Source organism: Hippoglossus hippoglossus, chromosome 19, assembly GCF_009819705.1.
Source record: "Hippoglossus hippoglossus isolate fHipHip1 chromosome 19, fHipHip1.pri, whole genome shotgun sequence".
NCBI classification, from domain to species: domain Eukaryota; kingdom Metazoa; phylum Chordata; class Actinopteri; order Pleuronectiformes; family Pleuronectidae; genus Hippoglossus; species Hippoglossus hippoglossus.
In genome coordinates this window covers 20,212,333-20,356,511 of record NC_047169.1, presented here as the reverse complement: position 1 = coordinate 20,356,511, position 144,179 = coordinate 20,212,333, and the positions used below count along the sequence as shown (strand labels likewise).

The window sequence follows — 144,179 nt, the reverse complement described above, 5'->3', positions numbered from 1 at the left end:
TGAAAAAGTTCTACGAGGTAAGAGTTTTGTACAAAGTTCAGCCGGGGAAGACAAGAAGGAGGGAGCAGGGAGAGGAGGTGGAGGAAATCATTAGGCTGCCTGCTCTGTGTCTGGACCTCGACATCAGTGGTCAACACAGCGAGGAGAAGGAGCAGAGGAGAAAAGAAAGAATGTGTTTTAGTGTGGGAGGGGGGCTGATGGGACGGAGGGCCAGAAAAGGGTTAGTGAGAATATTAATCAGTATGGTATGGGGGCCTGGCTGTCAGGGTCTGTGCTGTCAACCCAGCAAATTGGAAAACATTTTAATGGTTTTCTGTCCACTGCTCCCCTCACTACCCTCTCTGGCTCTATTGCATGCACACTAGTCATGCCACAATGAAGAGCCTGACAAGTCTATGTGTACAGACACCCACAGAAATAGAAGGAGGAGAAAAATAATCCTACCCACTCTAGAATATATTATTTAAAGCTCACACCTTCGGCAAACTTATGACAATTTGTGCCACAGAACAGTATGTAGCATGTTTTCTGGCTATTTTTACACACAAACAAGAATATCTTTAAAGACCATAGAGCTGTAAGAACGTGCTCCTATGAAAATGAAGACTGCAACAGACCATGAATTATATGTGAATCTGTACAAAAATGCCTCATTCATCACACCTACTGCAGCTCTACGCCAGTGAAAGTTTACAGAGGGAGCAGGCATCCTTTAGGGACACACAAAATCTCTCCAGTGAAATAATTTGTGGCCCAATAGTTGCCCGGGTGAAAATGAACTAGGTCACCCTGTGCGCAGCTGTGATATTCAGCTGTGTCCCTGTCCAGACTGTTTAAGCTTAACACTAATGTTATGCTGACAGGGGGTAGCATGTGTATTTGTATGTTTACCACTCCAATATGTGTGTGCTTGTGTGTGTATCCCTCCCTCAGGACATGGACGAGACTCTGGCGGAGGCCAAGGAGATGAACCTGTACTGCCACTTTGCCAGTGGGCTGGGGGAGCCCAAGTACCTGGCTGCAGAGTCCTGGAGCAGCCTCAACAAAACCCTGCTGGAGGTGCTGGACAGCTACAATGAGGTCAATGCCACCCTAAACCTGGTGCTGTTTGAGGATGCCATGGCTCACATGTAAGTGGAAGTTTTGCAGCCCCCTCTGGGACTGTGTGGCGAGACTACAGAAGGAGTAGAGAAAAAGTGTTTCTGTCAGGTTCTTTATAGTCTGAAAAGGAAAGCAAATGGCTTCCCAGGTGTTTTAGGTCTAACAGTTTCATTTGCAGACTGTCGAAAGCAGACACAGGGAAATCAGTAAAACACCAAGCAGTGACAGGACATCATCATGTTCACTAAAACCCCCAAAATGTGCAGGGCGTTGAAGCGAGGGTGGCGCGACACGTAGGAGGCTGGACATAAGGTTTTAATTCTGCTGCGGAGATCACGTGTTTTTGTTTGTAACACATCCACATAAACCTGTATCACCAAATATTCTCAAAACTGGTCTCTTACAAGTTAACATCAGTTGATGATGACTCCTCTCTTTATTTAGATATTTGTATTGTTTTGATCATCAATGCTCCCACTCGCCTGCAGTGAATTGTCCTGATAATCTCCTGCTGTTTTCTCACCTGGGCTCATTAAGACAGATTTAACCAGGGGGGCTGGCAGGAGAAACTCTGGAGAATGTCCACAGCCACTGATCATTTCAGGAGATTTTCCAGAGTTCAGTGCTTTCAGTCTGGAAGCAGCTAAAACCACATCAATGATCCAGATGTTCATACATCACCATGAACACACACGCTGTAGTTTACTTCCATTTGGTCCCACATACACATACCATGCAAATACTCAGAGCACCAAATATGCATTAAATCACCACTGAAAATAGTCCTGAACAAATACACAGTTTGCTCCTGTTTGAGTAACTTTAGCTAAAAACCACAGTGTCCAGCTGTTTCAGGAAATTGCTGAAAATGAAAGTATATATTTGCGAGCAGATTTGAAAGATTTGCATCTTTATTAGGGGATTTAAGCTGAAAATCGACATTCAGAATAGGGAAGCTGCTATTGACAGACAGACTTACACATTGTTGGCTTTGGGCTTTGTTGATATATGATAGAATGATGCCTCCCTTATTCCTCGAGTCATGTAGACATGAACTGAAATCTTGTAGCAGCTCTGATAACATTAATGATAATGTGCTGTGTTGAATGGGTGGTACTAGTTTCTTGAAAAAGGGAAGGTGACAGGAGACATCCTTCAGGTAAAATGTGCTCTCTTGATGTTTTAAACAGAAACCTGACTACAGCAGATAATATTTATTCTCTATATTATCATCTGCAAGTCTCATAATAAAAGCCACTACCAACGTATATTTTGAAACGGTCAGTCCTTTTAGCTGTTTGTTGATCAGCAGTTTTTTGTTGTAAATTGTTGACATGGAGAGAAAGAGTCAAAGGCAGATGCAGGCGCAGGCGCAGGTAGCTTCTCATCATTTAATGGGTAGAATGTGTAAATGTACAATAGGCTGTACAATTCCATTGTGCTTGCTTGTGTTGAAAAATGTCAATGGCCCTGCAATAAATTGGTGACTTGTCCAGGGTGTACGTCGCCTCTCGCCCAGTGTCACCTGGGATTGGCTAAGTGGAACATATAATGGATGGATCGACGGGAAAAAAGTTTAATTCTTTGCACGTGAAATATATATGGGACTTGTGATGTTTTTAATGTCACATGGATGAAAGCCATTGAAGTGTGAGAGATGAAAGCAGCCGAAGAGCAAGAGATACAAGTTGAACGTCAGCCGAGCTGTGAATGATGAAAGCAGTTCAGTCAGAGTGCTGCAGCATGTGCTCCAAGCAGTGGAGGTGTTGGTCGGTGTGTGAGCAGTGGCAGCAGTTGAAGTGTGTTGATGTATTTCTTTTAGAATGAAGCCACAACAAAGCGAAACAGAAATCATTTCCCCTATTCACAATGAAGAGACATCATCTCGTTATAAACAAGACACAGCGATTCTCAGGAGTCCACTACAACTGAGTCCAATCTTTAACACATTTCATCGTGGCACAGCTTAATGAAACAGAGTGATGAGGGCGGGGGTGACTCGCTGTATGAGAGCAGAGAGCGGGAGGCAAAGGCAACCTGTGTGTTTGTATGATGAGTCAGATTGTCTTCACCCTCTACTGTTCTCCTCCCTCGTATCTCTCCCTCCTCCCTCCCCCGACTGTCTGCACCTCCACATGTAGCTGCCGCATAAACCGAATCCTGGAGTCTCCAAGGGGTAATGCGCTGCTGGTCGGAGTGGGCGGCAGTGGCAAGCAGAGTCTGACCCGACTGGCTGCCTTCATCTCCAATCTGGAGTTTTTCCAGATCACCTTGAAGAAAGGCTACGGCATCCCTGACCTGAAGGTATGAGGAGAATTACACAGCAAACTTACCTCTCTGCACAAACATCCATCAGCGCTGCTCTGTTTGTCTCATATTGAGTCTTAAAAAGTTTCTAACACGCATACAGATCAGCCAGGTGAGGTTCAAACGTATACATGGTGTCTGAGGCAAATACAGACAAAGTCCCAACAGAATGTCAACACTGTGGGAGAAATCCACATGGTGTCCTCACACTGACTACCTTTATACAGGCAGCATTATTTTAGCTATTGTTGCAAAAATAAAAGTATCACTATGACGTCCAGCAGATGGTAACTGCTGCTCATGTCGATATTGTAAAATGCTGGGAAAACTCCAATCAGATGTAATAATGCGATGAAGACATATACATGTCTACATAATGCAACTCAGGTCAGAATACTCCACATGTCTTAATTCAATTATTGCTTATTTGGAGTATGACCTCACTCAGGTTGAGGTTAGGAGAAAATGCTGTCTACATGGCAGTGTCTTATTCACACTGTTGTCTTGTTCAGGTAAATATATGAATATTGATGTCCATGTAAATGTGGTCAGTTATTCAGGTCTCAGCCATTGACCACTGCAGAATAACACATCTTGAGGCCGCTAACGGCCTGGTCTCATTCTGTGTGTCACCCTCCCACTCCATGTCTCTTTCTCTCTCCCTATCTCCCAGTGTGACCTGGCAGCCCTTTACATGAAAGCTGGCGTGAAGAATATTGGCACTGTGTTCCTAATGACTGATGCCCAAGTGGCAGACGAGAAGTTCCTGGTTCTGGTCAACGATCTGCTGGCATCAGGTAACAGCAGGCTCCGCTAATTACTGCATGTCATGTTTTGCAACAGAGAAATGCTTTTGCTTCGCCTCAGCAACAAATCACTGTGGTGCCGCTTCTACGGCTTCACTCATCAACCAAACACATCATTGTGAGGGATTGCAGCCACGGCTGAGAGCCACATGTAGATTTATACGCTACATTCAATGGGCACAACACATAGCGAAGCAGAATGAAATATGAGGATAAATGATTCTCTGTATACTAATCTTAGCAGTGGAATCATTTGGTTGTTAGTTTACAAAAATAAATGGACTAAATCATTTCTGGTAGTATTGGGAAAGATGGTTTATGTCAAAAGCAGCAAGTAGAACAACAACATTAAAACATTAGTTCCAAGTTCTAATTTAAAGATTGAAAAGTAAGACAAAGCACAATTTTTCCACCATGAATAAAAATACAAGTTGAAGTCATAAGAAACACTTGGTCAATTCAATACATTCAGGAGTCTTGACTGTTCTGACTCCTCTTTACTTACTAGTGCAGTGCCCGTTCTAAACCTGCCTGTTTGGAATGGGCTGTTTCCTTGGCCTGTGGTGATGCTCTGGAGCTACTTCAGATTTATTCCCTTACATTAGTACTCACTAATGCAAAGGGAATAATGAAAACATAGCAGGCCTCCAATATTCTATATGTCTTATGTCTGGTGCAGAGCGCAGTTAGAAAACTTTGCACTTATCCTACCTGGTTTGAATAATACTTAACTGCTGTTTAGCCATCGACACAATCTTCAAGTTCACAACTTTTCAAAATCAAAGCTCTGCAGTTCAGCTTGATATAAAACATTGCAGGAACAAAACAAAGTTATGCTTTACATTGTAAACAAAATGTTAAAGAGGAGGTGATTCTATGAATATTGTTGCCATGATGGAGATCAGCACCGGTAGCAGATGTTTGTGGAATTAGTAGGTAGATAGAATGTGGCAGTCGTCATGTAACCCATGTAACGTTGCAGGTTGCTGCAGTCTCCCTATCATTTGTGCTTAGTGGGTTTCTTGATGATGATGTGACATTCATTGTGTTGCTATGTCTGTAACTGCCATTCGTGGCGAGAGTGAACACTGGTCAACAAAAGTTACAACATGTATTTGTTTTAGCAAATTGCATTTCCAACTTTTCAATTTTAACTGGCAAAAAAAGTTATAGTCAGCCCACTCATTCTGCTCTGGATTCCTTATTTCACTAGAAGGACACTCAGAGAGCGAGTACCTCCACCAAGGCTGAGTGGCCACTTAATCACCATATTGTATGAATATGAATTGATCAGACACATAAACCGTGTACACAGAACTTTTCTTCAAACTGTTTACATTAAACAAAGGCAAAATATCCATTCTCTGTCATGGTTGAATGGAATAAAGCGAAAGATTAGAAAATAATGGTTTAGTGATCTCAAAATCCATTTCTTACCTCCCAGTGAGTGAATAATGATTACCCCCCTAAAAATGCTTATTTTGATTTGAAAATCTGGATCATGATTGGCATCCACACCAAATTGTATCTGTTCATAGATATTAGCACTCTGCATATGCCGGACTTTTTCATTCTTTTTCTTGCATTATTTCTTGAGAGATTCAATAAATGTCCGAAAAAGTCCGGTCTAACAATGTTAAAGAAAGTGAAAAAAAATTCTGTAAACATCTGTAAATGTTATTGGGTGACTCGTACTCCACCCTTCCACCAAGTTCCAAGACAATCACTTCAGTAGTTTTTGCGTAATCCTCCAAAAAACAAACAAACAGCAATGAAAACAAAACTTCCCTGGCGGAGGAAACAAAAGCATCCTACAACATCGTACTCAAAAATAGTGTAATTCCTCCCGTGTGAATGTATTACAAGTTCAACACATAGTTAGAATTATGATGCATATTAATAATATCATTGAGCTTGATGTAGCTGTAATATACAGTGATGTGAACATTATAATTTCTTTTAGATATTGTGCTCATTGACGACTATGTTTGATCCAACAACCAAACTATTGGAAATTACATTGGTTAAATTAAGAATATTGACATCTTTCACCAGAGATTATTGTAATTTGCCAATATCACTCACGTTGTCATATTTCTTTGATTGTCATGGAAAGCATTAACCCATCCCAGGAACTGCTCCTTCAGATTCTAAGAAAAATGTCATCGTGAGGGCGGTTAACTCTGTGCACGCAATGTTCTGAGTAATGATGTGAAATGACATGGCCGTTCAGTCTGAATGTCAGGCTGGCTTTCACTCTGGCTTGTGGCTTATTTTCTGCCCTAATCTCACACCAGAGCAGGTCTGAACAACCCAGAGGGGCTTTGTGCTGATGAGAGGCAACACAAAATTAAGCAAGTGGAAAAAAAGGGGACACTTAGAAACACCTGAACTCGGGCACCGACTATTTTAGGTGCTGTAGGAAGTCGACGTTCACGTTCCGTGCTCCGTTCGTCTCTGCTGCTGCGAGGCTGTTACTTACAGCGGATCCCTGCATTAGCATAAGTCCTCTGTATGAACTCCTGCTGCCCCCAGCTCTGTTAACACACCTCGATTTGAGTCTCAGTGTCAGTTCAGATCCTGACAAGATAAGATAGTTTCAGAGAGTTCTCTCAAGTTGGAAGTTTAGCTCTTCAACAGAAAACATTAGGACCTCTGCCTTCAGTCTTGCTTGTCTTCCCGCTGGTAATGTGCATCATTTTATCCCTTAAAGGAGAGATTCCTGACCTGTTCCCAGACGACGAGGTGGAGAACATCATTAGCTGCGTGAGGCCAGAGGTCAGCGCCTCCGGAGTGGTAGATACGAGGGAAAACTGCTGGAAGTTCTTCATCGACCGCGTTCGCAGACAACTCAAGGTGAAACACAAGTACAAGACAAAAAGCTGTTTCTGTTGCTTTGAATTCCACAACTAATCATGCAGAGAGAGTCGTTCTCAGTGGTTTACCTGAGGGGCAAAGTTTGACATTAATCTCTCTCGTAGAACTGCGTCTGAATTTGCTCTCCCTCCTGTCTTAATATAGCAGTGGCATGCTGCCTCACACTCTCATTTGCCATCTCGAAATAAAACAACCCTCAGACTTGGATAAACACCTGGTTTTATGATGAAGTCTCCCCCTAGACAATTTTCTTTTTTGACATTTTCAGATGAACCTGAATGCGTCGGCAAGCAGTGGACGCCATAAATATAAATCACCAGCACAATAGCTGCCGCTTAGTTTCAGATAATTTCACCAACGTGCAGACACTTTGTTCCCCCGTGGGAGAGAGGGATTCCAGGGGGTTGCTTATCCTGTCATTATTACAGTGTGCACGCCCACACCACCACCGCCCACATCCTCCACCCCTGCCTGGCTCCCAGCTCAAGCCTCGCTGGGTTGGAGAGTGAATAAATGAGGAAGACAGTCCCATGGGCACGGCTTTGAAAAGAGTGGATTTCTCTCCCTGTTTGCGTCTCTGTTTCAAAATGAGCCTGTCTGGCTGGAGTTGGTTGATTGAGTAGTATGGATTTAGCCTCCGATTTCTGATCATCTTAAATGAGCATCTTAAATACCCACAATCTATTTTGAACAAATCACATGATGTATCAGTCATACAGAATATATACATATCCCAGTGGATTTCGTAATAAATTTACATAGAAAAATAGTGTACAATATACAAAATATAAACTTTAGAGATCAGACTCTCTGGGGCCCCGCAGCTCATGTGGCACTGCATTCAACCTCGACCACAAGCTGCCATGGTTTTGTATTAACAGACTAAAAGAAGTCATGAACCACTAATTGGACAAGTTGAACCTTATGGTATAGTTAATGACACATAGAGTCCCTCCTGATCAAAGCAGCGAGGTGAGTCAGTGTGTACAACAACCATAACAGGAAATGTAAAATATCATTGTTGTTTCTTTCAGTTGTTTGTTGTTTCTGTCATCAGCCGTGTCTTTGGCTGTGCCTTCTGTGTGGTTGCCTCTTCAGTCTAATGCTCCGGAGCATCTGGCCGAGCTTCTCAACAAGCCAGCTGTTAGTCTCCAACAGCGAAAATCAGTCTGACACAGCCCACAGCTCAACGCACTTTTAATCCACATGCTCGCTGGGGGCTTTATTTGCTTAATGATGTAGCTGCAAGTAATTAATGCAGAGTTTTCCATTCTCCCTCTTGACCACGAAGAAGTGCCGATCGGAGCAGGAATTCTTTTCTCTGTCTGACTGTGAAAGGAAATTATCTTGATCTCGCTGTGTCAGACTTCACACTCAACTCTGTTTGACCTTGGTGTGTGTGTGTGTGTGTGTGTGTGTGTGTGTGTGTGTGTGTGTGTGTGTGTGTGTGTGTGTGTGTGTGTGTGTGTGTGTTCACGTCCATGTATTGCAGGTGGCTCTGTGTTTCTCTCCAGTGGGTAATAAACTGAGGGTTCGCGGCAGGAAGTTCCCCGCAGTGGTGAACTGCACGGCGATCGACTGGTTCCACGAGTGGCCACAGGAGGCGCTGGAGTCGGTCAGCTTCAAGTTCCTACAGGAAGTGCAAAACATTGAGGTGAGAACAGCTCATACTCTTATACACACACAGGTATGAAGCACCCACAAAAAATGGTGTTCATGCCCTGAAAATATAATTTCAAATGTCAGGCACAGTGACACAATGAATGTGATATTAATTTCAAGAACAAGACCGGAAACCCATGAATTAAATTCAGAGCCTGAGCCTCAGGAGATATTGCTTTTCCACTAAATCTGCAGAGTCATCCGCTTTCAGTGTGAATCAGTATGTAACCAGCTCTGTAACTTATAATTCCCACAGCCTGAAGTGAAGGACTCGGTCAGTAAATTCATGGCGTACGTGCACACAAGCGTGAATCATACATCCAAGGAGTACCTGTCCAATGAGCGGCGCTACAACTACACCACGCCCAAGTCTTTCCTGGAGCAGATCAATCTGTACCGCAGCCTGCTGGGTCAGAAGAGTAAACTCCTCACCAACAATATGGAGAGGCTGGAGAACGGCCTGCAGAAGCTCAACAGCACCTCAGCTCAGGTACAGTACATCAGCATCTCTTTAAAACTTGACAAGATACGGTATGTTTCTCTTTTCCCAGGTTTCATGCCCAATATCCCTGTTTTTTTATTTAAATTCCTTAAAAACAAAAGTATCTTCAGTCATTAAAAACAGTGAAACTTAACCAAGCTGCAAGTTATCTTAAAATCTGAGGACCTAAGCAGCTGGAGAGCTAAGTTTAAACAGAGTGGAAATACTGTGCTTCACACGGTCTCTTAAATGGCTATTCTGGATCTCTCTATCATATCTTATGGTCTTCATCAGCTGATGTAGTTTGCGCTCATGTCAATGAATTGAAGATAATGTTTGTTATGTTTTTTCAAGCCCTTTTCATTGATACTGACCTAAAAAAAGGTTAAGTTTGTAAATAGCAAAATAGTCTCATGCCAATGGGGCAAACATCTGAGGAACATCACTTCAACAAAAAGCTCCCGAACAACTAGATCCTATCAAGTAGCCACGCAGTTTGTCTGTGGTATAACTGTTGTGATTTAGAAAAAGAATAGACTGTGTATCACTCCTCACTCCATAAGCTCATTCAGCATACTCACAATTATCTTCTCTGGTAGTTGACGAATCATTGATGTAAACTTTATCGCCACCTACTGGCTTGGCATGCTTGCTTGAACATTTGTAGTCGTTTTGTGATCTCGTAAAAAGAAGGTCGTGTGGACGGAGATCGTTTTTAACGGAGGGGAAATAATCCGTCCAAACGAACATCAGTAGTTGTGTAGACAGGGCCTTAGTCTCTGTGCTCTCCTCTCTCCTTTGTCAGTTCTAATGTTTACATCCCTGGTTTGTGCTTGTGTTCTTGATCGGGTTCCTTGTGCTTCTGTTTTTGCTGCCATTCAATTCTAGTGTTCCCGTTTTGTTCCCTTTGCTTCTTGAGTTTTTGGATATGTGGAATTTTCAGTTTGCCTGCCTACAAAGACTGCAAGCCTGCCTTTGCTTATTACATTTCACTTATCTTCTCACCTGCCTGGCCCCTGGTTTGCTATTTGGGTCCAGTTAACTTTAAGCTTAACATTTCAATGCCGGTTGCAGCCAGGTACCCTTTTAAAGATACCGCTTATGTAGTGCAAAAAAATACCTGGTTGACTTTTGTCCTTTTTATTTTATGTGAAATGTTTATTCGCATCATATTGTGTTTTCATGTCTAATATCTACACTTGAATCCGTTTGTTCAGATGTTTGCTATCTACACACGTTTGCAGATAAGGGCCATGAATAATGCAACACAGGGTCTGTATGGGAGGCAGCCCTAATTATAAATGGTCTACACTGTGCAAGTGAATGCAAAACCACACACACACTTTTACTCTTACATACCATGCTTATCCACTGCTTTGCATAAACATGCCCACACATTGCCACCCGCACACAGTCGCACATTCATAAACACCTCTCACACGCAGGTGACGTCAGGGTGTTGAACGCCACGGTGTCCTGTGCTCGTTTCCCATTGCACCGCTTTCCCATTACTGTAGGAATGAAACACACACACACATACAGAAAGAGGAGGTGTATGGTAATTGAGGAGTCCTCTAATTAGAGAGCACACACTGACACCAGCAAGACACCATTAATGCACCCAGTGTTTGTTAGTGCATCCACACTGATGGCCACACAACTGTAAGTACTGTTATTTAACATTCTGTGCAAGAGGATCCATGGCTCACCAGGGGCTGCTGTGGTCATGATAAACAAGGACCAGGAGGGTTAAAGCAAAGATCTGTGTGTGTGTGTGTCTTTGTGTGCGTGCGTGCGTGCGTGCGTGTCTGTGTGTGTGTGTGTCGGGGCTGACTGTAGGAGATGCTGTATGAGTCATCCGCTCCCCAGAGGACACATTAGTTCCATGTTGTTTTTTTCCCTCTTTAACTTTGTGGAGGTTGTGTCCTACCTAAGGCTGCTTTAGTCTGGACTAGTAATGTGTGTATCATTTAATGCACGGCCACGACCGCCCAATCATTAACATTAATTGAGACATACACAAGTAGTTATTTTTGACATTTGTAGTACTAGTATTACCACTACTATTGTTAGTAGATAATTGTAAAACATATTAGTAAAAACTAGTAGAGATGGTAGTAGTAGAAGAAAGAGTGGTAATAGTGGTAGTGACAATAACTTTAATGGTTGTACAGGTTTTGTTGGCAGTACTAGGAAGACTAGTTATATTAGTAATATACAGTAGTATGTGTTTACCAGCTACAGTCACTAGCAGTGGTAGTTGTAGTAAGACGTTGGAGGAATACTAATGGTAAGATAACAACAGTCATAGTATTAATAGAAGCACAATACTAGCATTACTAGTCACGTATAGTGACTGTTGTAGTTTTAATAGTGGTAGTAGGCAGTTGCATTATAGTTATATTAAGCAGGTATAATAATAGTGGTTTTAGACTATTGTAGTTATACTGGTATGAAGCAGTTGTAGAGATAGTAGTATGAAGTACGTATAGTAATAGTAGCAGTAAGCAGTTGTAGTAATTTAGGTATTTAGATGTTGTAGTAGAAAAAATAAGTTTAGAGGTGGTAGTAGTAAAAGTTGATAAGTAGCTTTGCTAGTGGTAGCAGGAGTAGTAACAGAAACTATTAACAGGAGAAGAAGTAGTATCATTAGTAGTGGTGTCAGTAGCAGTAGTAGTAGTAATTAGTAGTAGTAGTACTAGTAATAGCAGTAGTAGTGGTGTCAGTAGCAGTAGTAGTAGCTTTTGTAGTAGTCGGCTGCTTTATAAAGACTGACAAGGAGCAGATAGATACGTTTTCCTGCTTGATTTCCATCTGCAGTAGATAAACACGAGCCCAGATGTATTGAATCTCACCCATGTCTCCCACCAATTAGTTTGTCCCTCTCCCCCCCTTCTCCTCCCCCTCCTGTCTCCCCCCCCCCGCCTATTCATCATGTTGATGGCTCACTTGGTGCTCGTCTAATGTTCGACTGAATCTTTTCTGTGGAATCGTCGCAACCCCGAAAGAACTGTCTTCCCCGCGGCCTGATTTCCTGTTTGTTAATTAGCTGAAAGACAAGCATGAAAAACAGTCTGTTTTTATTTCCCCAGTGCAACATTTTGACGGAGTCGGACGGTAATGCAGAGCCCTATTTGTCGGGGAGTTATGAGGAGTTCGTAACAGCTTTAATTTCTCTTTATGGCTGTCCTTGGTGTGTGTATTTGTGTGTGTGTGCGGCGTGCGGGTGTGTGTGTGTGTTTGCTCATAGCTGCTCTTGATCCTAAAGCTTTTATCTTATTTCCCCGATATGCACGCCATTCATCTTTTTCTGCCTCTTTATCTCCTTGGACAGAATAACATTTTTTTAACTAATGGATTAAAGGTCATATCCATGATCCTGGCACAATCCTGCAGGGCACAAATTGGTATCGCACAGGTTTACACCCTTTGTGAAGCTCATTTGTTCGACGTTCCTGAGCCACGGAATCCTCTTTATTGCTTTGAAGGATTGAGAAGACTTTTAGGGTTCAATTAAATTGCCGTTTAGCTTATCAGCAATTGTTTTACTCATAAGATTCAACAATACAAACAATGAAAATAAAATTAAGGCCACAAGCAGTGCTAAGCATTTTGAAGGCGTGACACTTAGGTCTCACTCTTTAATCTAATTAAAACTATCACACACTTGTTTCTGTCATCACATGGAGAAAAAAAATGTCCATGTAGTAAATAACATCTTACTGTAAATGCACTGGTGAGCTCATTGATGGAAATACAAATACTGTCCTGTTTTCCTCCAAAAGGATTTAGGAAAAATCAATGCTTTGCAGCTAATGGTCGGGTTATGTAAAGAGAGAATGGGTAATGCAATGAAAGATACTATTGTGATTTTTAGGGGCTTTCAAGACTACCTTGTTTGGTCCTTTAGACTATTCATTTTTGTCAGAATCTAAATAACAGGTGTTAAAGCCTTAGTCCAGACCAACGGACCAAAGTTTTGTCCAGATCACCGTGACCTTTGACCACTCCAATATAATCGGTTCCTCTTGGAACGTTTGTACCAAACTTGAACAAATTCCCTTAAGGTGTTGCTGAGATGTTTCCTTCATGAGACCAAAGCTGTTTTTGTGAGGTCACAGTGACCTTGACCTTTGACCACCAAATTCTAATCAGGTCATCCTTGAGTCAAAGTGAATGTTTTTGCTAGATGTAATGAATTTCCTTTTGAGGCATTCCTGATGTATCACGTTCACAACAATGTGACCTCACGTGACCTTGACCTTTGACCACCAAAATCGAATCAGTTCATCTTTGAGTCAAAGTGAATGTTTGGACCAAATTTGAAAACAGTCTCTCGAACTGATCTTAAGAATTCACCTTCAAGAAAAACATAAACAAATTTTGTGAGGACACTGTGACCTTGAACTTTGAACTCTCGATTTGTCCCTTCCCGGCTGGAGGTCACTCTGTGCTGATTATGTGACAAACTAATCCTGAAGTGTGAATATGTTTTTAAGATTCCATAAGGAATTTGTCAAATTTACCAAATTTGTATCAGTACAGTTGAAATCTAAGAAGTAGACTTCACGTAACTGTAGTTTCTACTATAAAAGGAGCTAAGATTCCATCATGGGGCCCTTTGTTGTCTAAGTAGCTTGTTTGAAGAGTTTATTGAGTTGTAGACATACTGCAGATGAAGTCAAGGGAACTCAGAACTTCACTTCGCTGACTGCTAATTATATTGCCCCCATCAGGTCAATTAGAATCATATTTGGCAGACATTAGCCTTTCTTTCCCAGTTATTGGTGCCAAGTTTCATGTCTGTAGCTTGTTCCCGCTCACGGAAGGAGTCGTATCCGATATGGATGAGCCGGCCATGCCCACATTCATCAGTCAAGTACTTTATGTACTGTGTAATGCTTGTCCTCAGAGGATATGCACAAAATAGTGGAATTTCTGTCCCAAACATGGCCTTGAGAAATCTACCAACTATTTTATTATTTTATGGTGATTGGTTTGTGGCAGCCATGTTTATGGATCAATCTTTCCCAATAAGGTATAATTATGGAGCTCAGGCCTATCATGGTGCACTTCAAATTTGGTCTCATGTTTCTTGAAGCATTTGCATATCATGTGCAGTTATTGAACCAAGTTTTATGTTTCTTGCTCTTTGCAGCTAACATCAATTTAAGTAACATAGGTTATATAAACAAATGCCATTTTGCCAACCAGTTCACTCTAAATAATCCAGTAAAAATGTGTTTTTAGAATTGTTTGCAAACTTGTTAAAAATCAAAAACTGAAATCTCTGTCTTTTTTCCCCGATATGCACACCATTCGTCTTTTTTTGCCTCTTTATCTTCTTGGACAGCATAAAAACATTTTAACTAATGGATTAAAGGTCATATGCATGATCCTGGCACAATGCAGGGCACAAACTGGTATCGCACAGGTTTAAACCCTTTGTGAAGCTCATTTGTTTGACTTTCCTGAGCCACAGTCTAGTGTATATGATCTACAGTTCCTTCATCCTGATCCACGCACACGGCTGTAGTATCAGCCATTACATCTTCTTACCTCCTGGCCTCCATGTCTCATTCTCTGATAGGTGGACGACCTCAAGGCCAAGCTGGCTGCCCAAGAAGTGGAACTCAAGCAGAAGAACGAGGACGCTGACAAGCTGATTCAGGCAAGAACATGTGCTCCCTCTTAGAAACACTGCAGAAACTGTCAGTCAGAGTGTTGGCTTCTGCTCACTTACACTGACTCTAGTGTGATCTGGGGTTTGGTTTTATTTGTCCAGGTTTTGTCATATCTGTCTCTGAGATTTCTTCTGCTAACAAAGTTAGTTTTGTTGCATGAAGACGTGGAATTACAATTAAACAAAATCCTTCCACAAATGTCCCCGCCAGTCTGGATAATCCATTGATAGATTTCTGGTGTCTGATGTAGAAACTGCTCAGTACAAGATGAGAAATTCAGAGAAACATGGACTTAAGCCTCTGATCTGTTTAAGCGTTAGCTTTAGATCTGATAGGTGAGAGGAATAAACATTTGCATGTTAAATGTTTTGCAGGCTGAACTTTTATTGCTGCAGATCAGGGTTTGTCAGAAAATGTGAATTAGCCTGGTGCAGATTTTGTCACTGCACAATTTACTTAGATTCCCCCTTTGTCTCTTCTTAAGTTAAAACTGACCACTGGATGACCTTTTACATCATATATCACAAATCCATGCTGTGAAAGCTGAGCCTCTGTCTGAACCTGCACCATTAACCATCAATAAATTCCGTGTTCTGTCCATAGGTGGTCGGTGTAGAAACCGAGAAGGTGTCCAAGGAGAAAGCAATAGCTGATGAGGAAGAGGAAAAGGTGGCAGCCATTGCTGTGGTGGTCAGCGGCACACAGAGAGACTGTGAGGAGGACTTGGCCAAAGCAGAACCAGCTCTCCTAGCTGCTCAGGAAGCCCTTAACACTCTTAATAAGGTCAGTTACTCTCTTATCCCTGCCTGTGTCTTATTGATTTGCTCAATCATACTTTTCTCTCCTGGATTTGTTTGTGTTTAAGAGGGTTTGTGTTCTTTTTCATTTGTTTGAATTCGTTTTCCCAGCTTCAGTGGAATAGGTTATGTCCACATAGGCCTTGAACTGTATAACAGATTATTGAATCACAGGACTTAGCCGCCTTCTGCGAAAATAATGTCTTCTCTATGTTCTGCAGGCATTTCGCTTCATCTTTGCATCCCATGTAGGTTTATGAGCAGCCTAGGGGATTTTAGAAAACCCCCTCTGTTTAAAAGGTGCTCTCTGCTCAAACAAGCAGAACCGACAGTTCAATCACTGCTCAGAGCTCTAATTAGTATTCTCTGTTGTCTTCTCAAAGTCAGCACAGGTTCTTCTTCCTTTATTCTAATCCTTTCCTTTTTCTCTCTTTTTCCCGGGATATGCAGTTGTTCAAACTCGATTATAGCTCTTTAATTTCCATCCATTATTCCCTCTCTTTTCTATGTCAGAACAACTTGACAGAGTTGAAGTCGTTCGGCTCTCCAGTGGTCGCTGTGACGAATGTCACTGCAGCCGTCATGGTCCTGATGGCGCCTCGTGGCAAAGTCCCCAAGGACCGCAGCTGGAAGGCTGCGAAGGTGATGATGGCCAAGGTGGACGCGTTCCTGCTTGCGCTCATACACTTCGACAAAGAGAACGTCCCAGATACTTGCCTTAAAGCTATTCAGCCCTACCTCAAGGTGAGTTAGCCCTTATTCATTAAGTCAACGCTAACAGTGCGCAGTGTGCAATGTCTGCTGCTGGGCAACCTCAACTAATAAGTCATACATTTAGCATGGGCATGATTACAATGAGGGTACCACATTATGGCTGCTGAGTGTCCAAATGACAGCCAGAGAAAATCAACCAGTTAATTAAGCGTTACAAATTTAACAGCCGCCCTGATTATGAAGTTCACTGGAGCAGAAACAAGGTATGTCAGTGCAGCAGATAAAACCTAACTTGTGTCTGAATTCACCAAGAACACCACCTACCTTCAGTTTCCAGAGACATTCATGGTTTCTCATGTTTAATACGGTTTTCTAATAAACAGGTGAGTAAGCCTTCTGGACTTTTTCTGCTCCAATCTCCCTCTGTAAACTTATGGTTGATAATTAGCTAATGTTAGAAAACTTGGTTCAGGCTGATATTGCTGCCTCAGTTATAATAATTTTGTCAGTTTATTGTCCTTGTATATTTAGCTGGTGTTTGACTCACATTCATTGTTTCGGCTTCTTATTCACTATTATCTATCATCCTATTCACTGTTATCTAACTCTCTCAACAATGGCCAACACACACTTGAAACCACTGCTGCTTGCATGTGTTGAATCATAAACGTTAAATCTTTGTAGGCTAAATAGGCAAAAGTAGAGCAAATGTCAGAAAGCAAGTTTAATTGTCAATTTTAGCAAATGAAAGATACACACCAGTTTAACATTCTTCAATTGTGAAAAGCAAGTTGGGAAGAAAGCAAAGTGAATCTATGACGCCAAAAAAAAACCACCACAGTTTTCAGCCAGCAGTGACTAATACTTACATTTGAGGGATAATGTAACTTAGTCTGCTGTCATGTGATATCATGCAATGTGAACTGGTGGTGTTCTGTATGTCCAGAACAAAACCAACAGAAGATTTTCTTTCAAGGTTAAAAAAGATTTTCTAAGACATTTTCCTTTTTCTGTGATAACACATCCTGTGTTAGCTTTTAGCAACATTAGCTCCAGTGTCAGTTGAAGGCAATGTGTGAGTTTCTGCATTAGATGTGTGATACAAACAAATTGAAACCTTCTTTGCTGACATTTCCACGAGGAACTGGCCTAAATAATGATGAATAAATCTATAATTCGAAAAGGTTTTTGTTCGCTAACAGCCTATTGTGTGAATTTCCCTAGAGTCATACGCTTAGATGGTAGTTACTACTTTACTAAGATTAGTTTAGTCAGTGTTACCATTTTTCAACATGACTGGATTTAGATTGCCGTTACTACTTCATTTATGTAGAGTTCAATTACAGATGGTAGTTAGCTGTGTAGCTGTCTGTCCCTGGCAGAGAAATACATCAAATCTGAATGTATATTTAAATTTTTATATATATAGTAGAACAAATGTCAGAAAGACATTCTGGTCTTAACTAAGTTTTGTTCGTGCAAATATGTCGTTTCTGCATGTCCAGGGCAATGTAGAAATTTACTTTCAGCCCCTTGTCTCACTCTGACTGCAAATTGATGATGTTATATTTTTCATTTGTGCATGTGTGGATTCATCTGTTCGTCTCCAGGACCCAGAGTTCCAACCAGATCTGGTGGCTTCCAAGTCGAATGCAGCGGCGGGTCTGTGCTCCTGGGTTATAAACATCGTCAAGTTCTACGAGGTTTTCTGCGAGGTGGAGCCCAAGCGTAAGGCGCTGAGCGAGGCCAACGCAGAGCTGGCTGCTGCACAGCACAAGCTCGCTGCCATCAAGACCAAGATCGATGTGAGCCACCGTGTTGTACTGAGTTGTTGAGATATTTATTTGCTACATACCAACTTTCTGTTTCAAAGTAATACAATTTCAATATCTAAAATGCAGATTATATGTTCTTTAAACATATATATCACCTTTATATATTTTTGTATGTACAGTATATATATACAAGATTTGCTGTTCTTGCTTTCTAGTCTTTTCTTTGACAGGACACTAATGTTTGCATCAGTGCATTTTTTGTTGGTAAACTGACTTTAGTGCAAAAGAGTGTGGGCTGAAAAATGACTTCTGAAAGACAGTAATCTCAGCACCAAGCTATGAAAGTTTTCGGAGACATCAGTATGGATCAACAACTCTATCAAACCCTGAAGATATGCAGTATAATAAGAATTTGATGCTACAGAAATGAAACAAAATAAAACAACAACAACCAGAGGCTATAAGATGGAGCCCACATTCAGGATATGAATTATTTTATCAAGGCTTGAGTGACAGTTGACACATGAGCTATGCCAGTAATGACAGAGCAGCAGCATTTCATCAATACAAAGCTGGTGTAAGGGCCATTAAAGGCTTTTACTGTTCATTAATCTAAAACCAAATCCATCAGCCTAAAAACACTATTGATAAAAGCAGCTGTAAATAATTGTTTCTCAGTGGCGTTGACATCCAGCACAGAGAGTGGTGCTCGGGACTCTGCTGCTTCTATCCAACCAGAAGCAGACCCAGTCGGACTTCTTGTCATTTTTCAGCCCTCAGTCAGATCGGTTGAGCGGAGATAGGGTTCAGAGCCAAGGGGAATTAGCAATCCTCAAACTAATCTACTGAACCTGTGTGCCTCACCACCGATTAATCCTGTTTGTCCTTGTGCTAATTGCTTCCATATGCCAAGTAAATCCATAGCGGAAGGGATCATAAGTTTGACCCAACTTTTCACACACTCCCAAGTTTCTCTCATAGACAGACTTTAGTCCTTTTTGTTTCCTGTCTTTGAGGATTATTTATGACCATGCCGTATTTTAACCACTGCCAATTTTTCTCTTTATCTCTGTGTGTGTTCATATGTGTGTGTGTGTTTGTGGCCTTTCAGCTCCTTAATGCGAACCTGGGGAAGCTGACAGCCAAGTTCGAGAAAGCCACTGCAGACAAGCTCAAGTGCCAACAGGATGCAGAATCAACCGCTCGGACCATTTCTTTGGCCAACCGTCTGGTGAGGAGGGGAACAGTGGTCTCACACAGAGCATCCTTTAACACTCACAGACACACACACACTTTCTTACACACTCCCTCTCTCATATATGATATCATATATTTGTGTACTTGTTTAGGGGTATTAATGGAAAGAATATTTGTTCAGCCCTTCCCTTCCCCATAAATGTCAATTTCCTTTCAATCATAACTCATTCAAATCAAAACACACAGACAGCACAGGCACTTGCAACAATCAGTTGAACCCTTACTTTACAGTGGCGCCACGATCCCAGATATCCACGGACTGTTAATGTCCAAAAATAAACCTAAAAATTATACACAAAGAAGCTCAAAGTAATGTTAACAGATTCACATCTTTATCTGTATCTGGAGTCATCCAGGTGGTGGTTGTCTGTGCAGTGTAAAAGTGAACTGCTTCTATCCAAAGCAACAGGAATCTACATGATGAAGTTACACAGAAAATGGACTCACTTTGGCTGTAGTCTTCAGTTTGACAAACCAGTTTTCACCAGGGTTATTTTTAAGTGAGGAAAAAAGTTGTACTGATGTTGCACATCATGATCTCATATTTAAGCCAGGAACCTTTAAGACCTTTGAATTATTTAATATTATAATTAAAGTTAGGGACTGTCTCTACAATATCAATATGGCACAATGCAATTTTCCTACTTTTTAAGCTGCCTCTTTGAATATAAATCATGCAATTTGGTTAATGTAGGTGCATAGTTGAGATATTGTTCTAGAAATGTTAATTGTTTTGTATTTTGTATATTTTGAGACCGGCCAAAGTTAGACACACACCAATCGTGGGAAGACCATTTCCATTTTATGCTTCTTCTACTCTACATGTTGTTACTTAACAAAGCAATATTTTACATTCACATTTATTAATTTGGATTAATTCTTTTGTCTCAAAGCAGATGAGTTACCATCCAAGCCACAGTATCTGATATAGGTTTTACATGCAACCTGTACCTTCAGTATAAGATAGCTGCATTGCTTTAGATTAAACCACCCAATAGTAAAACTAGATTGAGTTGTAACATTAAAATACTGCTTACACATTAATATAAATATTGTTATGCTGTATTGTAGCATTACACGTACAGAGGGGCATTAAACTGCATAATGGATACTTTTAATTGAAGATTTCACACAACTTCCAAATACAAAATTTGAAAAATAATGATATAGAGATGTGGATATCTTTGTAAAATAACAGATTTAAGGGATAGTTCACCCACAAATTATAGACTCAAACACTTCATACAACCTTTCATCGGCATATTGGTGAGTAGTGAGTGATTTTCATTTTTGGACTATTAAGAAACTTGTATTTTTAGACACATATACAGTAAAGTACTACTGCATATACAGCTATTTCATCACTGCTTGTTATTTCAGCTGTCTATTCCATAGGTACACAGTATTTATGTCTGCACACATGCACTCACATATACAGCCTTCATAAATCCCTTCCTATCTGCCAGTGTGTAAATCTCCTGCTGACAGCAGCAATACAAAATTGGGTGTTGGTATTATAATCACAATTATTCAAAAGAAGCTTCCAAAGGGCCGACGAGAGCAAAACAAGAACGAGGGTTTGTACTCGTCTGCTAGTCAATCACTTAATATCAATGCAAATGCAGTGAACCTGCTCAAGTGTGCAGTGTTTCCACGATGTGCAGTGAAAAGCGAGAGTCTGTATCAAGGTGTGGGGCCTCTCAAGTTTAGAAGAGATAAGATATTAAGGTGAACTTTATTGATCCCTGGGGGGGAAATTGGATCATTGCTGCAGTCAGGAGGTGTTGGTACACGAGCAGGGAGGTGATCAGAGGATATGAAAACCTAATAAAAAAGGACTTGAAGGTAACAAGGACTTGTTGTTCTGGAGATTTTCTTTTGTTCCTGAGCGTGTGCATCGACGACAGCAGACGTAGATTAATTTAGATTTGATTTTACAGGATATTCCACTGGGAATATGCTGCAGTGAAGTTAAAAAATAAATCTCTTGGTCTGCGTTTCAGGTGGGAGGTCTGGTGTCGGAGAATGTTCGCTGGGCGGAGGCCGTCGAAGACTTCAAGAAACAGGAGAGGACTTTGTGCGGGGATGTCCTCATCATCACTGCCTTCATCTCCTACCTGGGATACTTCACCAAACATTACAGACTGCATCTCATGGACAACATGTGGAGGTCTTACTTCAGCCAGCTGAAGGTGAGAGGCCTAGTTTTTTACGCCCTGTTCACACTAATGCAGATATTTTGCCAAACGTTTGAGCCTCTCGTCCACACACATGGCCTTAAGTCACTAAAACATATTTATACAATAAAACTCAAGTATCCGTAACAATAACAATAACATCCCAGCTAATTTTGTTATTCCCACTGTTGCCTCATGTAATGAGTATGCACCAGAAACAACAACAATGTCAAAGAGACCTACGATTATTTTAGGGCTTTAGAAAAACATGGTTGACGCTTTTCATCTGAATTAATGGGGCAACATTCATGAGTGTGACATCCAGATTTCAACATGTATGATTGTTTGTATTAGTTATGCTGGTGCACTCAGAGTACTGTGTTACAACTTTTACAACAGTTAGAAGTAATAGTTAGAGCTACATAAATATAATTAATATTTTAAGATACCATGTGTATTCTTCAAGTAAGGGCAGGAAGGGCTCAGTAATCTACTTCTCATCAACACCTTTTTACTTGTCAGATATTCTTACTGGGTATTAATCCACAGGTGAAAATAGTCCCTAACAAAAGGCACTATTTTCTCCTTGACATGAAAGCTGCAGGAACTGTGATGATCAGCATTGCCTGTTTGTTTTCTCCCACAAGTGTGTGATGCTGGTGGAGGTTGTTGTAAAGAGAGCAGCACATTAATCAAGTTGGAGAAAGGCTCAGTTATCTTCTCTTTATTTTAGTCACACATCGAACAAAACCATCTCCACTGCAAACCTGCTGCTTGCTGCAATCACTGCTGTCGATCATGCTGAATGAAAGAACGTAAACAGGATCACTCCAGTTACAGATTGTATCACAATTGTCTATTTATCAGTGTAAAGGAAACTTTCCCATAGTTGGTCTGTCAGGCGTTGCCATCTCTGCACACAAGTCAATAACAGTCCAGACTGTTCTTGTGTGTAGTTCCTTAATGATGGAATAAGTTACCAAATGCTGTCAATTCCTCTCTGTCTTTATGGATCTCTTGAAGACTTGTGTTCCTAACTAGCACTTAGTGTGCACGTTCACTGCATTTCTTTACCTGATCTCCTACAGTTTGGTTTGTGGAAGAGATGTAGCACAAATTCTCCTGTACTGGCGCTTCAGTGTTGTCACTTTAGATAAAAGTGTGTGTCAGGTCAGTAAATGCTTATGTCAAAGACCCATTTAGCTTTATACTCGACTATGTTTGAGGAGACTAACGCAGTGTCTATTGTAAACATGCCTGGTTGGGATGGGCTGTTTGCTTGGACTGTGGTAATGCTGGTTGCAGCTTTCTTTCTGAAACTATAAAAGTTACCTGCAGTAATTGAGCCGCAGCAAGTAAAGAGCTGCTGCAGGACTCAGTCCACATAACCCTGAAGCCACAGCTGCTGCACAAAGAGCTGTTCACCTTCACTCAGTCCACAGAACCCTGAAGCCACAGCTGCTGCACAAAGAGCTGTTCACCTTGACTCAGTCCACAGAACCCTGAAGCCACAGCTGCTGCACAAAGAGCTGTTCACCTTGACTCAGTCCACAGAACCCTGAACTGGAGAATCAGCTGTTGTTGCTGCTGTCATGATTGGCAAAATCACTTACGTCGATGAGCCCCAGCCACCGTTGCTACAGAACATTGGCCAACTGTTTATTCAAAATGTTTATTAAGTGTCCAAATTGCACCAATTCGACACTACACATGTGAAGTGTGAGCCGATAAGATGAACTGTTCTCGAGATCAGCGTACCACAAACAGACAGACTGAGATTTGTGGATTTAGTGGATAGAAGTTAAAAAGAAAACATGGATGTGGTCATGTATGACTGACTACCGTTGTTTCACTTTAAGATTTTAACAGTAATACACATGATTCAAAAACCAATATCATCTGTCAGGTTCCCATCCCGGTGACCCCTGACCTGGACCCTCTGACCATGCTGACTGATAGCGCTGACATCGCCATATGGCAAAACGAGGGCCTGCCTGCTGACAGGATGTCCACTGAGAACGCAACCATTCTCACCACCTGCCAGCGCTGGCCCCTCATGGTGGACCCCCAGCTGCAGGGCATCAAGTGGATCAAAAACAAATATGGGGAGGACCTGCGTGTCGTCCGCATCGGACAGAAAGGGTAAGAGGCTTCACCTCAATGTGCACCTGTCACTTTTGGTAAAAGATTTTTGGGATACATGAATTCCTGCTGTTCTGCCCTGACAGATACCTGGATGCCATGGAAAGAGCACTGGCAGCAGGTGACGCGGTTCTGATAGAGAACTTGGAGGAAACAATGGATCCTGTTCTTGGACCTCTGTTGGGCAGAGAAACCATCAAGAAGGGCAGGTAAGCAGTTTTACAAAAGTTATTTATATTCTGAAACTTTCTGTTGGGTATTTGATGTCAGTATTGTTTTGGTACCCGGTGAAATGCGTCAGTATTATGGAAGTATTGAAAGTTTCATTTTTGATGTTTCCTTCACCCAAAAATCATCAATTCATCAAGTTTTACAAACAAAATCCAAGCTTGTTTAAAAAGTACTAATTGTAGTGAGAAAGTATGTTAAGAGATACAATATAATGAAAGGTTATAAAAGTTACCCTAACCCTATTTTTTCAAGTGTAATAATAAGTACCAATGCATTAACATTAATTGTTTGCAGCACATCATTTAATAAGGTCAATTTCAAAAACTTTGAATAAAAAAACTATATTTTAAAATATAGATACATGGTTTATGCAATTTAAATCAAGACAAGTAAATTCACTTTACTTAAATTCTATGACTTAAAAAAGTATATATTTGTGAATATACCTTTGAAGGAGCCTTTCTATGTCTAGATAGAGAGAGGGTTCTCCTCCATAGAGTCCACCCTGTTCCACCGCCATGTTTCTCCTGTAGCCCAGAATGGACAAAGCTGACATTTGCTCTAGAGACGGTCTTTCTTGTTACCTGATGTTATCTGTTGTTCTCCGACATGCGTGGATGCAATCTGCAACCTCACCGCTCAGTGCTGCTAAATCCTTCACACTGGTCCTTTAAAGATTCATGTGTTTGGGTGGAAACAGAAACAGGCAGAGATTAGTGGTTCAGCGCTTTTAATATGATTTGTTAACAAAAAGAAAAATATAGTAAACATCAGTCTAGCTCTTTTAATGACAGTGACATGACATAATTGCTGGTATCATGGGAATCTTCACTTCTATTTTGCTGCTCTCACTTACCCACACAGGTACATAAAGATCGGAGACAAGGAGTGCGAGTACAACCCTAATTTCCGCCTCATCCTGCACACCAAGCTTGCCAGCCCTCATTACCAGCCGGAGCTGCAGGCCCAGTGCACACTGATAAATTTCACAGTGACCAGAGACGGTCTGGAGGACCAGCTGCTCGCCGCGGTGGTCAGCATGGAGAGACCTGACCTGGAAGAGCTGAAGGTAAGAATGTCAGCGGAGGCAGAGATATTTAATATTAACACTCAGGCCCAACAGTCCTCTTATGAAAGCACATTTAAATTCACTAGATCTGGATTTTCTTTTGGATCTGTACCAAATTTCACACACTCTTATATATCAGTCCCCTAAACATGCCTGTTTTTTTTCATCAAATCCATGAATTATTTACTGAGAAATCAATGAGAATGTGGAAAAATGCCCTATTTCACATTGGATCATTCATGCCCCAACCATCCACAAATCTTCAAGGTGATCGGTAGAGCAGTTTTTGTGTAATCCTGCTAAATAACAAACAAACACATGTAGACGGGAACTAGAAGCGGCGAGGTGATTCCTGACAGGCTAATACCCAGACCGCTGAGAGACAGCTTCTCCATAACAATTCACTATGACCTCTGTCATGTCACCTGCAGATTGTGGACCAAGATATGAAACTCTTGCTTTTCTCCACGTTTATAGAACAGGCTTGATTGAATTCCTAATGGGCCTTTTACTTTTTACTGCACAAAAACTAATGAGCTCAGTTTTCAACTGGAGTTAATGTTCAGTGTGTTCACCACAGCATCTCTGCTCTGATCCTTCTGTGTGCGAGCCTGAATCAAGTTGATTGTCAGCGTTTGTGTGTCTGTGTGTGTGTGTGTGAAAGTGAAAAACAAATTCCTGGATCTGCTCCCTGATCTAGATCCGCACCAATAGTAAATGGATTCTTTCCTGCCTCATGCATCCTTCCACCAAGTTCCGTGGTAATCCGTCTCGTAGTTTATACACAATCCTGCCAACTAACAGACAGAGAAACAAAGCCAACACATAACCCTCGCTCGCGGAGGAAACTAGGAAAGTGTTTGTCTCACTCTCCAGGTGCTATCTGACAACAAACAAACATTCAGTGGAGTCTTTGAGTTCGTCTCTGAGCGTTTCTTTTGTGCAGGTGTAATTAAAAGAAACAGTCTGAGGAGTCACCGTGCCTGCAGAAGCAGGGCGCAGCACTCTCGCTCGTCATTATCCATCTTCCTACACAGCGGCAAGAAAACTCTACCTGTCTTTTCACATCACAGGAAGCTGCGTGTCCGGGCCCTTTGATTCCAAAACAATCAGCCGGTGCCTTTGATTAGCCGCAAACTAAGTGGATGTGTGATAATTATGGGGCTTTGGTTCCTACACCTAAGGAGACTGGGACCCCGGATGCCTGTGTGTCAGTGTGAGATAGTGTTTGTCTCTGTGTGTGCATGAGCGCAGGTGTTCAAGTGACATGTCTGTGTGGAACATAGAGTAATCTGGAAATGATATATTTCCATTTCAAATGTGCTTTTGACTTGTATTTTTAAATCGAATGCAGCTGCTATATGCTCCACCATGTTCTGTAGCTTTTTCTGCCACTAGACAAGAGGCAGGTGGGTTAATCGTAGCTCTGTTGCTGAAAACATCTTCATGCTGAGACTGAACTGGAGGTTGAGACTAAACCCAGACAGTAAAGTTTGGGACCATAAGACCAAAGCAATGAGCTGAAAGACAGTAAAACGCCTCAGACAGCTAAAGGGATCTGCAGCGTTGGGTTGTTCTTTATGGGTTTGTCCTTTCAGGTGATTTCACCTTACACCGACACTTAAAGCATTCTGTAAATACAGTTTAGTGCTCCATTGCTTTACAGCACAGAGAGTTGTGCAGACTCCCTCTCCATGAACAGAAGTAAAGCTTGCACAGGCAATGGCAAATATTAGAGCACATAAAGAAATAGTTTTTGTTGTGAGGTTGTTTCATATGGATTATTATGAGAAAATTACTTACTTACTGAGAACGCTGCTGCTTTTAAACTAGAGATAAACATTTCTTTTTCTTTTTCTAACCGATAACCAACACTTGTTTAACCATTAACATAGAAATTTAAATCTTTATTTAATGGACGATAAGTTACTGAATTTTTAACAAGGGGTTCATTTTTACATGTGTCATGTTTACATGTCACACACAAACACACACAAACACACACACACACACACACACACACACACACACACACACACACACACACACACACACACACACACACCCATCTGTCATGATCAGCAGAAATGCAGTGCTCTCGTGGATCATCAACATATCCATAGTTCCATGTTCTTAGCATGCAGCTGTCAGTTTAACGTTCCACTTTAGCTGTGCGTGCTGCGACGGGCATGCAGCCGCTCCGATGAGAATGAGAGTAACCTCCATGTGAACACGTTCAGTTCAATCAACCCTCAGCAGACAGCTTTTCTACTGTGTTTCACTCAGAAACAGCAACATGTCCTCATGATATGGGGACAGTCTGGTCTGTTAACTGGGAGATCTCCAGCAGAGAAAGCCTGCTCAGATGCTCCAGATATCCAGGGATCGGTCAAAATTGTTAGAGTCGGTTAATGGTTAACCTTTTAATAATGAACATCCCTATTTTAAACCAAAGCTACAGGCTTTCATCTTCACCATTAAATTATTTGGTAATTCTGCAGAAGTACTGATGCTTTAAATGCTTCACGTAATGTTTGACAGTGGTAATCTGTATGTATCTTCCTGTTTTTATCATCAGCCATGATGTCTCAGTGAGCAAATCACTATTTCTGTTATGAGAAACACTTTAGATTTTATGCAAAAGCCTTAAATAGAAAATTAAAATGCTCTCGTGACCTGGTTCAGTTTCCAGCATCTTAGATTGTTTGATAATAGACAGTATCAAAGAAGAAAGTATTTATATTTGAATGTCATGGCTTGTAGCTTCCATGAAGAATCACCCATTCAGACAATAATCCATTAATCCCAAATAAAAAATCTAATTCACTTTGAAGCACTAACAATTTAACACTGTGTCACGGTCACCCTGGGTACTGTTCCTGTGACACTCTTCCATTTATCATCAAGCTCCAGGAATTGTGTAATTGTGTCTTGATGGTATCCTCAAGGGAGTTTCATCAGTTTTTTATCACTCTGGCACACTCATTTATGTTCACACATCCACATCCACCTCTCCAAAATCAAAGCAGAGGCGGGTACGAGACGCTCTAAGATGTTTTCCCTTTTTAAATTTAAATGGCTGTCTTTGTTTTGCGTGGATCCTTGACCCTTGACTGTGAGGAGGAGAAAGCTGTTGTTCCACTCTTTGATCAGTGCCGCTGTCTCCAGCAGAAGCTAAAAGCTGTCATTGCTGGTCAGAGTTAATGGCTACAGCTCGGTACACTGTGTACAGTACATCAGATTCCTGACGGCTGTGCGACCAACTTCCAAGAAGTAACGAGCAGCAGGGAGTTACGATATCCACAGCACGGTCCACGGTGTGAATGTAAATGTTGGTAATTAAGCAAAGCTCCAGCGCCTAATGATGCCTCCCGCTCGTCTCTATCGACAATCTGCTCTTTTCATGTCAGATGTTTGAAACGGATTGGCCAATGGCGCTACTGTACCACAGCAATTAGACAGCACGTTGACACACTTCCACTGTTTCTTAAATGCGTCCCTTGTTAGTCGAGGGCCGCGGAGAATCAGAAAACCCTCTTCGTTCTCGTCTGGCTGACGGCGGTGTCTTTAAGAGATCAGAGCGGAAGATAATGTGGGAACTCTGTTAATGGGTCAGGAAGATTTACTCTAACACAGTGCTATTTGCATTTTGATGGCTTTCTGGAGGGCGCCCTTGTTTGCGTTGGGGCCTCTGCAGGCGACGCTTCATTCAGACCTGTAGGCCTCAATCCACAAATCAGCATGTTTAATAAACGGAGAGAGGGGGAGAAAAAAACACACCGAAACGCTGGAGTTAAAGTCTAATGTCCCCTCAGCAAGTGAAATGTGATTTAATGAAGCTTGTTTAATTAGCATTTCACTGAGATCGGAGGGTGAGGGGAAAAAACAATATCTGGATACTCACTTATCATTTTAATTAACAGTGGAAGTTGAAGGTGGATGGTGGGGGGGGGGGCTGTGCACAATATCAAAGAATGAAGCGCTGAATGGCTCTTTGTTGTCAGTAAACAACCCGGACTGATAACAATCGCCAGACTGATAGCGGAGCGCAAATTGGCTGTACCTGTTTATATTCTTTGAATGACTCGGTGTCATTATACCTCTTAATGAGGTGAGCGCTGCTCCTGAGCCGTAAGATGACTACTGGGTGAAAGAGCTCTCATTTAACTGAGCGAAAGACGGGCTAAGGAGCTTAAAATGTCAAGTTGCCTTTTTGGAGAGCGCACAGGGGGAATCAGTCCACAACCTTTTATCACAATAACTAACTCGTCTGGTGTCTCGTCCTCCCTGTCCTTATATGAGTGTGCTTGTGTGCATCCTTCTGCTTGTTTGTTCCGGCACCATTCTTGCGTGGGCATTCGGCGTTAATGAGAGCTAAAAGGCTGCACTTCCCAAAGTACCTTAAGTGGCACTCAGTAATCATTTGCCTAAAAAAGAATGATAGATGTAATATATCATTTTTATTCCAATTAGGGCATTCTGCTGACTGGCTAATTGTTTGTTTTTGCCAAGCAAGAGTAATTACAAGTACAATGTGCCGGCGGAAAGCAAATCTTTAAAAACGCACTCATTACTGCATCCAGTTGGGAATGTTTGAGCGTGGATGGCGTTTCCCCTCAGGAGTTCCGAGTCTGGGCAAGCAGAAGGTCACCACTGAGTCACACAGGCAAATGTCCTCAGTTAAATGTCCACCACTCAAACCAATTTTGTCCTTTTTGTCGTTGCTCAGAGCGCAGGCATGTCAGGTCTTTTCCTTAAAATGCCACAAATCACAGCAGTTCTGTTTCCCTTGTTCACTTTTGGCAGAGAAGTTTTAAAGTATGGAGAGAGTAATGATGCAAATACAGAGCATGAAAGATTTAACAAAGTAGAGGCTCAATTAGTTTTAACAATGGTGTAAAATACCTCTCATCACCGCAAAAGGAAATACTGTCATAAAAAGAGCAATTAAACAGTGTGATCTCCTAAACTATTTGCTCCCCTGGCGTGATTTAAACTATGTATGCCTTTTGTCATGGGAACATTATGCAGCAAGGACCAGGAACAGCTCCCCCCCCCACACACATACACTCCCCGCGGCAACCTACCAGCTCCCCCGGTGATTACACAGGGGCAGGAACGTCTACAGCCAGAACGTTATTACCACCGCCTGTTTGGGATCACGCCACTCAAAAAACTGTCAACTATTATCAGTCGCCAAAAAGCCTGGAGTTGGCAAATCTCCCAACAGCCCACCGTCCCATAATTACAACAATTCAAAGGTCGCAGAGGCTTCTATTAAGGGAAACTTCAATAAAAGCAAAGTCATTATCGAGCAGAAACAAGAAGCTGCAACAGACTATAATGAAGGACAAAGCGGGATGAAGCAATAAAGAGAAGTAACCATGCCCTGTCGACTTTGTTCTCCAAACGCCTCTCAAACAGCGCCCTTTGAAAAAGTGAAAGTTTCTCTCAGTGAGAACAAAGACAGAAATAAAAAAAGACTGGTTTGAGTTAAGCTTTATTAGACGACGGGGTGCACTAATCCATATGGTGAGGTGTGAGCAAAACCCTGTGACTGAGCTGCGTGTGTATGCGTGCTTATTCTGTCTGATGCCTGTAAAGGTTCATAATTAAACCCATAATGCCATGTATCAAATGATTCACAATGTGTGTGTGTGTGTGTGTGTGGAGTTTTCCCATCAAAGCTCCTTCCCCTTTCCCTCGAATCGACGGTGTCATCACGCCGAGGGTTGGGTCGCTCGGCAGGTTTGATGTTGGCAACCAGACGGCAGCTGGCTAATCCAGCCCAGAGCGCTTCCTTTATGGGTCCAGATAGCCGATGCAAAGCATATTGATTAGTTCTGCCTTTGAGGTGCCCTTCAGTATTCGTGTCCTCATATTGACCCACACCTTGAACATCCCCCTCCGCCTCAGATTATGATGATAAGGGCAGAAAAGAATCTGACAGCAAAGCATATGGTGTATGTGAGAAATCCTCTGACATGCAGAATCTGTCAAAGAGAAAGTTTTTGTGTGTTTCTGTGTTTCTTAGTCTGACCTGACGAAGCAGCAGAACAGCTTCAAGATCACCCTGAAGACGCTAGAGGACAACCTGCTGTCGCGTTTGTCTGCCGCTTCAGGAGATTTCCTGGGCGACACAGAACTGGTGGAAAACCTGGAGACAACTAAACGTACCGCCGCCGAGATCGAAGAAAAGGTACTCTTCTTTTTTTATTGTTACAACACCTTGTCGTGTGATCAGAACTTCCCTGCTCCCATCAAGGCTTCAGAGGACAGATCACAAGTTTCAGTCCAAGTATTTAGTGGATATTAGGAATCAATAAAATAGTGAGGAGATAACTTTGTGTTTCAGAGAAACTTAAAAACTCAAATACACATTGACTGTTACTGTAGATAGGGCACTATATATATATATATATATATATATATATACCTCTTATCCTCTTGAGGGTTGCAGGGGGAGCTGCAGATGTTCGTTCTTAAGCATAATTGTGCGGGCATTTGCTGGCAAAAACTGAAAAGTCTCATAATTATCGTGTTCCACGCAGTGTGGGAACATATTCTCAGGAACCGTGAAATTGAAATAGTTCTGCTCTTTACTGGAGGGTGTTTTATTGGATAGTGCACAATTTCATCATTAGCTGACTGATGAACCTTTTGTGTATGAATATGCGTGCAGATGTGCGCTTGTGTCTCTGAGTGTGATTCCCTCTGTGTTTGCACTATCTTTACTGTAGGTGAAAGAAGCCAAGGTGACAGAGGCCAAAATCAATGAGGCTCGGGAGCACTACCGACCAGCAGCAGCACGGGCTTCCTTATTGTACTTCATAATGAACGACCTCAATAAAATCCACCCCATGTACCAGTTCTCTCTCAAGGTATACTGTCTATTGACCTGCCATGTTTCCTCCCCGCCTCACGGGCCCCCTGTGAGACCCCTCTTTACACTCACCCCTCTGTTTCTCCCCTCCCTTCTCCATTTGCTCACCATGTTTTATGCTCTTTGTCCTGCTTTTATTGTGTTTGTGGCTCCCTAATGTGGTTATGTAGAGGATAATGTCTTTCATATTGTCAGCCAGCGAGTGCTGAGAGGAGGCAGCCTGAGATATGGTTTGCAATCACTCCAGACTCTGCAGGTAGCGGCCCAGGCCCAAGTTATTTCCCAACGTAATCAAATGAAAACGCATTCAGTGTTGATATACCTTTGACCTTCTGAATGAAATAAAATGCATTACAGTATGTGTTCTTCACACCAGGTGAGAGCAAAGTGTGACAGCTAAATTGGCAAAAATGACACCGTGGTGCTCAGAGTAGAAGATAAAGACAATTATTCTATCACCTTAGTGACGTTTGTATTGACAGTCACTCTAACATCTTTTAAAGAATTCAGTTAGACTACAACTTTGATTAGTGCCTTTGATCAGTAGTGTTTGTCGCCCTCATACCTGCACTGCTTGATATGTTGAAGATATTGTACCAAAGTAATCACCAGCTGAGCCTGGTCACAAGTCCAACCATATAAACTGAGTTTCTCCAAACAACCCAAACTTTCTCTGTTAACACCCTGTACACGTCAGGAGCTCACAGTTTACATTAGACAGAGCCACGGCTTCAAGGACAAATCCCATGAAAAGACCAAAACCAACAGTTTGTTAATCCTTCTCTCAAAACTCTGACTTCCTTATGCTGCATCAGGCCTAACTGCATCATATCTATCATGTCGAATGACACTGACTAGACAATGTCCAACTTATAACTGAGCCACATTCAACACAACAGTTAGTTATTGATTCATGTCATTGGATTTATTCATCCATGTCTTGTAGAAAGTGACTCTCTTGTTGACAATACTGTGACTTTGTGTTGTGTGTCGATCCCCAGGCGTTCAGCGTGGTCTTCGAGAAAGCGGTCCTGAAGGCCGAGCAGGACGACGTTCTGAGCCAGCGGGTGTCCAACCTAATTGACAGCATCACCTCCTCAGTGTTCCAGTACACCACCAGGGGCCTGTTTGAGTGTGACAAGCTCACGTACATAGCTCAGCTCGCTTTCCAGGTAGGAAGGGAGGCCGGTTTCATCTTCTGCATGGTTTGTTTTTGAGAACAAGCCGGCCATTGAATCAGCTGCTCCTGAGACCAGAGGACCTGTCTGGATTTAATCAAGTGGAAAGGAAGTGCGGTGTGTGCTCGAAATGCAGCATCTCAAAGTTATCTATGTTTGTTGTGTCCCCAGATCCTTCTGATGGATAAAGAAATAAACCCTGTAGAGCTGGACTTCCTTCTGAGATACCCCGTCCAACCAGGTGTAACATCACCAGTGGATTTCTTTTCCAACCACTCCTGGGGAGGGATCAAGGTACTGTGTTGCTGTGTTGTTGCCGCTACTAAAATGTAATGACTGTGGAGAGGAGCTGAGTTCTTGTTGTGACTCCCAGAGGTAGAATCAATTAAAATGTCGTCTAAGTGAGCGGTCAAACGAGAATTAGGCGATGCTGGATCCTCTGTGAAGTGGTGACAACAGCTGTAGGGCTGAAGACAATTAATTGTTTGGACAAATGACAGAACATTTTCAATTATATTTTATCCAAATAATATGATTGGCTGTCATACCTGTCTGTCATTAACCAACCGGCCTGCCTGCGTGCACCCTGCCCATGTTTTCATTGCACATGACCGGAGTCTTCAGTCGTTTAGCGGTTAGTGAGCCAGGCACGGAAAAGTCGTCTCCTTGCCGTTGTCAGGCGGTTTGCTTTCATGTGTTCTGGGGGCGTGGTTTTGAGGGCTGATTGGAGGGGGTGGGATGTATCAGTTGCATCTTTTCAAAGTGTAGCCTACTTTTGCTAGTTTTTATCAGGATTACCAACCCTATCTTTAATACAGTTTATCCAAGAAACATATTTGAACTAACTACTCATCCCTCGTGTGATATTACATGTTGCAGCACAGCTAATGTGAAATCTTTCTCAGCACTGGATGGTTAATTAAAAAAATTCAAATTATAATATACATATATATATAAAAATGATAATCTACAGTCAAATAGTGTTCTATTCCATATGAATTGGGCAAACTAAATTAACCGTAAATGGAATGAATGCAAAAATAATCAGTACAAAACTTTAGTGCTAAGCTGTTAATTTAACCAAATAAAGCTTTTGGAATCCCATGTAGCTGCCCCTCAATGTTGAAATGTCAGAAATATGGTCTCCAGTCGTATAAAATGTAATTGACCCTTATGCCTTTTCGTCCACCCTGTCATGTATGAGAGGCCTGACTGAAATCCACAATTTCCCTCAAGTTATTTTAGCACTTGGTTGCTCTACCCAGTCTGTGGAGTTGCCTCTTATGATGCAATTTGTGCAGCCCAGTCTCCCGGCAACAACTCTGCCTTAACTTGAAAACACACTTAAGGATTAATTGAAGTCTATTTTCTCCGTTTCACCCAAACCTCCGGTCTGACGGCACGTGATTCTCTGGGGCCCAGCTTTGCTCCACGACCCTGGTTCATTTTAAAAGCAGCCGAGCTCTGCGTACCCGTAATTCCTCTTAAAGGACAGACGTCTGGCAACAAAATGCTGTGAACGTCAAGCAGCAGAGGTTCCCTTGCTTGTCACATCAGTTTAGCAGCAAACTAAACCGAAGCAGTAGCGTGGTTTTTTTCCCCCCTCTCATGCTCATGAATTTTTCAATCTGTACCGCCTAGAATATTAACTTAACCTAAACTCCTCCGAGGATTCGGGGACGGCCTTTCTCCAACTGCTCTCGGATGTTCAAAGCACTGCTAATCAAATTGTGTCACTCGATTTTCTTATTGCAGTTGGGTACATAATCAGTTGGAAAGCTTTAACGGAGGAGAAGATCCTCTGAATGCTTGGCTCTCCTGAGGATATTAGCAGAGCAGGAATCCCATGAGACTGTGTGTGTTCTCCCCTCACGGGGGCCAAGAGGTTGCCAACCGCCTGCAGTAATTAGACAGACTGAGTTGAAGTGACAGACTGTGTGCCGGGCTATTTGGTCTCACTCCACCATGCCACCTCATTCTAAGTGGAGGTTGTGGGAGAGCTAAAAACTGCATACATTTCTTTCCGTGGCACCTTGTAGCCTACTCCATGTGTCTGCTGTGGGAGGGTTCCAGGACCCTCCTCGTAGATTATATAGTAGAGCAGACAGCTTGTAGTGTGTGTGCGTGTATACTTGCCACGGAGTATACCTGCTGGAGGCTGCACTGCATGACACTGCTGTTCTCCACAGCTGAGATAAGGTGTCTGTCAGCCGGGGAATCAAAATAACCCCCACTGGTTCTGCAACGGATGCATATTCAGTCCTCCCCACCCCCCACAACGTTCTGAAAGGGATCGTGTTTACTCAGCATTTCCATTTCCGAAGAAATATTATTTATATAGGCATGAGGAGAGATAAACACTCCTGTCTAACTTTTTTTGTCTCTTTTTCCCCTCCAACTTCTGCAAACAAAGTTAGTCCTTTTTTGCTGTTTATTGCGAAATGGCTCTGAAGTGGTCAAAAAACTTGATCACACTGAAGCAGCACTTTAAAAGGAGATGTAGTCGTTTTTCCTGTATGAATCATTTTTCTTTTCCTCCACCATCAGGCCCTCTGCTGCTTGGAAGAGTTCAGAAACCTGGATCAAGACATCGAAGGTTCGGCCAAACGCTGGAGGAAGTTCGTGGAGGGCGAGTGTCCTGAAAAAGAGAAATTCCCCCAGGAGTGGAAGAACAAAAACTCGCTTCAGAGGCTATGCATGATGAGGGCTCTGAGGCCTGACCGCATGACGTACGCCGTCAGGTGAGAGGTGGAATCTGAGCTTGACGTTTGCTCTGTGATCTGTGAAGGATTTTACTGACCTGTGCTCCTCGTGAAAGGTTACAGGTCAAACTGTTTAACCTTAGACTTTAGAATCTGAGTTGAAAGAGCACCTGCTACAGACAAACAGAAATAACTGCAATTATACGACTTTCCAGGTACAATCAATGAGCCTCATTATGAAACAAGACGAGAAACAGCGCTCACCCTGTCTCTCGAAATGTCACCATGTGGGCACAGTGTTCACCTGGTACTTACATGCAATATCTTATCTGCATATTGAAATTCAGGAAATTATCAAATATTATACAGCCGATTTCAGACATGACCTCCAGAGGATGTCCACATATTTGGGTGCAGACTTTAAGAGTTCGCCTTTAAAACATGAACAAGGCACATCACAACAGTACAGAAATCTGGGGTGGCGCAGCAGGCAGAGGCAGAACGTGACGTATGAATTCTCCGGAGATCACGTGTTTTTATTCGTAGCACATCAACACCAGCATCGGCCCTTATCACCAAAACCTCTGCTGACATCTTCGTTAGTTTCTTCTACGTATATGAAGCCAATCCTGCTGAGGATTTCCTGTTGTGTTCAATTCAGACATTATCAAGTGTTTTTACTTTGGGGCTGCCTGGAGAAACTCCGGAGAAAGTCCAGAGCCCCTCACTCGTTCAATTGCATTTTCACATACAGCCCCAAATGTCAGGCGGTTGTGATCCCATCGTAGCATGATGTCTAATGAGGACTTTTATGTTAACACATAATAATGTGTATAAAATGTGTAGTAGTTCCTCAAAGCTGCTAAAGGAAGCATTAAACTGCATTTATGTTTGCTTTGCATCTTCAAAACAAAAATCTGCCAGCAAAGATTGAAATGTGTAAAAAAGTGTTGCAAACTGAGTCGTGTCTCTCTCCCCCCCCCCACAGAGATTTTGTCGAGGAGAAACTGGGAAACAAGTACGTGATTGGCAGATCCCTGGACTTCGCCATCTCCTTTGAAGAGTCTGGTCCAGCTACGCCCATGTTCTTCATCCTCTCTCCTGGAGTTGACCCTTTGAAGGATGTGGAGAAACATGGTAATACTCTCGCTTGTTTTATCTTCAATAAGCTGTAAAATTCAGCCTCGGAGTGTGTTCTGGACTTTTATCAGAGCCGACATATAGCCGGCCTAGCTGTCGTTTCTTTATGTGGTGGGAACATGCAGGATTTACATTGAAAAGCCTGTTGAAGTTAAGTGCACGCTTACCTGCCTCCATGATTTCCACTGTGATTCTGACTGCACGGGGAAGATAGTGCTGTGTGACTCTGCTGTGATATCAGCCATCTCTGCCGATGCACTACAGGCTCTGGATAGATTGAGGAGATTATACTAAAGGTCACAAATATATGAGACAACACCACTGGTGTATTAGGGGCAGTGAAAAGTAAATGTCATTGGTTTTAGAGTTACTTTTCATTCTTATGAATTGTGCGGGTGGCAGCAGGATGTGCTGTTTGGATTTTTGACCAAAGAAATGCCAAAAGTCAAAGCTCTTGCACTGACCTGGAACCGGGCACCATCACTTTCATCTGCTGCAGAATAAGTCAGTGTCATTTGAATTCAGCTGGATGAACTATTCAGATTGCAGTTTACCGGAACTGAGAGGTTTCCAGTGTTTCTGCTTTAACCAAGTCCCTGAGCATTTTGCCATGTCAGTATTTCTCTATTCAAGTGATTCATCATCATAAATTCATGTGCTGTGGATGTATGATTTTCTTTGCATTTCTGTTTCTGCTTGAAAGTCCCTCTTAAACTAATGGATCCATACCATAGAGCCGTTTCAACAAATACAGCTGTTACCCAGAATGCACAGTTGTTTTTGAATATCTTAGAGGCGTCATCTTGACAGAGACAGGCAGCAGCAGGTGGTGAAATCCAACGTACACCTGCTGTAGACAGGCCGTCAACCCCAAACTGAAATTTGCCATCCTCCTCCAATTTGATAAGAGGACACACTTCTCATGGAGCTGCCTGTAAGCTGTGTGATCATTGATTATCTGCACCCTCACTCTGACTGTAGTCAGTCACTTTAAGTAGAAAGGTTCAAGTAGTCAATTGCTGCAGATGTGGACAGAGCATGTTGATGGGGAGTAGCAGCACCCTGAACCAGGAAAAGGGGCTTTGCCATTATAGCTGGGACTATCGGGTTTCTCATTGGTATTAGGCTTCAATTAGATTTTCATTAGATAGATGGTGTGATTTTGTTTGCTCTGCAGGGAACTAATATCCCCGAGACAGACCTCCGCTATCTGCCTGCTTTCAGGTTGGAGTTTGAATGAAACCGACAAGTAATTGTACCGTTTGAATGGAATCTCAATGTGGACAAGGCTGAGCCACTGACCATCTGCTGGCTGGGAAGTCAAACACATACTGTTTCATTTGAAGACATTTGCTACATTTGATTTCTTTCTGAGAATTAGATGAAAAGATCAATATCACTGTTATCTCAATGCAACTGGAGTTTGAAGCTTGTTAACTTTATTTAAAACTATGTGATGAATGTCCAAATGCAAATCGGCCCTCATTCATGTAAGCGATTGCATCACTGCTCATAGCACCATGATATTAATGGTGCTGTTTCTGTTTTCCGTTCAATAGTCAGCTCAGAATTGGCGGTGTATTAAGTTGTGTTTAAAGCTAGATTTATTCAAGCCCTTTTTATGGGATTGGTGGCTCAGCAGTCACCTTCCTGAAATAGAATCACCTCAAAATTTCCGCAGCAATGGCCCTGGAAAAGCTGGCAAGAGCAGGTTACAGTATTCAAATTTGCCCTTAAACAACTTTGCATGTTTTAAGTAGAAACAGGAAACCAGATGCTTTAATTCAACAAGCACTTCTTCACTGAGGCCTTGCAACATTAGAAAAGTTGAACTCTTTATTTGCTTTCCCAATCATAGTGACTCTTTGATGTCTTAGTGGCTACTTTATACATTATATAATAATAGGGCTGCGTGATTTGACCAAAGTCTCATATCCCAATAGAAATCATTTTGTATTTAAGTACCGATACATATACCCTTTCCTGACCAGGTACATTGAGGCCATGTCTTTGCAGCTGTAAGTAGCAATGGCAGCTGTTGCCTCCTTCCATCCTCATGACTCTTTGCCATATGGCGTGCTGCAGGCAAAAGCCTCTCGCAGCGTCAGAGTCTGAAGTTTGTTTTGAACACTCCACTGCTTTTGTGTCTCTCATCCATAAGTCTCTCCCTACTGTTTGACATGAGTCTTGCGTAGATGGTACAAGAGGGTAGTGATGTTTTTCGTATGTTTAGGGGAACCGTTTAGACCATAATTTGCAAAGTTCAGTTTTGTGGTCCATTTCAGACTTTTCACCCAAAACACATCCACGCAACAGAAGTAGCTTTAGGTATGAGGTTCTGCTTTTGTCTCGGCTCGTTGGAATCTTTCTCCTGTTGGGAATTACCTTGTTCTCTTTGCCTACCCAACTCTCAGTAGGAGAAATCATTTTCAATAATATTAAACAACAGTTTGAAGCCTATAGTTAACCAGCATGTCAGGAGGATATTCTCCTTGAAATGACACTTGTCTGTTTTGTTTCAGGGAAGAAACTGGGCTTCACATTTGACAACAAGAACTTCCATAATGTTTCTCTGGGTCAAGGCCAGGAGGTCGTTGCTGAACAAGCCCTCACTTTGGCAGCTGAGAATGGCCATTGGGTCATATTACAGGTACAGTAATCCCACACTCATGCTTTACACACTGTACACAAAGAAAAACATATTTTACTGTGGTATTTAATCAAAAGCACAAAAAAATACATCTTACATCTTATGTCTTACAGTCACAATATAAATTCACAGTGGACAGAGAACAAACACAACCTTATTTTGTTTTCACAGAAAGTTCCAACAATCATGTTGAGTAGATGCAATTATAGTTCGTAATATTTTAACAAAATACATAATATATAATTGTATACTGAAATATGATTCTCTGAACATTCTGAGAATGTCCTATGTAATAAACTCTATTTATCTCACACAAAAGGTGCTAAATCATAAAAAATACTTTTGCAATGAAAAGTGACAGATATTTTATTCACAAAAAAACACTTATAACACGGTTAGGGAAATGAATGCAGGGTTCATTTATTGTCAAGGATTTTCTATTCAGGAGTGGTTTCAGGTGGCATTTCCTTTATCTGTGTGTGTTGTGAATGAGTCCGGTCGTATTATCACATTGTTCTTCATTGCATACTCAATGGGATGTTTGCTTTCTACCCAGGTTTGTCTGCATTAAAAAGTGAATTTAATTTTCTGCAGAAATGTCCTTACTGAAAGGGCTGCACCATTATACAGTACGATATCTACAGCCCCGGTGTCTGTTCTTCTCTTATCTGGAGGGCAAGGCTGGTGTTTGCATTTTAAGTGGAAACCTTGGTGGAATTTCAATAGGAAGTATTGACAGATATGAACCGCAGACTGGGCACTGCAGGACACCCTTTTCTTTGAATTTACACAGCTAGTAGAAGACAAAAAAAGATTGGGATGCCATCACTCTTTGCTTAAGACCCAGGATAGCACAGACAAGCAGATGTTTAATTACCTTTGCATAGGAATCCCGATCGATAGGCTTAAAAAGGCCTTGTCCCCCTAGCAACAAACCTCCCACTCGCTTTATCATCAGCTGTCCGTTTGTCTGCCTGCTGTGAGCCACCCCCGTGGCACTGGCAGGGGAGGGAGAGGAAACCAAAGGGGAGGGGAAGTATCATTCTCTCATTTTATTCTCAACAGTATTTTCTCCTGCTACAATGCTCCGTCTTGTCTCCTCTATTCCTCTTTCCAACCTTTCATTCCACCTCATGCAGCAACGTTCACACTGTAGCCATATCATTTTCTGCACTGCATCTACCTTTTTATCAATCCTCACGTCCTCCCACGTTTCTCGCTCACCTGCTACCCCTCCCCTCCTTACCGTTTCATCTTGGCCATCCTCCTGCCTATCAACCCCCTCCCTATCGTCCCTCAGTCCACCTTTACTGTCCTGCTGCCGGGCCCGGCTCCATCAGTGGAGGGCCAGGTCAATGGCAGGTTCCCATTCGTCGACGGGTAATTATGCGATAGAACAGCCGCTCTGGCTCAGATGGGCCTGTGAGACAGAGATGCAGAGAGTTTGAAAGCAGCCCATTGGGATGGAGGAGGGGGGGAGATAGAGAGGCAATCAATCGGACAGATTGGAGTTGAATATCACACATTGGCCAGGCAGTGGGAATCAAGTGGCCTAAGCTCACCAGCTTCTTCGAAGGTTTACTGCTAATGCCACCCCATTTGCAGCCGGTGGCAGAAAAGAATGTGAATAGAACAGAAAGCAGCAGAGACAGTTTGAAGAAAATGCTTCCTCGTCACTTTACTTTGTAAAGAAGAGCCAGATACCAGTGGTCGGCTTTTGAAACTGAAATGATTCATTAATTCCTCTGACATTGAGAGTTGGACAAGATTCACTTTAACTGCTGATGTAGAGACGACCCTTTTAATGAAGGATGAAAAGGATCAGTCAAAAAGGATATTTTAAAGTATTGTAATCTGAAGCATCCACGAATTGTTAGCTGTGCATGTAACATTTAATAGATTCTTATTGGACATTCCTCATCAAAATGCACCGTGAGAGGTGTAATTTACTTCTCTATTTATGTTTCCATGTACACAGCAGAAATTGAAATGTTTTCTACCATAGTTGTGAATCTTTTGTGATGATTGTTACAGAGTTTCATTTGCATTCAAGACTCTCAAGAATTTCCGGTCCCCTGGATGCTCAAAATACTCTCACTTTGCAACCAGATTTAATACTCGATCATCCTCTCCTCTGTTGTCTGCTACGTGTTTAAGTGTAATTACTGCATTGATACTGTTAAATATAAATTAAATGTACGACAGAGACCTAGATGGCTATTAAGAACAGTCCACCAAAATCGTACTTACTTACTTAAGCCCCTGCTCCACTGTTCAAAAAACCCACTAACACCCGCTATCATCTGGCTTTTGTCTGCAGTGGGAATGGATACAATCGGCGTTCACTCTCGGTATAGCAAAGCAAGGTCATCAACAAAGTCTAGATCATCCAGCTGCATTGTGGTTGTCCACTTTGTGCTGCTGTGGTCTTCATTATCCAATAAATACCCAGATGGTAGAAGAGCGGGGGCATCGTACGGACCTTTTCCTGACACCAATTGTTCACGGTGGATAACTCTGCGTGATGTCTCTCTGTAGCAGTTCCCATTTTGCTTGAGTCTCAGAGAAGTTTCCAGAGGGTGTTTCGGTCAACGATGTAATTTGCCGCCTTTTAGTCGATGGAGTTTATAGCTGAGACTGTTTCAGAGATTACTTGACTATGTTACAGAGGATTGCAATCTGGTCTACACATGAACTATTCTGCCGAAAGCATGCTGGCTGGTCTCTTACCTGTGGTTTACCTGTCCTCTACCAGGGTTGGAGTCTGTCATTCAGGAGTCTGTGTTTCCGTAGCAAAGATTTAGTTTTGTACAGGGAGCGGTTTCCTGACCCTACACCCAACCCTCTTTCTTCTCGCCAGGGCTTGGGAACAAGCATTGCCTCCAAAGTCTAATTGTGTATTTGTATCCAGCATATTTATCCTGACCAGTTTTAAATATAGACTCAGCAGTCTGTTATGCTCTCGGCACTTCAGCCCCATACAAAGTATTTCGGCGTCAGTCTGGAGTCTGAGGGCTTTTCCACTGCATGGCCGCCTCCTCAGTGCTGGAGCCCAGCTGTGCAGCTGTCCTCAGCGCTGCTCCTTGACAAATGTGCTTTTGCCTTCGAGAAAGAGAAATGTGTTGTGTGTGTATGTGCGCGCGCACCTGAATGTTTTTATATATTTGCTATTGTACAAGTCCTGTGTGTGACAGGCAGTTGAATGCGCCATTGTGCTTTTCCCTCAGGTTGTGTGATAGCAATGCATCAAAGACCTTGCCAGTGGTGGCTTCTAATGGGTTTTAGATTCAACTTTTATATTATTATGTAAATAGGTGACTCTTTGATGTAGTATCAGCGCTGTCATCACAGGGGCTGGAAGGCTCTTATCAAGAAGACGTTGAGGGAACAAAAAAATGTTTCACCTGAAAGTTAATTAAAAAGCCATAAAGTAGCGGCTGCTCCTCTGTCTTGTTTGTTGGTCTGTCAGCCTGTTGGTCTGTCTCTCTCACTCTGTTTGTTCTTCTCCCTCTTCTCCCCCTGCAGCCAGAGGATGAATGGTTTCATTACAGTGACAAGTTCTGAGGCAGTCTCTCACTTCTTCTGTTGGCTCCCTTTATTGCCAAAGTATTTACATGCCAAGAGGAAGGGCTGTACTGTGGCTTGATGAAAAAGCACTTGAATTTAGACTTTTAATTTGTATACCATTCATTATTCTCTAAGGCATCAGGGGGGAAACTTAACTTATCCCCTTCTCGGCTTCCAGCTCCTCCCGGACCTCTCTCTCACAGAATGTGAAACTTCTCTCCTCGTATTTCTTTTATTCAATGACTCTCCCAAAAATGTGACGTTCCTCTCAGTGTCGTGTCCCATCGTTCGGAAAGAGGGCTAACTTCAGCCATCATAAGGAAGATTAAATATGGAGAGCAAAGGGAAATGAGAACGCAAAGAGGCTTATGAATTAATGACTGTAGTTATTAGTGCTGTAATTAGATTTAGGGAATGGGCAGCGCTGCATGGTGAGACGTGGGGGGGCATGGCTGACTCCTTATCATTCACAGGATATCCTGTAAGTGTCAGGACAGTTGAGATGGAAAATTGAGCTCATCCATGCTTGTGTGATAGTACAAGTCAGGTCCGCTGTCCTCGCCGCACCGAGAGATGAATGTGCAGAAAGTCAGCTGAAGTTACGCTGGAGAATGGTCGCTTCATGTCAGCAACCTAGAAATGGGTTTTTCAAGTGCTATGTACCATTTAATTTGGTGCCACATCAAAGTCACAGTGGAGAGAGGAGAATATGCAACATTTTAATTGCTCCTTTTTGCTAGTTGTCATTACAAAACTAAATTATACAGGCGATTCCAGCATCAATCATCTAATTAAGCTATTATGGTTTATCCATTAAAGCCCAGAATTTTCACAGATATCCAACAGAAAACATTATCTTAGTGAAGATTAGGTTTTCAACCCTCACAGTGGAAAATGATCTTGTCCCCAACCAATAACATGTCGTCATCTTCTTCCTCATCTCTGTCCCTGCTGACCCTGTTTCCTGTTCCTTTCCCTGTAGAACATCCACTTGGTGGCTAGCTGGCTGGGTTCGTTAGAGAAAATTCTGGAGCAGCACGCAGAGGGAAGCCACGAGGACTTCAGGGTGTTTGTTAGTGCTGAACCCTCCTCCACCCCCGAGGGCCACATCATCCCACAGGGCATCCTGGAGAACTCCATCAAGATCACCAATGAACCACCTACAGGCATGCATGCCAACCTGCACAAGGCTCTAGACAACTTCAACCAGGTAAACGTCCAGGAGGCAATCTGAGAATAATAACCTCATCAGTGGTGGAAAATAACTAAATATTGTACGTACAGTTTGAGGTACCACACTTGAATGTTTTCCATACTTACTTTGTAACATTATTCTAATGAAATACAACATGAGGTCATAAAATAAGATGCCTGGTTAAAGGATGAGCTGCCTAACAGCATAAAAATTGATTAAAGCCAATCAATATTTTACATTAACAGTCAATCAGATGACGATTTGTAATCTGAAAGGTGTTACAAGGGGATTGGTAAAAAGCAAACAGAGCTTAAAGTTGCCAATTTGTAGATATGCAGCATGTAGCAGATGGTTGCAGTCACCTTTCTCACGTTGGAATTGCTGCTGACCCATAGAGGACAGATGTGAATGTAGCACATGCTAACGTCAACAGATAGTGTGGTTACAGTCTGTGGGAACATGGAGGTTTAACATGAAGACGGATAGATGGATGTTATCAGTGAGTGGCCAAAGAGTGTCATGCTGCTGGTCTGTCCTACAGGCGTCCTAGTCAGAATGGACCGGAGCGCTGCAGTGGACTCTCCTTGCTTTTCTTTACCTTATCACTTCCTCATCTCTATCTGAGCATTACCATTACCCCAGTGCTTCTCTGCCAATGCATCTTCCTCTGCACCATTACCTGAGTGCTCGCCCCCCCCCCCCCCCCCCCCCCCAGTCCATTTCCACGATTCTTAGTTTGCCGATGTCTATCTGCCTGATAAGTACTTCGTGCTTGTGAGCCTTGCTGTATGCAGGGCCTAAGGGAGGTCTGCTGAGGCAAGTATGGAGGGAGTATTCCAGTCATGTGTGCTCAGTGAAAGCTAATCAATGTAAGGCTAACTCTCTGTAATAGCCCACCCGCATGGCCAAAGCCAGCGCTAAGCCAGAGAAATGACAGTTTCTTTCCTCTTGACCTTTTCACTGGGAGATGCGTACAGCTACACTGCCTATTTCCATTCTCGGAAGCCTGTAAGATGGAGTCCGGGTGGGCTGATGTTAATGTCTAGCACAGTGGTTTCGGTTTTTACTGAGATAACAGTTTTATAACACTGTTGTTGCTGTTACGGATTTGCAATTCTCAGTTTGCTGAAACTGATCAATTCACTGTATCTGTCCAATTGTCACGTTGTTCAGACTCACGCACACCTAGAAGCTAATCTCTTAACCTATGTAAGTTTATTGATATTAAAGTGTTTCTTTCAGTGCGTGTTCATGCATGTGTTTGGTCATGTGTCTCTCTGCAATCTGACTGCATGTCGTTTCTCTCCAGTCCAGGTCATGAATAGAAAGGCTATGCATCTCTTTCAGCTGTTTTGAGCAGAGGAGTACTGTGCAGAATATTAACTAAACCTCCAATAGGGTGTGTGTGTCTGTTGTAGTCAGCCTGCACTGTAGTTGTGTGTGCATCACAGGAGTCAGCTCCCCAGGGCACTGCAGCTGGGAGAGTGAAAGGCCCTCACCGTGGCACTCACCATGACACATGCTGGAATAAAGAGAATTTAGCCTTCCCATTTCCATAGGGGTTATTGGCATGCGTATTTAACTGTCTCTCCCCCCCAGAGATCACAATGCCATTTATGTCCAGTTTTTTATTTGCCTGTCTGGAATAATGAGCCCCAGAGACTGTTGGAGGCTGAAAGCGTCTGACAAGTTGTGACAATTAAAAGGGAATCTCGTTGTAGGGTTTATTGCCATCGAGTCATCTCATTGTCTGTCTGTTAGTGCACCGCACCGCTGGGGACTCTAAATAAAGGAGATCACAGGGCTGCCTGCCACAACTTTTTACCTGTAACACACCAACTTGTCTCTGTTAATGCAACTGCACACTTCAGGAGGTGATTAGTCCAGCCTCGTTTAAATGTGTCTTTCTGTTGTTTTCCAGGACACGCTGGAAATGTGCGCACAGGAGAACGAGTTCAAGAGTATTTTATTTGCTGTGTGCTACTTCCATGCGGTCGTGGCAGAGAGGAGCAAGTTTGGTCCTCAAGGCTGGAACAGATCATACCCCTTTAACGTCGGCGACCTCACCATTTCTATCAACGTCCTCTATAACTACCTGGAGGCCAATCCGAAGGTACGTGTGTTTCTGTTTTATTTGTATTCCTGTGCAAAGGATTACGAAGGCCACCGCTTGTAATCTTAATTGAAAATCTAAACACATGTGACCCCAGCTAAACACCACAGGCCAGCATCTAGCAAAGCAAGATCCCCTCTGTCTCTAATTCCCAGGTGCCGTTTGATGACCTGCGCTACCTGTTCGGTGAGATCATGTACGGAGGTCACATCACAGACGACTGGGACCGCCGTCTGTGTCGCACCTACCTGGGAGAGTATATCAAGCCTGAGATGATGGAGGGAGAGCTGTGCCTCGCGCCTGGCTTCCCATTGCCTGGAAACATGGACTATAACAACTACCACCAGGTGAGTCATCCAGGTTAGACCATATGAGGCCATTAGACCACCTGAAACATTAAGTCATGCCCTGATATTAGGGCAATGAATACATAGTTACAGTACAAGAAAATACTAAGATTCCACCTCTGGAGTTGTTGTCTCTGGACCAGCAGGGGTCCCCAAGGAACTTCTATGTGGCAAAATAAATGTCGGTTTAATGCGTCTATAATTGAATCACTATAATTAAAAGATATTTCTTCCTCCATCACTGTTCCCAATATACAGTGTAGAATTCTACAATTCATTACTAAATCAATAACAATAAAACTCCCATATGGGTCCCTGGGTCGTAACAGATTGTATTTTGAGTTATACAAATATTTCTCAGAGGTGGAGATGCTCCGTGGGTGGAAAGAGTTTGCCAGTAACTCTCGCAGGCATACCTGAAAGTTAGAAAGCTGAGATTTAGAAGTCATCTAACAAGGAACGTTGAGAGGTGTGGAGTCAAAATAAGTGGATCTAGATGTGTCACAACACAAAATGTTTATTAACGCCCATGAGAAAATTGTGTGCAGAGAATAGAACTAAAATGCATTGTTGAGTTTAAAGTTCAAGAGATCTTTACCGTCACTGTACAAGTATAATGACATTTTGTGTGGAGGAAGACTGGAGGGTACCCCACATGAGGTATGAAGTAAGAAAACCAATTATAGAATTAACAGTTATAGCTTAGACTAAGAAATTATTGATATAATTATAAATATCTAGCAACAGGAAATTAAAAATAGAAAGACAAGAATTCAAAGTAGCGAGACAATAAACAAATATAAATAAAATATAAATAAAAAAATAAAATAATGTGACAATTTCTGAAGGGATTGAAATTGATGTGATATTATGTGAAAATAAGGGACTATCATGCAAAAAAGAGATCGTTAGCATGCTAATGCTAGCGCACTCGCTGTTGTGAAAAAAGTGACCACAATACATTATAATTATGTTAAACTCAGATATTACAATTCACTATCGTAATTTTTAAATCCTTATTAATGGAGAAAATACTACATTTGTGGGTCTCCCTCCCTGCTTGCCGGTGATTCGCAAGGCCTCCTTGGTACCCCTACGTTTGAAGTGAGGGTGTGAAAAATCTCCTTTTCGAGGGCAATATAGCCCTACCCCTTGGCCCTACCCCTTGGCCCTACCCCTTGGCCCTACCCCTCCGTCCCAACAGGTATTGGGACAGCCTACCCCTACACTTGAACACGCAAAACGAAGCATGCTAGATCTTTTTTTTGCATGATAATCCCGTATTTTCACATAATTTATTTAAGATCTCAACAATGTTATGACAATGACATCCCCTGTCTCGTCTGTTTACATCGACGACTACTGATGACGTGTCGGGTTTCCTCGACGACTACTGATGATATAACAGCTTCTTGAAGGGCTGTCCCAATTCGTAGGGGAAGATTTCAACGACTACCCGTGTGTGACTCCGTTTCAAGGGGAAAGATAACCCTTGAAAACGAGGGGTAGGGGTAGAGCCAAGGGGTGAAATGGGATTGGGCCCAAGTCTGAACCTTATAAAATATACGCATCTCGAGATATATGTTCCACATACAGACAGACAGACAGATGCTTGTGAAATTAATAGGTAGATGGATGCTTTATAAATTCTGCCACTTTTTGTTGTTAAATGGACAAGAACAGATGAAATCCAGCAGCCACTGCGCTGCGATTCTGCATCATACCTTCAGCTTCATCCCCTGTGTGATAACCATTCATAATTTTGACATGATTGAGCCTGACTTTGCTTTAGAGCAGCTCACACACAATGTGTGACAGCTCCCTGGCATTATCAGGTTACTGCCTCACCTCACTACCTCACCTTGCTTGTCGTGCATTGTTATTTATCATTTAACACCAGCATTGATTGACAGGGTGAAATCAAAAACGAGGCAGGTTCTCGTGTCAACTGCGGCAGCGCGCTGTAAAGTCTCACATGTTATTTATCATCCTTAGAGATAAATAAATACGCTGGGCCGAGCATATTGGGGTTGTTTCACGATAGAATTTGTTTTCTGGGGTTGATTTTTTTTTTTTAAAGCTTTATTCTATTACAGCAGGAAACAACTTCACTGGTGTGCCTTAAGAAAAACTGTCAACTGATTTATATGAATAAGGCTGGGTAAAAAACGTGTTCTCACAGACAGTACAGATTTCACCCTTGACGTCCCCAGGGAGCCAGAGGGAGTGGCGAGTACGACTAGTATCTAATTTTCTCTCAGTCTCCTGCTCAGTAAGCACAACCTGACTGTCATAGTGGCTCCGGTGGGAAGGACTGGAGCATTTTACATTTGGCTGTCACCATTCAACTAGGTTGGGGGGGGGGGGGGTTTGAGCGTTTAAAGATTTGGCCAGAGAACAGGAGCTGTAAAGGCCTGTAGGTCCCAGAGCGTGTGTCAGGTCATCGCCACCCTCAACCATCTGGAGCAAACTTCCAGTACATGGAGGAGAGAGGTGGCACAGACATGAAGAAGAACCCGGTGACTCAGCAGTTTTACTACAATATACAGGTATATGCAATCATCAAAAGTTAGCCGGCAAGTACAGGGGAGATCAAACATCTGACAACAAAGTGTTTCTGTGTTAAAGGTCAACATATTTTCCATCAAAACTTTCATAAGGACATTATGATTAGAAGAGGCTTTCTTTTTTTAATTTTGTTTAAGTGCTCCACAAAAAGCAGCCCGTCTGAACACAGCTTCCACTTTCATCTGCTCCAACTTAAAAGAATTGATATTCATTATGGACCAGCAGATGGAAAATGCCACATTTCCCTCCCCCTGGTTCTGGTCATTAGCAGCGTGTCAATTGATCCCGAGTGTTTGAATTTCACCCAGAAATCTCTCATCATTTATATGGTTCCATTATCGGCCCCTGTCAGCAGTACTAGAGAAGAAAACTAAACACCTGAGTGGGGAAAAGGAGTGGTGCAATTTAGTCACAAAGCAATTGGAGTTTACAATCTTCATTCTGTTGATTTAAAATAATATGCTAGGGAATTTCAGTTCAAATGTTATCCTGTTCAGGACAAAGAAGGTTAAAAAAAAGAGAAAACAATTATGCTGCCTTTGTAGACTTTATTTTGTACAAACTCTTTTGTGAACCCCTTGAATAAATGTGGGTTTCTGATGCTACAACATTTCTGTGGTGGTTTCTTCTGTTCCAGTACATTGATGACACCCTACCTGCTGAGTCACCCTACCTGTACGGCCTCCATCCCAACGCTGAGATCGGCTTCCTTACTCAAAGTTCGGAGAAGCTTTTCCGCACTGTGCTGGAGATGCAGCCCAGAGACGGGGGGGCTGGTGAGGGCGGCGGGATGACGCGTGAGGAGAAGGTGAATAGGATGATTTATACAGTAAATCTGTACTTGCAGTGTAAAGATGATTCGTGGATGAGCTGATATTGATATTTTAAAATCTCATATAACATATATATTTGTGGCTCATCGTACAAATCATGACCAGAGGATGGGGACACCAGGGCATTACAAGCATATGTGATTGTTGACCACCGCAGTCCAAAACCACAGGTATTAATCTGCTGCTGCTGCAGCTTCCACCCTTCTGGGAAGGCTTCCCAACAGACTGTGGGACCTGGCTGCTGGGATTTGAGGATGGATGTTGGCTGATAACATCTGGTTTACAGTCCAGTTAATCCCAGAGGTGTTGAGGTCAGGGCTCTGTGCAGGCCAATCAAGAACCTCCACTCTGGGAAAATCCTTTAATTACAGGTCAGGTTTTGTGCTCGCAGACATTATTATAAAGAAACAGGAAGGATTACGTTTTTCCATATCTAGAAAAAAAAATTATAATAAGGACATGGTTTTACTAAATTTGACTGATGCACACTGCACACTGTCCTTGACAGAGCTTAAACACTTATTAAATACATAATAGTTTGTAGCTCTACAAATAACAGTGGGTATTCTTAACATCACTAAAGCTAAAGTATTACCGAAGATAATAAGTGAAGAGATTACTTCTAAAAAAGGTACTTCCTGTCAATACTTTCCATAGTAATACTGAATCATTACCTTGAGCAGGTTTCTCACCTTTCTCACGTATTTACTGTAAGAATGTAATAATACAGTATATGTGAACATTTCTGAGTCCAAACTCACATTCTGTTGTCTTTAGTTGCTTTAACTGTTCATTTCATAGTTTTTGTTTTCTTTAAATTCTTGAGCCTGATTGTCAGCATGACTTTCACGTGGTCACTTTCTTACCCACAGAAGTCATCATCTTCACTATGTGGACAGTTGAACAGAATTGATCCCTTTACAATATCCATGCTTTAAGTGTGAGAAATGGTCTTATTCCACTTTGTCTGGCTTGAGCATGTCAGTTAAATATCTAAGCCATATTCTTAAATGAATATTAAACCCATTGGTTCCTATTTCTCAAAGAGATGTTTCTATTCTTAACTTAATGGTTTCAATGAAGTAACAGTCTGAGGCCCCAAAAAAGAAAAACTTCAATATTTCACATTTAGGCAAAGATGAGAAAAAAGTCTAATCCCAGAATCTATGTTTTTATCAAAAAAGTTTTTTCTTCTTTCCTCTTTCACTGATCGTCTCACAACCATTTATCATGTGATGCATCAGTATTAACAATCTAATAATCTAAAAATGATCTCATTTGATAGAAATAATGAAGCAGGAATTTCAAAGCAGGACTTTAACATCTAATGGAGTATTTGTAGATTCTTGTGCTGCTGCGTAGAGAAGATGAATACTACTTACTCCAAAATTCAGTTAGAGATCTTTGGAGGCTCTGGAAACTTTGGAACCCCACTGGAATATAAAACCAGCTTCTGTGGGTTTAAACAATGCTTTTTGTGCAGCATAAGTTTGTTATGACAAACCCACTTGCAGGCCAGTGCGGCTTTAGGAGGTATAATGGTGGCATCTGAACTCAGCCCATGATTCTGATATGATATTCTTACTTTGAAAAGTCAAGCCCTCATACACAGGAGCCATCCTGAGCAGATATGTAAGCCAAGGCCTTTCACCAGCACGACTCTTTCACTAAGCTGTGAGAAAAAAAGGCCAAATCTTCAATGTGTGATGACAACAGGTGACATTTGCTTTAGCTGCTGCACACGGAATTGAGAATAAATTGGGACCAACTGTTTGGGGCGTCTGACAGCACCCAGGGTGATTTTTACAGGGATGGCATTTTCTGGTGCATTTTCTGGTTCAGTGCCGCCCTGACACAAAGCTTAGTTCAGTGCAAAAGCTCAGACAAATATTCTGTCAGAGAGACTGTAGCCCTGCAAAACTCAATAGAGCGAGTGTGACTGTTTTAATACCATAAATAAGGGTCTAGCCTGTCTGACTGCTAGCTCTGTTAAATGTCCATTATGCCTATTAGCATAAAATGATTTATCATCAGGCGGATTTATCTTTTCTTAACAAGAACACATTTGCCTTCAAACTTTTGGATGACGAGGTGGTTCTGAAGTATGCCTTCTGAACATATTATTATCCCAATAATTACAATTTGATCCGAGCAAAAACTGTGTCAATAACAGGTGATAAAGTTAAATTTCCACATTGCATTATGCTCAGCCCTGGTTTGTGGCGTCCCCTCAGCTTAACATTTGCGTCATGGTGGTAATCATCTGTTTCTCTGTAAGATAAACACCCTGTGATGTCTGAAAAACCCAGATGGTTGTTCCACAACACTTGCAGCTGTTCTGAACCCGCCACAGGCATACATTTGTTGTTCAGATCACTTGCACTTAAAATGCCTCTTTTGAGGACCATGTAACTTTGACGTTGTCCTCTTTAATATCGACATAGTTATATTTTCTTCAAATCAAAATCTGCAGCAGATTTCTAAATTTCATCTGCACTAGCTTCAAGCATTAACATTTCCGAGAAACTTTATTTCCTATCAGTTGGATTTTGCTGAGATTTTATAGGTAACATAACAGCCTGCAGGTGGTGGAAATGCTGCAAAGTTTCAAATGGATTTTCAGATCTTGCAGTTGACTTTTAAGACACTTCTCAATACCATGTATTTATGAGTAAGACCTCTGAGTCCCATACCATCCAATACGGAGCTTAAGCTCCTCAGACAGGGGACTTTTACCTGAGCATGGCTGAAAACTAGAAGTGGCAGAGCCCTGGAGCAATGGAACAATCTGCCTGAGGAAATCTGGTCAACAGAATCAGTGACCTCTTTTACATCTCTTCTCAAAATACGGAAACATTCAAACATTTTTATCAGAGCTTTCCTGCTTTCATAGTTTTTCGATTTTTATTGTATGTTTTTGTTCAAAATTACTGTGATTATCAGCCAGACACATTAAAAAAAAGGCTGCAGTAGTTGTTTAGTTCAAATCTGAGCTAAGTACAATTCTCCAGTTAACATATTTGCATATCAAGCAAAGGAAACATCTCATGTGAAACCCTGGAAACAGCATTTCCACCACATGCAGGCTGTTCTGTTACAAGCTGAGCAAAACCAACTGATGGGAACTATCAGGTGTCCTGATGTCATCCTGTCTGTTCATTTTCAACACTAATGACACAAGGAAGGTTCAGATTATTCATGCAGGAGTTGAACACATGATGTAAAGCTGATGATTACAAGCTGAGAGCTGCACAACACCGACAGACAGACAGACAGAATATTTTGAAAATATGTATATTCAAACTGGTGACCGCACTTTATCAAAAGGCCTTCTAGTCTAGTATGGGATATTTTTGCCAGTGCATGTTTTGTGTATTCTGTATACGTGTGTCCATTCCCTGATGTATTATGATGTGTGACCTTTCTGGCTCAGAAGCCTGGATACTCCTGTCCGAACAGATGACAGCCACGCAGAGCTTACCAATGAGGCCCACTCCCTATTCAGCGCGCTGAGTTGCTGCCAAACCCACATCAGATATTTGAACTGAAAAATCCATAGATATGATGACCTCATATCCTTTGTTCGGCACCTAATCCGTTGATTGATCGCTAATGCTGGTTGCCTTGGGAAAATGTTGACATAGACATTAGCTTTCATCACTTACCCACAAAAATATGATGTGAGCATTGATTTGCTGGAGGGATTAGACTGTTATTGAAAACAAAGAGCTGCCGTTGCAAAATATATCTTCATGAATATTTATGGGGCTGTCTATTTCAAACTGTAACAGTTTCTCAGGCTGTCAGCTTTGGTATCACTGAGTTTGTCTGACACAGACAACCCCAATTTGTTTTCAATGGTCTTTTATTTCCAGCAGTATCCTCTCGTATTGCCTCTCCATTTTTATTTCTTTAATTGTAACAGATTACTCAAACAGTATGTTTTTACTATCAGTTCTCTCATTGACACACTTGTTCATTCCATCAAATATTATCAGGTGCGTGTGGTGTTGGAGGAGATCATGGAGAGACTCCCGGAGGATTTCAACATGACCGAGCTGCTGGAGAAAGCCGAGGAGAGGACTCCCTACCAGGTGGTGGCGCTGCAGGAGTGTGAGCGCATGAACTTTCTTACGCAGGAGATCAGATGCTCCCTCCATGAGCTCAACCTAGGACTGAAGGTGAGAGGACTGTGATAATAGCAGAGGAGATATCACGCACTGTTCTTATTGGCTTCACTCTTGGAATGTGTATTTTCAATTGCCCAGGGAATTGCAGTGCAATCTGCAAAGGTTTATATTGAGCTGAATTTCAGAGCTTTTAATTTGAAAAGTTGTGAACTAAAGATTGTGTTAATTGCTTAACAGACTTCTGAAATAGCCAACATGCAATGTATGAAAAAATAACACAAGTTCAATAAATCATTATCTAGAAGCCAAAAATTTGAAACATATTAAAATAGATTTTTTTTTTTTTAAATAAAAACGTTAAGTGATAAAATCTTCACTGCAGATAAACCAGGTGGGATGAACATAGAGTTTTCCAACTTCTTCTAACTTCTTACATTGCTTGCTATTTCAGAGGTCTGTTAAACTATTGACACAATCTTCAGAATATAACCAAATAGAACATTGCGAGATAGGGTATTTTTTTATTTTTTTCTCTGATTTCCCAGAGAATTATTCATTTTTAGTGTAACCTCAAGTGAACTGTCCCTCGGATTGGCTTGGCGGCTGTTCACTCCAACAGGCTGCATTAGTATTCTTGCAGAAATTAACCTTTCTTCTGTGGTTTTGTCAGAAGCCCGGTCTTAAGAGTAACTCAGAGATGTGACTTACAGGGAAGAACAAAGGAACGAGACATCTATGCTCTGTGTGTCAAGTCAGACTGTCTCCTGTGTTAACAACAAACAAAGAGAGAAAGACTGGGGGAGAAAAAAGTGTAAAAGCGTTTGTCAGGAGTTATGAGGATTCGATCTCCTGGCACTACAAGCCTCAATAAATCCGCTGAGTGATTTAAAAGCCATGTAGACTATTGTACCAGCAAATGGATATTTCGTCTTTATAGTGGAATAAATAGGAACTATCAGATTGCTAGCCTTGGTGCGATGGTGTGGCTTCATAGTGCCAAAGTATGTCATACATATTGAAAAGGTGAAAAGGCACTTGGTGAGCACTCTGGATCTGTTTCAGTCTTATAAAGAATGTGATTATGATTGTGTCAGATATGGGTATCTATACATCAGCCATACATCAGCTCCAGTGTCAGTGGGTGCAGGGTACCACTGTTTCCCAGCTGTGCTGTCTCATTACTCTTGTGGCATCTTCTCTCAGCTATCTTACAGCATCTTTCCTTATCTGGCATGGCATGCTTGTCTTCATATTTATGTATGCATCAGTGGTTTCTGACGGTTTGTGACCATTCAGCGTCTTATGCTGCTGGAAGGTGTCACCTCCAATGTTTAGCTGTGGAGGCAAACAGGAAGTGACATGTTTAACTCCCGATTTCCTTCCTGTAATGAAAATTCACAAGGCGAAGAAGGGCTTTTGTGGGAAAGAGGCAGCATATGTTCACTGAGAGCAGTCATCCTAATTAAAGTAGATATTATCTCGAGGATCAGAATGAGGATGGAAGCAAAACTGTACAACACGTTTTTCTGAGGTCGACACGACAATCTGTTATCAAAGTACAGCACACACAGGTCATTTATATTTCTAGCAGTAATGAAATGTATGTTCATCTGAAAGGTCCTGTGATGTTTCTCTGCTACAGTGTTCACATCTTTGGTCTCTTGAGAAATATATACCCATGACAGTGATTTGACATACACAACAGTGCCACGGTTTATAATTATTGATTTATTCATTTCTATTGAAAGTGTGGCAAAATCCTTCCCAGGAGCATATAGAGGTTGAGCTATTGTACAGAGTTACCTGTCCGACCTTTAAAGAAGAATCTCAGCCTTTAGATCTGCAAAACCAATTAGACAGAAACAAATGTTAGATATTTAACCTTAAACAAGATTTTATCCAGAAAGAATTGTATCTGATGTTCTTGGGCGGCTGAAGCTTAAGACTCATAGTCGAGCAGCTTGTCCTAACGGTAGTTTGATCCTTGGCTCTTCTGTCAATATGTCAAAGTTTCCACGACCATGTTTCTCCCGCTGGTATAGCAGCCATGCAGTGTGTTGGCCTGTGGGAACAGAAGAAGCTATCGTAGGTAATTAGCTGTGTTGCATCACTTTGATTTAAGACTCTTCTGTCAGAGTGAAAATCGTCTCACAAGAGGTTTTGCACTTTGTTATGAGACAAGAGTCAATGGCACAAGGAACGTCTCTTAAATAAACAATGTGAACTCTTCTTAGTTAGCAGACTAGGTCGGCTTGCTTGTTCCACTAGAATTCCCCTTGCAGGTTAATCCTGCCATGAGCTGGATTTAAATAGTTTCTTTGTCTGTCACCCCCACCCTTTAGGGAGAGTTAACCATGACCGGTGAAATGGAGAACCTTCAGAACGCCATCTACCTGGACACGGTGCCTGACAACTGGACCAAGCGGGCGTATCCCTCAATGTCCAGCCTGGCCCTGTGGTTCACTGACCTGTTAGTCAGGATCAAGGAGCTTGAACACTGGTCCAATGACTTCGCCTTACCCGCTGTAGTGTGGCTAGCTGGCTTCTTCAACCCCCAGTCCTTCCTCACAGCCATCATGCAGGCTACGGCTCGAAGGTAGGGTTGGTTTTCACAGTGGCATCATACTTGTACGTTGTGATGGAAACCACTTGGTGTGACACTGCCAAATCTCCATGTGTGTGGATGACAGGAATCAGTGGCCTCTGGACCGGATGTGTCTGCAGTGTGACGTCACCAAGAAGCATCGTGAGGACTTCAGCTCCGCGCCTCGTGAAGGGGCGTATGTACATGGGCTGTACATGGAGGGCGCACGCTGGGACACACAGGTACATTCATCCATTTCTGCTTGTCGTAGAGTTACCTGTTTGTTTTGACATCCAGCCTCCAGGGAAGAGGTGTGAAAACCAAATCAAAAGCTGCACTCTTTTATTCACAAGCACCTTGTAGGGAAATCTTCCTGTACACATTTCTTTTGATGATAGATGGTCGACCAACATAGGTGAGCTAACCTCAAAATGCGTATTAAAAATGAGTCAAGTAAAGTAGCTTGAATATTCCTCCCCTTAGGGGCTGCCACATCCCCTTTGTGGTTTCATTTTCTCCTTTGCATCCTGCTTACGGTCAGCTCTCAGAGCGCAGTGCATTACTCAGATTCCCAGGGCTCGATCTATCTACATACATACCGCTACTGTATATGCACCCAGCTTTCAAGGAGCATCCCTGTAGACTTCTTAATTAGCGAATGTGCAGAGTTTGCACTTGAACACTTAGAACACCCTTTAGAGGAGTGGTTCCTTTTTTCTTCATTAAAGTTGGAGACCCAGGCAAATAGACAGGCGGACAGACAGGCCTGGCAGCTTCTCCTCACAACCCCTCCTCCTCCTCCTCCTCCTCCTCCTCCTCCTCCTCCTCCTCCTCCTCCTCCTCCTATCTTCCTCCTATCTTCCTTCTCTTAGCCCCAAGGCCAGTTCTGTGCCACTGGCGGGGAGTAGCCGAGTGTGAATAGTTAGAGTAAGCAGCACTCCATCTGTACTCTGTACAGCAGTAAGAGTCAAAGATTTATGATAAGCCTGCTCATCTATATTAATGACCCCATTCAGAATGGTTAAAGACAACAAAGACAGCTAGATACTGTATAAGATAAACACCTTGTGTGTGGAATGGATACCTACCTACTAGTTCCACAAACATCTGTCTGAATGTGGAACACAGGTCTCGTGCACCTTTCATCATTCTTCTAATGGACTTCACACTTGGCATGTGTTTTGTTAATGGCCCAGGGAAGTGCAGTGCCGAGTTCGGTGTGATTTGGACTTGAGATACGTTCAATATTAACAAACATTTAATAAACAGTAGCAGTCAGTGGCGGGGGGGCAGCGTGTTTACAGTCAGTCTGTGGACAGAGTTCAACATGTCTTCTTCTACGTCCTGTGATAAACTACAGCAGCAACTGGGTCAAACTGCGTGTCGATCACCACAAGATAATTTTGATAATTTTATGTTTTTTATTCCACCATATCAGACTGAGACACAGATAAGACTTGGACGGGTACTAATCTCTGTCATGGCAACAACATTCACAGAATCACTTCCTGTCAGGCAATTTCTCTTTAAAGTAAAAGCAAAAAGTTTGTTTAATTTGTCGTAATGCTTTATGTTGAGCTGAATTCCAGAGCTTTTACTTTGAAAAGTTGCGAACTTGGGTTTATAAGATTGTTGCGATTGTTTAACAGACCTCTGAAATACCCGACATGGAATGTTTAAAAAAAATGACAGCAGTTCAGTTAATCAGAACTTATAAGAGCCACACGTGAATGTTATTAAAGCAAATTCTATTTAATTTTATGAAAAACATTGACCATAAAATCTTCATTGCAGATGAATCAGGCAGGATGAACAAAGTTTCCTAACTTCCCTCTGCACCATAGACTGAATAAACAAACAATAAAAAGTGACAGTATATGTTAGGCCGGTTTGAGGAGGACTCACTAATCACAAGGAATAATTCTGAAGTAGCTCCAGAGCATTACAAGCAAACAGCCCATTTCAAACAGACAGAAATGCACAGAGAAAGCTTGTGTGTTTATGGGATGGCCACCACTTAGTGATGACTGTGTGATACAGTTTTACTCTCTCAATATGTAGTGAGATATAAAAATATAAATAGACATCTGACGCAGTAGTAGCAGTGTATATATCGTGTCATTAAACTAAATGTACAATGAATCTCAATGAGCCCACATGGTCTGCTTGAATATACCCATTATTTGTATTTACACACGCAGACATGAAGCTATTGGTCTTTAACAAGTCTTTAAAGTTTTATAGTAATTGCAGATGCAATTAGGGCTCTGTCCTCCGAGCTTTTCCAAAGTCATCAGGATTTACATTCATTCCTGAAAGTCACTGTGCGTGCATGGAGAAACCTCTGTTTGTCAGGCACTAAGTGCAGAAGGATTAATTAATGAGACGGACCACTCTTTTTTCACTGTGTTTAGAGAGTGTGTATAAGACTTTCTCCACTTTTCAAGGGTACCACCATATCGTGTACAGCGAAGTGAAAGTCTAGCTCTGCTTGTGCCAGCTGTGATAAGTCGAACATCAAGTCTTTTCTCCTACAAAGGAGCATTAGTCATTGTAGTTTCCATGGCAAGGACAGTGTGTGGATGAAGTTTTCAGTGAAGCTCAAACTAATTTATAACTTCCCTGTGCTCTGTGAAATGTTTCTGTCTTCCTCCGTCTTTCCCTCTTCATCTGGACCTTCTGTCTCTTTCAGACCGGCATGATTGTGGATGCCCGCCTGAAAGAGCTCACCCCAGCCATGCCAGTCATGTTCATCAGAGCCATCCTAGTGGACAAACAGGAGAGCCGGAACATCTACCAGTGCCCTGTCTACAAAACCCGCCAGAGGGGACCTACGTACGTGTGGACCTTCAACCTGAAGACCAAAGAGCCGCCCTCCAAGTGGACCTTAGCTGGAGTGGCCTTGCTTCTGCAGATCTAGCAGAGTTAACTTTTTAAGTTGTTATGGTTTAAAGTTTTTAGTTTTTGGTATTGGTGTTTTTTTAAATTGTTAGTGTTTTTTTGGTTCAAGGTTTAATTGTTTTCAATGGTTTAACTGTTGTCAGAAAACCAAAGAAGAAATAAAAATATTTCGGAATACATTGTGTAATGCTTTTGGTCTCATTCCACTACTGATGGAGCCAGCTGAAGGTATGAGCAGTCAGCCACAGTTGCTTGTTGACTGTCAGGCTGTAGAAGAATGGAAAAAAACAGTACAGAACATGGTAAGATCTGTATATCTTGCTTATTGTTTTATTCCTACAGTATATTTACTTTTACAGGGAAATAACATAATAATAATACATATTTTGTTTCAGATCGAACATTTTAAAATTGAAATAAAGTAAAAAAAATATATATATTTTGGAAAACTATTCACACTAACTCAACATGATAAAAAACATTTCATTAAATGTGACCCATTACAAGGAACCTATGTAATAAAGTTACTAATTGAAATTCATGAAGTCAACATTTTAGGCCGACATTTCTTTTTAATGGAACTAACAAACTAGAACTGCTCTCAGAAGGTGTGGGCTCTTCTGAGAGCAGTTCTAGTTTGTTAGTTCCATCAGACAAGGTCCAGCAGTCCCCTTACATTAAAACAAGCCTTATGGCTCAGACCACATCATGTTTCTCAGCTACACATTGATAGTTACTGGTTTCCAGTCTTATTTGTTACCATACAGGGGCTGAAAAAAGCCTGCACCCTTAATGGAACTACATTCAAATCCACAAGAATCACATTTATGGGGGGACATGCAAGAAATCGCACACAGTCATTGATATATTTTTAATAAAGATTCAATCATAATTTCCGAAGAAAACAACAAAAAATGTTGAAAACCTCATATCTGTCACTGTTAAAGAAAGTGAACATCCCTGATGGATATATCATGTGATTATTAAAGTGTATCTAATCTCCACAAATAGACATCTGGTGGATTGTGTCTCTTTGGCCAAATGTATTTCTGGTGTCATGTGCAAAGGCAGCAATTGTCTCCATCCACAGAAAGTGACACTGAATAAATTTAACTAATGTGCTTTCACACATTTTCTGTAAAACTACCTACACTGTACATTGTCTAAGAACATAACCATGTCTTAATTGATCATAAACTATATATATTTTATATGTGTCCAAGTACTTATACACTAATATTTTACCTTTTTCCAAGAAGTCTTCCGGAATAACAATGTTTTATCTTGTCGTGCCAGATTGTGCATGTGGTTTATGTTCTCATACTCTACAATGTATTCTGCTTACGTGCCTATATGCAGTCGTTCCCCTATCTCCAGCTTCCAGTCTCCCAGTCCTGCCTCGTCTTTTCCAGGTCTTTAAACCAACTCTGTCCCCCTCTCTCTCCTCCTCTTCACTCCTTTCTTCCTCTCTCCTCCCCATTTGAGATTAAATGAACCCTCTCCAAAGCAGAAAGTGCGAAGCCTCATCAACAACGTTTACAGTGGAGGCACATGCACACATCACGCACACAACCCAGCTCTAAAATATCTTCCTTTCTTTCTTGCTCTCTTGCCGTCGCAGCCCAGGTTCCCCCGCGTCTCCTTCTCCTGGTCATTGGTGAGCCTTAACAATGCGCCCAGAGACCGAGAGGCATGAGGAGGAGGAGGAGGAGCAGATGAGGGAAAAGTAAGAGGGGGGCAGCAGTGACGCAGGATGAGACACTTTTGTAGAATTCCCAAATTACACCTTGGGGTGGCATTATGAAAACCGATTCTGTCTGTGCATTCTGCAGGGCCCATGTAACTATGACTCAGCACAGGAGAACGATTTTGGCAGTGATGATGTGAAGTAAAGAAATATTGCTAAGTTGTGTAACTAACCCTTTGCTAAGCCCCGTCACCATTCATTCATTCAGGTCTTTACACAGAGGTAAACAAAAGCAGCTTCTCATTTCCAGGTGACTGTCAATATTATCGCCATAATTCCCTCTGCAGACATTTTACTGTTTCCAACTTTCTCATTTGAAAGACAGAATGCTCAGCTACATACATGCTGTAGCTCACGCTAAAAGACTGAGGCTAAAGTTGATGATTCATATAAGACATTGGCTATGAGTTCACATCTGCATTCGAAGATTGATTACATCACAGCGGCGCCGCTAGGTGGTCCCCGTCCGTTCGCTCTGTCAAAAGCTGCCGACAAATGCGTCCTTTCATCCCACAGAAACCAGAGCTCCGACAGGTGGATGCTTCCCGGCCCCACCTATCCCAGGACTCCTTGTGCTTGGGTGACAAACTGTTTTTCAAAGAGCGATGAGCCGTCCGATGCTTGAGTATCACGGCACAGCTAACGATACACGTGTGGAAAAACCAAGGGACATTAAAACATTCTCATCATGTCCGACTGCAGCTCTCTCGCTAGGCAACAGCAATAAGGGCGGGACAAGCTGGTGACACCAATCATGGAAATCCTCTGTAGACCAGACTGTTTCTTTTCGGTTCAGCCTTCACAGTCTACTCATCAATTTGTCCATACAGTCAATGAGTTAGTGTAGCGGGATCAAGAATAATAATGTTTTTGACAACATTTGTTGTCTTGGATAAAGTTGTCAGGACTGTTAACTTTCCCTAATACAATAAAGAGCTGGATAATACCACCACTACAGTGATATATAGCAGCATGTCCCATGTCCCATGTGTATTTGATGTTCCTGTCCATCCTCTGAAATAATTATTTTTTTAATTAGTTTTAGATATGCTCTTTGAAAATGCTTCTTTTTGGAATGCTGGGTTACTACTGAGAACTAATCTCTGGGTCTTTTCAGTCACTTTCAGCTTACTACAACAAACAGACTGTAGCTTTAGCCCAATTCCTTACACTTATGCGCTTGTGTTTTTGGTTGTAAAGTCTAAAAGATGTACACAACCTTACAGAGTCTCTCGCAGTAACTGGCATGCCGTTACTTTTGCTCATTGAGTGGTGCAGCACCAGAATATGAGCTTCGCTTCGGACCCTGGACATGATGTCACCGATGTGACGTGAGAAACCAGATGTGTGACAGCTCCTCACAGCAGTTGATGACGGAGCTTTGCAGACGACAGCAGCTTCAGAGCCCTGGTCTCAAAAGAGCTGAAAGAGTGCGGTGCTATCTATTTCCTATTTGTAGGTGTCGTGAGTGTTCTTGCTGTGTTACTGAGGAGAGAAAGCTGGAGTCTAAAAGGGTGGAGGGTTCTATGAAAGGGTTCATGTTCCGATTGAAAAAAGTACTTTGAATCATGTACTTGTGTGGCACGTCAGGCGGTTGCTAGGTTACAGGTCAGTGCAGAGAAGCTCCTGATGTGAATGCAATAGAGATGTCTCCGTGTGAATAATATATAAACATGTCAGACACCATAAGAGACGGTCTGATTACCCAGCAGCCATTTGGTGGAAGACAGACTGATCTGTCAGTTTTTTCTTCTTTTCAGTCGAGACGCTTGGTGCTAAGTGGTCACTTCTGTCCTACACCTCCCAGAAAGCACTTGCCGGCCAAACGACGTGTCCGCCACACATCCTAAAATTCACATCGCGTTCTTTGCGAAATCTGCTGTCGAGACGACCAAAAGTGCAGTCGAGACACCTCGCGGGCAGTCGTTTTCACAACAGGCGTGTGAAGCGCTGATAAATAGTGCAATGTGGTCTCAGCCTGTAATTCTATCTCACCCATTGTGCTCACTGCTCTGACCCATAAGACTTGGCTGTGGCAGAATGGCCGGATTAGCTGCTCCACAATCCTGGTACAACACGAGGGCCCCTGCTCTGTGCTGCCTCTGGCGCCGCGTGTCCTCCGCAGCCAGTGTGCTCTCAGCTGCTGCGCGGACCAACTGCGAGAGGAGCAGTTTTTTGGCGAGGGCTGGAGACTGGGGTAATTAGCTTTGACAGAGCTGATGAGTCGCTAATTAAATGTTTATCTGAATCTGGCATCTGTCGTAAAACAAATGTCGGTTAGCAGCCGACAATCTGTGGATTATCGCAAATAACTGGGGTTGGGTCCTGCACGCGGGGAGATAAGATGGGAGAGGACGGTGATTGGGAGCACGTTTAGAGCAGCCAGGCAGAAACGAGTCGCAGCCACAGCACCGACTGTGTGAATGCTCGGAGCTGGCTGTGACTCATATTGGAAACGATTATCTCCATCCACATTCAAGCTGGCACAAGTTTTTTTTTTGACAAGTTTCTGTAGCAGTTATCTTTCCTGTCTGATTCAGACTTTTTAATCTATAACATCCTATTGAAATCCTATAATCAAAGTATGTCTTTAATTTGATATTTGATGGGTTTAAGAGATCAGTTCAGGATCAGCAGAATGTGTGTATTTAGTAGATAGTTTAGTTTGCTCTGCTTTTCATATGGACCGTAACTTATAGGGGAGAGGTCTTAAGGAAACTGTCATCAAGAGGGTCTGTGAGTTATCCAGTGTTACTTCTTTTGAGGAAAAAAAGTAAAACACACCATTAAATATAATTTTTACGTGTTAGGTGTTTGACCATCTCCACCTGAATGTGACTGCTGTTGGTTTGTGCCACAAATTGCTGCTTAAGCTGTATAACCTTTATTTAATCAGGTGATCTCAGGGACTGCGATCGATCAGACACACTACTACGTGCAAACAGCATCACAGACATCTCTTTAAAGGGCAACGTTTCAAGTTCATATCCATTCAAAGGCATGACGCCTGTATTTTAAATATAATTTGCCATTTAATTTGTAATAGTTGGTGCATGTTCACCTTGAGGATTACAATCCCTTGATTTTAACTTTAACAGGTGGGATATACTTAGGCTGCATTATGAGGAGACATTTAAGAAAATAATGTGTGTAATTGCTTTTGTTTCATTTTTTTTGTGCCAGCCTCATTTATCTTATATGACAAAGTAATGAGAACAATATTTATTTCTGCCGAGGAGTTTATATTTTCATTCAGTCTAGTTAGTTAGTATGTCACGTAGTTGGCAGGATCACACAGAATCTACTGAATGGATTATCACAAAACTCGGTGGAATGATTCAATTTACGTTCTTTAACATTGTGAGATTTTTATTTCAACATTTTTCTTAATTTCTCAGATATTAATTCATGGATCTTGATATTGAGTGTCTAGAATGTTGGTGCAGATCCGAGTAAAATCCAGATCTAGTGAATGAAATTGTGGTTTCATAAGGGGACTGAGGTGTCCAGTTATGTTTTGTAATGAAACACAGTGTCATACAGTATGTTAGTAGTCAAGCAGACAGTGGCCAATCGCCTCGTCAAGATCAAGAGAGTCATTTCCACCAGCGATAGAAGGACATGTCTGTCCGTACACACGCCTGAGTTGCCTTCAGTTACCTTCATGCTCTCAGCTTGATCTTCAGGAGCTGCGGTGAGTGGTGCAGCAAGTGATTAGAGGGATGTATCAAACCTGTCCTGCACTTCTTGTCCATTTTATGTTGCTGATATTTATTGACACTATACCCAGTACATGGTCAGTTTTACTGCCAGCCATCCTCAAGTGCAGCATGTAGAAGTAGTGCAGGAGGAGAAAGTGGAAAGCGAAGAGAGTGGCAAGCTTTTCACACCGTGGTCAAAGAAATGATGCACTTGAACAAAATGCAGTCTACCATCCGCTCAGCAGGGCGGATGTGTTCTTATGATCGTCTGCCAGGTACCCACAACAGTTTCAGTTTCAAAGATGGAAAAAACATAAATCTTTTGAAAAGATTTTTACCTCTGCCAAGGAGGCTATGTTTTCATGTGTTTGTCTGTCCGTCTGTTAACAGGATTACGCCAAAACTACAGGACGGATTACCACGGGACTCGGTGGAAGAATGTGATATAGGTCTGAAAAGAAGTCATTACATTTTGCTGCAGATCAGGATCAAGGGGCGGATCCACAAACTTGTTTTTGACTTTATTATAATTTTAAGATCGTACATGATTTCAACATTTCGTTGGTTTATCGGAGAATAATTCCTGAATCTTGAGGGCCTGTTTAGGGGTGTGGTATTTATGAGTGTGTGCAATTGGGTGCAGATCCAAATAAAAATCAGGATCTAGTGGATGTAAATGTGGTTTCATGAGGCCTTGGCGGAGGTACGGGCTCTACTGACCACTTACAACGGAAAAAGACGAAATCCTGAATGTAAATAGCTGCCGTCTCTCTCTGTTTGTTTAAACTACATCCAATGAATGTCACTGCAAATCACCTCGGAGTCTCAAAACTCCGACTGCAGAAGCAAGGGACAGATGGAGGAAGAAAAGAGAGAGCAAAGTAATATTTTTAAACAATTAAATAACCTTCTGCCCGTGAATCGTTTTTGTATTATAAGTGGAAGCAATGGGTCATAAAATATGGCTGAAGAAACATTATGTGGATGGATGTGGAAAGACAGTTTGAAAGCTGCTGATTATTTAATGTAAAAACCGTGTTCTTGGTCAGTTTCCTCTTCTTCACTTGAGTTGCAGTGCTCGTCCCAGCCTTCCATAACCATCTCACCTCTCGCGCTTCAGCTGCTCTCCCATCCATAGATTCTTTTTGATTGCAGTCTCATATTTTCATTTAAATGCTGATGGGCTGGAGGATCAGTGTAAATTGGAAACCTAAACTTATTCTGCTTTTTTCTTGTCCTTTCTTCTTTCTTTTTTTTTCTCTCTCGTGTGTTTGTGGAGGAGTGCAATTGCAGGCACTGTTGTTTGCTGTGTGAATTGTCGTTCACACCCGCGGACTTCCATGAATTTAAAGCAGGTCGGAAATTGCACTGACCAGCATTAAAGTCAACCATATTAATTCAGATGCCAAATTGAAGTACAGCCCTGGCTAATGCCGGCTCCATACATGGTGATGAAACTGTCAGCTGAAGATTTGGGTCTGGCTGTCAGATAAGGTGTCAAAGCAGCAGAGCCCAAGATATCCCTTTAGTCCCTATGGATGAAGCTCTGTACATACTACGCTTCCCATAATGCAGCTTGATAGTGTAAACCTTCCTCTCACATCGAGGAAGCTATCAAACAGGGAGAACTAATTTCACTTGACAGACACGTACATGAACACTAGAATGTCACTGTGTAGATCGCATACCTCTGCCAAGTCCCAACAGTTCCCTTATGAAACCACATTTAATTTCACTAGATTTTTTTAAACTGCAACAAATTGCACTTACTTAATGTGAATATAAATATTAGTCTCCTGAACAAGACGGATCCATAAAGTATTCTCGAAGAAATCAACAAAAATGTTCTCTATTCCTGGATCCGCCACCTGATTCGCATCCACGGCAAAATGTAATGGCTCCTTCCCCCGACCTACACCTCAGCGTTCCACCAAGTTGGATGGATCTTAGTTAAAGGGCATTTGCATGAGCGTATCAGCAGATTAACAAAATGAAATATGACTGGACGTTGCTAACTGACTGCTGAAGCAGCGTGGCTGAAGCTCAGGCCAGTCAGCAGACGTAAGCCCAAATGCAGTGGCCTGTTTGAACAACTGTGAAGCTGTGGAGCCTGTTGCAATATGGTCCTTGAAATACTTTTGGAACATCTCCGTCTTTTCATGCATCAAATCAACCACAGCAGCAGCAAATGTAGCCTGGTTTTAAATCAGGCCGTGATGCCTTTTGACCTGTAAACCAACAAATCAGTGGTTACTAGAAAACTTCTCTTCTCTTCCCAGCAGTTTCTTATAACCATGATCACAATGTTCCTTTACATAAAAGAGACACTGCACGCTTAAATCAGTTTTTGAGCTGTAAACAAGATTATGTAACTGTAGTTTGATGAGACACATTAATGCTGGTTTAAAAAAAGAAAATTTACATTTGTTATCAAATTTATAAAAATACTCATGGGTGACTCATAAACGCCATCTAATGTTTCAAACTGTCTTACAGCTTTTGTAGTCACCCGTTAACAATGACTCTACATCATGACATTTGACATTTAGGAAAAGGTTAACGCTAATCAAAGGTGCGCTGCCCCCCCCACCACCAGCAGCCACTTGAGAGTGGGAATCTGTAAGTCTTTCAAATCCACGCTGAAATGAAACCTCCTAATCATCACATTGTCTACCAGGAAACCCCGGAGGTGAGAAGCTCTCTACTTCGTACCAAAATTGTGTTTAAAAAGTGTGTGTGCTGCTTCTGAGGTGGTTGCTTATAGCTAGCTAGAATTACTCAGCTCTAGCTACTTGGTACGTTGTATGTGTGGGTTAGGTTGTTTTTTTTTTTTATTCCAGGGAGAGACATTTCAGCCAACACTAATGGGTGGAGTTGCACACTACTTTTTGTTCTCTAAGCTTTCTGGTTGTGTATAGAAATACCAGTTTTCAGAGATACTGCTCGTTTGACCTGTAAACCAAATATAGCATGACTGCACTGTGGCCGAACACATGGTTGTTTGAAAATCACATTTCTTGTCAAATCTATAAGAATTTTGCCATTTCATGGGTTGTGCCTTGTTGTGCATTTCAAACCGTCTCGGGCCTTGCAGGAGCAATGTTTATGTAGAGTCAACCGGTCTGGGATGTTTGGGATGTCTCCACGTTTCTATTTCTTAAAAAGCAGCAAGAAACACACAACACAGTCATCTCTCAAGCCACGATTCTGAATGTTTAGAAAAATATGGATGGTTTATTTGACCCTACTTTGACAAGAGTTATAATCCATTTCCACGATTTTCAACTCCTCTGATGTCAATGGAACACAGTCTACATCCAAATATGAACAGTGGTATATCTGTTTTCAACAACACATTCGTTCACTTGTTCGTTCTACAAAGAGTTTTGCAAAGACACACACAGTATAGTATTAATTTATCCTGTCAAATACTTGGTTAAGTGGATTTCTATTCTGATCGCACGAAACAGTGATGATTTATAGTTGTTTTTTAAAGAATCTATTGAAAACAGACAGTCTAATACAAGGTCCATCCAGCACAGACTTGTCCATTATACTGCTTCTAAAATAGCTTATTTACAATCTTCTACTGGAAGCAAAAGAAAACCCCGCCATTGCTTTAAAAACAAAACAAGCTAGCTGTCACTATTCAAACTCGAAAACAAAATGAAAAACAAAACAGAACCTTTTTTTATTGATTGTGCTTTGTAACCCACAAAACCGCTTCATCTCTAGAAATGTCAGAGGCACCGAATAGAAGTGCTGATAACATCCATTTCAATTTCTCTCATTGAGATTCTCTAGAGCTATGAGTAGGACAGGGCGTACAAATGGTCGTTTTTTTTTAAATTCATTTATTTATATATTTATAAAGTTATTACAGGCTCATCCTTGCTCATCACCTGTGGTGGCGTTGTGTTGCACAACAGAAATCACGGAGGATTCGGTCTTTGTCTTTAACCATGCAAAGCCCTTTAAGATTTGCCAGAAAAGGTCACAAAATAGATTTGTTGGACTAAGGGGGGTGGTGTGGGCTGAAACAGACATGATGAGTGTTTTCTCACTAAAACATAGAAAGAATGAGGTTGTGACCTGTGGATGAATAGATTATTCAAGACAGTGGAATTAATAGTAGGCAAGTTAGCTGGATAATACCACTCCTGACTATTCACAGCCCTGTCTGGCTTCAGATCTCGCTGGGCATGTGTCTGCAGTGTACAGTGAAGATATTTTTTCCGGTCTCTCACAGTAAGCTAGTTGATGTTCTTGGTCCTGGAATCTCTGACTTTGCAGGAACCTCAGTCAAAGAAAGTGAAATCGCCCTAACCCTACTCTAAAAGAACGCCAGTATATCCATGTACCCCAATCAGCCCCACCCCCTGGCACATAACAGTGCTTCCTCCTGTCCAGTTCAGCTTGTCCCTGGCTGCTGTTACACAGTCACCTCAGTCTTGCTGCCTGTGCGATAGTGCTGTGGCTGTTGTTGCTGCTGGTGATGCTGTGGGATGTAGTGGAGCTGTTCCACAGTGTGAGTCCGTCTGGAGGCAAACGCCTGCCTCTTAGTTGATGTGTGGTTCATAGCTAAAGTGTTGGAGTGCCCCTGTGCCCCGCTACTTCCTGCTCCCTGTGCCCCGCTACTGCCGCCACCACCATTGTTAGAGGCACTGGGATGGGAGTGCATTTTGGTCATCTTGTAACGATCCATTAGAGGAGTGGTGGGTATGAACACGTCTGTGTGCGAAATGGCGCGCGACATTGACATGTCGCTGCCGCGAAACCCACCGGAGATGCTGCCGACCATGCCACGCTTCAGAGACATCATCAGCTTGTCCGGCGAGAGCAGAGGATCCTGGGAAAGGAGGCGATCTTGTGAGTACAGGCGATCTTGTGAATAGAGGCGGTCTTGAGAGTAGTGGCGGTCTTTTGAGTAGAGGTGATCCTGCGACAGGAGTCGGTCCTTAGAGTACATGCGGTCCTTGGTGTACAAGCGATCTTGGGAGGTGTGGCGGTCCTGTGGGAGCAGGCGCTCCTGGGATCGAAGGCGCTCAGCGGACAGGAGCTGTTCGTCAGAGAGGATCCTGCCTCCGTATGGGGACATACCATTAGAGGACATGCTGTATTCCGGTTCTGGGGCCCTCTGTGGAGACAGGACACGGTCCTGAGACATGGCCCTCTGGACGCGACGGGGCCGCTGCCTTTGCTGAGACTGCTGCTGTGAAGACTGCGACTGGGAGGGGGCCTGGGAGATGGAGGACTGCGGGGGCTGGCTCTGGAGCTGCTGCTGCGGTTCCCGGTGCTGTTGGGCAAAAGATGAATGAGGTGAGTTTATTAACAAGCTGAGGGGTAAAAGGCTCGGCCACCCACCGCTGCAGAAAAAAGCGAAAGACTAGCTTTCAGCTTCTAACTCATTCAAATCTGGAGGCTCAGAGATAGCACTAATGGTTTGCCTTAAAGACGCATAAAAGGAGAAGAACACAACTTTGTTCAGACGTCTGCACACTTAACTGAGCACTTGTGTACCCACCTGGTCTTGACCTATTTTGAGAACATGCAACGGAAGAGTGCTTCTTGCTGCAAGGTCGGGCAGGTGTCGCTTTCGAGAGTAGTAGTCTTCGACATCTTTATCTGCTGCAGAGGAGATGAGGATAAAAGAACAAAGACGAGAGGTGAGGAGGAGCGACAGCGAGAGAAAACACAGGTAGGTGTTGGAATGCAAGGGGAGAAATTGGATTAAGTAGTGAGAACGATTGCAGACAATGCAGAGAACAGTGTTGGCAGACCCATCTTTGTTTCACCTTTTCAAGCTCATGGAGGGGTATAGAAAACAGAGAGTGACAGAGGATCACAGTCAGACCATATTACATGCTAGGCACATAGCATCAACACATCCAGGCTTCATCTAGGATTGAACAGGCAGCACTGGCTGTGGGGGCAAACTTCTTCAAAGGTCATGGGAGAGTCTATTAAAAACACTGCACAGATACGGAGGGAAGCACGCAAGCATGTCATACAGTACATACATGCCAGAGAGCGAATTGTATTATTGCACAATTACGTCACATTGAGAATGGCCAGAGCATTAAATGTCCTTGAACGGATGATTTATCTTTATTTATGTGTAACTTTAACATGCATTCACAGCACATCAAAAAGACACGAGTACATTTCCAGAGATATTAGAGTGTAGGAGTGAATGTAGCATCAACTTCATGCCACGCGACACAGACCCATGCATAAAGATTTGTGTTTGTGTACATAATCACACACAGTGACGCACATTTACAAACACTCTCTGACATCTCGTCAAAGAAACACAATGCAGCATAAAACATCCAAAAATGGAAAACATTTAGTTACAAGTTAACAAGATGCTTCTTCCTCAACAACGTCATGGATGTCTAACCATCCTACTAAGTCAGAGGTAAACACCAGTGTCTTTTATAAGGTGGACATAAATCATGAAGATTAGACCCATCCACCTTATTAAGAATTCGGAGGTGACTCTGAGTCTTTTTCAATGATGGCTACAGCAGTGTTCTCGCCACCTGTCCAGATTGCACTCAGCCAAAATCCTCTTCAGCGCGGAGCTGCGGCTGCTTTCTGCAAATCGATTAATTATAAGAGATAATAAAAACAAGATGTTCCTTTCTCACGCATAATAGTCTTCAAGATCTGGGCAGGCCATTGCAAACTCATCAACCATATTACCATAGAGTGAATGAACAACTCGTGATGTATACTGTCCTGCACTGCGACGGGCTAAACGCTTTTCTTCAGTTTGATACCAATTTGCATTAATAAGCAGCAGCATTCTTCTCTTTTTATTATCCCGACAATGAAAATGCTGCTCCATCTTCCTCCCAGCACAATCCAACATGATCTATCAGTGTGCAGACACTAGTTGAGCAACAAAAAGGAAACTGCAGAGCCTTTTGGCTATTTGCTGCAACAAATAATATGCTTTGGAAGCAGAAAGAAAGTTGGAGGACTGAAGGACACCGCCTGAGGATATTTTTTCATTTGAACACTGTGTCTCTTCTGTACGCTGCTATCTGTGACAACCGAATTCATTCGCGTTTTGTTTAACTGCCTATTAAAGATTATTATGCTAATTTTCACAAGCATGCTTCAAATAAGTGGATGATTTTTTGGGGGGGGGCTTTTTGTTTCTTCCCATACAGAACAACTGAGGACCAGTAAAAGAGCACTGCCTCCTGCCACCCTGTTTTGCCATTTAGTTTGAAATGGTGCCTGGCAGCTACGATTGGGAGCCAGTGTGGAGTGAGCCCTGACGGGATGAGTTGTAGATCGTCATCCCTCACTTTGACTGCGAGCCAGCAGTGAAGTGGGGCAGTCATGATGAAATTACACAAGCCTTAAGGAATGTTTGCGTTCCACTTAGAGAATATCATGAGATGAGACCTCATTACGCAGCAGAAATCCAGCGTAGCACCGCTAAATCAATACCGAGCCGGGCCAGGCACAAGAAGCCGCTTAATGTACTTATACGCTCCAAGACAAATAGGGGCTGCAGCCTTAAAGTGGAGTCAAGGGAAGCATGGAATATCAATGACTCATAGTTTCTTGAGGTGACATCATGAAGGATCAGAGTAAATGGTTGTTTTCTGATTCAAGGTCCCCTCCATCCACTGAGATGTTTACTCAATGGGGAGCGCCACACATCTCCAGGGAAAGTTGGAGGCATACTTTTTGCAACTGTTGTTGATGTCCTTAAAGGCTGCAGGCAAATCCGATTCACAGCTGTAACACTCGGGGTGGGGGGGGGGCACTGAGCCCCAGTCAGGGGTCGGGAAAGCACACTCAATGCAGTACTTGTTACCATGCAGGGCATCCGGGCACGGGGGCCTACTCTTGCGTTAGTGCAGTGAACTTGGACCTACTGAGTTTCTTCAGGGACGAGAACCGGCTGAGGTCGGCTTTGACGGCCGCCTCGTAGGAGGGCGGCAGGTGTGAGAGGCTCTGGAAGGAGCGTGAGAAAGACAGGTCGTAGGGCTCCGTCTGTGAGGTCAGGATGCCGCTCATCCGATTGTTTTCTGGAGACACATACATACATATAGACACAGAAAAGGGGAAAAAGGAAAAAAATGGGCAGGCTGGCTTCTCCTATGCCACCACCACCCCTCATCCCCCCAAACCCTCCCCTGTAAGGACGAGACCCTCATTGAAGACCACCTGCTGAGGTAGAAAAGGCCCGGCAGGCTGGAGTGTTAGGCCCTGTTCACACCTGCTATCAACATCTGCCCTGAGAGATCCTCCTCCTGTGACCTCTTGTGATCCGATCACGGACGTCATTTGTGATCAGAAAGACCAAATTATGTTGTTTTAACTCAGTGTGAGTACAGAGATGTGTCTGATGCGCTCAGACATGCACTTAGAGCTGACCTCTTGTGATCAGATCACTCAGGACAGATGGTAATACCAGATCTGACCGGGGTCTTAGTTATACAAATATTTCCTGGAGGCAGAGGTGCTCTAAAACAATCTCCAGAAGAATGTCACTGGACTAAAGTGAGAGTCCAGAGATGGATTCATGAAAAAACAAAGTTTATTGTGTGAGTAAATTCTGCTGAGCAGTGAGAAATCTAAATAATTTACTGTTGTTGCCGGGGCTGTAGCCACTGAGGACACAGAGAACATGCACTCTCTAATGTCTCTGGGAATTTGAGGTCTGCATTGACCTCAGTACAAAATCTACATATGTACAAATACACATAAAATAGATTTTTATGGGATTACTGGGCTTGGTATTTTTTAATGAGTCATATCTGGTTCAATAGCAATACCCCACACTCACTTCTACACATGCAATTTTTCATGAGTTACTTGAACTGTATAATTTTTTAATAAAATGGACATGAATGTATAACTCATTCCTTAAATTCATGAGACACGATCAGTTCGATCATTTCACTCACCCCTCTCTTGGTCTTAATGAAACATAAAAACATACAGTTCCATTGCACTTGTAGAGCGATGATAGAGAGGGGGGGGGGGGGGGGGGGGGGGGTCTTCACTGTGTAACAAACAACACTGGCTTGCAAAGAGCACAGTAACTGGACAACTGCCAAGTTTCTACAACCTTTTAAAGGGAAACAATATCAGAGATGTTTCTAATATTATGAGGAAAACAAATTCCAATGTATGTACTTAATAATACACCCCTGGACCGCCCCTGCTGGGAAATAGAATTCTATTCATTTTGCAGGAAGATTCAATTTACAGAAAAGAAATGCAAAGCTGAATATTAATTATAAGAAATGATTTAAGCATATTTACCAGTCAATAGTGTTTTGCTACAGCCCTGGTTGTTGGCTTTATACAGCGTCTCAGATTAGAATCACAAACACTCGCTATTATTTGCCTTCTCACACATTTGTTTCTTTGCCAGAGCTGCAGCTCAACTTATGAGTTGAGCGTGTCTGCCTTTGAGAAATGGTTTTATATCTCACACTCCAACGTGCTTGGTGGCGGTGACGGGGGAGTGCTGGCGGTCACATCAGGCACCCGGTGCGTGTTTGGTGTGGGACGGACATGACAGGTAACGTGGTGGTTTGACGAGAGGAAACAGAGGTCCACAGGAGAGAAAGGACGAGACACAAAACGGGCGAGACAACACACCAAACAACAGATGTGTGCTGGAGAGTGACCCTGGCAGTGCTGTGATGTGATCTGGGACGTGGCGGCGAGCAAAGTGTGGACTGGCTGTCGTTGATGCGACATGATATGACGCCAGGAAGACACACGAGGTGGTGACTGGACCAAAGCCCTCTTGTGTTCTCACTCTACTCTTTCTCTTTATCTCTCCTTCTCACACGCACGTACACAAACATCCGCAGTCGGTACCATTCACCGCCGTCGTCCTCGCTCTGTCAATCTTATCTGTCCAACCATGCTGCCACCCACTTCCCCTCGCTCCTTAATTCTTTCTCGTCCATTCACTATTCCCCTCTCTTTCATTTTCTTTGTTGCTCCTGCTCTATCTTGCTTTCTCCCTGTGAGCTGAGTCTGTCACGCAGTGCAGAGCAGCGGGCATGGGTGCGGCTCCAGACCAAACGGACTGATAAAAATAGGGCTTTAGTAACTGCTGTAGGATGGGGAGCGGGAAGGGAACGAGGGGAAGAGAAACAGATAAGAGAATCTAAAAGGACGGAAAGAATAGTGAAATACAGGAAGGAGAGGATAAAGAGGGGTGAGAAGAGAAAGGAGCCAGGAGAGAAAAGGACGGAGAGGTGGCGGCAGGGGGTCCTGGGAGCCGCAGGGAGGGCGTTCAGAGGACGTGAACGATCTGTGAGTGGACTGTCTGCCACACTGCATCAATAAGGGGAGAATCGACCCAGACTGTGACATGCTGTTAGCTATCTCAATAGCAAACACATTTTACCGCTTCATCACAACGGACAGTACAACCACACAGACCTGGCTCAAATAGTCTTTGCATATCTTGGTGTTAAAGAGTTTTTAACAGGTAAAACTGCTGATATTCTATATTTTCTCAATTGTCAACAAATCACATGAGAAGGGCCGAAACCAAAGCTGAATGTTTCGTACTGATGAGTGTCTCGACTGTAGCTAAAGCCTGGGGCTGGGCACAAGGTTCTGTGTCCCTGAATGTTGGGTTTCTTTAGTTTTTTACCTTTCCCTGACCAATCAGGGGCAAGGGACGGATGACGTAGGCTGAGCCCATTTTCAGTCAACATGGAAGTTGCATTAGCTGTTGGGACCAAAACAATTTAGGATTTTCAGTCTCTTGAGTCTCTCACAACATGTAGACTGCCGTAGATTTCATCTGTGCTTGTTGACATTTTCATGGTGTTAGCAGCTATAGCTAAATGTAAAGGAGGGGAATGTCTCCATTTATAACTTCTGGACCATGGTCTTTATTACATTATTAATTACTTTTGATCTTGTTAGTTTATGTTTCACATTATAATTTAGGGAGCAGACTAAAGACTTTTGTCCGAAAGTCTGAACTTAATAAAAAAGAAAATGTATACAGTGCAAACAAAGCAGACCATGATTCATTTGGACTGAGACCACCTCTTTTTGGTAAAATTATGGTCCGTAGGTCTGGACCATGGTCCAAGGCACCTTTCACATCTGTTACTTTAGTTCAGACTAAGCTGAAAAGTCTGAAACAAGGTGTGAAAGCGACTTTAACAACAAATCTCTTGATGGGTTGACTTCTCTGCATCCATTGGAAACAGCCATCAGTAAACACAACAGAACCAAGGGAAGATGTGGGGGGGATATTTAGGTCTGTTTGAGTAACAGTCGTTGACCTGCAGTCCCCAGCTGTTTAAGGAGGTTGAGCTTTCTTCTAACTTGTAACTCCATTTCTGAAGGTTTGTGTCTATGATGGAAATCAGTGGTTTGAGCCTCAATGCCTCAAACACAATAGAGAGATGGTAAAGAATTGAGAGAGGGATTTTAGTCTTTTTGTTGTTGGCAATAAGAAAAAATTGTGAATAGTACTTTTTATTTCAACTGTCAGCATGTGCCCTATACATTAATAAACACATGAATTGACTTTCTAAGATTGTGGGACCACTTTTTTTGGTGTGTAAAATGTTCACACAAATCAAACATTCAGCAAGAATTCTGAGCAAAAGCTATTTAAATCAGGTCTGAAAAACACACCAACTTGGAGGAAGGAACACATCAACGCAGGAGTTAGTTTGTGGTGCATGTGAACACAAACATGTGCTCATGGATGAGGTAATACACAAAATCAAACATATGTATGTATGACTTACCACGTCTCAATGATCGGTGAGCTACCAAACCCAAAGTGAAAAACACAATATTTAAGAAACATGTCGATGGTGAGAAAAACAAGACCTACACAGACCCACTCCATAGTTAGCAATCATTTGTACAGGAAATCCCACTCAACAGATAATTCAAATCAAATCAGCTTTTACTTCCAGTTGCATATGGTGTACACTTGTTTGTGTGATTGTGCATTTTCTACAAGCTGTATTCTTTCTGGTTGTTTATGTAGAAAATAGTCTGCTTACAGAAATGTGAAGCCTTTCAGGGGGGCAATGATCAAAGTGTCTGTGTTCGATGTGTTGTTGATATGGATTTTTCATGTTTTCCGTAGATCTTAGGCTTTTGTGTTTGTGTGTGTGTGTTTGTGTGTGTGTGTGTGTGCGCAAAAGGAACCACATGGTCAAATAAATGTCCTGGAGAAGGAACCATTCTGGCTAAAGATTTCAAGCATTGCCCTTGAATGCCTGAGAGCTCACACATTTTTTTTTTTTTTTTCATTTGTGGTTCAAACAAACAGAATATAAATCAAATGGTGAGATCAGAGTGATTCAAGAAATACTGAACACAGTGAATATTCAGCCTGTGCCCTCCTTTCTCTCCTTTCATCTCTGCCTCTCCTTTCTCCAGCATCCACCTCGAAAAACAAATCAACTCCAACTACTCCTCGCATCTGCCAGTGTGTGACCCCAGGTCGGCCTCTGCCCCCTCACCAGAACTATTCTTACCAAAGAGCGGAATGACGTCAGAGATAAAAAAAAACAACTACGACTTCTTGGGATAACAGCAGAACGTCGCAGGTTTCAAATGCTCTGTCAGCCGTGACCTGAACGCAACATTAGATTGACCCTCAGTCTATTGCATTCTCTTCATAAGAAAAATGACAGTGGGATATTAGATCCTATAATTAGATCTTTAGCAAAAAAAAAAAAGCCACATTTTTGAGAATGGATTGGCAGTGAGGCGAATTGAAAAGAGGAGCATGTCGAGGGGGTTTCACACTTAAATGTCAAGCACTGCGAGTGTTTCGGCTCCCGATCAGTTTTAATCCCCGTCCATATTAAGTGACCACTCTCCTACACTGGCCATGCACGTACTGGGAATTGTCACAGATCGCCTTGAATAATAGCTCGTCTCCTACGCGTGCTAACAGTGGCGTCATTGAAAAATGCAGAATTTAACAGCACAACAGCTGTAAGCACAGACAACAGGGTCAGCACCGCTTGTAATCTATTATCCATGTTGAGTTCTACACTGGTAGTCGAGGCTAATGCAACTTATTCCAGCAAGCGATTCTGAGTGTTGACGTTAGCGTCCAGCAGCGTTTCTAGGTTTTAGCGTCTCTAAAACTTGGACACCGGACGTATCTATTGCAGGGTTGTATGCGTTTTCAACTATCAATGTGTTGATGTCGTGTTGATGCCTGAACTGAGCTGTGGATATATTTGAATGTTCCCCTCTCCCACTGCTTTGTCTTACCATTCTTAGGTGTACGTGTAGGGCTACCTAGAGCCACATGGTTATAGTTGTGCTGATGGGTACCTGCAATGACAAAAGCAATCACACATATGTTCAGTGTCTATGAGGAATGCTCTGAACCAACTCGAATACAGACTGTTACAGTGTGAGGGCGACAATTAAGGGGATAATTCACCAAAACGCTGTTGATGTCTTTTGGTGGCATTTTTGATAAATGCTTTTCATATAATTGACTGTGGAAAAGTTTAAATCGACTTATGTCGCGTAAACACATTTGCTGGGTGCCACATCACCATTCTTCAATTGCTGGTAAACTTATTTGGTGGGTGAAATATCCCTTTAATTTCCTCAAATTAAGGGAATGGACATAAATATAGATGAGAGAGATGGTGAAGTGAATCGACAGTAAACGGAGTCCGCTGTCATTTCTGTGATACCCTGCAAAACATGTTTATGTCAAAAAAGATTCCAGTGGGCTACAGTCAAAGCATTATGGATAAAAAACAAGTTAAAAGAAACAGGGATAACGAACAATATTTTTCACATCCTGTCCTGGAGCACGGAGACGATCTTTATCTGTGGAACATGAAATTATGCGTTACATATTACATGTAGTTTGGCCAAAACTAGAAAACCATAAGCACAGGGATTAGAGTAAAAGAGTAAATGATGAAAACATCTTTACCATTCTCACGGTATATATATATATATATATATATATATATATGTGGTGTTTAGTGAAAAAATGCTGCAAATGATTCAAACACAAGCAAACTGAGAAACACCTCCCTCTGTTTTACGTCAAATAGGCAGTATACAGAATTATGCTGCAAAGACAGGGGATACAAGAAACATCATACCCAACCAGAACCACATTTAAATTCACCAGATCCAAATTTCAATTTGATTCTAATTAAACACCTTATCTCACAATGTGAAAGGGAAACAAAAATTCATGAATCTGCCCGCTTATCCGGATCTGCCACAACATTTTATTAGTGCTCCCTTGGGTCACGCCTCACCCCCCCACCCCCCATGCATGATGTATATGTTGGCAAAGCAGCAAAGTGCTTTTTATCTGCTCTTGTTTTGCCCATTTACAAGTTTTAAAGTGCAGTCTTATGAGTTATTACGCCACAGCAAAGTTCCTATAACACACACACGCACACAAACACACACACTAGTCATCTGTCTTCGGTCCTTGCCCTCCTCTCTTTTGCATGAGGATGCTCTAATCAGCAGTAACAGTCCTGTGTTGCCATCTGGGAGAGCAGAGCCATTTTCATTTTCAACTCCGAGAATAAACAACAGTTGCACCCAATCATCTGTCCACCCTGGAGTGCAGGAGTGTGTCTGACAGTGATGCGGTGGCACGGTGCTCGACTGGGCACCGCGCTTAGCAGGTTGTTTAGTTGAAAGATGGGACCTTTACTGAGCCCATTGTACTGAGAATGTTGATGAATGGCAGCCATTCACAGCAGTGTGTAGGAGCGGGTGTGTGTGTGTGTGTGTGTGCGAGCGTGAGGCTTGTATGTTTGTGTATGAGGAGGAGGCAGCGATAGATGGAGACCCCGTTGTAGAGCGTGGCTGTCGCAACACGTTCATTCGCTGTCTGCTGCTGTGCCTGTTTAAAAATGCATTAGAGCCAACTGCTGAAACATCCATTTACATCTGTCACAGACGTGAAGGAGGAGAGGGAGGCCCGATGCGCCCACATCATGGTTTTCAATATTTGCTCGAGCTATGGAGATAAATGGGACGTGTCGCGCGTGTGTTCCTTCACCGGGTTCCTCTCTTTTCATATCAGTGCTTAACAGCGACTCACGGAGGAGTTGATTCGAGGAGGGAAAAGCACCCGACACCTGAGACTGAATTTCCAGAATATATTTTATTACCAGTAGAGGGATATGAATTCATGTCGGTTGAGTTCCTCTCTGTGGTGAAACATGAGTAGTTTAAATGAAGTTAACTAGTTCACTCAGGTTCAGGAGCAGGGCCACGCCTCTAATCACCTGTCGACTGTACCCGGTCAATCCACCACGCTCTGTTAGTCTCAGAATCTTCCTCCCACCCTTTCCCTTCCCGAGAAACAGAAGAAGATGATAAAGGAAAAGAAAGAAACAAAGGAAAAAAGTCCAACCCTCATCTCTACTCTCATCCCTTCATCCTCCTTCCCTTATACTCTCATTCCTTCATTCTCCTTTCCTCATCCCTGCCCTTCATCAATTCCTCCTCTTCCCCTCATACCTAAACTCATCCCTTAATCTGCTTCCCCCCATCCTTCCCCTCATCTCTACCCATTCATCTCTTCATCCTCCTTCTCTCATCCCTACCCCCATCCATTCATTATTGTTTCTTAACCCCAACCCACATCATCATCCATTGAGCTCGATGCATATCTCTTGAATGTCTCGTTGTAGGTACTGTCTGGAGACACATCTTCAGCTCAACCCCTTTTCTCAGTTTCCATTAATTTCTCCTCAACATCCAATATATCAATTTCCATTCAACCCTTTAAATAACTATTGTTGGTCCTTGCTGGTGAACCCATCGTCAGGAAGAAAAAAGCATTACGCACTGTTCTTAACACTACGTTACACAAAAGAGGTGTCAAAGGAATAAAACACATAATAATGCTTTCAGCAAATGAAACTCCTGTGTGCTGTAAACTTATTTGTATTTCCCTTTTCAGAGAAAACTAAATTGTCTTCAAGGTAATTCTGTAAATTGTTATTCATTGGGAAGGTCACTTCTTATTTAACAACTCTGCCATGTCTGTCTTTCCCAAATAGCTCTGCTACCACAGATTAATAGTCCATGAAAATGGCAAACCCTCAGTCACTCATTTTCATAATAAAATTAAAACCTGTTGCTCCTGTAAAACAAAAAGGGCAGCTTTCCGACTGAAAAGTGGTTTTAAAATACTTTCAGTAACAACCTGCAGGTTTAACTATAATTTCTGCTACAGTCCATGAATACTTAATGTTGAACATCACAGTTCACTCAGCAGTCCTAATGCATCCACTTGGTTGACTCGTACGTCTCGTACGTTGAAAAACATGAGCACGAAATACCAACAACTTTCCACATCCATCAGCACTTCAGCTGCACAGCAGTGCAACAAAAAAAGCAACTTCGAAAAATATTAAGCTCTAGAAATAACATTCGCCAAATGAAATATTTATGTTTAAGTTCATTAATTTCCTAACCCCTTCCCCTACACAAAACCATACACTGCACACCACTGAATTACTATACAACACAATATGAGGTCAATCAGTAGGCGATTATATTTACACGCAACGTTATTTTCCACAAATGGAGGCCTGACAGTCCTATTAGAGGAAGGTCAGATCAATGCCTAAAGTATCAATATGCAGTGTGGTTTTAAGTATTGCTCCTACTGCCCACTGGATCAATATTTAAAAAAGAATTTCTGATCACATACTTGTCACAAGGATTTTGTTTCTCGGCTGCTGTCGTGTGCACGAGTAGATGTGTGATAACGTTGTCAATTATAAACCATCTGAGACAAGCAATGTCGTATGTGTGAACAGGCATGTGATTATTCATGGGGAATGTTTCGGACATCACTAGAAGCCTCTCAAGCCCTGCAACAGAAAATAATCTGTATAGAGATGTACTACTGCTACTAATTCCTGCCCAGAGCTGCTAGAACATGTGAATTGAGTTGCCTACACAACACAAATAAAATGTAGCTATTTTTTCGGGAAAGCTGTCAGTAAACGTTTTGCAGATTTGTCCCATTTTGCTGATCAAAACATAATTTCTGGCAGCATTCATTTTCCTACAAAACATATTTTCTTACGGACATTAGTTGTACAGACAATGCAGCTTTTTATAGACAGGTTTGTTTTTTTCCACCATCATGGTGCAAGTAAAAAAGCAATTAAATTCTAGTCAAAAACATGTTAGTGACTCAGTCCAAATATCCATGTCATCGGGCATCAGTCCAGCGACCAAAAGCCACAATATTTAGATTTTAAAATGTGACATGTTGCTGGAAAAAAATGATAAAGTCCATGAAGCTTAAATTCTGAGAGATAAGCAGAGGTTATTCCAAGCAGATTTCGGCATGAACATAAATGTTGCCCTTGAAAGTACAGTTAAAAAACACAGGCACGGACCAATACCATGCAATTTCTAAGAATTTTCATCACAGTGTGGTCTGGTAATTTCCAGCTCAGCCCGTTGGGTCCGGGGAGACGGGGGCCGAGCTGAACGGTCCACTGTGAAGACTTTTAGCTCATTAAGAGCCTGGACAGCCATCTTTGGTGATCCCTCCGTAATCTGGGGACCAATTAACCACGTTCAAGGAAGAGCCCCGGCACAACCAGCAGCCCCAACCCTCTCCCAGGCGCAAGTGCTGCTTATCGGCTCAGAACACCCTGCTGCACCGTCACCCTCCGCGCCTCCTTGAGCTGGCAGAGCAAAATAACCTCTGCTCGCCATGTTACCCCAGAAAACTATTTGTCAATGATGAAGGGAGCTTACAGTGGAGGATGAAGACCCCCCCCCCCCCCCCACCCCACACACACACACTTTCCACCCCCAACCCGATACACTGCTCTCCTTTAGTTATTGACTTCATCTCTTTGAATTGGCACATTAGAATAGGTGCAAAGCCAGTGCTGCAGTCTAATCATATAGATTGTTGATTATTTGTGATTGACATGCTCTCCAGATTGTCGGGCTAAGCAGGGTCCCTATCTGAATTGCTAAAAGGATGTTTTTCCCGTCGGTATGTTGATGACGCAGCTGTGTGTTTGGAAGATGGTGTCAGTCTGATTTAGTGGCTGAATCGACTATATATCTATGATCAGCGGGCTGCAGAGGCAGGTAATAGACACGGCCGCCCTCACCTCCGCGAGAAGATTACTCACATTAAATTTCCCTTTTGCTCGTAACGGCCCTCCGGAGAATAAACTCCTCGGTCGCGTTTGCATAATAGCATCCAGATGGAAAACAAGTGACTCAGTAATCTGACATTTGGTGTGGCATTTTGTTTCACTTCACACTTCCAAACATCACATCCACATATAGCAGACACAGGGGAGGCAGGAGAATGCACGCTGAGCCGACCACAGAACACCTTGGACCCCACGCCAATGTTAAATGAGCATTGGCAGAATTTGCAGTCGCATGCTGTGCGGTGTCGTGTATCGCATTGATTTCTGAGAATTTGCATTCTGTCCGACAACTGTACGGCCACGTCATGATATCCACTCAGCTGTGTGTGTGTGTGTGTGTGTCAATTTGGCCACAGTCTCCTGTATTTCCGTGGAGAAGTTATGCTCAGAGAAATGAGTTGGATGGAGCTCTGCCAAACACTCATCTGTGTGAGTGAATGAAAGGGCAGGAAAATAGCTTTCAAACAAACAAGGTCATCAGCGTATTCGCCTCAACATCCCGCACGTCCTCCAGAGGTGAGCCTCCATCTGACCCCAGCTCCACGCCAGTTCAGACGCTTTGGGCCACATATGAGCAGCGTGTACAGGCGGGGGGGGAAAAATGTGTCCCCCACCCTGAACAACCATCTTGGTTGTTTAACCCTCCTCTCTGACACAGCCCTAAACTCTTGGAAATCGTTCCCCTACGGCTGCAGGCATACTGGACCTTTGTTGCCATGGTTACAGTAGACATGTGAAGTTTATTGTTGGTGGCGACCAGGACCTTTGTGATCATTGTTACAATTATTAATAACAGTAATAATAATAATAATTATAAACTTTATTTATATAGTGCCTTTCAAAACCAGTTGCTGCGCAAAAGTAAATATAAGTGCAACGACAGACAAATTATGGAAAAGCAAGATGACACTCAGCAATACAATAAAACTAAACAGATAAAACAAGAACAAAATCTAAAACATAAAACAACCATTTAAATAAAAACTATAAAAATGCCAGTCTATAAGCTTGTGGAATGGTCAAGGTTTGGCTGGATGTAAATCTATTTGCTTATGGTTAGGGTTGAGATTGGTGTCTGGATTTACATAGTTAGTTACTTATGGTTAAAGGCCATTCGGCTTTATGTTTACAGTAATAATCATGTCGTTCAAGTTGAGGAACAGTCATGGATAAAATAAACAGTTGGAATTTAAAGGGTCATAAACAGTGGCCTGTCCTGTCTCAGTCCTGCCTTTTCTCAACTCCTCCCATCCTCTTTAACTTCCTCCTTTGGGGTCATCATTGCAATGGCTGCTTGAGGTTATACTTAAATAAAAAGTAACTATGGGTCATAGCTGCTTGCACAGATAACAGATGGGTTCCTTTTTATTCAGGACAGGTTCTCCCACTCCAAACCTGTATCTCAAGGAATTATATACTCAGTTATGCAGCTTATGAGTTATGTTCAGTGCCAGTGCATCAAGCAGTGTCTGTTTATGTAGCAAGATGAAAACTAAGACTGAAGAGGCTGTGAAACAGGGAGTGGAAAGTCCAACGTGTGAAAGAGACTGGGCCTCACGTTCTGTCACAGAACCATCAATTCAAACAGGATCTTTTCCAAAGCTCAACCAGACTTTAATCAAACCTTATTTACCATAAACACAATGTTTTACTAGTCTAAGCCATAATATTATGCCAAGTGCAGATATTTTGGAACAATAGAATTTTAAGAACATATGTTATACGTAATTAAAATTAATTTAAAGTAAAATACTGACTTATGCAAAATTTCCACCATGTTCATAAATGCTATTATTTACATTTATTACTATTAGTTACAGCAGTGCTTTGCAAACTTTTCAGCCTCTGAAACCTAAATGGGTGCCATAGACGTTCAACCCCAATCATCCTGAGAATTGGTTGAAGCATACAAAGTATATTTGCATTTTTTTATCTTTTGTAAGAATTATGAGTAAAATACGCTATTTCTAATTGCTTTTAAATTTGTTGATTTCTAGAAATCATCTTGTGACCCCAGGTTCAGTGTTCTGCGACACCCCGGGGGGGCCTGACCCCTACTTTGGGAACCACTGAGTTACAGTGATTAAGATCAGTGTTATTAAACACAACGCACAACATGCAGACCACCCCCATCAACAAAACACAAAATGAGGCAACATCTTTTGGAAGATGCTCATAACCCTCTCACTTTACCTTTACCTCACTAAAGGCATGATTGACACAAACTAGTTTGTATGACATATCATCTGACACCATCTCAAGGCAAAATTGGTCAATTTCCCCACCTCAGCCCAATTTTAAAATCTAAGAGTAGGTGTTGGGAAAAGGGGTTTTATGCTATAACACGACTCTAAGCATACTTACACTTATGTTTCCATTCTCTGAAATTTTAGGCAGGATGCTAAAATGGAGCATCCTATTCAGACTTTTAAAAAGCTGAAATCCTGCAGCAGATTATGCTTCATGCACCAGATGTGAAAAAGCCTCTGAAAGCAAGAAACCTTTTTCTGAAAGTGCAAACTGTAAGTATATGGTAGAAATCATGGTGGACACAGACAGACTACAAAACACGGACTATAAAGACAGACGGGCCCAAGCTAATGGAAACCCTTAAGGCTTGGTATCTCTCAGCAACAACACAGAGGGGGGGGGCAGACAGTAATACAGTGGATACAGGATAACTGAGACTGAAAGCAGATAAGAGAAGTAGAAGTATGAAAAGGGGGATATGGAGGGGGCACTGGGAGGAGAAAAAAGGAACAAAACAACACCATGGGCCAGTGATCACATGCCATCCTTTCTCCCCTCCACCCGCCGATCTCCACACTGCCCTCCCCTGATCTATTAGAGACCCGTCCTCAGGTCTGTGCTCCGCTCTCCTCACGTCATCCCTCTCTAAAACCAACAGCCCCGCTCTCCCATTAGCTCTGCCAAGTGGAGCTACTAGAGCTATGAATGGCCCTGAGGTGGAGGTGGTGGTGGAGGGGCTACAGAGTGCCCTGTGCATGTGTGTGTCTGCACGAATGTGTGTGACAGCTATGAATGCGGATGTCTCTGGTTCTGAGGACAACCCGGTGCTACCAACACGTCCCTGCCCTCCGCTCACGGTAAAAGAAAGCGGAGGAAAAGGAAGCCACCTCGGGTTTGACATTTAAAAACTGACAAAGAGTGTTCACATTTAATCGCTAAATGTTAACTGCCATAATAGCCCCACTTCACTCGGTTAGTAGGGGACAAAGCTTCAGGGCCCTGGACAGACGTAGCTCCCACCTCCTCATTGATTTCACTGGTAGAGCAGGAGGATTAACTGTGACCCAATTCAGCACTGGTGATAATGCTTAAGTTGTATTTATAGCACTTCTAGCTCTGCTAATTTTAACTTCTATATGCTCACTCTGGGACTCAAAACATAACATGGATTCACCCCCGAAAACGACTTAAAGGACCAGTGCGATCTATTGGCAGAAATTTAAAATGAAACAATCCTACTGATGTTTTCACTAGTGTGTTTCATCTAAATTGTAGGAATTGTTGTTTTCTTTATCGTAGAATGGGCCTTTTATATATAAATACTTTATATTTACATCTGGAGCGGGTCCTCTCTACGGAGGCTGCCATGTTTTTTACAGTAGTCCAAACTGGAGAAACTAAACATCTTTTGAGTTTTTATGACACTAAAGGCTTGCTTTCATGTTTGAAAGGGGAGGGTGACGTGAGGGGTATTCAGCTGCAACATGCAACTTCACCACTAGATGTCTCTAAATTCTACACACTGAACCTTTAATTATTTACTGAGAACTTAACAAAAAAAGGAAACGCCCTGTCTCGCAATGTTAAAAAAGTATAAAAGATTCATGGATCCCACCTCTAATCCAAATCCACCCCAAACACAGGACACATTTGTCGACAGCATTTGAAGGAGCCTTCAAATTGGAACAGCCTAATCGTGCGGTTGTGAGGCAAAAGCAGCCTCCGAAGGATGCGGCGCCCAAATTGAGACGCAGCTCCTGTGTTTAACTGTGGCCATACTAATAAAGCAAAATCGAATTGAAAAAATTGCTTTGGGAACACATTTGACATACAATATGTGTTAGCCTAACATATGCAAAACAAATGTTTGAATGCTTGGTATAAATGAATAATAAAAAACAAAGCTCCATACTTGCAAACATAAATTAATTTAAATTTGAATATGCCGTGAAAACAGAAAAGAAACTACTCAGAGTTAACATCAGGCAACATGAAACTGAAAGACAAAAAAGAACCATGTACATCAACATCAACATTTTGTCTGGTCCCTCAAAAATCACAGCTACCTTTGAATTGATACTCGTTTTTCTTGTTTGTAGAAAAATTAGACAGTCCAGATGAAAACCCGAATGTGAGATCTGTGTTTATTTCAGCACGATTCTTATCAGGGTCCTCAGGTCACATTTATCACTGGGAGAGGATGGCGTGTATTTCTATCAGCCACAGTTGCTTTGTGCCTTGTCCACTATTGTGACTATTTTTTACATAGATATTTTACCCTCTGTCCACGCGGCCTTAGTTTTACAAAAACAACGACAAACGCTCAAACAAGGAGGACGGGCCAGTAGGTGGCGATAAGGTCTACATCAACAATCCATCAAATATCAGAGAGAGAACAACTCTGTGGTCCGAGTGGAGGCAGAGTCCAGTGAGTGCTGGTAATGTGGTGCAGTGATGCTAGATTCAAACGCAAACTCCTCTACTGCTATTATGGGAACATTAACCCAAAGTTGCGACCAGCAGGCAATACTTCTCCGGGTAGGTGCCATTAAACCATTGCAGGGGAGGAGGACACTTAATTAAAAGAGCACCAGTCAAATCAAAGTGGTGGTGTTTAGGTCGATACTGAAATATAGGTGCTTCTGATCCCAAACGTTTCTGTTCTAAGATCGATTCTCATATTAAAAGATCAATATCTAATCTCAGTAATTTGAGGTATATTTCAACAGGGACACAGCGGAAAGTAACCACATTATAAACATGATGTAGTATAAATAATACCTGGTTGATAAGGACTACTTCTCCTTCCGCCTGTGATTTATGAACTACGGCACTAAAAATGCGTAAGCTACTGAACAGTGTTGACATTGATGATGGCCGACCGCAGACGCAGTCATGTGTGGATCTCTTTCAGGTCTCCGAACAGCGACAGCGTTCTATGTGATGTGCGTGGGAGGCCTGCGAGGTGCTGTGGCAACTGCACAAACCTCAGTAAGCATCTGAGATTTAATCACAATTCAGAATGTGATGAGGTTATGCCGCGGCGGTGTGAAGAGACGGAGAAGAAAATGTGCTGCTAGGGCGAGATATAGACTTCAGTCACAGAGTCCCTCCGCAGTGGCAGGCGTCCGCATACAGAGAGCTATAATTTGAAATGGTTATAGCCTATTTCTCCTTTTCTGAGCACATCAAGCTTTTGCACAAACTATTGGTTAAAACAAAACCCGCCTGGGTTTTCTGAATGATTGGAAATCTGGAAATCAGGAATCAGTGGTATCTCACATTACTAAATCAAAGTCAGATTTTCCCTTTCTCCAGCGTATTGGAAACTTCATACGCCATCTGCTTCATAAGACCTCACGAGTAATTAGCAAAGTTTGATTCTGCTGCTTCTATACATACACACACTTTTCCACCAAACCAAGCGTGAAGTCTGTTTAGACATTTTTTTAATTTCCTGTGTTTGAAGGCAGAAAATGTGCATAAACACAGGTGCTTGGCAACGCACCCACGGCGCATGATTACCAGTTCATTTAAAGTTTTGTGTTTCTGATGATGATGCAAGTCCAATATTCATTCTCTGTTATCTGGCTCTTCCAGCACCACTCCACTATAATCACCACCGAGAGCAGCTAATATTCTAATACTCTTTGCCATGTTGTGGCTGACAGGGAAGGGGCCTGTAGAGCTGAGGGAAACTGCACAACTGGTGATAATCCTCTGCAAGTGCAGCGCCAGGTGCAGGAAATGTGTCAGCAGTTTGTGGTGGGAAACACTATCAACAAGCGCTGAGAAAGAAACACCACTAGAGCATTATCTGCTGAGACCTTAAACTCTATCAGATAATTGTTATACCATTGTGTGGGTTATGTTGGGAAGGGTATTTCTAATAAGGGTACCAACCGTAATATGTCGGTACAACCAAGCACAGATTCACATTAAAGACATTTGTAAGAGAGCAAGAAGAATCTATAGATAAATAGATAGATGGATAAAGGGATCTCGGTATTTATACCTGCGGCTAGTGCAAGTGAAACAACATTACTGGGAAGTAGGGCTGGGCCGGGACTTCAAATCAATATCACGATTATATCAAACTTTTACCTTGATAGTGTTATTAGTTACTGTTATGACCGCCTGTAGTCTGCAAATATATAGTGTGGTGCTCGATTGCTGAGCTTTTCAGTTATCCTATATCTTTATTTTAACAATCCATGCTCGTGCTCTTTGTTGGTTTCACAAGAGGAAAAAAAAGCTCTCTGCACCAGGCATATGGTTCAAAAGTGTGTCTTAATAAAACTATGGGTGTTTGAGGTGTAACAGGCAATAAAGCAATCAGAGTGCCATCTTCCATTCCCTTTAAATTCCAACCGCACTCGCACTTTGACAGATTGCAATTAAAGGCTGGATTTGCCAGGCGGTAAGAGAGACCACTTCTCTGCAGAGGAAACTTCCACTTTGCACACAAGCAGGTCACCCGTGTATGTGCGTACTGCATATTACTATCGTAACCTCGTGCCTTAAATTAAAAGTGAAATACTGCAGTACTGACCGCGGACCAGGTCATTGTTAGTCAAAAGCGCAATGTCTCTCCGTTGCCTGGAGATATCAATGTTCCTAATACGCCCGACCACAGCTCATTTTAAGTTCAACACACCCGTAGCTGCTCAAATGGGCACAACTGCGTACTTCTGAAACTAACCAACACACCATTGTTGCACTTGGCGCCGCATTGCTCCAAGTGTCTCGCAAATAAGCGAGAACAAATTAACATGTTTCGGATGAAACTAACCGCTGCACGAAAAAAGACTCATTACGCATTTATAGATAACTGCCTTTATGAGAATCAGTGGAGCTGCACATTACAAAGTTCCTGTGTTCTTGCAAGTGCAATAAAATCCCAGTCCAGACCGTTTTCTCTCCACACTGCCAGTAAGTATCACTCTTTATCTCATAACTCACAATCACCCCCATGACACCAAAGGCCAAGTAGTTACTTGACACGTCCCTGCTTCTCCAGCTTTACAAATGTGCCATTACAGTCTCAGCAGGGAGGGGGGAAGGGCAGGAGGGTTGGAGATGAACTTCATATCCAGTTCATTTTGAAATGTGATAGACAGTGAACCCACCCTGGACCAGTGTGACCCCGTGTGTTAAAAGGCAATAAGAGATCCATTTTATTGAAGTAGTGCTTCATGAGGTTCCGACGGAGCTCGTCTGATCTCACTCGCTAGAAAGCCGAGGTGACTCATGGGGGTTAAGGGTAATAATCTCTCCTGAAAATCAAACAGTGTAACAGCATGGCATTTTCATCTGATGTCACATAATAGGAATAATACTCAACAGCCATTTCTCCAAAAGCCACTTTTCACCAGTTGATTGACATACCGACCGACTCCATTTGCGGGCTGTTGAAAAGCAGACTTCCTTTTGAGAGGAGGCGGAGGGCGAGGAAGAGGTAGAGGAGGAAGAGGAGGGTCCGTATATCGCAAGCAAGGATAAGCACAGATTTATCTGATGTCTTCTTAAAATAAAAGAAGTAACATCATCAAAACTGCCTTTATCCGTGCCTTTATAGACCAGCCCTCCTCTCCACTGAGACGGACAGAGTCGACGACCACGCACACCATAGGGGTTAGGACATTCAGTTCAGCAAAGTGGACGACACAAGGCAACAGCTTCAGGGGAACAGTTCAAAACATACATTTCAAAGGGCAGGAATTAGAACAGAGGAGTGAAATGGGACCATCTGGGTTTTAAGGCACAACACAATGAAAAGAAAACACAATGTGGGCCAGCTGCAACAAACATCAAGAGGGACAGAATATTCTTGTTTAGAGACTATGCCCTAGTTCGTTTCTTTTTTTTTTTTTTTTACAATTAATTAGTCCCAAACTCTTCTGATAGAAATGGCATTTTAGCTGAAAACAAAAAGAGTGCAATAGAAATGTCCTCTCTCTACAATGTTTCCTTGTCGGCAAGCCCACACGAACACACCATTGATTAAAACAGAACCAGGGGTGTAACAGTATGTGTATTCTCCACAATTGTTGCGGTACAGGATGTATTGTTCAGTTAACTGTAGAGTTAACTGTAGAATTTGTAGAATATTCTAGGCAACTAGTAATGAGGGTCTCAACATTTTTTATGTTAGTGTTACATCCGCTCACACAAGCAAGAATTTTGTTGCCAAATTGAATAATTGTACTGTTACACCCCTAAAACCAGCACACACACACAAACCAGGCTGTGCACATGGATCCATCATACAGACAGGAAGGCCAATTGTCAAGGGGGGAAATACAGGGGTTAGGTTTACAGAGAGACAGAGGTCAACAAGAAGGCACTGCACTACACTTAACACGGCAGGTGTAAGCTGCCTCTAAGCACGACAGATCTTACTTCAGATCAGCACGGTTAGAATCATTCACTGGTTCATAATACAGACATGTACAACTGGTTAGAGGCAGCTTTGACCGGTGAACAAAGACAAACCATCCCTACCATGGTGACTCTGGGAGCGGACCGGCCAATGATTTTCTCCTAGAAAACACAACCAAGTATTTATTTGTTAAAATGTGCTTCTCGTGCGGTCAAATAACAAACAAATAAAATCACAACGAAACACAATCTGTACATCTTTTGTGCTGAAAAGTCAAATTCACGACATCCCTCCTTGTTTTTATGATCTTGTGTTTTACAGCAGCTTTTAGACAACAAAGCAGTACAATGGCATCACATCTTATGAAAAACATCATACAACATTTGTCAAGTTCCCTCGTGTTACAGCGGCAGGTATGTGGACACATGTAGTGCAGGAGGATGCTGGAAATGAGAACAATTTTAGTGCTCGTATATATTGATTGTGTTACGTTTTATCTTCCCATCTACAGGCTGATGCCCCCATGACTCAAAGCATCAAGTAACCTCTCTTTGTCTTTGTCCCCTCGTGCACACGCAGTCACAGGCACACACACACGCGCTCATAAAATGCCACCAAGTGTGGCGGAAGACGGAGGAGTTGGAATTTGAAGATGAAGAGAGGAGGACAGGAGGAGAGGATAATGAGAAGAGGGGAGGAGGTGTAAAAAGACACTGTTGTTCCCCGCGCCCTGACACCACAGGGCTCCAGCCATGCAGCACTTTGATCCATCACTATTGATTTAACATCAGCTCCTCATTGCTGCTGCCTCCCACACAGCAACACACTGCTACAGGGATGCATTCCCCCAGTTGGGGGTCGGAGCGATATATGCACTGGTTTTGACCTGAAACCCACTGACCAAATAAACCTATACAGTTTGGAGTGCATTAATAACAAGAGGTGGGAGTGTTGCTGTTGCTGTAGAAACACTGGTGAGCATGAATTGCAGATTTTTTTCCCCACACAGGCGATCTGATAAAGCCGAGAGGTTTACATGAAATCCCCTGTGACAGAAATATGCACACAGCCAATCTTAGAACTAAAATGCTAAAGTACACATAACATGAGCACCAGCAGAGCGAGGGAACACATTATGGATTAACATAGTGTAGTGTTGTGCATACTGATAATCAAAACAAGACTACAAAAGATTAATAAAAGCACAAAAATAGGGTTGACGATAAGAAAATAGACGATACACAACTTATATATATATATATATACAAATATAAATCAGTGCAAAACTCAACTACTATAATTTAACACCAAATAACTATTTCAGCGCTTGATTGTCGAGTTCCTCCCTTTAACCGTGATTATTTTCAGACATTTGGTGAACGTCCCGGTGTCGGAATCGTTTCACGTCAAATACAGCCACACTTTCGAACCATTTTAGGCAATTTGTTATCATGTCGACTCGAGTTTGAGGTAGCTTCTACGTTACGTGGCTTCCAGAGCCGTGTAGAGAGTGTGTCCCCACCAGGGTGAAATGTAATGGTAACTTGACACGTGTGCTGATGTTTTTGTTGCCTATAAGCAACTATATCAGTTCAAAGCCCAGGCACCGAAATCTGCGTTGTGATTTGGTCAGTTTCTGTACCAAACCCTAGTTACAGTTGCAAAGGTGAATTCATAAGAAATCAAATGCAACCTCACTGTATTCAGTTCAATCAGGGGTTTTGTTACAGTGGTCTGGTATCGTGGCTAACGTTAGCTCACGTCAGATGGATACTAATGTGATATTATTGTGATTAATTTTCAGATATGACCTGTGGGTAAAAACCAGAGAATTGGCTACTGACTTCACAGTTTGTCTTCCACACATGCACAACACAGCGATATCCTCCGTGTTATTCAGGCGTTTAGATAATTTGTTTCCCTATTGCATCTGTCGTGTGTTAGAAGCGCCATCAACACCCCACCCCCCCCCCCACCGTGTCGCACTGAATCCAGTGGGAGATCTCCTGCTGTGTTCACACATCGACTTCTCCTGGATTTCTACGGACTTTGTACTAGGAGGCCGGGTGGAACGCAGAAACTGCGGAGCGTCTCACTCGGACATTTGCGTTGACACATGCACTTCCTCTGGAGAAAATACGGAGGAGCTGCAGAGTTAAGTGCATGTGTGAAAGCAGATTTAATGAGTCAGTTTGCTGACCTATCAGTGCTTCTGTGACACATGCATCCACAATGAGCCTTTAATTGCCACGTGTGGCCTCAGGGGCCGCTCTTCAGCAAAATATATATATAGACACACTATAAAGTAATTACATTGAGCATATAGCCTAAGTTCCATTCTATTTAAATTAAGTAGCTTCCAGCAAGTTTTGTATGTATTTTTAATAATTATTAATTATGAATTGTTATTTTTCAAACATTGTGTTGTGTATTTCATGTGCGGGGTTTAGTCTCTCATTTTACCTCTTTGTATATCTCTAAAGCTCAGCCACAAAAAAAAGAAAATAACACACAGCAGCTTAGAGCTGCCTGTAGGTGACATAAATAATGCATCTTCATATTAGTGAGGAGCATAATGAACCTAATTAAAGCAAACATGTATCAGAAGTGTCTTCTGAAGAAGGAAATGCAATGATTAAAAAAAGAAAATAGCAATGGTTGTGTCGTTTGATTTTTACTTTATCATAAACCTCAAATGAAATTTCAGTTTGACCAATTGCGCTTTCATACACTGGTATTGATCAGTAACAGGCCCTCAGATTTATGATGGTTGTTTTGACCTCATATGAAATATGAACTCAGTGCACCCTGGAAGAAACAGGGACAGGCAGCTGCCATTAACCTCTCCCTGCACTGCTAAGTACTGCAGATTCCTGCTAGATGACCTTGAATGTTATTCCAATAACTAATCAATGGCTTGATAAATCCATCAGACGTGTAATGGGAGGCTGCCATATTGATGACTGCATCCTTTGTGTGGTCCGTGCCTCACGCCCGGTGAAGGGGGTAATGAGGGAGACGTATTCCTGTGGTGTACGGTGCGTTGGACCCAGTGAAGCCAAGTGAAAATATGCAGCTGCTTTGATCCGTCTGTATTTCCTTTGGTTTGGGTTGATGTAATGCGAGTAATTCATCTGTTTGCGACGCTGCTGTTTGAGCTGCAAAATGATCCTTTTTTTGTATTCTTCCCCACATCATTTTATCGAGTGTTCCTGCACAGTTATTTAGAAGCAAAATGTGACAAGAAACATTGATCCCCGAGCATTAGTTACAGTTCTCATGACTCAGCATTATGCGGCGTGTTTATGATGTGTGTTGTGTTTTCGTCAACAGAAGCCTGCACGCCACGAGAACATTCAGCATTTCCCCCTCGGCACTGCACAAGTAAACAATCGACTCCTTTCACAGCGTTGTCATGTAGAACAGTCAGTTATTCTGACACCCAATTTTCTCGCGATGCGGCGAGAGGAGATAAATCCAAATATCTGAAACTGACTTGTCAGTGCAGGAACGAAATGTGTGAAAACAAGACTTTTAAGGCAGGGATACAAATGGCATAAGTGTAGTTGGCAGCTCAGCAGTAAACAGCATTGGTTATACCACTAATTGGAACGGGGCCGTGTTTTTACAGTCAACTTCTACACCTACATGGAGTCAGCTGTGCTCCCGACTTCCCGGTGCAGCGCCACCGAGGGGAAAGACAACTGCAGGGGAGTCGGTGCACCGAGGAGACCTCCCTCCCAGAGCAAATCTGCCTCCCAGTCTGTACCCACCCTCAGCACTTAACAATGTTTGCTCAGATTCTCAGCCCAAAGGAAACTCGCTCTACAAGGGCTCCGGCCCCCCTTAGCCCAGCTGGCCTTGACGTATCAGCAGCGCTATCTCCTGAAATCAATGGACGTGTCATGCTTTCACAATATACCAGGAGCCAAGGTAAGAGGATGTTCAGGAAACATATTCAGCAAGAAAAACTCAGTTAACCCTTTTGTAAGAAGCTATTGGGAGATTAACCCAGTTTTACTAAAGCTCCATTCATCATTCATCGCTGTAACTTTCATTGATAATAATGAGCATTTCAGCGATGTTGAGGCGATGTAATTGTAATTCTGACTCTAGAGGCTGCTGCCATACTTTGATGTATGTTTCATTATAGTTAAATGTTTTTTTATGACCGCAAGACTTTGCATACTCTTGTTCTCCATACAACCACACAATGTGGCGCATATAATTTCTTTTGAACAGTGTTTGCTAGCGGTGCTGAAGCGCGCAGTTCACGAGCCTCGGAACAGAAACCACATGCAAAAGGATTGATCATTTATTCATTAGCGAAAATGTATATCGTAGAGTGCAAATTCTGAGATTTAAGTGTAGCATGCGAAGCTGCCGTTTGCCTGCTTCACTGTTCTACTCGCTCTCAGCTCAAATATCGGAGAAGCAGGAAGCCTGAACTGGTGCAATTATGACTTCAAGGACACTTCCACCTTACTGCTTGGGTCTTGTTTTCGGATTTTTGGACGTCAATTCTTTAAAGCTAGGGTTGGTAATCCTGGAAAAGCCTAGCAAGGACAGGGTACACTTTGAAAAATGCAACCAATATATCCCACCCCCTCCCAACGATCAAAGATATGTCCCCAAAACACATGAACCTGCACTGACTGGCAACTAAATAAGCCCATTTTCTGTGACTAACTCTAACTTATGTCCATCGTCAGTCGTGCACAGTGAGAGCAAGGGCAGGTCAGTTAGTGTCATGAAATGATTGGTTGTGTTTATTACAGTCCTTCGAGGGTCACAGTCTTTTTTTCCCTTCTACTTTATTTATTGATTTCAACAAATGAGATAAAAGGGTGTTTCAGACGTGGTCATCATGTGGATTTCTGAGATGTAGGAACATCACTTAAAAGAGGTCAAAGAGTATCTCTGCTAATTATGTCCAAAATGGACGATTCTGCTCCGTTCAACGCAAACGCAAGAGGTGGTGTCCTTGGTGTAGCAAGGGAACATAAATGCAACATTTTAATTGAATATAATCCCCTGTTTTTAATTAAATCCTCAGTTTGAATTGTTATCTGGAATCTTGTCTAGTGCTTGCGTGGAACAAGCGGTTAGATAATCAGGATTTGAACAAACCTCTAGGTTAGTCAAACTCATTAATGAACAGTTCACTCTAGACTATCATCACATATTTTCCGGTTCATCTTTGACCTGCTGCTTTACTCTGCAATGAGGAATTACAGCAGAGACCTTTTAGTGTACTTAACTTAGAGTGATGTAGATAATCGTACTTATTTACAACCTCAGTTTGTTTCTTCTCTCACAACATTAGTCTCAGCAGTCTTAGCTTTGCACACTTATCTCCATCTGTGCACAACCAGTGTGGAACAGTGAAGAAGTAACCGACTGTCTACGGTAACACAAAGAGGGAACTTCCGACTGAAAAGACAGTTACACAGGCCGCTGAAGCCACACACTATCATGTGCTGAAGTAAAATTGAATTGAATCTCACTGTGTTTTTCATACAGGCCTTCATGGAGAGGACCCTTTCAGTGTGCATACAACTTCAGTGTTGTAATAAGATTCACATAAAAAAACATTCAAGCCTATTCTTAAGTATCTAATTTGGCCTTTGAATATAGAATTCAAAGTTTTGATTTCCAGAAATGTGCATTTCTGTCTCATCCGCCACCCGGGATGTTGATCTCTTCAAATCAACACCTCACTGAGCGAACGCGCGCTCACTTTCTTGCTTCGCTAATCACGGCGCATTAGCATATTAGCAAATTGGCACAAAGGAGTGAATCTTTCTGTACCTGTGGCAAAACACTGGGTGCAATATTATGTAGCGTGCTGAATGTGCGATTTGTTTCACAACCCTCACCCGATGCACACACAAATACAAACACACGCACACACACATCACAGCTCCCCTGCTGGGTGTGTTGGATTGCGAGCAGTCCCTGAGAAAGTTGCTTACATAACGACGCTGCCAGCACCAGCCCACGTCAGCCTCCATATTAGATGATAGCATCTTTAATGGCTTTTTGACAATGTTGCATCTCACTCGCAGTTTATGAAGACAAGGCTACGTGTGAGTGTGTGCGTGAGAGCGAGGGTGTGTGTGACTGCTGCTTTGCCTGTAAGTGGTGTAAAATAAGACGGTGTGTAATGAAAAGGAACAAAAAGGGGACGATGTCGGTGGGATTGTTTCACAGAGAAAGCTGTTCATCCAACTTTAAGAGCAAAACGTAGTTCTGATCCATTTGTTTAGCAGCGTATGCGATTGTTTAAGACGTTCTCGGGGGCAAGAAAAAAATGGCGTTAAATATTTATGCTTAACTGGTTCAGGGGTTGGGATTGTAAAAGCATGAAAGCCGATCGTGACGCGATTAACAAAAGCAGAGTACAAAGTTGCAAGAGTTTACCAGTGTTCTTGCAGGGGCCAAAGGGAAAAAAAACACTTTCTTCATTAACTCTCCATCTCATACAGCAATCCCCCAAGCTCAGATAGAGCAGGGTGAGCGAGCAAGGGAAAGATTAAGAGAGGGAGAGTGAGAGCAAAGATTCGATAAAGACGGGGGGAGTCTTATTTCAGTGCTTCACACACTGCTGGATGATCAAAGCAGAAAATGCTGTTTTAATTCCAAGAATCATATCTCATCTCCTGTCCACAAGCTCATTATAGAGAATTATGCTGCAGGACAGAGAAGAAGAGAAGAAGAGGAGAAGAAGAAGAAGAAGGCAGAAAAAGGCCTCCGAAATCCAGCTCGTCTGCTGCACTGTACTTAATACGCTTTTTTTCGCTAAGCACTGATGTACAGCTAGCTTTCCTTGACCTGTTATGGATGTTGCAAAGGGACAAACCTGACCTTTGCCTCAACCCTGAGGCATCTCAGTGAAGCAGCCCCAGTGGTGGAGGCATGAATAAAATATAATTTGACACGGACATTGTTTGGTCGGTTACTTACAGCAGAAGTAAGCTGTTCTAGTCACTACATTACTTTCGAATTATCAGCCGGGGTCCTTCCTCTAAAGCCACCACACCCACATAACCCATCCTCTGTATTGAAGGTACACAGGAACACACAACAACCTATTTTACACACAAATTAAAAAAGGTGATTGGGTCCTTTCATATTGGCAGTTGTGGGATTTGAGGGCCGTGGTTGTGTCATATTCAATGCCACAAATGCGCCGGGACCTGAGAGGCTCTCTCCCCTCGCTGTCCTGCCTGTGTTGCATCTTGCATGACACGAGGAAGAAATTGCTGTTGCACGTTTTTCCCGACATGTAAAAAATCAATAGGTACACAAGCCTTTATGGCCGTGGATGAGCCAACGCCCAGAAGTTCAATGCCCGTCCAAACCCAGCAGGTGCCATGTCAGCATGCAGACTAAATACAGACGAAATGATCGCGTTCACCTGGATGTCACGTTTCCATCACTGCTGAGTGAATGTCGATTGTATCAATTCCCATTGCAGACAAAAGGCAGATGTTAGAGGGTGTTAGTGGGTTTTTTTGTCCAGTGTAAAAGGGGCTACAAACTCGAGATTTACAGAGCCCATGGGTGGATGTATTTACTTTACTGACGACCAACAGATAATGTAACCTGCCACCACTACATGCAGCACTCCAGGGGCTGTTTACAGTAAAGCTGCAGTGTTCACACACCCTTTAACCCTCTTAACAATGTGATCCTCATTGTAGGCTCAGCAGTGGCTAACTCACAGGTTATCAAGCTACAATATGTAATGAAGGTGTACCTCTCATTAAGCAGAGGTTATAGCATATATCTCCAAACACCTCCAATATCCAGAGCAAGTTAGGTGCAAGGTATTCGTAACAACCCTCCCATCAAACTCCTGAAAAAAACAGAATTACTTCTTAAAGTAACTTTGCAAACATGATTTTTTTCTTGTCCACGCCAAGGCAGCATTTTAATAAACTGAAAATGTAGCTTATTGAAGATACTTCAAAGTGTATAAAGGTAAATGCAAAAGCACTGACCTGACCAGTGTCTCACAAAAAAAATTGTCAGTCTGTGATATTTAATACAGAAGTGTATTGCTGCTACACTGGAAAAAGAAAAGAATTGATAACTATCATGTTATAATGTAAAATGATCACTTTATAACATGATGCATCTTACATTATAACCTGAAAAGTTTTATGTTTTAACAAGTTATAACACTACATGTTTTATGTTATAATGTGAAACTGATCCATTTTTTTTTCTTCTTTTCCCAGGATGACAGCAGTACGCTTCTGTAATTTAATGAACAATGTCAAATTGCTTTTAAATTCTTGATTTGTTAACAGAAATAGAAGAATAAGAGCTAGCACCAGGCATCTGAATGTGGACAGACTTTACGGAAATTAATGAATAAATGAAAAGGTTAGAATTATTAAAAACCGCTGTCTTTTGGATGTGTCTGTAATATTTATTACTGGCCAACATGACGCAGAAAGGAAAAAACGAGAATAAATGAATTCATATCTGCAATGATTAAATACCAAGCAAATGTCTTCACATGAGCTAATAGCACTCATTCGGAATTTAATGGATTAGTTTGTGCCGAGCCCCCAGGTGACCGAGGCCACAGCTTCAGCAGCGGACGTCTGCTCGATATCAAAAATCACAATAAAACCAATCCCCTAAAGTAGATGAATGGCCACAGGAAGACACCTGATGTCGGGTTGCACAGCAGCAACGAGCACTGGGGCGTGAATGTCCTGAAAATGACCCTCCCAGTTCTGACAGCGCCAGTATTTTTCCCGGCGAGCAGGCAGCACACACAGATACCTGCGCACAGTGTGCACGTCCGTCCATACATTACTTCTCCAACTCCCCATTCAACAGCACAATCAGGCTCACCAGGGGCTCCAGTCTCCAGTCATTACAGCCAGTTAATTCTCAACTCATTAACAATGGAGCCATAACAATGGCGCGCACAAAAGAAGGTGTGGGTGGACTGCCTTCACGCAGGAGAGAGGGGGAAAAAAAGAAATGCTGGGTTTTTCATAATCAACTGTCAGTCATTTGGGTAGATAAAGGCTTCTTTAAGTCTGTATAGGGGACAGAAGCCCACAGTTGCAATTTAATTACCATTTTGCCGGAGTTTTACAAAAGAAACATAAGTATGCAGTGTCATGACTACGGAGGATTGGCTTCATGAATAGAAATGTGTTTCTACAAAAGACAGAGAGAGCTGAATTCCAGCCCTGACATATTCATTGGAAGCTACGGTTTTCCCGTCTTCTCTGACCTCCCGGTTAAATAGGGAATAGAAGACAAAAGATTTAGATGTATATTATCCTCCTCTCTACTGGGATAAAACATTGGGGACTTTTCACGCCCTTCTATGATTTTTTTGTACAATTTCCACTTTGTTTAGCTTTTGGCCCTTTTTCAATTACTATGAATTAAAAAAGGTGATTTCCTTTACCAAAGGATTTCCTGCCTCAGCAGCAGCAGTGCCGCAAAGCCTGAAGCACAACAGCCGACGACACTTGACAAGGTGTGCTCAATTCGCTTCAGGCGAGAGGTGTGAGTGAGACAAATCTGAATATTGATTGAGGCCATTTAATCCACCTCGGCGCCTATTGATATGTCAATCATCCTGCTCCATCTAGTAAAGCGCATCAGTCTCACGAGCGGAACAGTGGCCCAAGGACACCTCTCTTTTCTGTCATGTTTTAATTGCTGTTGGCACTGCGCGCCGTGACTCATGGTAATGAGTTAATGTAGTCATCGAGATTTACTGAGCAGCCACAGGCCACAGACTTCCTGCCGAGAATAGTGCACCATAGAATATGGCTCTATTAACATTTCAGCAAAGTGCCACTAGTCACATCGGCTGCACTGATCACAGCAATTGTGATTAATTTTGTTGCCTGCCACATCAGACTGGAGGAAGCTAGGTGGGTGAGGGGGAACTTGGGAAGAGGTTTATGGCACTATATGTGGGCAGTTGAATATTTCATCATGATTGCATCTCACGGGGAAATAAATCCTTTTCTCTTGGTGCAATTTCCTCTTCTTTCAATTCACACACACTACGCTATATGCCTAAGAAGTACACACTACCCTTGGAAGTCATGTTTTTATTGTTTCATAGCGCAGAATTAAAGGAGATTAGAGTGCAAGGTTGACAAGAGTTTGAGGGAAATGTCTCAAAAACTATTGAATGAATTGATGTGACAACTTTCAAAACAAGCAACGATTAAAAGCAAGGAGATGCACACCCTTCAGATTGTCTCTCTAGACCTATTGTGTTTTTTCACACCATATTTTTGTTGACCAATCATCGAGAGATACCTTTCCAAGTAATATTGCCACCTAGTTTGCTAAGAATTGTCTGGAGAAGAGGAAGTGCAAAGATTCTGAGGCTCGGACTGATAAACAAGAGTTGCCAAAAGCTTCATGTTAATCACAAGGGCACTCTTAAAAAACACCCACGTGACACGATACCGACAATTTGTCAGAAGAGACTTTGACGTCAGCTGGAAGAAGCTCTTCATGGTGATGAGGCCAAAACTCAGCTCTTTGGTCTATGAGTCACCCTGACGTGAATGTTGTCGAGCTGTTGAATGCATTTTTATATTCACTGTACTTTCTTCAAATACATGTTCACTTCACAAGAAGCAGGTAATGAAATTTAGCATTTAATAACACTTTGGGTGACACCGTTGTATGTTTTCCTTAATTAAAATGTCCTGAAATTGGTCAAGGAGGACAGTTCTGACAGCGCACTGTACCGAACACAATCTGCACACATTCACTGGGGAACACTTCTTCATAGAAGGCTAAACATATCAGTGTTATTTTTAGCCCTTTGATTTAGTAATTATTCACTTATAATCCAAATTTGATTTTGAAAGGGTAACTGTCCTAAAACTATGAAGAGAGGACAGAAGGCCTGCAGCCTCCATAGCTGAATGTGCTTGATTAGAAAGTGTCATGTGAATTTAGTAATCTAATTTTGATTTATTTTGGGTGGGACCAGAAATTATTGCCCTAGGCCTTCCTGAAGGCGACGGAAATCTCACTGGGTTTAGCCTTTTTTTTTGTCGAGGGGTTTGATCTACCTGAGCAGATCAGAGACTTCAGTCAGTCAAACAGCACAGACGGCAAAGTGATGGGATGGCTGATGACAAGGTAGAGAGAAAAAATTCTAAAAATGAAACTGACAGGTGTAATAGCGGAATGTAAATTGCTCTGATATTCATATTCATGTCAATTGTTCGATTGTTCAAAGTGATTTTAGACTTTCAAGGATGATTTGCAGTTTGGGTAACGTTGCCTCCAATCTAGCTGTTAAACTAGCAGGCGAGCAACTGTTCAGAGATTTGATTTTCCAGATTAATGTTGAAAGACAGATTAATGTTGAAAGAACTTGCTGATTTCATAACGTTCTGCTTAAATCTGAATCAATTATACTTCTGGACATGAATATTGGATAATTGATCTAAGCTAGGATTTCAACATTGAAACATGTTGGAGCATTTATATCTTTTTAAGTATCGCTATACTTTGAATAAGCTTTAAACTGGTGACCAGATGGGTTTTTAGGGGACATAACCCCCTCAGTTGTATTTTTTGCTCCATCTGTTAAAGGTTTATTTAGAAAAATAGCAACAACAACAAAATCTTTGGATGAGTTACAAGTGAGTGGATGGTCAATGAGAGGGGGGACAGATCGAGGGGGGTGGTAGCAGGGGGGGGCTGAAAAACAGTGACTCATTCCACAGCAAGAAGACAGAGGAGTAGGATGCAGAAAATGTATACACGCATCATTTCAGATTAGATGTCAGGTAACTGGATAAAGCGTCTGTGGAGTTAAAGAGCAACCATCTGAATACCCCTATTCTCACCTTGCCCCTTCCAAACATTGCATTCAGGGAACATAAAAAGCACAACGGGCCCCCTTCTAGAGACGGTATTTGGTGTGTCTATTCTGGGCTACCATAGAAACAGGGTGGTGCAAAATGGCAGACTCCACGGAAAAAGACCTACTGCTCATGTAGAGATAATGGGCTCATTCTTAACGGACAAAAACATAATTATTCTTCATTTCTACACTGTTGGAAACTATTAATATTATATTTAGTTACTGTTGAGTTATAACCTTCACTGAGACAAAAACAAAATGAACAGAGAGGAAAAACTATAGAATTAATTTCCAGAGATGCAACGTGCAGTTAATTCCAAAATGACGAGTTTTGCATTTGTCAGATGTACAAATATATAAATGATCATTTTTGACCTTTACTCCCGATCCTAGAAATCTAGGAACGATTTTTGGAACCTGTTGGGAAGAACAACACGCTGCATATTGAGGAGGTACTTGGGAGAACAGAGCAGGAAGAGGCCAGTCTGCAGATTGCAAGGTGATGGGACTGCCGGCTCCTGTGATTGGAGAGGAAACGCTCCCCATTGTGCGAAATTACATCTGCGCTGCCAAACTATTTCAAAAATATTCCAGACTTGTGAAGAGACCCGGGGGAATCTCTCTTGCTCCCCTTTCATAATGCAAACCGCCAATAGCTGAGGATGCCTGCTTGTTGCTTTTGTTCTTTTCGTTGGCAAAACCCATCAAACTCTCAGACAAACAGTTATTGGGTGGTGTGCAAACGAGGCTTCTCTTTCTTCTCCTACCATCACAGAATGAAAGATGACTGAAGTGGAAAAAAATGACTGTTAGTACTATTTTAACTGCGTATAAACTGGTGAAGCATTGTAATTATGCAGCGGAGCCAGGCATGTGATGTTTACCCGGGGAAACGGCTGCAGAAATGTGCAACACGTACATGTCACAAGATGAAATACAATGGGTCTTCATGGGTCTGTTTAAATATTACATTCTGCAGCTCCGCAGTCAACGCGCTCCCTCTGCCTTTCACAAAGTGTCATATTTCATGTTGGCATGCGTTTCAGTCAAATGAGAGCGAGTCAGGTTGATAGATCGAGGGTCTGTAGAGATGATGCATTTCCCCTGTGATTGCTTTCATAGCCATTACTCACAGCAAAGGGTGATTAGTAGTACGGCAGCTGACACCTCGGCCTGCGCCCGCGTGACGCAGCCGTCTCTTCGGAGGGTCCGGTTACCACTGCCACAACACTGATCTTTGATTGCCAGGCTCAATCAATAGGCCAAAAATAATGGATTGCGTGCATTCCTATCAATCAACCTGCCAGGAGGAAGGAAGTCATGAAGGACAGCCAGCAAGCCGTGCTATTTGTGAGAAAGCCTGCGTGACTTTTAGAAAAATCACTCAGATTCTGTCTGTTGGAAGTCATTGTGTTACCTGTCAGTGGTATTTTGGGAGGAATGTGTCTGTGCTGTCCTTCAGCAGTCACTGCAGGTAATGAGGGAGAGGGCAGCGCTGACAAAATGTGAGCTTGACCCTTTAACTGAGGGAACATCCACTGACACCAGCCGTTTGCAGACACTGATTTGGGCCATGAGGGCCGTCACTAACACAAGTCACTAACCCGCTCCTGAGCTACAATGTAATGTGAATTCCTGATTTCGGATCAAGGCTGTTAAACACAAAATGTTGCCACACATGGTGTCATGGTGTCACGAGTTCAGCCCAGCTTGCTAGTTGCAGCCATTGTACATCCTAATTATAATAATTATAGCTTCATTGACTGGTAGTGCAACCAGGTAATTCAGCAGATGAGAGTGAGATGACTTTTAAAGACAAGGCCCTTTGAATATGTCAATGTCGTTCTTCGGAAAAAAAGAAACGCAAGATAGACAGAAACTTAAAGTTAAAAGTTTTTTGTTGTAGCTTTTGTTCTGTGAGCCTGTGTCTCTGGGTGCTGAGTTATCACTCCACTGCCATCACTCTGTTAATAAAGTAATTTATAAAGACTGACTCACTCTCTAAACCATCACAACTGCCGTAGTCAATATGAGCGAGTCATTAATAAAGGATAATGGGCTTACACTGACAAAGTATTCAATATGTTCACCAACTAGTCACTGGCTGGATCTGTCTGCTGTTTGGTGCTGAGCAGGTAGTGTACAGTGGGTTTTAGGGTTTTCTTTGCCACTGCGGCTGACAACAGCTTAGCGACGAACTTATGAAGCCAAGGGGATCAGCAGATTTGGGTGGTAATTCTCTGTAGGCTCATCACTACAAGCGACTCAATTCACTTGGTCACAATGTATTTTGCATTGTTATGCTATACTATGTTATTAGAGGAATATAGTTTATAACAGATTTAGTTTTTTTTCTATAAATTTAATAATTTTAAATAAATTTGAGATAAAAATGTGATATAACATCTACTTCCATGCAAATGGGTGGCCTGTCCAGATTCACACGGATTGGCAAAATGACAAGTACTGATCTGCAAATAGAATCCAAGATGGAAGCCTAGGGTCACTGCATTGGACGATGTCATCATCCAGATGAGCCATAAGGCCTCCTGAAACTGGTCGTGCCCTTGGTTGGTCCCATCGCCCTGGTGGCTCAACCAAAACGACCAATTTAGACATTAGGTCTTTCACATAACGCTTATTGTGCATTAATCACCAGTCCATTGTGTCTCAACACGACACACTGTGGATTTAGAGATAATCTTTTCAGACCTTTAATTAGAAGACAGAAATTAGAACATCAGCACAACCATAACGTTATAACTAAAAGGCTAATGAGCTAGCTAAAAGGCTTGAAGTCAATGAACTGCAAGCACAGAAGATATCATCCTTTGGAAACACTTCCCATTTTTTACTATATTTCCCTGGGGGCTTTGTGGCAGCTGCATGGCTGATTCCTCCCGGTTTAATTTATTATATTCATGCTACTCCAGATTGCTGTGTCTGCCAGATAGACCACCATGGCCAAGAGAGAGGCTGAGGAGGGAAGAGTGGGAAGTCATATGGGGTTTGGAGCGGAATCTGGTCCAACTGTAGTCCAGAATACAGAACTGGACTATATCAATTCCCTATGCTGCTCAGGTGGGTTTGAGTGCTCACAAGTAATTATCGAGATAATTCAATCTAACTTCCAGCGAGCAAATATTGACTCACTCTCTTATAAACATTTAATATGTTGATTCTGGGTGATGAAAGGACCAGACACTAATTACAAGAGATTACCGAGTAATATTTGAGGTGATTAATAATGTAAAAGTAAAACTTTTTGCCTGTATCATTTCCTCAACCCTCCTCCTGGCACAAAAGGAAAGTGTCTGAATTAGTGTTTGCGAAGTAGAGCTACGGGGTGAGATCCGCTGCCACGTGACTCTCCCCACCCAGGGAGGGAAGACAGGCACATAGTTTATTACCCGTCCCTATGAGGGCTGCAAAAGAGTTCCCGGGCTGTTTAGACTGAACCTGATGCAGTATTGATGGCACTGGTGAGGCTGGCACAGACAATGCTCCGAGAAGACGGATCGATGCCAAATCAAGGGAATAGAGGCAGTTTAGTGAAGGGAGCACAAATGAAGTACATCTTCTTTATGTGGTTTAGAATGGACAAAAAACTTTACAAGGTAGGCCACAAAATGCAGCCTGACACTGAGCAGACATGAGAGAGAGGAAGCTTCCTTGCATCCAAATCAAAGTCCACTTGTTTATGGACAGCCAAGTTTTTTCGCGGTGTCACAACATCTTACATCACTGTCACGTTGCTGCCGTCTTCGTGCGTGGCTTGACCGCTATCAGCTGACTATCATAATTAAAGGACTGAGCCAGCAAACATGGGCTCGGGCAGCAGAGTGTGGTAGCATGGATAGAGGAGCAGTTTTTACACTAACACCTCGAGTGCTTTGCTGTCAGCCGTTGCGCTTCATTGCCCACATCCGCAGGAGTCAACTCTCTCTGCAGGGCCCTTTTGTGCTTTTCCACCATCAACTCCCCCAGAGAAAACGCTGCCTGGAAATCGCATCGAAATAAGATGGGCACAGTATTTTTTTTATTTCAGGTTTCTATCCAAATGGAGTTTAAATTTAAATTTTAAACTTAATGTGGCATTTAAATTTGATGATTTGACTCTAAATACTTATTTAGACTCCAAAATAGCACTCAAGTTGCCGTCAGCAGGTCTGGAGACAGACTGCTGAGAATCATCAGCAAAATAAATACAAATACACCCAACCTCGTAATGTGTTCTTTCAGAAGATCCACCCCAAAATTCATAGACGAGCATTGCTAACGTAATAACACAATTGAGGAATCCAGACCATTTTATATGCAGTAGAAGAAGAAAACAAGCCTTTCAACTCTCCCCACTATTGCCAGTCTGGCCACTGGAACTTTAATTCTCAGAGGGCCTCTCGTGAGCCACCACACCTGTGGGCAGACTGTTAAAACACCCATAAAGTTTGGACTCCCCCCCATCAGTCTCTTTGCCCCATACTTTTGACATTAGATGTTCTTTCTGTGCTTTCACCCTTTAATTTCGCCACCAATCTCTCATCTGCACTCCCAATTAATTCTTAACTCCACTCTTTCTGTTTGCAATGGAATAGTCGACTGCCAATTATCCTCGCCCCTTGTTATCCGTAAACCTGCACCATCCACTCACATTGGCCAAATTTACTGTCTTGGACACAAGCACGTAGTTGATTGGCTGGAGAAGTTTGTGACTTAACCAGAGCAAGCAATTTAGTTTATTTCCCATTTACAGTGCCAAGCTTGACTTGAAGTGCCCTAAAGGGAGCCCTGTGGTGTCTCAACACATGCAAACAGGATTTTGTTTAAACCTCGCGTTTAATAGGTCTGTTGTTGGGAGTGGATGTAATGCTGAAGCCATTGTGCAGCAAAATCATTTCTTTTTAAATCAAGTAAAAAAACGTGTTTCAAAACATGAACTAAGTTGGAGCTACAGCTGTTGCTTCATATAACAATATATAATATATATAATATTATCATAAGCAACTGAAGCCATCTGTTCCTTTACGACATTGAAAACATGGGAAAACCCATTTCTCTGATGAATTAGTATTCCATTCAGAAACTAGCACTGATTCCCACGACACTTCCAGTGTATGTTATTTAAACCCTTGCTGATTTATTGTTTGTCCTGTAGCAGCATTGTTTATAGCATTATTACACTGTCTGGTTACTGTTGGCGGCTTCTTTCGGCTAACGTTATGACAAATATAAAACTCAGTTGATGTTTGTGTCAGCCTTGCACATATTACTCTGGGATTCAAATCACAGAATATGTCATGACCCTGAGCTCTTGGATTTTCTGTTGGGCAATTTTGATATTGCACATTGTTCTTGTGTTTGTATTTGGTTTGTATTGCTTGTTTATTCTGAGTTTGTCTGTGTGTCTTTAGCTTTATTTCCTGTCCTGTTTCCCACCTCTGTGATCATCTGCACCTGACCCTAATGTGTTTTACCTGTGTCCAATCATCCCTGCCTCCCTTGTGTATATAAGTCTCTGTGCTTCCCTTTGTCTGTGTCTGTTCGGCTTGTACCTTATCAGTTGTGTGTTCCAGCTCTTTTGGTTTTCCTAGTGTTTCTCCATATTTAGATTATTTAGATTTAGGTTTTTTTGACTCGGCTTTCTGCAAAAGCCTTGATGGGATTAAAATACCTTTTTGTTTTCTTAGCTAAACTTGTCTTCTGCATTTGGGTCCACCTGCATACCACACCATGACTGTAGAAAATAGAGCTAAGGGCTTAGGCTCATGACAGAATATATGCATTACGGTGTGGTTAGGGGTAAAGAGGTTTTAGTGCCAGTCCATATATGTTGAACAAAATAAATTTAGTAGTACCAAACTGGTACCTTGCAAAACACCGATGTAGGGGTTGCTGTCCCTGCACGGACATAATCTGTAGTTATAGTTTTATAAAAAGAGTCAAAATAACAAGAATTAGTACCATATACGGATTTCTTATCAAATGACTCTCAGCTATAGGGTAGTATGTCTTATAGCTCCATGCACACACTGGCCATGACATTGTATTCCCAGTCAGCTTCTGAAACATCTTGCCTTGCCTCTACTTCTGTCTGCATTCATAGGGGATTTGTAGTGTGAACAAAACAAAACAGACCCGCCAGTACACACTATCTCCAAAGGAAGAAAGACTGAGAGACTGAGAGCATTGACACACTGAGTATCTTCTGTTTTACGTCGGCATATGGATGTTTCAATTCTGCCATATGTGCCTGAGGGGAATTCTCCCTTGAGCTAGCTCTTCCTCTTTCTTCTTTCTGCTCCTCCTCAGGGATCACTGGCCCCCTCCACCACAGCTCCCGTCAGCCCAGGCATGCTAGCTGGGAGCCTTTTCTTTACTGCGTCCTCCCCTGGCTTCTGTCACCAACCGCTGTCTGAGTGTCTCAGCTGAGTCCCTATCTCCCCGTGGCTCCCGCTAGCTCCGCGGTGCACTGTGCCAAATGTGAGGTAATTAAGACACACAAATCTCCTCCACTCGGTTGGGAAGAGGATTGAAAAGCTCATATCTGTCAGAAGCGGCAGCATGCAGCTCATTTGCCTGTTTTTCGAATGTGCTTCAAGGGTGTGCCAATTACTATGTGCATATACTATAGGCAGCATGTGACTCACATGGCAAAAATGCATAGGGATAGTTTTAGAGACAAAAATTGTTCTTGCATCTTGATGATGTTCATAGATTTGACACCGAACTATCATTGGACTGCATCCTGGCTTACAGATATGTACCTTTTATTGAACATCTGATACAACCCTGTCATGATATTTAACTTGTAATACAATTCAGATAACAACCAGTAGTGAATTTGACCTTTTATTAAATCTCAGCCGGTAAGTTTCCCACTTCTGATAAGATTATGGTTTAACAGCAGGTACATAACGGCTCCATAAAAAGTCTGTGAAACCTGTAATGAAATTTAAAAAATGAAATTTCCATTTAAATGCCTCATGCATCCCACAGACACCTCTAGCAGAGAATGGATGGGGTGGGTCACTCTGATTTATGTGCCTGCTAAACCTTTAATAGAATTTCATAAACCTTGGTGTTAGTGGATTTAATGTCACATGATGAACTAAATGTGATTTCAGAGGGGTTCCCTACCTTGAATACAGATTAGAGGGGAAGGTTGATTTTCTTTTTCTAGAATTTAGATGATTTTTGCATAATTAAATATACTCTCCAACACATGCAAAACCACTGGCATGGGTGTACTTATAACAAAGTAAAGAATTACCTTACAGAAATACTAGTTACATCATGCAAAGACCTGTTCCGGTTGATTCATAATGAAGCAGTGTGAGTGACTCCCCCTCCTGTGTTTTCACACCCATATCATATTCCCTCCATGCCTCACTCTGTGGGGGGTTAACAGGCTGGCTCGATATATGTGAGAACACCTCGCTCCATCCGATACACTCCCTTCCCCAATCCGTAATGGCCCCGGGGGAAACTTCATTATTTATCGCTATTGAAGGGGCCTGTCAATTATAATACCTCAGCCCCCCTTGTCTATTACCCCACAGTCTGGCCCAGTAGATTGAATATCTGTAGCATCTATCAGCGATAATTCAAGCGCCACAGCATGTTAAAAGTTCACAGAACCTGCACCTAAACAATGTGGAGGCAATTTGCCGCTATGGTCAGGGATTGCCGAGAACGCTGTGATGTAATGTGCAGCAGGGGAATGGAGTCCGTGACAGCTCAGAGATGTAGACATGGTTGCACTTTATTTCCCCCACCAACAGCTCATGGAGTAGCTTTATCAGCCCATCAGAGCTCCTCTCGGCATGCTAAGTCTCTCGCATCTAATGGTTTTTCAAACTGGAGCCTAATCCCTAAATTTGACAGGGTGTTGATCCCTCAGAGACTCTGCTTGTTGTCAAAGGTTCAGTGTGTAGGATTTAGAGGATTTGTTGATAGATATGGAATATGATATTCATAATTATGTTTTAATTGGTCTATAACCACCTCAAACTAAGAATCATTGCATTTTCATTAGCTTCGACTTACCCCTTCAGATCTACATAGGTAAAGGGGCCTCTTCACACCATGTTGCAGCTCAGTGTTTATACACTTGCCCAGCTTGGACAAACCAATCCCATTCGACATTACATTTCCATTTGAGTGATAAATTAAAGGCCACTGTAAGTTGCCATTCTCAAGGGTAATCAGTCGCTCCTGGCCTCCTTCTCATCCAGCATTAATGCTGCTTTTATACAATATGATTAGTACAAACTAATACACCTTAAAAGCATTACTCAATCCTCAACCACCTCCAGACACTAACCTCTCAGCTGATATCTTTGCTCTGAACCACTTGAGGACATCCAATCTCCCCCAGTTAAGGGCACATCACCGTCCATGGTCGACCCTTTCTCTGACGGCAGCACACACACATGCAAGACAACCATTTAGCGATCCTTCTTCGCTCTCACGCCCCTCTCCGCTCTTATGGTCAATAGCTTATCACCTCCTTCCCTTGGTCCTCTAGTTGAGTGGAAAGCATTAAAAAAACATGGAACAGCCCTACTACATGTACTTCTCCATCTCCTGAGGTCAATTGCACATCATTTCTCCCGTTTAGCCCTCTCACTGAGAACAAGGTATCAGAGATCTTGAATGGCAGCCCTGCTATTATATGCGCTGGACCGTATTTCCACTAACTTCCTCCATACCATATCTTCAACAATTGTTCCAGCAATCACACATGTGTTAAATGCTTCACTAATTTTATGAAGACTCACTTCACCCGGCCCAGGTCAAGAACTATTATCTAATTACTTCCAATCTTAACTAAGGCTATTGAAAGAGCTGCTGCTAAGCAGGTCTCAAAATCCCTCTTACTGAATGCCCTCCTTAATTGAAATTAGAGTGGCTGTAAGAGTGGCCACTCCACTGAAACAGCTCTGTTATCTGTGATAGAAGCCCAAAGGGCAGCTAGAACTGCAGCTCAGTCTTCGTTTCTTATCTTGCGGACCTATCAGCAACATTTGATACATTGAGCAACCGCATCCTGCTCACTGTTCTCTCCAATATAGACACCCTGGGCAAATTACTTTCTTGGTTTCATTGGGGATTCTTTCAATGTGTCATGGCATTGACAAACATCTTTGTCCCTTCCCCTCTACTCAGGGGTGCCACAAGGCTCCTGCTGGGGCACCTTCTCTTTGCAATATGCACAACCTACTTTGTGTCCAATAATATACTTGCATGGTTTCTCTTATCTCTGCTACACAGATCACACACAACTATAACTGTGATTCTCACCAGATCAGCCCAGTTCTGCCACTTTCCACGATACAACATAAGAAAAATCAGGCCTTACCCAACGTTTGGAAAAGGCCGTGGTTATCTGTCACCTTAACTAATACAATTCCATTGCCCTGGCAAGCCTCGCTCCAAACACAGTGAAATACTCAGATAGTCCAGAATGCAGCACTGCGTCTTCTCTTCACTTAGCACCCATCTACTTGACCTTGATCATATGCTCCTCCTTGGTCACCTCACTCGGTGTGGCATTCCTGCTCGTATGCTACCAGGGTAGGTGTGTCCCTCTCTATTTCTCTCTTGGAGACTCATCTCATCCAAGAGCAACTAATGTCCTCTCACCTCTAACAGCCTAACATGCCGAGCTTGCACTTTCAGTGCACTTCTATACCTGATCTGAAACTGTTTTATTAAACAGACTTAGCACTTTGTACTTACTTCAAGGTCTCTAGCTGTACTGAAGTTTTAGTGCTGTCCATCAGTTGTAAGTCGCTTTGGATAAAAGGATCTGCCAAATGAGAATGTAATGTGCTGTATGGATGATGGAATTTTCATCTTGTTCCTCCACTTATTTTTAAGGTTTTCCTCTTAATTTCTCGCCTCTGTATTTAAGACATGATCAAAATTTACATTTTAAGGTTTTGTCGATCCATTTCTCTTAACTTTGCTAATTCACTGAGAGCTACAGGCAAAGGGTGTCTCATAATGATTTGTTATCAGTGGATGCAAAACTAGTGAATTGATTAGGTTCTTAGGCCTACTGTAAATTCATAATGATTACTGATTATCACAACAGGAGACATTTATCTGCCTATAATATGATCAGAGCTGCTAAACTGGGTTGCTAGCCTGATGGCATTTTCTGGGGGCTATGCATGTGTTTCCATTTAATATGTGAATGTGTGCAAATATTACTCACATTGCAGACACAGAAGTTTGTCCAAATTGACACATGATGGGGACATATCTCCCATTAGTGATTAAACAGCTGGGTTTTGGCTAGGATTCTGGTTTGGAATTATGGTAACTGTTGGTAGAGCCAAATAAAACATTTAAAATGTGAATGTCATCCCTGAAGAAACAAAATCGACATCAAAATCATACTGTCTGCACCAACAGACTAACTGCAAACCCTAAACATTGAGGCAGAATCAATGAAAAAATACGAGAGAATGACAGAGCAAATTAACACCAAACTCAAAACACACCCGTTCCCTGTTGCCTTTTCAATTTTTCATGTGCTGGAAATAGATTTGGAGATGGATCCCAACCCAGAGCTGATACATTTTAATTTGATCCCTCCCATGCATCATTATTTGCACAATGCAACTGCAGTCATAGCTTGTGTGCTCGGAATGGCAAGTCTACATTCAAATTCTGCACACAATACCAAAATTTCCCCCCTCGCATACAACAAAAGGCAATCATTCCATTTGTTTTCCCACACAATGACCTGTGGATAATAGTAATACGGGGCTAGAGGTGGATGGAGAGAAAAAAGCGCCCGAGTTATCTGCCTTTCCCAGTCTTTGCCTCTTAGTTATGAATAATAGATTACAGATGAGAGCTGGAGTTTGCCTTGTAGGGAGGTGGGTATAAAGCGGCTTGAGGTCAACACGGCAGAGCCAAGATCTGTTTTTACCATCCCTATCTTAAGCACTTGAAGAAGTATCCTCACAACACCCTTAGCATGACTATTTATAACAGCTGCTGTATCACTCAAAGCAACTCTGTGAAGGACACGACAGTCAAAACACAATGTCGTGCTTTTCAATATGATGAACTGCCCGAGACAGCTCTCCCTTGTCCTTCCCCTGCTAAATATCTGGTAACCCAGTGCAGTGCCCTGCTGTCGTGCACCAAACACATGTTTACCCCTCCTGTTTCAGGCTTGGCCACCTTGGTGCGGAGTGACAATGGCTGATTACCAGGTTGTAGCTATATGGAGGAAACAAACATCCAAACAACTACCATTGTGTAATTTAATAAATGTAATCTGGGCTGAGAGGCAAATTAAACAGGGAAGCTTGAAAAGAGAAAGCTGTTTGATTCAGAGGCTCAACACTGTCCTTTTAGCAGTGGATTAACAGCTTTCAGATCTGCGCCATGTCTTTTAATGAGAGAGGGTGTTCACTGCTCACGTTTGGGCATAAAAAATAAAAAAAATCTATCTAAACTAAACATTGTGTTCAGTTCCCAAAGCGTAAGCTGTGACGGAAAAGAATACAAAAAGTCTCAAGTGTAGAGAAGCTGAAAATTCAAAGACTGGGACCGAAGTCGAAACACAATTCAACTGCCAACCTCTGCTCATCTGCTAACCCGGGAGGCAGAAACAGTCCCCAGGGATGATATATTTGGGGCATAGTTCACAAGTTCGTTTTATTTCCAGGGAGGGCATGGCATTTTAAGTCATCTTATCTTGGATGGACTTGCAGAGGAGGGGTGAAGTCGGTGAGGTAAGGGGCCAAGAAGGGTGTGGATTTAAAGTTGTTAAATGGTCTTTTCATCAGGGAACTGCTCCCTGGGGGAAGAGCCGGAGGACAGAAGAACTTGATTTCCAGACTCCATTCTCAACTTTAAAGGATAACAAATATTCCTCGTAAAAAAAAAGAAGGTAACATTACACTTCTTTAATTTAACTCTGAAGAAAAGACTAGCTAAACAGCAGGAGGAAGGTTTATACACTTTCATTATGCATGTATAAAACTCTTGAGCTAGCTTAATAAACCTAAGCCGCAGAAGCAATCCGCAGATGTGATGCTTCAGCACATGGTGGATTCCACATTCATCAGGCACCCAGCCTCCACTTGAGTTTATTTGTGTACAGGACCCCGTTGACCAAAGATGATGAATAACGAATCTAAAGAAGGGAAATTAGCATGAAAAAGTCCTTGTTTCAACTGATGCATAAAATATCTGCACTTACTTTAATGAGCTGCGATAAAAGTTGCCATGCTGTGCGGTGGGCAGCATCTTGATTGATGCTGCCCATTAAGCGTACACTGCCGTGCCCGAGCAAACATCACAGCAGCCTTGTCAGCCCATTGTCCCCGGCTACCTGCCTGCAAGGACTCTGTCTCGTCTCCTGCCATTTTTAACTGCCAAACTCCTACTCTCCAAATCCCCTTTCCTGTTTAGCTCGCTCACTTTTCACCGCTCAGATATTCCGTTTGCTCCACATCTTTTTGCATATTCCCCGCTCCCGTTTGTCTCCGAGATAAAGCCTTCTTCCTCTTCCCTGCAGCACCTCACTGCCAGACAAATAGCTCCACTTGTTTCAAAGTGGCCACAACAGAAGGACAATGATAAGAGAGCTGTCTCCCAACTGTCATTTCCTCCCTCTGCCCCCACATCTCACATCACTGTAATTGACTGCAGTGTATCGGGAAGTGCTATTGTTCCTCGGGATACGGGAGAGTCTTGTCAGGAATTGTAGGTTGCCTTGTCATTCACTGACCTCAGCGTAGTTTCGGTGGTATTTTGGAAAATGCTACGATGTGTTTGACGCATGTGTTAATGTCTCAACAGAGATAGTCGTTAATTCAGTCCTTGGCTGGAGGACACGCGAGCTTGTGAGTTGTGTAAATGAGGGAGAAGAAGAACTGCAGCTCGGTCTCTTGTGTGGGTGAAAGGCTCGGCAAGTCAGTCTTACATCGGCAACGCAGCTTCTCCTCCGCTCCTCTCTGGTTCTGCTGCAGCTCAAAGTGAATGATAAAACAGCAATGTCACACTCTCTTACTTTACCTTCCAACAGCCACTTAACCCCTAACTGAGCGGGGCTTTACCACGAAAATAAGATCTTCTCTACTTTTTACAGGAGCACCTCGGGTCTATATATCTTGGAATCTGCTGCATATTCAGCAGGAGAGGCTCCAGAGACGGGTCAAGTGATAGAGGTGTCTGATCATCTCTCCATATTGAAATTTGTCTTGATCTCTCTCCCCGTAATGAGTGCTGTGGTCCTGGCCCTGCTCTCTCCTGGACCTTATTAACACTTTCTTAATGGTTATTCTGCAGAGTGCTTAGCCAGCAGGTCACCCGTGCCAGCTCCCCAGAACCTGACCATCAATTTGTATGAGCAGGTACACTGTGCCCGCTGTCAATCAAAATCAGCCACCGAGTGAAACGAGAGCAGCTTGGCTGGATTCTCAGCCCCTAAAAGTGATTTGGGGCCACAGATTGCTCCCTGAAGTGGGACCTGCTTTCAAAGTGTTTAAAGAGGACGTTTTGTCACTGAAGGAAGAAATATATCTTTTGTAGGAGAGAAACCAGTCATGTAGAGGGTAGATTTTTGCGGGACACATTTTCGAGGGGACTGTTATAATGCCTAAGATGGTGGTCATGTGATCCAAGGAGGCCAGATTCGGCCTTGATGACTTTTAGTAAGAGTAGTGGAGAAGCAAACAACACAGCTGTTGTGACTTATTAATATTTAGTGAGTATTTTTCAGAGCAAAAAGAAAATTATGTAAAGTTTGTAGAGAAAGATTCATTTATAAATTTGTTTTTCCATCAAAGCAATGAATTGATTTCAGAAAATCCAAAATAGGAAATTCATGGATGTTCTTGCAATATTAATTCCTGTTATTTGGATTTTGAAAGCCACATCTTTTTGACTCATACGATTTTGGTTTAAATGGATGAATCCAGGTTATAGATGGATAGATACTTTATTGATCCCAGGGGAAATTTAGTCAGAATTAAACATGCTGCCATTCCACTGCAGTGGAATTTGGGCTTTTACCATGAAATAGCTCCAGGAGATCCTTAATAACCTGAATATATGATCACATTGAAAGGCTTTCTGAGATATAATAAATACTGAGAAGAATGAATATAGACACATTGATAAAGTCTATCGTATCTAATAGCTTATTGGCACAGTATCATTACGGCACAGTGCCGAGTGTCAGGTTCAGAGCAGAGCAGCAGTTTGAAGATGATGGCCCATCTGTCCATCCACGTTTGAGGCGTATATTTATTTATTATGAATTATATATGGCTGAATCCCTTATGACATTAGAAGTGATTATATTTGAGAGTTAAAAGCAGCAGTAAGAACAATGTAGATTTAGCTTACAAGCATTTGCACAGTTTCCATAAGTCCTTCTTTCAAATGACCCTTGAAGCTGCTTGTCAAGTCTATGTGGCTCTACAAGATGACTTTAGTGATGATGGTTTTATTTCAGTGTAAAAAGGCTTTGGATGTCACAATAATAGAGGACACATTTTCTCATATAGAGCCTGGAAATGTGACTCTACGTTGAAGTGAGCAACAATTACACCATTTGATTTGCTGGAAAATGTGAGTTTTTACATCAGAGATCTCATTCACCGTCTTCGGCTCGGTGATGCGTCAGAGCTGTTCGCAGCCACTGTATGAATCAGCTGCTGCCTGCGCTTGTTGCTCCTCGTGTACCTTAAACAACACCAAAGGTTTTTTCACGGGCGGATGTTTTCGTCTTCTGCCTCATCAGCCTGGAGTGTTGATTACATGGGCTGCAAATGATGATGCTGCCTGTGGGCTTGTTTTTTCCGCGGCCTCTGATTCACTGGCAGAAACGGGGGATGACTGTCTCGCAGGAGGAGGAAGTGAAACACAGACAGGAGCTCTTTAAACCCTGCCATCTAGTTCTTCTCAACAGGTAAACAAAAAAGGCCAAATAAGAGGCAAACAGCTGCTAGTGCGTCGCAGCAGAACCAAATGATTGGCATTGGCTTTGTTTGCTTCCCCCCCCCCAAGTCCTTTCCCCTTGATAGTCTCCACGGCCTCCTCCTACTGCAATGTTGTACACTACAACTTGCTACAGCAACACAACACCAATTAGTGGCTCTTGCACTCGTTAATGTGCTGAAATTGCACTGTAAATAAAAGTTGTGTGATAACATCCCCCACTAATTCCGATGCTTCATAAAAACAATAATTGTCCGCCATGAAAACCAATTTGACTTGGTGCACAGGGCCGAATTATAAATTGGGCTTAGCAAGGTAATGGAGTATAGCACACGCTAAGTCAAGGATGGAGGCTTTGTCTGAAGTAATCACTTCTCCGGATGCTGCGGCTTGGCTGCGTTTTACATCAACAAGACTGACATATGGAAAAATAATTAAAATGGACGCATTCAACCAATAACAGCTGGCAAGCAGCATTTTTAATACACTATCGTATTTGCATGCTGGCTGTCAATCCACTCCCCTGTCTGGGGCAGAAAAACTCCAATCAATCAAGGTGTTAGGGTTGTAATCCAGCAACATCAGTGGCAGCGAGTCTCAATCTCACAACCTGCACGCTCGTCTTGAACACGCCCGAGCGCAGAGAAATATGACAACGTGACAGTGATTTACAGTGGGGAGCTTGAGTCTGTGACAGCGAGCGAAAGGAAAAGTACACTGCAGTTCTTCTGTGACAAGAACAATTAATATAAGGATGCGATTGGGCCTCGGCCTGCGTCGGCCAGAAGCGATGATGCGGTGTGTTCGCTGCATCCCCACTGCCAGCAAACAGGGCAAAGCAGGGTTGCTCCAGCTCCCGCTTATCTATCTTATGAGATTATGTTTCCCGGAGAACTTTTTATACAATTACTGGCGACTCTGAAGCTTCAAACTGAGTTCTGCAGTTTTTACACCCAAGGCAGTGTAACAGTGCGCTGCCCATCTGACAGCAGCACATACACACACAACAAACCAGCGAGCATCCTCATTAGTTTGGCTCAGTTTGACAGAAGCCTCAACCTCGCTGCCTCCTAATTTTGGACAAGGGGACAAAAGAATACACAGGAGCAAAGGAATGTGTGAGGCGGCGCATCGATCTGGACAGATGGCCGAGGGGACGGGAGCAAGGTAAGCAGCTGTGCATGCTAAATAAAGTTCAGCGTCACTAAAAGATTGTCACCCTGGGAAAACACAAGGCCAGAGATAAGGAAAAAAAAAATGTCGGAATGCGTAGCAGTATTTCTGGTGTTCACCACTGTTTGGTTAAGTTTTGAGCAAAGGGAGATGGTGCAGGGAGCAGATGGACACACCCTCCCTCACACTACACCTGACTCCATTCTGTTACAGTGGGATTCAGAGGGAATCGTGGAAGTGAGAAAAGCAAATGGTCTGTGAACTGCTGTGAATTATAAAGACATGTCGGTGGTGTTGATTAATCCTATAAAAGTTGCTATTGCAAGGAGCACGTGTGGAATTCATGCTTTCATAATAAACGTTTCATCTGAACTGTACTTGTATCATATTTCTTTGGTTCCATATTTAACACAAACAAACAATTAAATGCTTCCATCAGCCCAAATAACAAATGTAGCTCTTTGTGAGTTATTCACTGTTTTGACATTTGATAAATCCCACAGGCCCACATGTGAATGTAATGTGATGTTCTGTTCCTGAAATTGATGTTTCCGGCTGTGCCTCACAAGGGTAGATCGGGTCGTCCACTAATCAGAATGTCGGCGGTTCGATTACAGCCCCCCCCCCCCCCCTTCCTACTTGCCGCAGTGTCCTTGAGCAAGATACTGAATCTGGCTGCTGTCCCGGCAGTGTACGGTTTGATGTGTTATGGAGAAAGTGCTGCACATAGTATGATTGTGTGTGTGAATTGCAAAGCTGTGCTACAATATCAAGATGCAACCACAAAAAGCCAGAATTCAGTGCAGTCAAATCGTTTTTTTTAAATGAGGAGTGTGACCCAAACCTTTCACTCAACTAGAAAATCGTGTGTCTAATACTGCGACAATGCCACAGTGTGTGGATGGTTTTTTTTGCAGCTGAGGGAACTCACAAAAGGACATAAAGAGGATAAGTATGCAATTGTCTCTCAGCAACAAAGCAAAATGTGTTCCTGAAGATTGTCTACATATGTATTTAATTTGCAAAAAATGTCCTGAAAGCAAAATCCACAAGCTGCTTTAGACTGATTGAAATCATTCACTGTTAAGTTCACTGCGGAGATGACGTGACTGTCAAAATCAAAAAAACAATTTCAGAAATGACTGATGTCATTATTCATCCAAAAATAATTGAAATATTGTTTCTGTCTTCGCTGATTAGTGGCCACTAATTGCCATTAATGCTGCATTGTGGGATAATTTTGATCCACCACACCCGGTATATAGTAACTCTCAGTAGATATAAAGACAACACATGAGCGGACGTTATTTAAATGGACAGAATTTTTTATATATAGTGCTTTTTCTAATCAAAGCTCTTTACACAACAAGTCGCATTCAGCCATTCACACACACACACACTATATAGAGTGACTAATTACTAATAAATTACAGTCTTTGGATGTTTGTGTCAACTTCATACTCAGACATCGAACAGCTTTTGAAAGTGACGGAGGCTTCCTGCCACATTTCGAGCCCCAAGCGTGACTTGGGAAAAGGTTATTTCGGATTTATCAGTAAAATAAAGGTGTCGATATTAATCCTAGCAGCTCACTGTGTGCTGCTGTTTCTCCCACCTTCTCACTAGATTTTAAACTATATTTTAAACTGATCCGATGACAAAAACTGCCTCAACTGTGTCTATATCTTGTCGTCTAGAAAGAAACCATCGAATTTCTTAAAGCCACTTCACAATAAAAGCCTATTTTTGTTCCTCTTTAGTTCGACAACAACACATTCAAAACCTGGTAAGAGTTTGCGTGCATAGCTTGGAATTGGGACACAGCTAAAAACATTTTTGTGTAGCCCAGAGATGGCGACAACAAGTTCACGGCCCCATTGCTTAAAGTTGCTAAAAGGCATTTTATGAAATGTAGGACACTGCCAACTGCAATAGAGGCACACGGGGTGAGCGGAGGGGAAGGCTGCGCACCAAAAGGGTAAATGTTGCCAAAGTAACTCTGAGTGAATTTGGATTTCAGCGTCCCTCCCCAGTGCTCGTGGCTGATCTTGTTAAGAATCCAGCACACGGCTTGTTTTTGTATCCCACCGTACAGATGTGAAGCATCCAGCTGCTCTGACGCTCAGCAACAGCCCCTGACCTCACCTGTCCTCCCCAAGGGCTGCGCTGCAACACACACACACACACACACAGCTTGCCATATAATTAACCAAACACACTCTCAATCTGTATAATTAAGCACCTTAACAGACGCATATTCAAGCCAGAGGACACCACCATGAGTCCTAAACCTTGTTCTGTCAGTGCGGCGTAAAAAAACGTACAGTATGTTCTGAAAAGGCTCACCCGAGACATAGCAAAGAAGACAACATCTGTTTTCGGATTCATGTGGAAACTGAATTTTTCCACTGGCTGACCAGTGAATATGTATTTGCATTTGTTTGTTTTTTTCACCCAGCATTGTTACTCTCAGCCAGAGCAAACCAAGCTGTGCAAACCTCTTGAAAAAGTAATGAGGCCCGGTATGATTTAAATTCAACTGGACTGTTTGCTGGCTGGTAACCTTAACACGCTTCCTCCTCCTCCTCCTCACCGCTGCAGCTTCACGTCAGCCCACGTGCTCACCGCTCGGGAGGTTCAAATCCACCCATGGGTTTTTTGGCCGGGGGTCAAGAGACAGATTTAGTGATTTACTGACAATTTCCAAATCATTAAAAGGGGAAGATTAACGACTATGTGTTGTCAGGAACACGGAGTACACTGTAGGAAGGAGCAATTTATATCCTTCAATCAGTCAAGGAGAGAAGCATAATATTATGCAGCTGAGTCGGTTCTGCTCTTGTGCGTATGAAGAGTGCTCTTAACAGACGATGAGAGCACGGGGGAGGCTTGGTTAAACTGTTCATTTCTCTCTACCACCCTGAAGTGATATATGCTAAAGATTACACAGAGCAGCGGCAATATCCTAACCAAACTTCAGACCAGTGTTTCATTGATTTTGGGATTCAAACCACAGTAATACCTGCCTCTGGGCACAAGACAGCTGAGCAGATCCGCTGGATAGAAGAATACTGTTAAACAACTGAGGCTCTTGTACATGCTTCACATTTCTTTTCCTTTTTTTTTTTTTTTTTTTTTTTGAGAGAGAGATTTCAGCATCAGCGGACCTTTCCAAAAATCTCCATCTGTCCTGCTTCATTTTTTATTTTTTTTTGGGCAGCAGAGGAATCAAAGGCTACCGGCTGCAAGAAAAACACCGATTTGACTGCACAGATGCTAAACCGCTGCTGTTGTGACAAAATATATGGCCTTAGTTGCCGGAGTGCTGTTATTGTGATATTTGTACAGAGGGAATTTGTTTAAATGAATCTGGATTCATAAAACCTCATCATTTTTCTCTCATTAGTCATCTTGTGCTCATCTACAGTGGGGGTTTTTTTCTTTTTCTGGCTGCATATGAATACCATTGTGACACGCACCTCCTCTGGGGATGAAAACAAACAAAGCGAGGAGGAAAAACAGAAAATTTCATCTAAACATAAGTGCAATGGTTCCTCATTAGAAAGGAGAGGGAAGAGAAGCTTCCAGGCCCCTGCAGCTTTGCGCACTTGGAAACAAACACGTGATACCTTGCTAAACAAGATCAGTTACCACCACACATGTCTGCAAAACAACACATAAATCCGAGGTATAATAAGGGTCTTATTTTATATCATAAAGGTATGTTTTAAAGCAAAGATAGGTCATCAGAAGCTGTAATTAAGATAATGAACAGAATCAGCAGGTTTTGATGCAAAGATGAGGAGTGGAAAATACATCGTGTTCGCTGTAGTGGAGCCAGAATTATATTTATATCATGCAGATTTCTTTACTGAAAGATGAAGACACAATGAACCAGCGCAGGCATTCTCGCTGTGTCACAAACGCATTCAATTAAACATTCGAAAGCGGCATCAGGTAAAGGAGCTCACCTCGCGACCGCCTCGAGGTGACACACACACACACACACTGGGTTTGATTTGTGGAGCCCAAATGGATGGAATAAATCACAAGAGCTGAGCCAACATGGCTGCATACTAATCAGTGCATTACCCATGGGGAAACTCTGGCCCTGACTAATGGCTGCGTTGGTTTGTGTGTGTGTGTGTGTTGTGGATGTGTTCGGAGTCACCTACTCCACGCCTCGGCTGCACGTCAGCAGGAGTTCAGGTGAATTGTTTCGGACGGAAATTGAATCTGGAAACTTTTCACCTCCGTCTGTGTCTTGCTCATCACCAGCGTTGCGAGTGGAACATAACGTAATGGTGGCGGTTTGCTTTCATCGGGTATATCGAGCACAGACAAGAGGAGTTCATTCAATCTCCTGTGTGAGAAGAAAAGAAGAAAGGAACGAAAAAGAAAAAGACACTTTACCTTTCTGATGGCCCCGACCTAATGTCACGAAGCCAGAGGAGATGAAGTTGTGAAGGTCAGCGCCTCCGCCTCCGCTGCTCCTGATGCTCTCCTTTCCATAGTGGAGACCTGGTCACGCACAAACACACACACACAAACACACACACACACACAAAGAGGCAGGCATGCGGGACCACCACACAGGGACATGTAGAACATACATACATATGTGTGGAAGCACACGGGGGATACATGCACACAGGTACACAGCACACAGATACAAACATCAAGCAGACATACACAGACAGCGTTAGTTTATCCTCATCAGTTAAGCGTCAGTAGCATTAGCAAGACACCTAATATATTGGTTTCCAGTATGGGGGTGTGGAACCTCTGGAAAAAGACCAGAGCAGGAACATATATTCATCTATGTTTGATGAAACATGTTGTTTTCTTTCTGTTTTCTCAGGATAATTTTCATAAAATACAGACAAAATGTGACTGGTTGGTTTTATAAGGTATGCAACAGATGTTAAAGGGTCACAAGTAGATATGTCTACTACTTTATAAACAAAGTCTCTGCATGTGAAAATGCAGAATTTGTGGATGAATCCCTCTGGTTTCCATTTCGTGTTTGACCAATCACATTTCAGCAGGCTTTGGTTGGCCGCAGGTGAACAGTCCGTGTGGGGAGCAAAAGAGAAACACATCAACCCAAAAAAGGCTATCGGCTTTTTAATTTATCAGCATTCATAAACCTCTCTCTGAGGTTCCTGCATATTTTTTTTTTTTGCTGTTAAAAGGATTTTTGGGAGCTTTTCCTCACTCTAGTCGAAGATTAAGGACAGAGGATGTCGCACCTTGTTAGAAACCCTATGAGGCAAATTGTGATTTGTGAACATGGGCTATAGATTAGCCAAAATGCTGTCTGGAAAACCTAAAACACCAGCAAAAATTAACTCTGCTTGTGTTTTATGAGAACCGTTTGACTCTGCCTCTCTCTAACCCTCTGTTCCTTTATTCCCTCATACATATGAGCATTCAGGCTGTGTGCCCATCTCCCTGTTTCCTCCTCCCTCTCGTCTCTTTTCAGAGCTGGACCATCGGCCTTCCTCCCTGTCTTGGCTGCCGATGCCTCATTGCAGTTGTTTTGGATCTCAATCTTTGTCCTCCCAGAGTTCCAGCCTCCTCCTTGTCCCTCCGTGCTTCTACAATTCTACAATTCCACCTCTTCTTCGTTCCAATACTCCCAGACATGTGAATGGTGGGTTTTAGGTTTGCTTGTAGTATGTTTGTTTGGTCTGTCCTCTGTCCAAGTCCTCATGGTGGAAAGATTTAGTGGCTCAGGTCCTATATCTTTTAGCAGCATCTGGAAGTGGCTCGATGTCCTCACAGATTATATTCTGTCCTTTAAAAGTGTTTTAGTTAGGGAGGAGTTACTCCTTGTCCTTGTCCTCCTTGAGGATTAAATTCTGTACAGATTCTCCCCTGAATCAAATTTGTGATTGTGATACTGGGCTTTATAAATAAAATTTGACTTGACTAACATCATTAATGGCTAAACAAGATTTCAGAGAATATGAGTGATGTGCCCATTGCATTTTCCAAGAGCTCAAGGTGACATCTTTAAATTTGTACTGTCCAAACGCTCCTAACAAGCATCAAATTGCTGCAGCCGAACCTGAGATTTCACCTTTTTTATTCCATATTCTCCCTTGTCAGAGTCTAGTCCCTACATTAATCACAATGTAATCTCTATAAAACATTCTGTATGTGAATTTGCTGAATCTGTAGGCGAGGGACAAGTTTCTGGGGCTGGAAGCCTCCTGGATATCATATCTAGTTTTACCAATCACGTTTAATCAGGCTCCCCACAGGTAAACAGTTTGTGTGGGGAGCAAATCGACCAAAATACATTTTTGTTCTCAACTTTTTAATTTATCTTCATTCGTAAGCAGATTAGCCAAAATTTTGTCTGGACCTAAAACACCTACTTAAAGAATCACTGTTTGTGTTTTGTGTGGAGAAACGTTCGACTTGTTATAAAAGAAAGACATTGTGCTTTAACGGATTCCGGCTCTGTCTACACTGGAAGCCCCAAAGTATTGGCTGTTGCCCCCTGAGGCTAATTCATAGTAAGACCATAGCCGGTGGACTCGGAGACAGTTTAAGTATACATGTATAATACTGCTCAGCCTGGCGGAAAGTGTTGTATAATGTCTTCTGTGTCACTATAGAAGCGCTTTCAATGATGTCTCTGATGATGTCAAAGTGACGACAGGGTGGGTTCAAGGTGTGGCCAAGTTGCATTATGGGATATGTTTGACAGATAAAACAACAATATGCTGGAAGTCAAAAGATTATTATGAGATGATAATTAATGTTTCTAATTTAATCGTGTAACAACATTTATCTTAAAGACCTATATTGCACCTTGAAATATCCAAACCCATCAGAATAACCAATCCAAAACCTGACTGAATGACACTTCACAAAAATGAATGCACCATGATTCTAAATGGACAGGATGTCTGTCTGTGGGTTGAACCCTGAGAGTGAGGGTACCACCCATCACGACTCGAGACCCCGAGCGGTGTGTCGAGGGAAAGGTTCGGCTCCGTTCTGTTGTTCCTCACAAACAGCGGAGCAGCGGCACTGAGGCGGCCGGTCACACTTGTTTTCGCTCCGAAAATGAGGCACGGCTCTTTTCCACTTCAAACGCGCAGCTGTGGTCACCCGCTCCCCAATTCTCTGCGCTATAAGTCTCACAAGCCACCAGGAGAGTTGAATAATAAAAATGATGCATGGAAACACACAGCTTGGGAAACTGATTACTTCGGTGTGAGCCGGAATTGCGGCAATGGGGCAAAAATAACTGCCCAGTCAGAGCTGGGTCTGTAATTTCCAGTACTGGCTCGGTGCAAGTGACAACCAGAAACTTCAGGCTGCCACACTGAGTCTGTGTGGGTGAACATATCAGCCTCTACTGCTCTCTCTTAAATCTGATTCTTCAGAAGTCTTTCAACTTGATGGAAGTGTGATGCCCGGACAACCAATTACTATTTTCAATATCGTCAGATCTGAAAATATATCCAATAAATGTAATACATAGAGTAACGTCCATGTGTGTTTCTGGAAGCCACTGCATCTCTCTAACCCTCTGTGTGACCATCGCCCTGTTTTCTCCTCCCTCTCGTCTCTTTTCAGTGGACCGTCGGCTTTCCACCCTGTCCTGGCAATCGGTGTCTCATTGCAGATGTTTTGGATCTCGATCTTTGTCTTGGCTCGATGTGCTCACCGATCGTATTCTTTTTGCCTTTTTTTTTTTGATTTTTTGGCAGGGGGTGGGGGGGGGGGGTTCCTCTTGTCCTTTTCCTCCTTGAGGATTTAATTCTGTACAGATTGTCCCTTGAATCCAATTTGTGATCGTGATATTGGGCTTTATAAATAAAATTTGACTTGACTAACAATCATCCACGGGCATTAAGAAAAATTGAATTTTACCAAAGCTCAAGGTGACATCTTCAAATGTCTTGTTTTGTCCAAAAGCTTCTAACTGTTGCAGCAGAAGCGGAGATTTCTTCTTTTTTTTTATTCCACATGAACGTCACTCTTGTTAAAACGCTGCGCCTGCGTCACCCACAGTGTAATCTATATGTATGATCAGATTCTGTATGTGAATTTGCAGAATCTGTACGTGAGGGACAAGATCTTTGTGCCAGATTCTGTCTGGTTTCTGTTTCTAGTTTGAATAATTATGTTTAAGCAGGCTTTGGTTGCCCAAGGTAAAAAAGTCCACAGAGCAAAAGGGTTGGAACACATCGACTATGAGCTTTTTAATTTATCTGCATTTGTATGCAGACAGTTGTTAATACGTCCTCTATTTCGCACATTGACTAAACTCGGCCCAGCCATATAGTAGATATGGTCTTTGTTGACAGTAATACTCTTCAGATTTGATGTGTAAAGTTCATATTACCTTCACTAGACAAACCAAAGCATCTATGTCACAGATAACGGTCAAATAATTCTCCTGTTGGTCGACCAATCAGCTGAAATGAATGGAATTCACCTTGAAGTGGTCTGGTGCCAAAATGACAGTGGACCCCAACATCAAAGCAAAGGGATCACGCTCACTGGACACCTGTTTGAGATTAGAAAACACTATTTGGGATTGTTTCCCCCCCCCCCATCATGTTCTCAATGGCCCCACTTGTGTCTTCCCTCTTCTCCATGGTGTCAAATAGAAAACCTCCCTGCGGTGTCGTTTCCCTCAGGCGCACACGGAGGGGAAACGGAGGAAATGTGAACCACGCAGGCAACGTGATGGTATGTTCTCAAGAAAACAAAAAGCAATATGTCGCCACCACCAACATACCAATGCACTCTGAACTCAATCACACGTCTCCCCTGCGCTGCTTTTCAAGGCTGCAGATGGAGTATCCGCCGAGGCTATTCTCCCGTTCCATCAATTCTGCGAGTGTCATGCACGCAAGCCATTGTTGTCTGCCTTTGTCACCTTTGTCATTGCTAGGCCCCCCCACAACCCACTGCGACAACCCTTGAATCTGAAAGACCCTTCAAAAGCAATCCCTCCCTCCTCTTTCCTCCCGCTCCCATTCCTAACTCATTAAGGTGAGGTAGCATGAAGAGCCTGCAGGGGGAAGGCTACGCATTATGAATTTATCGTCCTTGATACAAAGAAATTCGTGACTTTCACCCCAACAATGTGCAGTGGAAATGAATGGGCAGTGGAGCGAGCAGGTGCTGAGGATTCATATGGTAATACTTCTTTAATCAGACTTCTCCACCGGACACCTACACCTCTGAATTACCTCGGAGTAGAATAATGTGAATAATAAGATAATCATATCTTAAACCAAGCTGGATGTGATGCTGTGTGGCTGGCATCGGGGAGGCTTTGTGGCTCCAAGGTCGATTGCACTTTAACATGGCCTGGCAGAGGTAATTTACATGGTGTACTGATTTTATAGCATTATCAGATGCTGATGTGCTGGAGTGGACATGGAGCTGTGTACTTCATCTCGATAAAGCCATTCAGCTGAGGCTTGGCACCGTGAAGCATCGTGTCTTTATCTTCCTCTTGTGCTCCCTCAGTCTGAGATAGACGTCGAGCCTCGTAAGAAAAAAAGATTTTGAACTGCCATGTTGGCAAATACATGTCCCTTCCCTATTAACCCTGCCCCGCTCATGAAATTAATGGTGCAGTGCAGCATCCTGATCAACACTGGACCATTCGTCACTGGTACTGCGACTGGAAAGAGATGCTGATGGATCCCTTCCTTCACACCTGAAACCTCCTCACACATACACACACACACATGTACTCTCAGGGGACCAAAGGTCCGGCTGTATAATGAGGGGCAATAATGAGATCTAGGGCAGGAGACAATTAGGTGGGGTCTCTCAGATGCTGAGCTTTAACACAGGAGCACTCAAGAGGAAGCTTCTATTAAACATGTTGATGCAGTCAGCATAGAAATGTTGTTTTTAACATGTGGGTGATGATCATCTGGCCAACTGGGAGCCAGTGAGGTCACAGTGGAGATGTTATGGTGCACACTTTAAGGATTAATTAGAGGCAGGTTGCAGGCAGAAAGGGGAGGTGTTTGTGTGTGCGTGTGTGTGTGTGTGTGTGTGTGTGTGTGTGTGTGTGTGTGTGTGTGTGTGTGTGTGTGCGTGTGTGTGTGTGTGTGTGGTGCTAGTTGCAAGCAGGCTCACTGAATATGATTATAACAGTGTCTATTAGCGAATAACTAATCTACCTAGTAACTAACTGACAAGCATCTGTTTGTATGTGAAACAAAAATCTCGTCAATTTATCAACTTCATACTTGGCATGTGATTGTGTATGGTGAAGGTAAGTGCAGTTTTGACTTTGGTATAATTTGGACACGTGATATGTTCAATTTTAATAAAACTTGAATAAATGGGCGACCAGCACTCTGTAGAAATCACTGTGGGCGGGGGGGGGGGCAGAGTGCCTACAGTCTGTGGGCCGAGTTGCAGATGTTAAACAACAACTGGTAATCTCTGACCAATAATATCGGACCCACCAGATCATTTTGATTAATTTAATTTCACAATATGGGACTGACACAGACATTCGCAGGAGTCGCTAGTGCTGATCTCCATTATGGCGACAACATTAATATAATCACTTCCTCTTCAGCAAGTTGCTGCAGTGCCTTTTGAGGTGGGATGAACACACTCTGCACCATAGACTGTTTATAAAAAGCTCTGCACACAACATCCAGCACACAAACAATAAATAAATAACTGTGTTTGAGGAGATTTACCAATGACGAGGAATCATTCTAAAGTAGCTCCGGAGCATCAACACAGGACAAGAGAACAGAACATTACAAACGGCACTGCACTAGTTAAATCACTGTTTTGTTATCAGGGCAAAACTTGCTGTTTGAAAAAACTCTCTCAGACAACAAACTGCACACACACACACACACACACGCATTTAAAAATATCTGAAGGTCATGTCAAAGCTGCTAAATAGCTGGAAATGTTATTCTATCATCACGACCTCTAATTGTCCACAGCAGCTGACCTTTCAGCTCGGGAGGCTGCTCATCTCTCACTGACTCATAAATGACCGCTCAAACGCTGCATGGATCTCAAACATATACTGCACCCCAAAGCCGAAAGCTTTTCAACTTCCACATGAGCACACTCTCCGACACAGTCATTTCTCTTATGCTGCTTATTCTGATTCCTCTGGTGCAGTGAATGCAGCCCCATAACTCATAATCTTTTTTTTTTGCCAAAATACTTTATGGGAGAAGCTGTATTTCCTTTGGTTTCTGTTGAGTAAACTGAGAGAGAGGAAAGAGCTGCTATCCTCTGCACTACCCCGTGAACTATATTTCATCATTCTGTGCACTAAGAAAATGTCAGAGAGGAAGCCAAGCAACGCTTTTTCGAAAAACAAAAAAAAAGAGGCAAATCTTAGCCCGTGGTGTGCAATAAAAAAATCAACTTCATCTGAGAAGAGCTGTGGGCGAAACCGCATTACTCAGGGAAGCGATTATTGTTTACTTTAACCGACGGCGAACTCCTTTAAAGGTACCTACTCCTCTTTCAAGGTCTGCTCCTTGTTGTGGCTGTGGGGCGCTCTGTTTACACCCCAGCCTAAAAGAAGATCCGAGTCCCACAACAATGCAGAGTGGAGTGTGAATAAAAATAGCAGCAGCGCTTGCTCTGGTATCATATTATGCTGTCTGTACTGTTTTTGCTTCAGGCCCTGTTATATATATATTTTTTTTAAAGGAAAATACTCTTTTAAAATGCAGGGAAGTTTTGCAGTGCGCCAAGGATTCCATGTCACCACTCTAGGCCCGCATTGTGACGAAAAAAAAATACATCAGCATGTATTTTTAGAATTGAGCCTAAACAAAGCTGTGAGGATGAAAAAGATACTTCAGCGAGGAAGTGATTACTGCTGAGAGCGACAGGGCGTCATTACATGTTGAGGATCAAAGCAGAGATGGATGTTAGTCCCACTCTTGACATAAGTTGATAGGATCCTCTCGGGCCCTTTAGCCACTTGCTTTATGAGGTCTCTCCACCTGATTTGAAAGCGTCTCAAAATAAAATAAAAAAAACTCTGGAAGTGGAGTGCCATTTTGAGCGGCAACGGCTCCAGCCGAGGAGCATCTCCTTAAGAGGCCTGCCTACTCGCTCTGTGCCAAATGCCCATTTAGGCGCACATGAATATGCATTTTCTGTGAGAGCGAGTGGGCTCCCTCTCCGCAGCATCGCAGAAGCTCCCAATTTATATGCAGACATTAACCACGCTTTTGCCCCGGCCTGTCACTGCCTTTCATGTCCTACCCCGGCAGGACTGCTATGGTCCCCAATCAGGGGGATGGTGGGTGGGTGGAGGAGCGGTGGGGCTGATGTGCTCTCTTTGCAGCAATTGTGTGCAAACAGGCAAAATAGACGCAGTCAGGCGGAGGGACAGCGACAGACCTTGACTGAGTACTGTATAGGTCTTTATATATATACTGTATATATGAATGCAGGGTTGAACTGAAGGCATCCCGCCACATGCAACTGCGTATCAGCCGCGCCCCCTGCATGGCCGCACGGTGACCATCAGAAACAGACGGATGCAGCGAACGAGCAACAAACACTGAGGTACAAGAAAATGTTCCCAGCCCAAGCATTTGATAGATGTGGAAGTGGCAGAGAGAGGCCGGGTTTACATGACTTATAAGACTGTGTCAACACAAACGAAGCTGAAAGTATGCACAATCTTTTTTTTTATTATTTACGGTGCAGAAGGATTTTTAGTGCGGTAGCTCAAGTCAACCGTAAGAACCACACGTGCTGGGATGTTTGGCTTTCAGAAGCTGTCAGCAGAGGTTAATAAAAGTCCCACTCCCCCTGCTGTAATGGCCTGTAAACCCTCTACTGCTTGCACCTGCCCTGAGGCAGCCGGAGGTCTTCTTGACCCTCCCGTTTATAGATATTAAAATATTTACGTATGTTGCCCTATCTTACGGCATGGTTCTGATGAATCAAAGCAGGTGACGGTTTATTTGTGCAGGGAACATCCGTCCATCCATTATCTTTACTGCTTATCCTTTGAGGGTTACAGTGGGAGCTGGAGCCCATTCCAGCTGACATTAGGCGGACACCTGAACAGGTTGCCAGCGTATCACAGGGCTAACATATTGAGAATTCCTTCACGAACATGGGGAGAAGATGCAAAATCCACACTGGAAGACTCCGGCCGAACCGGGATTCAAACCATCTGCACCACCCGCACCAGGCACCACCTTTTCTAAAAGGGTCAAATGTGCCACACTACCAGAGAAGATTCAGATATATCAGATTTTAACATTTTTAAATAGAGATGAAGCCTGTGCATTGATTTCCATATTAACATTATCAATGGATCAAAAACATTTTTACTTACTTAAAATGTGCATTTGAAAATGCTGTAGCTACACTGTTACTTACACAATGCTCTCTGATGGAGATGTCTTAATGTATTAATGTATGTATTAATAAAGGCCAATGTTTTTGTATCAGCTGATACTGACACCATCTCAGTTTATGGTGTAAAGTGGAACCTGATCAGTTTGATTGGGCCTTAATACTTAATACTTAGGGCAGAGTAAAGGGAGACCAGGTCCACCAATCGGGTTTAAAACGCTGGTTTCACTTTCTAGTGCCAACATACAGAAACTTCACATTCTTGGTCCTTATAAAAAATACATATTTTATAACCTGGAAGATTCAGAGTTACCATTTATAATAAAATAATCAGCATATGGCAAAATGTAGAATGAAATAGTTTGGAAATAAGGAATAGGATATGTGGATGTGGATATGTAACTATATTGTATTTCCTATCTGTGAAGAACATGTTCCAACACTCAGTGACTTAAGATATTAAACCTGTTTTCATCATACACGGAGATATGTGGGTTCGCACAATTTCTTCAACAGAAACCAGATTTTCCTCGATGTCTTTTTACACATATGGTACAATGTAGCCCTAAGGTAGCAGCAAATCCAGGTGGGAGTTAACAATAAAATACATATTTTTTAAACAATGGTAGAAACAACAACACTTTGGTGCTTGAATGGCGGAAAAATCACCACCTACATTTCCACACATTGATATATTCTTGCACAAAGCGACTACACGTCATTCTGTCTTTCCCTCCATCTCTGCGCCTCCTCTGTGTTTGTTCATATCTCATTATTCTCCATCTGCGTCCCTCTCCCCGAGTGTCTTTGGCGCTCTACATCTGATAACACCTGCTTTGCCTGAGAACCTGCTGGTGCTGCCCAGCTTTCTCTCAAACCCCCTGGTTTTCCCTGTGCAGTTTTCTTTGCCATATTACAGATTTATGTTCCCTGTCTGTTCCTTGAATTGTGTGGTTAAATCACACCGTGTGCACTGCGTCTGATTCACCCAGTGACTGACTGAGAGGTCATCACTTCCAGCCTGTCAGAGACTGCGGGGCCATGCTACCTTGCCAGCCTGTAATTATCTCCACCAGCAGCCCCCTCCTCCTTATTTTTCTCTGTCACTCTCGTCCTCGAGCTCTCTTGCTCAAATCAAATGATTACTGGATGTTAACATTGCTGCTGAAAGAGTGAACACAGTGGGTGCTCCTTGGAGGGGAATGCATAAACCCGTGGATGCTCGTGAGTGTTCAGTGGAGACAGAGACGAGCTCTTACCGTGGTTGGATTTGGAGGCGTGGACCGGGGTGTAGTGGTTCTTGGATGAGGTTCGGACTGGCGTGTTGTCTTTGGGCGAGCCGTTCATCGCTGCAAAATTCTCACAGTCATATTGTGATATAGGGATGGGCCCCTGCTGCCTCAGGATGTCTGCAAGGGCCCTGGAAACAAACAGACACACAAAGGAAAACAAGGATGACTTAAGGAAAAAAAATAAAATGTTTCATTTCTGTCTCGGTGCAGCTGAACTGACTTAAAAACACAATGATAACACGTCTGTTTTCTTCACACCGAATGGCGGCTAATTGTTTATGCAGCGCTGTGCTATTATGGGTTAATCAGAGCTGCTCTGTTTCTTCTTTTTTATTTTTCCATTTAACTGCTGGGAACATGACTAACGTTCATTTGCAGGAGAAACAACATTGGATGTGTGAGTGTCTCGTCTAATTGGGTTGAATTTGAATGTTTTTCAGACAGCACCAGGTGCATATGGAAGGATGGAGCCCTCGAGGGGGGGGGGGTGGAATGGAAGAGAGGGAGAAGCAATCATGATGAAAGAAAGTTCAAAAAGTATTTGTTTGCTTTAGAAATCGCTTCAGCAAAAAGGGAAATCAAATTACTTTCGCAGCGCCGCAGCACCTCAAAGCTTTTGTACGACAAATGTATCACCGACGTAACCTTTGCTTTTAAATTAATATTTCAGCCTCACCCCTCCTCTCCCTGTTCCTTATTGAATGTGCAACGGCGCATGCATGTCACATGACCTTGATACAGCCCCAACGTTAACACAATCCATTATTCACAGTCTTAAGATTGCTCAAGTGTTGAATAATGCATCCCGTAAAAAAATAAACTATTCAATCTTAAGGAAATAATGTGTGTCAGCATTTGTTCACTGATGGGGGAACAGTCTCCAACATGTGGTCCACTCATGTATGATAGCTCTCACATGGCGGCCACAGCAGGAGGAGGCCGGAGCCCGCTGAGGGGGTGAGTTGCAATCACCTGCCGTGGTGTCCCCATCTCTGCTGAGCAGTCCTGTCAAAACCCTGTACCTGGACACACCAGACGGCCATGTGCTGATGTGCAGAGGGTGGGCTCGTAGGGGAGGGCTGGTGGGGGGGGATTGTGGGTCAGGTTGTGAGGTTTTGGGGTTTGACAGCTGGCTGTTATAACTCGTCGGCCTCATGAGCTAAATATCTGGGATTTTGTTAAGATCAAACATTACAAGTCCCAGTTTCAAAAGATTTGTATCTGTAATATGAACTAATAAACATCTTATTTCAAAGGTTGAGCACTGGCCCTGTTCACTCACATATAAGCACACTTATTCACCAGCCTATGCCATATTCACTGTAGCTAATTTAACTACAGAATCTAATACAATGTAATGTGAAAGGTGCTCATAAGCTTGGCTCTAGATAACAATCTGTTAATTCATGCGAACACGTTGCCAGTCTCATTTTCACTTCATTATTTGTGATAGAGAGAAAAACACACCCTGACCTCCACATTAAATATGAATACATTCAGTTCTGGGATGGTACATTGAACACTGCTGTATGTGATATGACTGGAGGACTGGTTACGACCTTTGACCCCCGTCTACAGAGGTGAACACATTTAAATCTGTATTATTGTGCGTCCAATCATATACATCCAATGGTTAAAAAGATGAGCTCTTACTATTTGTTTCTTTTCATGTCTTGTAGGAGAAGAATATTTTAAAGGCAACATGGATTAACAAGTCATTTTAATGTATAAATATGTGTTTGCTTTTTTTAACAGTCCTCTTACCTGTGTATATTCATTTCCTGAGGCGGCTCTGTAGCTTTGTCATAAGCAACTTTGACCGACACTCCCAACACTATGATGAAGGCTATGATCCCACAGGTGATGTACACCGCCGTGTTGGTCTGATCCATGCTGGGATCATACGTCTCGCCGGTCGGGATGGGGGAAGGTTTGGCCGTCTGCACCCACACGGGCTTGTGGTAGTTCTTGCAGGCTTTCTGGTCCAGCTTGTCCTTCTTGTACTCGCAGCAGAAGCGCAGGTAGCACGTCCCGCAGCAGTAGCGGTGGTCCGTGTTGTTGCACTCGAACATCTTGTCATACTGCCCGCTCACGTCGAAGTAGCTCAGGCAGGTGTCGTGGTTGCTGGTGGGCGCGGGCGGCGGCGTCTTAAGCGTCGGGGCGACCGTGGGAACCTTCTTGGGCGACGGCTTGTTCTTTTTGCCGCCTGTAGCTGCGCCCAACACGCTCAGCGGGTCCAGGTACATCAGCAGCAACAGAAGGTGCCTTATCCCCATGGTAGTGCGAAGAACTCTCGACTGCAAGTCTCGTGTTGTTGGCAAAGACGCTCAAACTGTGGTTGAACGCGCAAAGGTTCAGCCTTGTGTAAGTTTCTCCAGCGGGTCTTCCCCTGCTCGCTCCCGTGCAGCCGTCATGCTGAATACAACTCTGCGGGCACTGCTGCCGTCGAGGGCATTTTTCTCTGCTATTCTTAGGCGGAGCACAAACTAAACCCAGTGCGAGGCGGCGGGCAGCGGCGGCAGGAGAGCACCATGTCCTGGCGAGGAGGAGCGGGAGGCGGCTGACGGATGCCCGGGCTCTGCGCGCTCTTCCCCGGCTGAGCGGCTCGGGGAGGCAGCGGTGCGTCGCTGTCCGAGGTGCTGAATCCTGGAGCTCTCCCCCCGTCCAGTTGTGCTCGCGTCAAAGTTGCGCTGTGGAAAGAAACAACAGCCTCATTAGGTATTATCCTCACGTCAGAGGCGCGTCATTAATAATTAGCAGGCTCCTACACGCCCAGAGAACTTGACGGATTCTCGTCTTTAAAACGAAACTCATTCTCGCAGTGGATTCAACTTGGTAACACGACACACACACACACACATCACAATATCTATATTATCTTCCTGTCAATCGCTGTGCGTAAATGAATATAGATGCACGACATTTTCATTAGTGTTTTCAAATAAAACTGAAATTCAGTTTAAAGCATGTTAATGTTATAATTATTATTATTATTATTATTATTATTGATATATTTAGAAGGTGGTAAAACCTGCCTACCTCTGTCAGGGTTCCCGCTGGGGAGTTGCTCTCTGTCTGGATCTCCGAAAGTGAGCAGAATATCAGAGCTCTGAACTCCTCTCTCTCTCTCTCTCTCTCTCTCTCTCTCTCTCTCTCTCTCTCTCTCTCTCTCTCTCTCTCTCGCTCTCTCCCCCTCTCTCTCCACTTCTTCTCTCCTCCTTCTCTGCTCTCTCCCTCCCTCTGTCCCTTGCATCACTTCAGCGCTGGCGTCAGGACTCAGAAGCCAAGTATCGGTAAAATGCCCCCACATCATCCCCATTGCACGCACACCCTAAAACTCGCCTTCCTAAAGCAACAGAGCCTGTGGTTAACACTTGTGAATTAAATGGCTGATGGCTGATGGCTGAATGTCTCCTCGAGCCACCTCCACTAAAGTGCGCGTCGCTGCACGGGCACGTTTATTTTTACATTCACAATTCCTCGACCTTTTGTGAGGCAGTGCTGTTATCATTTCGCAGCTACACGCCTGTAAACAAGCATCATTTTTCAGGGTGAAACAGTAATTAGCTGTGCTCTCTCCCAGTTAATGCACTCATTATTTCAGATAAAGTTCATTCATTCTGCTCTGTAGCCAACCACGACACCTGGGGGATTAAGGAGGACTGATAGGGCTAAATTACCAGTAAAGTGTGTTTTAACTCTTCTGCACTGAAGTAAACCAAAGCTGTTGGGCACACTCCTGCAAACAGGCAGATTTTATATATTTTACTGTTCTGCTGTAAGCACTTAAACCCATGGTCATCAATAAAAAACACAGGTGTCCAAATAGAGACTAATTTATTAATGCACCTTTAAATAACAAGGTACAGAGCTCGGTTGTAATGAAAATACATATATTACACATATTGCACTCAGCACTTTCTGATCACAAGCAATCGAAGGTGTCTTGACATCAGCAGCTACAGCGAGGTGTGGAAGCTGCAGGGTGAGAGCAGAACCTTAAATCGCAGTTAACCCCCTCGGTTGGGAACGCATGCAACGTGATGAGAATACAGCGCATTGTTCAGTGCTTGTCGAAGCAGGAGGCAGGAGGCAGGAGGCTGTAATGATGTGGGCCAAAGGAGCACTAGTACAGATCAGAGAAGAGAGAGAGAGTGTCATAAGACTCCGGATTGATAGCCTGAAGGAAAGGAATCTACCAGACGAGTTCTGGAGGATTTGAGTCTTTTTCCCTAGCCTTTTTATACACAGTAAACATATGATTGCAGGTTTTATGCTGCAGCCATTTAGTCCAACTCCATGTGAGTTGTACAATGCAATGGAAAAAAGCAGAGCAAAAGCTTAATGGTAAATGGTCTGTATTTATATCGTGCTTATAGCGCTTTAAAGTACAGTTCTGCCATTCATGCACACATTCATACAGTGTGCCTATGTGCAGCACTTTCTCTATCACACACAATGTGCACGGCCGCTCAGTATCTGGCCCAAGGACACTTTGGCAAGCAGAATGGAGAAGCCTGGGATCGAATCTATGACCTTCGGGTTAGTGGACGGCCCGCTCTACCAGCCACCCAGAACTAACCAACCGCTCTGACAAATCCATACAACAATCAACAGAAAAGAAAGAAAAGTAAGAAGCAATTTTTGTGACACACCTGTGCTCACAAGAGTGTGTTTTTGCAATATTGTGACCTTAAAACCAACCAAATACTGAGAAGTAAAAGCAGAGTAACTCATGAATGGAAGTTAGGGCTATAGGTTCTGTATCATAATTATCAAAATGCAGAAAAATGTTGAGCAGCGAAATTGGCAACAAGGCTGTTGATATCTCTTAAAAGCTTCACTAATACATTCTTTCAAAGTAAAATCCTGATTTAATTACTGTGTGTGAAATGAGGGGTTATTCACTGAGGTCTTTAACCATCATTTCCATAGCTCTGTGTTGTGTTTTTCCAGGCCACAACTTCACTGTTTTGGTTATTACTTGCATCAACCTAGTTTCCAGTAGCAGGAGGAATTTGTTTTCAGTCAAAAAGCTCTGAACAGCACAAACACATAGCAAATAGCTGCTGGACATATAGTGGACACCAAGACAAATGCTGAAAGGGGAGCAGATGTTGGACCAGAAATACAACTTGAATCGAATGAAAAGGCAGCTCTGCGTTTGGTTTAATGTGTAAACGGGAATATCACCATCACAATTTTATTATATATGTTGAATGTTGTGTTCACAGCTTGTTTTGTCGCCTTCTGGAGCCCATGAAAAACCGTTTTGAACTCGTTTCTTTATAGCAGACTCAGCCATGGCTCTTTAAAAAGGTCTTGTGAGTTGAAATCTTAACAGGCGCACACCACATGATCATGAGAGAACAATTATCTTTTATGGCTCAATGAAAGATTTGAGGCAGCTTGCACCCGCTCCCTCACAACATTTACAGCCATTGTTTCCGTCACAACTAGGGCATTGTCTGTTGTGTTGTGTGCATCTGCTTTGCAGAGTCAATACAAATCTTTTGCATTAAAGCAAGTGTGCAGCATTCAAAGAGAAATGCCTGCACGCAGCAGGTCAGGAGATGTGGATGCACTAATTGAAGCTGCTCTGTGCCAACTGTCCAAGATGACCTGCCCTATTTTTTATTGTAAATGAAAAGCAGATTCAACATTGTTGAAAATCTGCATGGCCAACCACAATCAGAGCCGGAAACTGAAGAGGACATTGTTTGAGGAAACGAAGAAGAGGAAAAGAGAAAAAATTAAACTGAACAAGAGTGCATATTACAGCATATTTTACTCATTGGTGAGAGCTAAAAGAGGCAAAAGGCTACAGGACAGATGCTGACCTGATGTTATTATTATTGGACAAGTAAGTCATACCTTTTGCTTGTTTGCTATGTCTTGTGCAGGTTGCAAGTTTCTTCCTCCATCAGCTTGTCAATAAATGCCCGTGCGTACAGCCGTGTGCACAGGAGACTCAGGCCGCAAGTCGTATTTATGACATGTGAATTACACATCGCACCTGTAGGGGGAAGCCTGAGTGTAGCCAGAGCGAATGTTACGCTTTAAACCGTTTCAACAACCTAGAGTAGTCACCCAGTCTTAGCCAATCAGGACGGAGCATTACGATTATTTTACCCGTGCAGACCGAGCTGCATGTTCCTTTACAAGATGAGGATATGGATTTTCCATATTCTACTTAATTTCAAGAAATCAAGTGGAATTACCTGAACCAACAATTAATCTAATTTACCTAATGTACAGTCCTTCATCCATCTAACAGAGAACACTGACATTATGTTTAAAGTGCTATATAAATAAAGTTGAAGTTGAATTAAAAACACATCAGTGAGCCGCACTGTTGCCTTTGGTGACAGGTTTCTTTCATCAACCTTGAAGACTCATTTTTAAAGAATTTACATAATTTAAACAAATGGATATTTGGACTGACAGGCAAAATCAAAATTTGTTAGTTTTTCATTGGATTTACTGACAAAAAAGATAAATTCTGAATAACACCAACCGTATCATTTAATTAAAAGGTTTCTCATCACTATATTCGTTTGCAAAAAAATAACAGAGTCAACATTTTTTCCGAGTTCCCTTATGAGTGGAAACAAAAGAAAGTGATTATTATTGTATGGGATCTTTAAAAGTTGCCTGAATCCACCTCCATCAGCAGCGCCTGTCAAATCGTTGCAGGAGCAGCCAGCGGTGCCAGATCAGATGTAACAGCTGCCGATGGAGGTCACGCAGCCGACTTCCCCCTTCACAAGCATATGACATTGTTTATAAAACAGACGGATCTCAAACCCAAGTGTGACTTTTCCATATAAGCCGAGAGCAGAGGACTTTTTCCTCACTGTGGCACTTTCACTGCTGTCATCCTTCTGTCGCCAACCCTGCCTGCTTACCCTCCGGAGGAACCTCTGAAAGAAGGTGGAATGCCAGGAGAAAAAAAAAAGGATTTCAAAAGCTCTCTGACAGGAACAGTAAGGGGAAAAATGCTTTGCATAAGCATCTTTTTTTCACTATCACCAATGGCGTGACTGGCAGCAGGTTAGGGGACCAAGAGATCCTAATTTAAAGTCCAAGCCTCTCCTATAAAACGTACAGAAGCTGCTGAATAAATTCTATATGTTCAGCACATCAGACTGAAGATAGTCTGACTCAGGAGATGGAGTCGTCCTTCAGCAAAGTACAAGGAAAAGACTTCTGGGTCAAAAGCACTTTGCTATTTGTTTTACATCTGCTACACGTCACGCTAATCCACAGAGTGACATGCAGAGGAGGAAAAGAGCATGTGATGATATTTGTGTCTGAATCTCAAACCAACAACGCTGCTGATTGGGAGGCTGAGAAGCAGTTGCTTAGTAACCGCGTTTTATGATGCCATCCATACTTGTTGTGATGAAAAATTTAAACTCCCCACTACTGAACTATTCTCTGGGACTTGAGAATGAGATAGAGATGGGCTCTGAAGACACACAGTATGGAACAGGGCATCGAGCTGAGCTGGATACGCCGGAGCGAAAACATGCAAACACGAAGCAGGGATGCAGACCTCACACCTTCCGCCGTGATTCATGATTCGTGTGTCTGTATTTCCAAATACATAAAGAGCTCAAAGCAGCTTTATAAGCAGCCAAAACCGCAGGCAGAAAGTGATGTTTCAACCCGACTCTTCTTCATCTGTGTGCTGCAGTTTGTGACCAACTGGGATGATGTTCCATTAATGTTTCAGATCCATTTCTGTTCCTGCAGTAAACATGATTGAAGATGCATCCTGCATGAGGCTGCATTTGGTGTCATTACATCATCCCATTTTTTTCTCAAGGGTGTGCCACCACGGGTAGCATTATTGTACGATTCACTTTGGATTTTTGTTTGGATTATTTTTATCGTTGTGTATAAATTATATTCTATACTCGAGGCAACACTTTATTTTTACCCCTGCCTTGTTTATTGCAGTGAGAAAAGATCTTTAGAAAGGGTTTGACCTGGAACCCCCTTTTTCCCTAATGCCATGTGTTTAACCACATATAGAGGGCAGGGCAGTTTGTCCAACTCAAGATTCAAGGTTTCTTTATTAGTACCCGAAGGTAAATTTGTTATGCTGACAGCGTACAGCAATCCAAAGTTAAAAACAGGGGAAAGTTAAAAAGAGGACATCCCACCTTATCAATTCATTAAACATCAAAGACCTCAATACCATACAGCAGACAGCAATAGAAACTAATACAGCCACGGCAAAGGGCTTTACCACCCCCATATGCACCCGCTCCTCCTACAGGAGCCTGAAGTGCTCAGAGTGTTCAGCAGCACAATCTCTGCAGGTACAAATCTATCCCTGTAGCGCTCGGTTCTACCCTTAGGGGCCACGGAAACAACAGCCAGAGCGAAGGAGCTGGAATTCACTATGTAAAGGGTGAGAACAGTCCAGGAGAATAGAGATGGCCTGGTGCAGAAGCTGTGTGGAGTTGAGACTCACCTATAAGCTTACCAGCCCACTTTATGATCCCTATGACTCACCGCCAGAACTAATCCAAAGGTTGTCAGGTTCTCTGATTTTAAGTTATTGCAAAATAAACATAATAAGAAAATGAAATACACAAGTCCATTCATCTGCTATTGTGATTGAGGCTGAGGTCAATGATGGTATCTGCTGTCCCCCGCCTTCCCCATTCACACGTCATGCTCGCCAAATTTGCTCGGGTGCATGCTTACAAACACAAATAACAACCAAAATAAATAATGTAGAAATAGAAATAAACTTAAACACTTCTCCTACACACCGGCCCCTAATTGTTCTTTATTGAATCAATTACTTAAATGCACCACAAAATGAAGTTGTGGGATTAACAGTAGCTACTTAAAACATTTAGAAAACAATTCATAATAATAATCATAATAATAATGACAATAAATCATCTTTATTAATGCAGCCTGTTTCAAAAGTTACAAAGTAATTTACATGAATAAACAAGGATTAGGACATGTCAGGACTAAGGCAAAATAAACTCAGGCAATAACAATAATACAGAAAACAAGATTGAATAAACCACTCAAGGCTTAAAACAATAACAATAGGTAAGGAAGTAAGAGGCATAAAAGAAACAAAAGGAAGAAAGCCCCCAACAATAAAAAGGAACAATTAATAATAACACAGATAAGACATGTTGGCAATCAAACATTGTGCTCGAATTAATAAAAGGCTCTTTTAAAATAATATGTTGTTAAATATAATAAGTTCATCAGTCTTCAGGAAGCGGCGTTTCACTGAGTGGATCAGACCTTTTGCATTAGGCTTCGTCTGGCCACGCCCCACAGGA

The 144,179-nt window shown here is 42.6% G+C and overlaps 2 protein-coding genes across 10 annotated transcripts; one reads left to right on the top strand and one right to left on the bottom strand.

The window, feature by feature from the left end:
- Positions 1-9,019: 9,019 nt before the first annotated feature.
- LOC117752715 (dynein heavy chain 9, axonemal-like) lies at positions 9,020-59,978 on the top strand. Its single transcript, XM_034570299.1, has 25 exons — positions 9,020-9,243; positions 14,825-14,905; positions 15,522-15,701; positions 16,229-16,459; positions 18,040-18,234; positions 19,316-19,435; positions 21,465-21,653; positions 23,545-23,780; positions 23,867-23,989; positions 24,876-25,080; positions 31,115-31,279; positions 31,821-31,961; positions 32,965-33,135; positions 33,313-33,435; positions 35,689-35,882; positions 36,832-36,980; positions 39,506-39,633; positions 44,183-44,410; positions 46,317-46,508; positions 46,664-46,855; positions 50,061-50,231; positions 54,255-54,437; positions 56,729-56,982; positions 57,077-57,212; positions 59,663-59,978. The coding sequence occupies exons 1-25, from the start codon at positions 9,040-9,042 to the stop codon at positions 59,888-59,890; spliced, it is 4,419 nt and encodes a 1,472-aa protein (XP_034426190.1). The 5' UTR covers positions 9,020-9,039; the 3' UTR covers positions 59,891-59,978.
- Positions 59,979-68,529: 8,551 nt separating this feature from the next.
- Positions 68,530-138,068, bottom strand: LOC117752701 (protein shisa-6). 9 transcript variants are annotated; one of them, XM_034570267.1, is made up of 10 exons: positions 137,893-138,068; positions 136,618-137,543; positions 134,821-134,981; positions 124,604-124,711; positions 92,274-92,312; positions 78,589-78,651; positions 77,094-77,114; positions 73,221-73,373; positions 70,844-70,944; positions 68,530-70,615 (listed from the first exon to the last, which is right to left on the bottom strand). In XM_034570267.1, the coding sequence occupies exons 2-10, from the start codon at positions 137,127-137,129 to the stop codon at positions 69,752-69,754; spliced, it is 2,022 nt and encodes a 673-aa protein (XP_034426158.1). In that variant the 5' UTR covers positions 137,130-137,543; positions 137,893-138,068; the 3' UTR covers positions 68,530-69,751. The 9 variants fall into 9 exon arrangements, with proteins under 9 accessions (XP_034426158.1, XP_034426157.1, XP_034426159.1 ...); XM_034570266.1 differs by having other exon boundaries at positions 70,844-70,947; positions 137,893-138,065; XM_034570268.1 differs by lacking the exon at positions 92,274-92,312 and having other exon boundaries at positions 70,844-70,947; positions 137,893-138,067.
- Between the last annotated feature and the right edge of the window lie 6,111 nt (positions 138,069-144,179).

Excerpts from the sequence above, each read along its gene's own strand:
- LOC117752715 (XM_034570299.1), top strand. The coding sequence starts at position 9,040 with ATGGCGTACGTGCACACAAGCGTGAATCATACATCCAAGGAGTACCTG. Across the intron at positions 46,509-46,663 it reads ACCTGGAGGCCAATCCGAAG|GTGCCGTTTGATGACCTGCG; the intron begins GTACGTGTGTTT and ends TCTAATTCCCAG. Across the intron at positions 54,438-56,728 it reads AGCTCAACCTAGGACTGAAG|GGAGAGTTAACCATGACCGG; the intron begins GTGAGAGGACTG and ends CCCACCCTTTAG.
- LOC117752701 (XM_034570266.1), bottom strand. The coding sequence starts at position 137,129 with ATGGGGATAAGGCACCTTCTGTTGCTGCTGATGTACCTGGACCCGCTG. Across the intron at positions 77,115-78,588 it reads TACACGTACACCTAAGAATG|CTCACCGATCATTGAGACGT; the intron begins GTAAGACAAAGC and ends TGGGTTTGGTAG. Across the intron at positions 73,374-77,093 it reads TCACCGATCATTGAGACGTG|AAAACAATCGGATGAGCGGC; the intron begins GTAAGTCATACA and ends ATGTGTCTCCAG.